This window comes from Carcharhinus amblyrhynchos, chromosome 24 (genome assembly GCF_965287045.1).
Source record: "Carcharhinus amblyrhynchos chromosome 24, sCarAmb.v2.hapA, whole genome shotgun sequence".
Taxonomy (NCBI): Eukaryota; Metazoa; Chordata; class Chondrichthyes; order Carcharhiniformes; family Carcharhinidae; genus Carcharhinus; species Carcharhinus amblyrhynchos.
This window is the reverse complement of record NC_137347.1, coordinates 28,107,204-28,251,382: the sequence shown is the minus strand read 5'-3', so window position 1 is coordinate 28,251,382 and position 144,179 is coordinate 28,107,204.

Below are 144,179 nucleotides of genomic sequence, written 5' to 3'. Positions count from 1 at the left end.
CCAATCCCACCAAAGCCATAATACATTTTGCATAGTTCACCTGTCTGCCAATGGGGAGCTCACGGCAGGGATTGACTAGGGCAGGACTGGAAGATCCCTTCAGTAGAAAGGGACAGAAAATCTCACCCGTTATCCGGTCATTATCAACTTGTTGTTTCTAGGAGTGTGCTGTGGAAATTACTGTGGTTAGCACTGCTGTCTCATAGTGCCAGAGGCCCGGGTTCGATTCCTGGCTTGGGTCACTGTCTGTGCAGAATCTCCACATTCTCCCCATGTCTGCATGGGTTTCCTCCAGGTGCTCCGATTTCCTCCCACAGTCTGAAAAACATGCTGGTTAGGGGCATTAGCCATCCTAAATTCTCTGTGTATCCGAACAGGTGCTGGAGTGTGGCGACTAGGGGATTTTCACAGTAACTTCATTACTGTGTTAATGTAAGCCCACTTGTGACACTAATAAATAACTATAAGAAACAAATAAATAAGAAATGAAATTGGCTGTGACATTCTCTATGGGTGGAATTCTCTGATTTTGTTTTGCGTAGTGTCACAGTGGGCATGATAAAATGAGTGGAATCCGCCAATCCCAAGTGTGGCTTCCTCTACTGCCTTTCAGGCTGAGTTAAAGGAAAGTTAGGCGGGTCTCACGATATTGTGTTGGCAGGATGGGCTCTGATTGATCCCGCTCCACCAGCAACTTAGCTTTTTAAAAGCCAGAGGCACTATTTTAAAAAGTCAACCCAATTTTAAAAATTAAAAATAGAACCACAGGGATCCACCCTCCTCATGGACCCACTCCCATCATGGAGGGGGAGGGAACAATCGCAATGAATAAACCCATTAATGTGAAATACATTTTGGGACTGCAGTGTGATTTCTGCCCCCACTGCAGACCCCACTCCTCCTAAAAATGGGAAAGTAAAGTTCTCCCAAAATTACAAAAAAGTGCCCACTTTTCAGAAAGCTTTTCACTGGCTGTAAAGTGCTTTGGGGCATCCTCCGGTTGGGAGGTACTGTATATGCTGTGTAGGTCTTTCTTCTCAACAGAGAACTTGTAGCAAGCTCACAGAACACTTCACACAGCTCCATCAAATCTTTAGTTGGGGTGCATAGTTGGATTCTGAACTGAAAAGGCCTGGACTTTACGATTGTGCTCAGGCGAGACCCATAAAATCCCACCCGAGGCCAACGGAAAATTACGGTTTGCGAGCCTCGCCTGTCTCAATCCTGGTAAGATTGTGGCAAAAATTTATATCTTTATAAGTGTAAAGTTAACGTTTTTATCTGCTGGTTTTGGAGTAGGAGGCTCAAAGCTCAACTAATCATCCAGGATTATTGATGCCAATGTAAAATTAGATCATTAGAAATATAATACATACTCTCTTCACCCAAGAGAGTTAGTTAAATATGACAAGGATGTATTCATCTTCCGACTTCTAAATTCAATGTCCTACAATCTCATTTCTTCTGCGATCATATTACTTGTTTTAATGTTATAAATTAATTCATATTTAATGTTAATTAGTGTGGATAAAATATGAGGACAGGGAATTGCAGAGACAAGACTTGTATTCCTTTGCGCTCAGATAATTAAGGTGTGATTTATTTGAGGTGCTAACCTGATTAAAGCTTTGGTAGGACAAATTATCTATTTCATCCAGAGGGGTTCCAGAACACAAAGCCGTAACTTTAAAATTAAAGCTGGGTCATTCGGTGATGATGATGGGAAGCATTTCCTGACACAAAAGGGATTGGAAATCTGGGACAAATCCAACCCCCTCACTCCGACATTAAAAGCCCTTGAACCTTTTGACATACAAGCAAATTGTTTGTTGATTGAATGTGAGTGTGTTTACCCTTGTGCATGAGTCGCAAAAACCCAGCTTGCAGGTGCAGCAGGTGGTCAGGAAGGCGAATGGAATGCTGGCCTTCATCGCGAGGGGGATTGAATATAAAAGTAGGGAGGTCTTGCTGCAGCTGTATAGGGCATTGGTGAGGCCACAGCTAGAGTACTGTGTGCAGTTTTGGGCGCCGCACCTGCGCAAAGATATTTTGGCCTTGGAGGGAGTGCAGAGGAGGTTTACTAGGCTGATACCGGAGTTGAGGGGGTTGAGCTATGAGGAGAGGCAGAATAAACTAGGCTTGTACTCGTTAGAGTTTAGAAGAATGAGGGGAGATCTCATTGAGACGTATAAGATGATGAATGGGATGGATAGGACAGAGGTGGAGAGACTCTTCCCGCTCAAAAAACAGTAGGACTAGGGGGCACAGCCTCAAGATAAAGGGGGGGGGGGCAGTTTAGAACGGAGTTGAGGAGGAACTTCTTCACTCAAAGGGTGGTGAATCTCTGGAATTCTCTGCCCGTTGAAGTGGTGGAGGCTGCCTCGCTAAATATTTTTAAGTCGCGGGTTGATGGGTTTTTGATAAGCGAGGGGATTAAGGGTTATGGGGAGAGGGCGGGAAATTGGAACTGAGCCACGACAGATCAGCCATGATCTTATTGAATGGCGGGGCAGGCTCGAAGGGCTAGATGGCCTACTCCTGCTCCTATTTCCTATTTCTTATGTTCTTATGTTAAACTCACAATAGGGAAGCGTTGTCAGTGGGACCAGACGATCCTGCTGTTGCGAACAGGGAGAAAATTTCAGCCTGTGTCCGAATGAAGTAGATTGACTGACTCAATCACCCATGCAACGTACTAGCTGCTGTAGGCATGTCTCCTTTGTTTAACAAAAGTGTTCTTTTTTAAAACGAAAGTTAAATCTGTCCTTCCGATAACATTATAAATTAATATTCTACATAACACATTTCCAAACAATATATTTTTGAGTGAATGTGTGTGTACTATGCATTTGCAGTCATGCTTGTGAGTGTGAGCTTGGGATAACACCACAAACTTTCCTGAGAAGAATTTGAGCAGAAATTACATTGATTGCTGTGTCGTCTGCACCACTTATAACACACCATACTATAGGGTGCAGTATACCATATTGTATTGCACATCATAAAGCATATATATCGTTATGCGTTCAGCACAGTGGTTAGCACTCCACCTCTATCCTATCCATCCCATTCATCATCTTATACGTCTCAATGAGATCTCCCCTCATTCTTCTAAACTCTAACGAGTACAAGCCTAGTTTATTCTGCCTCTCCTCATAGCTCAACCCCCTCAACTCCGGTATCAGCCTAGTAAACCTCCTCTGCACTCCCTCCAAGGCCAAAATATCCTTGCGTAAGTGCGGCGACCAAAACTGCACACAGTACTCCAGCTGTGGCCTCACCAATGCCCTATACAGCTGCAGCAAGACCTCCCTACTTTTATATTCAATCCCCCTCGCTATGAAGGCCAGCATCCCATTCGCCTTCCTGACCACCTGCTGCACCTGCAAGCTGGGTTTTTGCGACTCATGCACAAGGACCCTGAGGTCCCTCTGCACCATCGCCTGCTGCAGTTTTTCACCACGTCAGTAATAGTCCTTCCTACCATTATTCCTACCAAAGTGGACCACCTCACACTTGCCAACATTAAATTCCATTTGCCATTTCCTGGCCCATTCGCCCAGCCTATCTAGATCCTTCTGCGGACTCTCCACACCCTCCGCGCAATTTGCCGTTCCACCAATCTTGGTGTCATCAGCGAATTTCGACACCATACACTCGGTTCCCTCCTCCAGATCATCTATATAAATGGTAAATAGCTGAGGCCCCAGCACCGACCCCTGGGGCACTCCACTAGTCACCATCCGCCAATCCGAATAGCACCCATTAACCCCCACTCTCTGCCTCCTATTTGACAACCAATCCTCTATCCACGCTAACACCCTACCCCCAACTCCATGCCCCCTTACCTTCTGCAATAACCTTTTGTGAGGCACCTTGTCAAACGCCTTCTGAAAATCAAGAAAGACCACATCCACCGGCTCTCTTCTATCCACCGCCCTAGACACATCCTCAGAACTCCAGTAAATTTGTCAGGCACGACTTCCCTTTAACGAAACCGTGCTGCGTCTGCTCTATCAAGCAATTCCCCTCAAGATGCCTCGCTATTTCCTCCTTGATGACGGATTCTAACATTTTACCTACAACAGACGTTAAACTAACCGGCCTATAATTCCCTGCCTTTTGCCTGGCACCCTTCTTAAACAATGGCGTAACATTAGCCGCTTTCCAATCTTCTGGCACATGAGGTGCAGTCAATGGAAAATCCCATTGACAGTAGTTAGACCAGAACATCCCGTCACTGGTGAACAGCATGCTATCTCCTGCCATGAGAAACGCAGCGGGGGCAGAAAATCCCCCCACAGAGTCTAAGGAACTATCAGAGACTGTGAACAAACAAAGCTTCTCCAACCTCTCCTCATTGCTAATGCCCAGGCAACATCCTGGTAAATCTTTTCTGTACCCTCTCCAAAGCCTCCATATCCTTCTGGTTGTGTGGCAACCAGAATTGAACACTATATTCCAACTGCAGCCTCACTAGTGTTCTATAAAGCTGCAACATGACTTGCCAATTTTTAAACTCAGTGCCCCAGCCAATGAAGGCAAACGTCCTATGCCTTCTTGACTAGCTTCTCCATCTCCATTGCCACTTCCAGTGACCTGTGTACTTGTACACCCAGATCCCTCTGCCTATCAATACCTTGCAGGGTTCTGCCTTTTATCAGAGGTCATAGAGGTCAGAGAGGTTTGCAGGATGGAAACAGGCCCTTCAGCCCAACTTGTCTATGCCATCCTTTTTTTTAAACCCTGAAACTAGCCCCAATTGCCCACATTTGGTCCATATCCCTCTATAACCATCTTACCCATGTAACTGTCTAAATGCTTTTTAAAAGACAAACTTGTACCTGTGGTTGATGTAAGCCCAGATTGAAACCTGAGAGAGGTCATATAACCCCACACATTGGTAAAATATACCAGATTTGATCTAGTAGTGAAAGTCTGTCATAGGGACAGAAGGATAACATCTTTACACCATATATCTCACATTGACAACTCCCTCAAAGAGAGAGGTGGGGTAAGGCTATTTGTGATATGAAAACCCACCAGAAGATCTCATTGCTGCAAACAGAGTTCTCCAAGGAAGATTCCAAATCAACACCACTGAATCTAAGAGAAGAGAGAATAAACTAAACATGGTTGCAGAGTGACTGCTCCAGTGAGAAAATGCAGTACGTCAGCTACTGCGAACACAGGCTTTTCAATTGTGAACACGCGGCCAATTTGTAATAATTATTTCTGATTTTACTTTTCACTTAGCCAAGTTTTAAGCTCTGATACTCTGTAAAATGTTCTCTCTTTTGGCTAACATTAGGGATTGAGGATCTATGTGTCTGCATGTCTCAGATTACAATAAAGAATCCCTTCAATAATTGATTGACCATTGATTTGATTTGCTTTATTATTGTCACATGTATTGGGATACAGTGAAAAGTATTGTTTCTTTCGTACTATACAGATAAAACATACCATTCATAAAGTACATTGGGGAAAAGGAAAGGAGAGCATTCAAAATATAGTGTTGCAGTCACAGATAGGGTGTAGAGAAAGATCAACTTAATGTGTGATAGGTCCATTCAAAAGTCTGATGGCAGCAGGGAAGAAGCTGTCCTTGAGTCGGTAGGCACGTGATCTTAGACTTTTGTATCTTTTTCCCCGACAGAAGGAGGAGGAAGAGAATATGTCCAGGATGTGTGGGTTCCATAGTTATGTTGGCTGCTTTTCCAAGGCAGCGGGAAGTGTAGATAGAGTCAATGGGATGGGAACATGGCTTGCATGGTGGACTGGGCTTCATCCACAACCCTTTCTAAAAAGAAGGCAGGTTCAACCCAGGCTGGGGAATTGAACACAGGATCTTTTATGTTTAGATGTCTCAGTACCATTGCTCAGTCTTGAACTGTTTCCTCAGACACGTTTTGCATTAGTAATGTTTAGCACTAGCGTACAGTTTTAAACACTATGGGATCATTGAAATTTTACTTTCCATTTCCAACTGTTCGATCCAGACACTGTGAAACTTCACTTAGTAATTTAGCTACACAGTTTTGTCAGTGCTAAATGCTCAATTCTCACTCTTAAATAAACAGAGACTAGTACACAGTGATCATGCACCGAGTTTGGTCTTTGCTTGGCATGCTGTGTTCACTGGGGGAGGCTCTGCTCTCAATTTCCTTTACTTGAAAGGCTAAGCAGCTCTTAAATAATTGGGAGAAATACACCGCATCCTGTTTCCGTGCATCCTAATGCATGATATGTATTTTATTCCTGACAGATAGGTGGTAGGTTAACTGTAACCAACCCAAGATTTTCTGCCTCTGAAACCAACATTTAACTAGTTGAGGCCTGGCAGAGGATGACCCTTGACTTTTAGCATGGGAAGTAGAGCTAATAATGTCTATAAATATTACATTAGATATTTGGATTTTAGCTTAGTTGATTCAGATTTACTTCACCTGGAGTAAGATGACCTTTGGACTTGAACTCTGTCTAATGAATCCTTATGCAATCAGTGAAGAGTTCTTACTGAACTACAGAACTCAAGAATAGCTTCTTCCCTACTGCCAGGACCTACCTCACATTAAGTTGATCTTCCTCTACACCCTAGCTTTGATTGTAACATTCTGCATTCTCTCCTTTCACTCTCTATGAACAGTATGCTTTGCTTGTGTAGCAGACAAAAAACAATACTTTTCACTGTATCCTAATACATTGACAATAATAAATCAAATCAAAACAAAGTGAGAAAGAGAGCCTGTGCCAAGGACCATCATCATTTCCGGTCCCACATCATCCTGAATTGGAAATGTATGGCTGTTTCTTTGTCGTCACTTAGATTCTCCATCTAACAGCTTCTTTGAGGGATAAAAAAGAAAGGCTTGCATTGATATAGCACCTTACACAATCCCCGGATGTCCTAAAGTGCTTTACAGCCAATGAAATAATTTTGCAATGTAGTCACTGTTGTGATCTGGGAAATGTGGCAGCCATTTTATTCACAGCAAACTGCCATATAAAATGAGGTGATAATATTTAGGGTTTTGTTAGGTGATGTTAATTAAAAGGATAAATATTGGCTAGAAATTCCAGAAACTACCTCTTCTGTAGAAATAAGGGCAATAGGATCTTTCATTATTTTTTAATTTGTTCATGGGGTGTGGGCATCGCTGGCTGGGCCAACGTTTGTTGCCTTAGTGGCATTTAAGAATCAATTACATTGCTGTGAGTCTGAAGTCAGATGTGAGCCAAACTAGATAAGGACAACAGATTTCTTTCCCTAAGGAGATTAGTGAACCAGATGTTTTTTTTTAAAATGACAATAAACAATGGTTTCCTGGTCATCATTTGAATTCTACTTCGAGATTTTATTGAATTCAAGTTTCATCAGCTGCCGTGGTGGGATTTGAATCTGGGTCCCCAAATCTGAGAGGGTAGGTGGGGCCTTAGTTTAACATCCTATATTAAAGACTACACCTCTGCCAGTACAGCAGTTCCTCAGTACAACACTGGAATATCAGTTGATGGATTGCGGTTAGAGAATGACTAATCTCATACTTTTATTACACATGTTTCAAGATAATAGGGGTTAAAGGCATTCATTGACTGTGATAGGAATCTAAGATACATTGATAACTATTATTACGAATAGTTATCATGTATAATGATATATAAAATGATAACTAACTATTACTAATAATAACTAGACAGAGCGACCCTTATGGTGCCAGAGTATACTTCAGTATATAATAGATTCCAAGGGGATGAGTCCATGCTTGTTGAATTCTGATGCATCTTTTCATACTGTCTCTTCAGGCTAGGATGATCCACATATTTCACAGTATTGCCTCCACCCAGTGCATTTTTACAAGAATGACCCAACTCACAATCTAATTTTCCAGATCTATGGTTGCTGACATTCGAAGAAACTGATTCTGACACTCCCAGGCTGAGGGCTTGCAAACTTCTGGACAAAACCCATCCTGATGTCCTCTATCCTCTGGTGGTCGTGAAAGGTCAGCATGCAGTCTAATTTCACTTTGCAAGAGGTCAAAACTGGGTCACGTTGCACAGTAGAGTTACAGTAGATCTCATTCAGAGTGCATTTACCATCCCTTCATCTGTTGTCCAGTGATGGTTTGGTCTGTTATCATTTCTGGGCATGGAAAACATTACCACTAGTGCACAATGGCTGCAAAGTGTCTGATTTATAGTTAAGAGCTAATGTCAATAACACATCATTTCACTGACAAGGTTACAACAACAGCTTGCATTTATATAGTGCCTTTCACATAGTAAAACAACCCAAAGCATTTCACAGGGGTTTTTGACACCAAATCATCCCAGATATTCAGGCCAGGGGCTAAAAAAATTGGTTGGAAAGATGAGTTCTTAGGAAGAAAGATGATATTTGGGCTTGGACAGCTGAAGGCATGGCCACCCATGGTGAAGCAATGAAAATTATTTGGATGCACGAGGGACATGAGCAGGAGGACTGCCGCAATCTTGAAGAATGGCAGGCTTGGAAGAGGTTCCAGAGGTAGAGGGCAAGAAAATCATGGAGGGATTCGAAAATAAGTGTGAACATTTTAAAGTCAAAGATTTGGTAGAGCAGGAGCCCATGTGGTGATGTGTGAACAAGACTTGCTGTGAGTTTGCATATTAGCGACAGAATTTTGGATGATGTCAAGTTTACAGAATGTGTAAGGTGAGAAGAACAAAGGCATCGGGAAAACTATTATATCCAAGTTTCAGCACAAACTCTATATAGATCTCATTTCATTATAAGATTTAGGGTTTGAACATCATAGATCACCCAAAATAGGTGATCAAGAATTTCAGTTTTGAAATGATACATAGTCTAAATTGACAGAAAAAAAAACCATAGTCCAAAGATGTGTAGGTTAGATTGATTGGCTAAGCTAAATTAAACCTAGTGTCGGGGGAATTAGTAGGGTAAATATGAAGGGTTATGGGAATAGGGCCTGGGTGGGATTGTTGTCGCTGCAGACTCGATGGGCTGAATTGGCTTCCTTCTGCACTGTAGTGATTCTATGATTCCATGATTCTATGGACTCATAACAGGTAGGAATGGGTTATTGGTCCCAGACAACGAGGTGGGGTTTGCCGATCTCCATTGCTAATGGTGCCAATCTCCTCAACCGTTTATTGATCCCAGATCAAAGTAGATGAATGAACCTGACCCTCCGTGGTTGGAAGTGAGAGTTCCATCTGTTTCCCTCAGTCTTCCTCAGCTAGCCAAAGTGTTAGCCCAAGATAGCAATATCACTTTGAAAGCTCTCCTCTGTCCAAAGTCCTTTTGAACTAACCAAGATATTCGGCTGGAGCCAGCCTCGAGAAGCTCACTTCCCTCCAAATGATGTTTTCCTGTGGAGATTCCATATATGTACTTTATTTCTGGAGGCTGATGCCAATCCGTTATTCAATTGACCGTTGGTGAGAGACACATATTTAAAGTATTTTCCTACCTCCCATTACTGTCTGAAACTCATGAAGTCAACTTGTGTCTCATCAGTTGCTGGGACATCTTAGAATAGAATTATTACAGTACAGAAGGAGGCTGTTCAGCCCATCGAGTCTGCACTGACAATGCCACCTATGCCCCTGTTCTCGTAACCCCACGTATGTATCCTGTTAATCCCCCTGACACTAAAGGGAAATTTAACATGGCCAACCAACCTAACCCGCACATCTTTGGAGTGTGGGAGGAAATTCATGCGGGCATGGGGAGAATGTGCAAACTCCACACAGACGGTGTTCCGAAGCTTGAATTGAACCCAGGTCCGTGGTGCTGTGAAGCAGTAGTGCTAACCACTATGCCACCACACCACCTGATCTTGCGCCACCGAATCCAATGGTTGGTTTATGTATGGGCCATAAAGTCAGCTCTCACACTGCTATCAGGATGGGCAGTGATTTATTTGTACTAGAGACATGCCCTTGCAGAGTTGCCTTGTGCTCGTCAGACCTGGAAGCTGCTATGGGAACCTACTTTATCAGAGAGATAAAGAGTCAATAAGTTGACTCTATGATAGTCAATAAATTTCTTAGGAATTTTATGAAGTTATTATGCAGTGATTTCTTATACCATTCTGACAGGGCCATATATTCCTTGTGGCAATGGGAGTAATCTACGCAGTGAGGGTGCAGAATGGGTGCTACAGTTGAAGATTGGGAGGGATCTGAGGATTTGGGGCAGTTAAGTATCAAATGTGCATCAGTCACTTGTTGTATAAACCACCTGATCCCTGGAAAAAAAAACCTTTTCATACCTGCTGATTAGATCAACCAACACCATTTGTGAGGTCTGTTGAGTGAAGACAACAACAACAGAATTGTCTTAGACAAAACTGCAGTCCCATTATCTTCCTGTGGATGGCAGTGCTGGGTTTGCCACACAGCTCTCAGCCATTTAAAAAATGCGATGGGTACTTGACCACTTTGGGTCCAGTCAGGAGGCCGTGTCTAACCTGCTTGAGATTACACGGGTTAGATTACACTTTAACATTTGTGTTCGAGTCCATTTGCGCAATCACACATGTGAAATCAACAAAGAATCAGTGAATTGGGGCAGCACAACCTTTTTATTCCCAGGGCCAATTAGCAAAAATAATGATTTTAAATAAGAATCTCTCATCCGTCATCTGTAAGTGACTTGAATTAAAATCACTGAAAATTACTTTTTAAAGACTCATACTGAACTGTTGAAGAGCTTCACTGGTGAACCTTGGCCTATTTCTTGGTAAATTAAACATCTCTAATGATGAAGTCTTTTCCCAGGGTGGAAGAGTCAATTATGAGGGGGCGCACAGGTTTAAGGTGCAAGGGGCCAAGGTTTAAAAAGGAGATGTACAAGACAAGTTTTTTTTTTACAGAGTGGTGGGTGCCTGCAACACGCTGGAAGTGGATATGATAGTGACTTTTAAGGGGCATCTTGACAAATACATGAATAGGATGGGAATGGAGGGATATGATCTCCAGAAGGGTAAAGGTTAATTCAGTTGGGCAGCATGGTCAGTGCAGGCTTGAAGAAGCAAAGGGCCTGTTCCTGTGCTGTAATTTTCTTTGTTCTTTGATTAAAACTGTTAAAATATACCTACCATCTGCTGAAAGATAAATCAGATATGGTTTTAGGAAAATTTCTTGATGGCAATACGACTGAAAACAGCAGAAGTTGCAGATTGATTAGCTCAAATCAGGCAAACCTGTTATTGTTGTGGCCCAGATTTCCAGCTGGGCCTGTTTTCCAGAACTAGAGTGGGCTCCTTCAAGGAGGTAGTTCACTGGCACAATCTCAAAGGCAATTAGGGTTGGGCAATAAATGCTGGCTTAGCCAGGGGAAGCCCACATCCCTTCAATGAATAAGTAAATCAATCAATCTCATCACAGCGCTCAACCATGCTGCTTCAGAGCGCATGGGACCCAGGTTCAATTCAGCCCTGTCTGTGCTGAGTCTGCACGTTCTTCCTGTGTCTGTATGGGTTTCCTCCGGGGGCTCTGGTTTCCTCTCACGGTCCAAAGAGGTGCAGGTTAGGTGGATTGGCCATGCTAAAAGTGCCCCTTAGTGTCAGGGGGATTAGCTGAGTAAATACATAGAGCTACAGGGATAGGGCTTGGGTGGGATTGTTGTCGGTGCCGGCTCGATGGGCCCAATGGCCGCCTCCTGCACTATAGGGTTTCTATGGTATTCTATGATTATAGAGCTCCCATTAACCATCAGATTCCATCCTTCACCATTCAGGAGGTCCTTTTCTATCTGACCACTGGAGTAAGAGCCTGCCTCCCCCACCTTCCTGTAAATATTCCAGACAACGGGAGAAGTGAAACCCTTCCTGATTCACCAAAACTAAAATGTGCGCTGATTATAAACTAATACACATAGAAGTATTTGTCGTAGCCACTATCTCATTAGTATGCAGAAATAAATCCATTTTCTGTAAATGGAATGACAACTTGGGGAGCTCTTCCTAAACTGATCGTTTCTAATCATCAAAAGCAAATTAAGATTAAAATGCTTAGCTGATAACCATGATTTCCATTTTAATAAAGCACATTGAGAAATCTATCAGTGTTTGCAATAAACCTGTCCGGTTGAGTCCCTCTTGGCTGCTGTCTAAGATTCTAAATAGCGCATGAGTCATTCACTTCTAGCAAGGGAACATGAAAATGATGAAATCTGTCTGGGATAAACTAGTTTATATCTGGACAATCAAAACATCCCCATACTTTCAAATATGGGTTTAAGAAATGTGTGTGCTTGGAGTGATATATGGCCAGAGGATTTGAGTTATACTGCAGGTTCTGCCCTGTTCTTTGGCCAAGCAAACTGGATCATAGAAATTGTAAAAACAAATGTTCATTCAAGGGATATGGGTGCTGGTTAGGCTACCATTTATTACCCTTCCCTAGTTGCCCTTAAGATGGTGTTGAGCTGCCTTCTTGAATTGATGCAGTCCCTGAGGTGTAGCTACATCCACAGTGCTGTTAGGGAGGGAGTTCTGGGATTTTGATCCTGTGGCAGTGAAGGAGTGAAGGATGCTGAGTGGTTTGGAGGGAATTTCCAGGTGGTGGTGTTGCTATGTTCCGTGTCCTTGTGGATGGTAGTTGTCATTGGTTTGGAAGGTATTGTCTCAGGAGCCTTGGTGAGTTCTTGTAGTGCATTGTTGAGTTCATGTGGATGGCACACATGACTGCCACTGTTCATCAGTGGTGGAGAGAGTGAATATATATCAGATGGGTGCTAACCAAGCAGGTTGCTTTGTTCTCTACAGTGTTGAGTTTTTTCAGAGCTGCACTCATCCAGGCAAGTGGACAGTATTCCATCACACTCCTGACCTGTGCGTTGTAGATGGAGGACAGGCGTTGGGGAGTCAGGACGTGAGCTCCTCACCACAGGAGTCCCAACTTCTGATCTGGTTTTGTAGCCACAGTATTTGTATGGCTGGTCCAGTTCAGTTTCTGGTCAATAGTAATACACCCAGGATGTCGATAGTGGGGGAATTCGGTGATTGCAATGCCACTGAGTGTAAAGGGGTGACTATTAGATTGTCTTTCATTGGAGGTGGTCATTGCCTGGTGCTTGTGTAATGTGAATATTACTTGAAATGTTCAGGCCTTGCTGCATTTGGACATGGACTGCTTTGGTCCCTGGGCAGTTACGAATGGTTTTGAGCATTGCTCATGATTGCACAAATATCCCCACTTCTGACCTCCTGATGGAGGGAAGGTCATTAATGAAGCAGTTGTTGGGCCTAGGACACTAGAATAATAGCAACAGTGAGGAGGAATTAAAGTGGATTCCTGAGAGCTGTGGCATAACTTAATTTACTCAGAAGATGTGAAGGATCCTCTATGATCTGTAAAATATAAGGAACTCTTGGCTGGAATTAACAGTTGAATGGAGATAGTTGAGATTTACATGGTAATAGGATAAGTGTTTACAAAGTACGGTATTCAGTTAGTCGCACTTGCTCTTTTAACTCTTATACAATAAAAAGTTGTTGTTTACAATGTGAAACTCTATGGCAAATTTCTTCCAGTTAATAACTGGAAATTTGATTTGATTTCCCTTGGGATTAAGGCCTGAATTTTCAAGGTGTTGAGTGCTCAGCATCCATCATCCTGAAAGCCAGCAGGGAACGCATCCCCACTCACTCCGACAGCCCCACTGCCATTTCACACTCAACTGAGTTCTGATTAGCAGCAGGCAGGAATTCTGTCCGATCTTGGATGGAAATCCCACCTCGAGAGTCTGGCTGACAGCTCTCCAGCCCGTCCAGCAAGAGGTACTGCAGCACTGAACTTGAGACTAAGCCTTGCATTTCTGGTAAGTATCACATGTCCCGTAAAGGAAAGAATAGGGGATGCCATGGGTAGGGCGGTGGAATTGGAGAGGGGGAGGGAGGGGGGAAGGAGGGAGAGGGGGCCAGAGCTGCCCAGTTCCTGAGACAGGGTGCCACCAATTTGAAAGAGCCTTCCAATTGAGATCAAGGTAAGAATATTTTCTGTTTCCCACTCTCAGTCCTCAAGCTCCTGCCTGCATTTAAGTTGAGGCTGGATGGGGAAAAGGCCATTAATTGGCCACTTAAGGATCTTAATTGGAGCAAGGATAGGCATCCCATCCAAGGTCCTGTGCGCCCCACTGTAAAACCAAAGGGATCCCATCCATGTAATTTTACACTCCTGCCTGCTTCAGAACCCACACAGTGAGGCAGAGCCAACCTAACGTTGTAGTCTATAAAGCGAACCACATATGAACAGGTTTCTAAAGCCTTGGGCAAAAAGGTAGATTTTAAGTAGCAACTTGCAGAGGAGAATGGAAGTGGAGAAGCTGTCAAGACCATGTTGTAATAGTCATTTACAAGGACTGATGAGGATTACAGTAGCCGATGAGCTGAGACAGGAGTAGAGAGGGATAATATCGTGGAAATGAAATTAGATGATCTGGGTGATGGAAACCCAACAGAGCAGCTGTCAGTTGCAACCAAAACAATTGAAACATTGAGGTTTATAAACTGTACTGAATCATAGAACTGCCACAATGCAGAAGGAGGTCATTAGGCCCGACGTGTCTGCACCGACTCTCCAAACAAGTCAAAACTTTATTCAGCTTCAGGCTGCAGATGTAAAACAAAATGAAGTGGGCTAAATCTTTTCAAGATGCTCAGACATTCTTTATTCAATTCACATACTTCAAAGCTACAATATCATTCACAGCTCATTCATCACAGAGCACCTCTTCTGACATGAAAGAATGTCCCAGAGAAGCTTCAACACAGAGGTGGATCCTGAACAGGAATTAAATGGGGAGATTGAAAGAACAGGCAAAGTGTAGCTTCGGACGAGAGTTTCAGAGGCTGTGGTGCATTGACTGAGTGATTACCCTCCAATGGGGAAACAGCTTCCCAACTTCCATTAAAACAAGTTATGACAGGCACATGAATGTGTGCAGAATGCTGAAGGCATTGGGAAATTCACACTTTCTTCCCACACCCAGTGATGCACAAAGGCAGACTTCCATGTTTCCATGGCTAGTAATTTCTGGAGCAAATCACTAATCTGTTGCTAGGGTGTTTATAGCTTGAGGGCCACCACTCCACTCCAGTGTAGCCAACTAGCAACCTGTCCCCTCTTATCTCCAGCTATTGGTATGTTTGGAAGGATTGGCAGGTTGACACACACAACTGTGTTACGTACGTACCTTCCTTGGCCATTAGGTCCTGGGGTGGGATTCAAACTCGGAGCTCCTGGCACAGTGGCAGGGATGCTACCCAGTGCAAACAAGACCTCCTCCCACTGAGGAAAAAAAGCATACATCTCTTTTTGATATGCTTGGTTCATGTGAACTCCTGGACTGGTACCATTCACCTGAAGGGGTTGGGAAAGAATTTCTCCCAAGTATTTCTCTCCCCTTATTGGCTCTGGGGTTTTTCCTCTTTCTTTCCATGCCTCTCTTGGGGAATTATATAACTGTGAGGGCGATAGTTCAACAAGGGGAAGTGTTTTGAGCAATGAATAGATGGGGACTCACATGAGGAGAGATTGAGTCGGTTTGGACTGTAATTTACTGGAGTTCAGCACAATGAGTGGGGTTCTCCTGGAAACCCACAAAATTCTAACAGCATTAGACTGGGTGGATGCAAGAAAGATATTCCTGATGGTGTCCTGAACCAGGGGTCACAGTTTGAGGATACAGGGTAGACTGTTTAGGACAGATATGAGGAGACATTTCTCTGACCACTCAGAGTGGTCACCTATGGAATTCACTACCACAGAAAGTAGCTGAGATTAAAACATTGAATGTTTTCAAGAAGCAGTTAGATATAACACTTGGGGCAAAGGGGATCAAAGGATAAGGGGTGAAGGCAGGATCAGGGTATTGAGTTGGACAATCAGCCACCATCACAATGAATGGTGGGAGCAGGCTCGAAGGGCCAAATGGCCTCCTCCTGTTCTTAGTTTTTTTGAAAGGGAAGGCTTGACCATTTGTCTGGCCTGTTTGTTTTATCAGTTCTTTTCTTCTATTAATATATTCACAGGGCTTGGATTCCTCCCATCCAGAGAACCAGAGGCTGGGATTTTCTGGCCCCACCCACTGCCAGAATCTTCTGGAGTTTTGGGCTGGCGTCCTGCATCCCTGTGGCAGGCCCTGCCGAGGGCTGGTAAATCCCAGCCGGAGTCATATCAGAAAGTATATAATAAACAAAATATTGATTTGTTAGAATGGCTGACCTATTTTTCCTCACTGATTTGAGATTGCAGACACAATGGAAAGTCAGGACATATCACCTGGGATAAGTTTTTAAAAATAAATTAACTGTACAGCTAACTGGAAAAATACTTGAGAGACCCAGTTTGAGAGTTGTCAAACTTGATCCAATTCCTTCCCATCGAATAGATGAAGAATTAGCCCTGCACTGTGGATTTTCATGCTATTAATTATGTTTTTATGCGGAATTAGTCCCATCTGGGGTCAGGTCTATGAGTATTCTCGGTATCTGTCAACCAAATTGTTTGGGTCAAAGTTAAAACTATGTAAATCTGAAATAAAATCATACATTCTGGAGATCCACACCCAGGTACATTGCCACCTGAAAAGGGTAAGGTAGAACATGGGACAGAATGTTTCATCAGAACATCATCCAGCTGTTCTGGTGCAACCTCGGATAGTGTGAATGTTCAACGCTCCAACTCCAGCACCCCACACATTTCATACCAATGCCCCTCCCATCACCCTCCAGGCCGACACATCCCTTCTCTCTCCATGCCAATGATCTCCCTCTTTCCACACTAAGAAAGCTCCAGTTTCCATGGCAATGCCACACCCATTGTTCAGGCTGACGTTCTCTGCACCTTTCATTCCGAGATGCCCTTTACTTCAACACTCTATCTTCGTCACTCCAGAACTCTATATCTCAATGATCTGTTTACTGTTAGATTTTTCTCATTTTCAGTGGTAAAGCTTCCCTCCTCTACAGACCCTCAACTGTTAACTGTTATGCTTCAATTAAATTTTGTGCTCCTGAAGTGGGGAAATCGTGTGATGCCCCATTGCAATAGCTGGAAAATTGGAAGAAATGTATATGAGAGGCATGTCCTCCTTCAGAGCTAATATTCGATAATTTTAACACTAACATCAACAGAACACCAAGGATAAGACTTTTTTCGAAGGAGCTGGTCATCGACTTCAGGAAGCATAGCGGCGGACATGCCCATATCCACATCAATGGGATGAAGTGGAAATGGCCGAGAGCCTCAGGCTTCTAGGTGTCCAGAGCAATTTGTCCCTGTCCCTTCACACCGATGCTGTAGTTAAGAAAACCCACCAATGCCTCTACTTCTCAGAAGGCTAAGGAAATTCAGCATGTCCGTTATGACTCTCACCAATTTTTACAGATACACCGTAGAAAGTATCCTTTCTGAATGTATCACAGCTTCATATGGCTCCTGCTCTGACCAAGACTAAAGGGGTTGTGAACATAGACTGGGCTATCACAACAAACCAGCCTCCTATCCATTGACTCCGTCTACAGTTCTCAGTGCCTCGGAAAAGCAGCCAGCATAAATCAAGGACACTACACACCCCTTCTTGAACTCCAGTAGGCTTTAGAAGAATATGTAAGTGAATAGAAATTCTTTCCTGGCATTTGGAGTATAATTTTCAGCCCGGGGCAATCAATTTGTTTTATTCATGGATATTTGGGATATGGGCATCACTAGCTGGACAGCATTTACTGCTCATCCCTAGTTGCCCTTGTTCAGACAACAGTTGAGGGTCCACCACATTGCTGTGGCTCTGGAGTCACATGTAAGCCAGACCAGGTAAGGATGGCAGATTTCCTTCCCTAAAGGACATTACTGAACCAGGGGAATTTTTCCGTCAATTGACAATGGTTTTACGGCTATCAGTAGATTCTTAATTCCAGATCACTTTTATTGAATTTAAAAGCACCAACTGCTGTGGTGGTATTTGAATTCAATCTTCAGGTCAGTAGCTGGGTTTCTGGATTAATAGCCTAGCACTAGTACCACCAGGCCATCATGTCTCCAGTGTTACAATGTTATAACACAAGAGTTGGTGGTAGCAGATTGTACTCTAGAGTGTAAGCTGTGACTCAGTGGGTAGCACCCTCACCTCTAAGTCAGAATTTTCTGGACGTTCAATTCCCATTCTGGGCCAGAAAGTTCTAGCTGAAACTCCCAGTGTGGTACTGAGGGACTGCAGGACTATTGGAGGTTCTGCCTTTCAGATGAGACCCCTGTCTGCACCCTCCTGTAGGCATTAAAGACCCAATAGCACTATTTCTCAATGAAGAATGAGGGAATTCCCATTGATGTTCCAACCTGCATTTATCCCTCAATCATGATGGAGAATAATTTTCTCCCAGAGCATTGTAAGCCTTTGGACTGTCCCCCTCAAAAGACAGTGGAAGCAGAATATATTTAAGGCAGAGCTGGATAGATTCTTGATTAAACAAGGGGGTGAAAGTCATTGGGGGTAAGCAGGAACGTGGGTTAAAATTGCAATCAAATCAGTCATGATCTTATTGAATGATGGAGCAGGCTTGAGGGGCTGAGTGGCCTACTTCTGCCAATAATTGATATGTTTGTACATATGTTCATTAAAATATTGGTTGGAATGTTCACAATAACGGGATTTTCCCAGCTTGCTGTGGTGAACTGAGATTTGGTTGGGCGCCAATTTCCCTGACATTGCATGGTTCATGCCATGACACCCCATGTAATAGGAGCATGGCATAAACGGCCATTAGGATCGCACCTTCTGGGGTTTTTTGTGGGATCTTGCTGTGCACTAGATGGCTGACATGTCTCCTCCATTGTGGCAGTGACTACACTTTGGGAAAAAAGTAGTTAATTGGCTAGAAAACATTTTTGGAGATCCTGCGGTCATGAAAGCCACTGCAAGTCGAAGTTCTTTTCATCTCTACATATTGCACATTGAGTGGGACAGTTTGCTGCAGCCTCTGGAGACCCAATTTAATTTTCCACAGGAGATATGATGTTTCAGATGTGGTGCTACTCACTTTTAATAATTTGGATTAATAATACTTCTCATGACTTTACTCAGCTGTTAAGTGGGATTAATGGTCCAGTTAAAGAAATTAAGAATGATGACACTGCCAATTTGGCTAGAGGTCATTACATTGTATTTTGCATTCCACATTCGAAGGCACACAGTACCGCAAAGCAGTGTTAGTATTCAATTCTGGGTCCCCAGCCAACACTCTTCCCCCTGATTGATGACAGTGTGTATTCAAACTTGCCTTTGGGGAGGGCATTAAATTCTGCCCATACCTTCTCCTTAACCAATCGCGTTGAAGAATCCTTATTGGAGTTACACATGAGTCTAACCAGGAACCGTTAATCAGATTAATTAATTTCATATAGAATTATGTACAGAAAATTAAACCGAGTGAGGGGAAAATAGAGCATTAATAGGGACTGAAAGAAACCAGCCAACAATTTTAAATCTCTAACAATAATCAAATTGGGAAGGAATGTAACTCCACACTTTTAAAATCAAATTTTGAGGAGCAGAGAGATTGTTAAGAATAAAGACTTAGCAGAATTTAAACATTCATTTACACCTGAATGCACCAGTGCTAGATTTCTCCTGACATGTTTATTTGGAAATTAATAGACAGGTACTTCAAATATTCCCTTCACGTGTTTTAATGCTGTCTCTTGGCGACCCAGTGGTCGGCACTGTTACCTCACAGCGCCAGGGATCTGGGTTTGATTCCAGCCTTGGGTGATTGTGAAATTTGTATGTTCTCCCTATGCCTGCTTGGGTTTCCTCCTGGTGCTCTGGTTTCCTCCCACACTCCAAAGATGTGCAGGTTAGGTGGGTTGGCTGTGTTAAATTGCCCCTTAACGTCCAAAAGTTCGGGCTATTAGAGTGGGGTTACGGGAAGAGGGCAGGAGGATGTTAAATTTGAGAATTGGACTTGATGGCCAGAATGGCCTCCTTCTGCACTATATGATTCTTTCAGTGAGGTACCAATGGGGTGGAGCTTTAGCATTGGAAACTCATCTAGATAGATTTTTAATTTTCTTTGACAAAGTCTGAACATATTTTAACAATGAAGCAGAATGGAACTCCCACCATCTGATCAGTTAATCTGTATGGTAGTATAGTGGGACTGCTAATGCAGTGAGTTCAAATCTCACGAGGGTAGCTTGCAGATTTAAATGTGTGTTTTTTTTGTTATACAGTAATTACAAAGCTGAGCAGTGAAAAGTCACCGCAAAGCATCAGATTGTCATAACAGCATAACCTTTAGGGGAGGAAACTTATATGTACGTAATCTGAAGCTGCGATTCCAGTTCCAATCTGGTTAGTCCAGAAGTAGCTTATTGTGCCATTACAATGCAATAAGGATTAATCATAAATCTTAGCCTAGCTAGTGGTGCTGCACATTGAGAATCTTATTAATTAAATTTACTAATAAACTACATTAGTGGAGTTCAAAAATGATAAATGAAAACGATGTAAATTTCTGAAATTGATGTGCTGTTGTTCAAAAGTAATTTTCTAAGAAAGCAAATCTGCCTGCTGTGTCATTATTGTAAGTACTGTGATGGGACAAGTTTGTTTCCCTAACTTAATATTCAATGTTTATTTTTCTGTGAGAGAAAATTAAAAAAAGACACTAATTACAACTGCAATCAAACAAAGCGAGATCTATTATCAAACAAATATGAGGCACAAGACATTGGATTACAAATGCTGGTTTTGGGTTTTTAAGTCATTCAGGACATGTGGATGTCGCTGTCTGGGCCAGCAACCAAGTTCTTTTTTTGATATTTTTCGGTACGTTATTTCCAATCAAAAAAGCCAATTCCAATTAAACCCAATCATGGTCCCCACATGAGGGACCAACCAGATCCAAGCTGACAGGACAAGACATTGCATCCCATTTTAGAGCTCGATCAAACAAGATTCAAGCTGGCAAGATGAAGCATTGCACCCCCTCCTGGGCTTGATCTAACGCTTCACCTGAGTCGAAAGGCTGAGATGGCATTGAAAAATCGCATCAGGTACAGTCTTGGTTTGACCTCATTGGCTACCCTGAGCCTTTATCTACCCTAGCCTGGGCAAACCACCTTTGCAGGCATCAGCACACCCTCACTGCAATGGGCTAGCCTAGTCCACTGCCTGATCATGGTTCCACCCTCGCCAGCAACCAGCATTTATTGGCCATCCTTAATTCCCCTTGAACTGAGAGAGAACTGAAATTGCTCAGCAATTTCAGAAGGCACTTAAGAAGCAACCACATTGCTGTGGATCTGGACTCACATGTAGGCCAGGTAAGATTTCCTTCCCTAAATAGCATTAGCTTTCAATAACAATTGATAATAGGTTCAGTGTCATCACATATAGAGGGATATGGGCCAAATGCTGGCAATTGGGACCAGCTTAGTGGTCAGAACAAGTGCTTTCAAGTAGGGCCGAAGGGCCTGTTTTCATGCTGTAAACCTCTATGATTAGACTTTTATTTCTAGGTTTTTTATTGAATTCAAATATTGCTATCTGTCAAGCGCTGTTTGAGATTTAAACCAGACAGTTTGACCCTGATTGGTCAAGGAATTGCCCCGAGGAATGGGTCAGCAAATACCTGTCCCATATTTTCTTTAGCTGAAACAGGTGGAATGCATGTACACGTTCTATCTGCCCGCATAGAACAGGGCCCTGTCTATTAATATACGTAGGTTGCATTACACACAAATGTTACCATACTTTGAGCCTGATTGACAATCCTAAATTGGGGATTATTTAGCAATGTTGTCGAATCACAGAATTGCATCTAATGTTGGATGCTGCATTTTGAGTTAGGTACGGTTTGTACCTTGTCCATTGGTGAATAGTGGCTGGGATGTGCTGTTTGATATGATCCACCAGTCTTTGGGACATACAGTCCATGTACCTAGCGTCACAGTGGTATTGAATATATATATGTATCACATTACTCCACACCAATGTTCCACTTAAGGAAGCCAGAGATATCCACACTGCAACACTATATCATGATGGTCTAGACCCACCACTATTGAGTGAATCAGTATTCATTGGAATTATAGACTCAGCAAGTCGTGCAATAGGGCACACACATTCCACTTGTTTCAGCGAAATAAAATAAAGGACAGCCATTTTTTTATCTCATTCCTCAGGACAGTGCCTTAAGCAATCAGGATCAAACTGTCAGCATTTAAATTTCAAACAATGTTTGGCAGTTAACTATCAGTCACCATCAACTCCTGCATTCTGCATGACAACACCTCTACCAATCAGCACTCTCTCACACAGTATAAATTATTATTTTCCCCTTATAGGGGGCACAGCCTCAAGATAAAGAGGGGGCGGTTTAGAACGGAGTTGAGAAAGAACTTCTTCACTCAAAAGGGTGGTGAATCTCTGGAATTCTCTGCCCGTTGAAGTGGTGGAGGCTACCTTGCTAAATATTTTTAAGACGCGGGTTGATGGGTTTCTGATCAGAGAGGGGATTAAGGGTTATGGGGAGAGGGCGGGAATGTGGAACTGAGCCACGACAGATCAGCCATGATCTTATTGAATGGCGGGGCAGGCTCGAAGGGCCAGATGGCCTGCTCCTGCTCTTATTTCTTATGTTCTTATGTTCTTATATTGGTATTCCTGGAAGTGTCCTGATAGGTACAATACAGGAAGCTTTGGCATATCTCTCTTGCGGCAATATGGCGGAGGTGAGGCCTAGCAGTATTATCACTAGACTATTAATCCAGAAACTCAGCTAATGTTCTGGGGACCCGGGTTTGAATCACTTCACAGCAGACGGTGGAATTTGAATTCAATAAAAAAAAATCTGGAATTAAAAATCTACTGATGACCATGAAACCATTGTAGATTGTCAGGAAAACCCATCTGGGTCACTGACATCCTTTAGGGAAGGAAATCTGCTGTCCTTACCTGGTCTGGCCTACATATGAATGTAGAGCCACAGCAACATGGTTGGCTCTCAACTGTCCTCTGGGGATGGGCACTAAATGCTGGCCAGCCAGTCAGCAGCACCCATGTTCCACGAATGAATAAAAAAAATACATTCCTGTTGTGCCTTGTACTAAAGATGGGATTTGTTATTTGGAATGTCCAGGTGGAGTATTGTATGACAGTAATGGAATATAACTTCATAGAAGCCAGTACGTTAGCTGAACTGGACAGAAAACTGAAGATTTGATTTTCTGCAGTGCCTATTTTTAATCTCAGATGTGTCAGAATGCCTGACTCACTCATGCGAGAGAAGCAGGTTAAAACAAGCAACGACACAAGTACTTTACAGCTTCAACATTTTTCCTGGGATGTGTGAATCAGTCCATAATATTAAAGTAGAATATGGAAAATGTCACTCTCCATTTCTGGACATTTCTTCATTTATTTAATCTTCTGGGAGATTGTTCTGTGCAAAATACTTTTTCCTTTTAATTATTTTTTTCTTCAAATCAGCCATTTTTAGTACTGCATCTTGCATTTGATTTCACTCCCCAAGCATAATCAATTATATTCCTGAATACTCTATCCTCACGTCTGCATTTCGAAATATTTTTACAAGTGCCTATGATGTGGAAGTGGCTGACCTGTGTAAATTTGGCTTAGCCCACTGCCCCAAAAATCAGAAGGTGGTGAATTCTAAGCTCCACGTCAGAGCTCAAAAAATATAGAATCCCTACAGTGCAGAAGAAGCCATTCGGCCCATCAAGTCTTCACTGACTCGCTGACAGAACATCTTACCCAAGTCCTCTCCCCTACCCTAGCGCCCGTAACCCAACACATTTACCATGGCTAATCCTTCTGACCTGCATCTCTTGGGACACTAAAGGGCAATTTGGCATGGCCAATCCATCGAACATGCACATCTTTGGAGTGTGGGAGGAAACCCAGGCAAACGTGGGGAGAATGTGCAAATTCCACACAGATAACTCCAGCCTTGCGTCGCTGAATTCGGGTCTCTGGTGCTGTGAGGCAGCAGTGCTAACTACTGTGCCACTGTGTCACCCCTAGTGAGTTGATATTCCAATGCTGCTTTGAGGGAGTGCTACATTGCCTGATGTGCCAAATTTTAGACTAGTACCCTTTTCAGAGCCATCTCCTAATCAATGCAGTCAATGAAAAATCAAAAGTACATTCCCTTGTTATTCAATCATTTATTATTAATGGCTCTCTTTTGGCTAAGGTTTTCATGTTTACCCATGTTACTAATCTCCAGCAATAAATTCATTTGCTCTGAAGTTCTTTAGAATGTCTGAAGAATTGAAAACCGCGATATAAATTCAAGTTCCTTCTAGTTGTGATGTCTGAAAGTGAAATAATAATTGCCTCGTAAAACCACGAAACAATGACGAAGCAATTTGGCAAGTTTGTTAGGAAGATGAAAAGAATGGTGCTGGAACAGTTCTTCGTGTTGGGGCTTGTGCTGCTGTCTTGAAAGGGTAACAGCTATTTCAGACAATCCTCTGCTCTGAATGTGATCAACCATTTCCTTATCTGAGCGAAAACAGGAGTTGCAATGATGAACACTTTATGAACTGGACCCTTCCATAGCCATTGCCTGTCATTTTGATTTATCTAACTAACTTCAGTTGGACTGTAGGTATAGCTTGAGGCAACAATTCTTCCTATCAGTGAGCAATTGGAGCACACACACAAACACCGTTATCTCATCTGCATTGCAGCAGCAGCAACCCAAGCCTAACCATCCTCAGTCTGATGGAACAGTACACCTTAAAGTTTGTTTATTAGCGTCACAAGTAGGCTTACATTAACACTGCAGTGAAGTTACTGTGAAAATCCTCTAGTCGCCACTCTCCAGCACTTGGTACACTGATGGAGAATTTTAGCATGGCCAATGCACCTAACCAGCACACCTTTCAGACTGTGGGAGGAAACTGGAGCATCAGGAAGAAAAACACAGACACGGGGAGAACTTAGAGTTCGCGCAGACAGGGATCCAAGCCAGGAATTGAACCCAGGTCCCCGGCACTGTGGAGGCAGCAATGCTGACACTGTGCCACCGTGGTATCTCTGTTAGGATATTGCAAGAACAATGTATTCTTTTTCTCTTTGTTTTTACTGAGTGAGGGATCAGAGCCCAAAGTGGAGGCACCAACAAGATAAAAGGATTGGGTACATGAGTAGAACAAGATATCCAATGACACCTCTTGACCTTTCAGTGTTTGTGGGCCATGTCACGAAGATTTTTTTTCAATTCTGAGATGATGTTTTAAAAAACTTTCAGCTGACTAGAAATTTGGTACTTTAGCAAGAGACAACTAACTGCATTAAAATGTAAGGTCATCTTCCAAGCTGAAAATGAGAAATGGAAACAAGAAAACCCCCTGGAAGAAATGTGAAGAGAGAGACATTTCAAAGCAAACCTAGAGATATCAAAACTCAATACATTAACTGAGGAAGCGATTGAAAATGCAATTGTTGAATTTTAATCAACAGAAAGACAATGAGAACTGCAAACCAGCCAGATATGCTCAAACCTCCCTGTGGAGGATGAAGTAACCCCATCTCCTGTTGATTACTACTGTCCTGAAATGTGTCAGAAATATCTGAGATAAAAGCTCAAAGTGTGATTTTTTGTTGTTCTACAACAATGACATCTTAATCAGGTTCCTTTTTAGGGAATATGCAGACAAGAGGTTTTTAAGAACTGATTTTGCCAAGCCAGTCACAAAGAAATTATTGAAGTCATCTGGAAAAATCTGCTACAGGGAGCAGCAAGGAATCTGCCTCCCTTTCTCGAGTTAAGGAGACCCCTATCTCTACAGTGCAAAAATCCAACTCAAAAGATAATGGCTCTCCATCAGAAAAAAACTTGGAGAAACCTCAATTACTGAGGGCTGATGAAATTAAAAGGAAGGAAATTATCTCAAGGCAAGTGCGTTATCTGGACTTCGAATCGACTGCAGGATTTTAAACAGCTAATTTCAAATGACCAGAGTATTCAACAATCTACACCTCAAGGTCAAGCAAAAGTCTTAATTGTATATAGAGTCCACATAAAAGTTAAAACTAATTTTACTTTGATGTGTGTGCACCATTATGTCTTTTATTATTTTTCCTCAGGTTTTAAAACAAATAAACTTGCCCTTTTTTAAAAAAATAAAAAAACTGGTTTGATTGGCTCTTTATTAAGAAATGTAATTCTATTTGGTTTGGCATCTGGCATCAACAGGGAAAATGAAATAAAACTGTTTCAACCAATGAAAGAGGCTGAATAAAGTTGGTCCCTCCTCATCAAGTTGCAACGACCAGAGGAAGGGTATTCAGGGTCAAGTGCAGAGTTTCAGTCTTGAGATGATGGCAAAGAGTAAGTTAGGTCAGGAGTGTTGATTTTAAACTCGAGGAACAAATGGAGGAAGATAGCACATCTGAATTTTGCAGGGACTGGGTATTTCAGCATTCTTGTTGGTGCCACACAGTAGCACAGTGGTTAGTGTTGCTGCCTCACAGCATCAGGGACCTGGGTTCAATCCCCAGCTTGGGGATTGGGTCACTGCCTGTTTGGAGTCTGCACGTTCTCCGTGTCTCTGATTTCCTCCCACAGTCCCAAAGATATGCTGGTTAGATGCATTGGTCATGCTAAATTCTCCCTCAGTGTACCCAAACAGGCCCTGGAGTGTGGCGACTCAGGTATTGTCAGAGGCTCCACAGTGTTAATGTAAGCTACTAGTGACATTAATAAATAAACTCTTGATTTTTATTTTGCTATTCTTCAATTGTGTTAAGGGGTCTCTGATGCCCACCTGAGCAACCCTGTTTTAATGTCACATCATAATATCAAACTAAAGCCTTCATTGAAGAGTAAAATCTGATTAAAAACAAAACAGGTCCTATCTGAACCCATGCCCATTTTCAATGGGTGGGTTAACTTCAAATCAGAGTTTATTTTTCCATTTTTCAATCATTATTATAACTATACATATATAATTTAAATAGGTATGTATTCAAAAAGAGGCCAAAATAGAAGACTTTGCAATAGAATCTGGTTTAGAAATTGACTCCCTGATTCAATTATCCTCACTTCACAGCAGAGACCTGAACACAATCTAGGCTGATATTTCACATACAGCAGGTATTAGTGCTAAGGAGCTAAAGTGTTTGAAATCGTGGCAAAGAAAAAGTGAAATCAAGTTGATGGAAATTGCATTGAGGAAGGCTCTGTTGGTAAGTGTAGAACTAATTGATTGTGAAATCCTGTGCTCTTCTGCTGAATCCACAGTCTGTGGAAGGAAACAGATAACTGATTTATAGCACCAGATTCATGTCATTCATTGAGTCATATATCTGAACAAACACACGAACAGATCTTACATTTTACATTGAACTTGCTCCTCCTCAACAGACATTAGTAACATTTAGATAGCATTTCCATGTGGAGGAGTTGCTCTCATTCTCTGGTTGAAAGGTCGTGGACAAGCCCAATTCCATTTGGTCAGATTACCCCGCAGACATTTCACGGTCACCAAGTGAGTAATTGGTTCGAGACAGGACTTCTTCCCCCATCTAGGCTTTGCCTCTGACAGCTGCGAATGGCCCACGGCTCACTAGTCTCAGTAGCACCACTGGGAGTGGTGGCCACAGCTGGGACTGCAGGCAGGCCCTTGAAGAAGAGGCATCATGAACCTAAACTCCAAGGTAAGTCTGGGGTCCCTCTGGACCTAGGAGGGCAGGCTGTTGTGCAGTGAGTGGGGGGCCTTGGGCAGAGGTTTGTCAGTGCAGGGGGTTTGGTGGAGGAACACAGTGGAGTAACTAACTTACTCGCAGATGCACCCTCTCTCCGTTGGGCGCAGGATGCTTTTGTCACATGCAACTGGCAACTCTAGCTGCAGTAATATGAGAAGGCCCTTCAATGAACAATTTAATGGTCTCAGTTAGCCCAAGAGTTAGCAAGGGCCACCCTAATTCCTCCCCTGCCACAGACAATAAATATACCCAGAGAAATAGTAGGCAATGGGCATAGTGCCACCATCATAGTGCCCAATTTTACAATCACTCCTCCCTTTATGAACATGAAGTGATTCACCTAGCCTGTTGAGCTGGGAGTAATCAGCGGCAGCCATTTTGCAGGCTTCTTGCTGTGTGCTAGGTCTCCATGTGTCTCCCAGCCTAGGTTTTTCAGTGTAAGTGGAATTGTACTGAAAATCAGCATCTTGGTGTTTATATGCGTTACCATTGCTTCACATATTAGCAGGTTGGCGACTGAATTTTCCCTCCCCCCTCTGTGGTGTGACCTCATGCTGGCAGCATTTACAACCGCTGTATAAAAGTTGGGACCAGGCATGGCAATACTGAAGGAGCAAGGAGGTCAGTGTCACGGAGCTGCAGCTCCTGGAGTGCAGGGATGAGGTGGAGATAGGGCCTACAAAGTTCCTAGGTGATGTGGGGGAGTTCACTGAGTGCTAGAAGTGCTGTCCCCAGGCCTAGGGATGTCCTGGCTGTGGGGTGTGGTGTGGGACTGCATTGAGCGCTGGGGTTTTAGGGGGATGGGGAAGGGCACCTTGTGCTTCTTGAAGGCTAATCAAGGTGCTCCAAACAAGGGAATTCATGTTAACACAGACACTCAAACAGCATGCACTCTGCATGGAATGGGAACCCATACTGTGATAAGGAGGTTGCCCCTGCCCTCTGTGCCTGAACTGCAATGCATGCCTGGAAGGCAATGCAGTAGCAGCACCCCTGGCAATTGCTCATGGGATCTCAATGGCCACGCATGCACGCCAATGTGTATGCTCTCCCTCCCTTCTGTGGCCATGGTGCCAACCTATTCGTGAGATGCATGGCGCCCCAGATTGTGTTGTGTTGCCAGCATCCACAAGTGGGGTCTCTGGTCCCAGTGAGGGAGTAGGGATCTCAGAAGGAAAGACATGTTTCTCTCTCTCTTCGTAAATCCCACAGCGCGTACAGATTTCAGATTGTTGGGCATTGAGATGGTGGCAGCTGCTGAGGAGGAGGCTGGAGGTGGAGAGTGTCGTCCAGGCACTGCAAGGCCAACCAGTGCCAGGGAGCTGCCGCTGAGCTCCAGGAAGTGGCAGCGCAACTTACCGCAGGGGGGGCCTGTGTCCGGTCCTCGCAGACCTGGCATCTCAGGGAAGGAGAGGGCACCTGCTCCCAGTGGAAGTGAAGGTGAAGGCCACTGAATTTCTATGCCACTGGATCACTCCAGGCACCCAGTGGGATATCTGTGGCATATCACAGGCATCTGTGCACAGGCCTGTGTGCCAAGTCATAGATGCCTTGTGTGCCTGGGCAGACCAGCACATCAACTTTGATATTTGCCAGGCACAGCAGGAGACCCGGGCTGCGGGTTTTGCCACCATCACTGGAATGTGCAGGGGGCTATGAATGGGGGGGGTGTTGATTTGCGGGGGGAGGGGGGGGGGTGGGGGGGGAGTGCACCATAGGGGGTTGGAGGAATGCTGTGGGGAGGGGGGCATTGCTGGAGGCCCGTGGGGTGTCTATGGGGCTGGTTTTGTATTGTAAGTGCAACACATGTACTGGTTTCAGAATGGGATGCACACTCACCCTTGCTGCCTGAAGATAGCCACTCATCTTTTTGCGGCACTGGTTCTTGGTCTGACATGACAGTGCCTGGGCACTTACAGCTGCAGCCACTGCCACCCCCTGCCCCCCAAACAGATAGTCAGTGATGTCTGGATTGGAGGGAATGATGAGTCCAATGATGTCCGGGTCAGACGGGATGGTGGATGTCAGCAATGTCCAGTTCAGGGGCAATGGGGAGTCCCACTGATGTCCAGGTCGAGGGGGGTGATGGTGGAGGCTAGCAATGTCCAGGTTGGGGATGAGGGGGCAGTAAGAGGCCGGCACTGAGGTGAGAAATGTCCATGGGGCATGAGATGCCAACAGTGAGGGCAGCGATGTCCATGGGGGTGTGCAGGCCAGTGATTTCAACGCTGGGAGGATGCATGCATCTGATTCAAGAGGTCACACATGTGCAGTGGCTCTCAGTGCACTGATTCCAGTCTCTTCAGTAGAAATAGGCCCTGCCCACCACTTTTCAGAGTGAATCTCACTGGGGCATTCTGTAGTGCTCAGAGTGTCTTAGAACAGCACAGTACAGGCCCTTCGGCCCTCAATGTTGTGCCCAGCTATGTCCAAACCTAAGATCAAGCTATCCCACTCCTTATCATTCTTGTGTTCCTGGTGCCTATCCAATAACCACTTGAAAGTTCCCAAAGTGTCCGACTTCGCTATCACAGCAGACAGTCCATTCTATACCCCAACCACTGAGTAAAGAATCTACCTCAGACACCCCTCCTATATCTCCCACCATGTACCTTATAGTTATGCCCCCTAGTAACACCTACATCCACCTGAGGAAATAGTCTGAGCGTCCACTCTATCTATCCCCCTCATCATCTTATAAACTTCTATTAAGTCACCTCTCATCCTCCTCTGCTCTAAAAAGAGAAGAGCCCCAGCTCCTTCAACCTTTCCTCAAGACCTACCCTCCAAACCAGGCAGCATCTGGTAAATCTCCTCTGCACTCTCTCCAATGCTTCCATATCCTTCTTATAGTGAGATGACTAAAACTACACAATATTCCAAATGTAGTCTCACCAAGGCCCTGTAGAGTTGCAGCATAACCCCACAACTCTTAATAAACACTAACACACTATAAACCTTCTTCACTGGTCTATCCTAATGGATAGAGTGGCAACCTTCAGAGATTTGTGGATATAAACCCCAAGATCTCTGTTCCTCCACATTCCTCAGAACCCTGCTGTTGACTCTGTAATCTGCATTCAAGTTTGTCCTACGAAAATGAATCCCCTCACATTTCAGGGTTAAACTCCATCTGCCACTTTTCGGTCCAGCTTTGCATCTTATCAATGTCTCTTTGCAGCCTACAAGAGCCCTCCACCTCATCCACTACTCCACCAATCTTAGTGTCATCAACAAAGTTACTAACCCATCTTTCAGCTCCCTCTTGCAAGCTATTGATAAAAATCACAAATAGAAGAGGACCCAGCATTGATCCCTGTGATGCACCACTGGTAACTGGCCTCCAGTCTTCTATGAGATAGCCAGTTACTTATCCAAACTTCCTTCCTTCCTTCATGAGCCTACCATGGGGAACCTTATCAAACACCTTACTAAAATCCAAGCACACAACATCAACTGCTCTACCTTCATCTACACACTTAGTTACATCCTGAAAGAATTCAATCAAATTTGAGGCAAGGCTTACCATTCATTAAACCTTGCTGACTATCCTGGATTAAGCTGCAGTCAAGAATTATTCAGAGACTCGTTCTGGAAATCCCGCTTATATATTAAAAAAAAATCACTGGGAGCCACACCCATTTTCACACGAATTGGGAACTTCGAATTTTTTGGAAGAATCCTGGCCAACATTCCAGCTTTGAATATTTGGAGAATATTGTATGTTTGGATCTAAGATCAGGTAGTTATGTCATATTGATTATATCTGGCACTGTCAAATTTACAGGCACATTCTGATGACATGGGCAACAGCTCTGTGCATTCACAGTGTGGGTACAGAAAGTGCTTGGCTACACCAACAAGACACATTCTCATGTTGATAATGAAGTACCATTTTGTATTTTGGCTCCATTTAAGAACATAAGTAGTAGGAGGAGTAGGCCATCTAGCCTCTCGAGCCTGCTCCACCGTTCAATAAGATCATGGCTGATCTGAAGTGGATCAGTTCCACTTTCCCACTCTCCCCATAACCCTTAATTCCCTTGTCTGCCAAAAACCGATCTACCCGTGACTTAAATATATTTAGCGAGGTAGCCTCCACCACTTCAACGGGCAGAGAATTCCAGAGATTCACCACCCTTTGAGTGAAGAAGTTCCTCCTCAACTCTGATCTAAACTGCACCCCCCCCTTGAGGCTGTGCCCTCTCGTCCTGCTATCCTTTTTAAGCGGGAAGAATCTCTCTACCTCTACCCTACACATCCCTTTCATTATCTTATATGTCTCTATAAGATCCCCCCTCAGACTTCTAAACTCCAACGAGTACAGACTCAGTTTATTTGGTCTCTCTTCATAGTCCAACCCCCTCATCTCCAGTATCAGCCTAGTGAACCTCCTCTGCACTTCCTCCAAGGTCAAAATATCCTTCTGCAAGTGCGGCGACCAAAACTGCACACAGTACTCCAGCTGCAGCCTCACCAGTACCCTGTACAGTTGCAGCAAGACCTCCCTACTTTTATATTCTATCCCCCTTGCTATAAAGGCTAGCATCCCATTTGCCTTCTTGATCACTTGAGCTGCCTGGGCCCTGGAATTCTTTCCCCAAAGCTTTGGGCTTTGAAGTCACTGGGAATGGAAATTGAGCAGATTGTAGAACAGGTGTCCAATCCTCAAACACCCATTAGTCACCCAGCAACGACATTAAAAACTGGCTGCACAAATAACAACTGGCACTTTGAAAGCAGCCAAACATTCCAAGGCACTTCATATGACACATCAAACAAGATCAATTTTGATCTTGACTCTAAGCTGATTTTGACTCTAAGCCACATAAGGTATTAGGTCAGAGGATCAAAAGCTTGGTCAGAGAAATAGATTTCCAGCAGTCTCTTTAAAAGGAGGACAGCAAGCTAGAGAGATTTGGGGAAAGAATTCCAGGGCCCAGGCAGCTCAAGGACACGTCCACTAATGTTGGAGCAGTTAAAATCAGATGTGTAAGAGGGTAGAATTGGAAGAGTTCAGAGATCTTGGAGTATGGTTGGGATTGAAGATGTTTAAAGTCTATTTATTAGCGTCACAAGTAGGCTTACATTAACACGGCAATGAAGTTACTGTGAAAATCCCCAAGCTACCACAGTCCGGTGCCTGTTTGGGCACACTGAGGAAGAATTTAGCATGGCCAACACATCTAACCAGCACATCTTTCTGATGAAGGGAGGAAACTGGAGCACCCAAAGGAAAACCAGGCAGAGACATGGGGAGAACGTGCAGACTCTGCACAAAGAGAGTGACCCAAGCTGGGGATTGAACCTGGATCCCTGATGCTGTGAGGCAGCAGTGCGAACAACTGTTATAGATATTTGGGAGCATTGAGGCCCAGTGGAGAGATTTGAACAAAGTAAAAAAAAAAGGGGTTGGGGGAGTTCTCCCTTCCTACCCATCACGGGAATTGTAGTAAATGGGGTGGGGGTGGCGGCAGCAGCAGACCACACAAACATCTATTAACCTCAGGCAGATTCTCCGAATTTGGGGCCAGTGTGGCCAGACAATCCCATCAAGGATGAGAATTTAAAAATGTCAGCATTGTCAGATCGAGGGCTATTGGTGGTTAATTAATTTTTATTGGACAATGTAAAGACTAAACTCCTGAACACTTCAGACAGGATGTCAGCACTCACATTTAATGAGAAGCACTTAAGATTCTAAATTATGACCTTTGAATAATTAGTTCTGGTTACCTGAAGACATTCTCTGTTGGAATTGTAGAGAGAGGAGTGAAAATGATTCTGAGTATCACACATTTACATCTGAGGAGAAACTATAGCAGTAACATTTATTATCTTTGCAAAATAGGTAGTTTTGAGAAGGCGGCCCAATTCACATTTTTAATTCAGATAAAAAGGTTTAGATACCTCGAGGAAAGAATTTACATTCAAAGATGCATATTTGAAGTGTTGTAATGTAGGAAAGCTAATAGACACCTGAATTGGGGACAGTAAAGTCTCAAACATCATGGACTTGTGTTTGAAAACACAAGGCAGAATTTTACTGATTTCTTTGTGGTAAACTGGGAGGTCAGGGATAGCAAAATAGCTGGGAACTGCCTTGGGATTGCTCTCTTTCACAGACTTAGGTCAAGACACTTAGACCATAAGACATAGGAGCAGAATTAGGCCACTTGGCCCTTTGAGTCTGCTCAGCCAATCATGACAAACTTTTTTCATCCCCGTTCTCCTGCCTTTTCCCCATAACCTGAATCCCCTTAAGAACCTATCTATTTTTGTCCTAAAGCTACTCAATGACCTGGCCTCCATAGACTTCTGTGGCAAAGAGTTCCACAGATTCACCACTTTCTGGCTGAAGAAATTCCTCCTCATCTCAGTTTTAAAAGGATTGTCCCTTTAGCTTGAGGTTGTGCCTTCTAGTTACAGTTTTTCCTACTAGTAGAAACTTCTCTCCATAAACACTCTATCCAGGCCTCGCAGTATCCTATAAGATTCAATAAGATCCCCCCCCTCATCCTTCTGAACTCCAATGAGTACAGACCCAGAGCCCTCAATGAGGAGCTTTTCATTCCACTTTCCCAGTGGCAGGTATGAGGTGCCAGACAGCATATTTCAAGGCCCCATAGTAAGGGCCATTTTACAGAGTCACTGGCAGTTTACTAACATAACCTCCTGCTGAGTATGGATCCATCAGCTTAATAGAGGTGTCCCACCTGGAGCAGCACAGAAGCAGGAAAAGGGGAGCTGCAAGCAGGAAAGGTAGCCCCAAGGCCCCAACAATCTGCACAGTGCATTTCCCTTTCTGCCTCTTGGCCAACTTGAATGTGTCACTTTTTAAAAATTTGCTTAAACCAGCTCCTGCCTGCATCAACAGCAACCACCTCTCATATTAGCCCTATAAAAGCTACTGGCCCTCTGCTTCAGCTGGCAGCATTCAGAGCCTATTCAGAATCATACAGACGCAAATCAAAGAACAATACAGCACAAGACCAGGCCTTTTACCCCACCAGATCTATACTAATTGTTAGAATGTAATCAATGACAACTTTTATTGGATGTAATGTGACCAATGGGAACAAGATGTAAGGGTCAGCTGACCCAGTAAACCAATTACAGTGATGTACTAGTCAGCTGACCAGCTGATTCACTATAAATAAGGAAGTATGGAGTAATTGTGGGTAGCTTGAAGTAGCCTAGGGCAAGGCCCTGAGTTTGCAGTAATAATGTTTCTTTATGAAACTGTTTCTTTGATTTATAAGTTGGAGTAAGTTTTTTGTATTTTCATTAGCTGCATTTTGGAAAGTTCCTTCTGAAGAAACATTGATTCCAAATCCTTATTCAGACTCACTATCTATTGTCTATACGTGGTTACTAGCCCTCTGTTTGTCTCACATTCAGGTGCCTATCAAGAAACTCCTTGCTATCCTTAAATGAGGCTATCACCACCACTGGTAGTGTGTTCCTCTGTGAAAATCTCTTCCAGCATATCAGCCCTAAACTTTCCCCTCTCATCTTAAACCTGTGCCCTCTTACAGTTGACCTTTCCATCCTGTACAAAAGCATCTGACTATCCTATCCACCATGTCTATGTCTCTCATAACTTCAAAGACCTCTGTCAGGTCTCCCCTCAGTCTCTGTCTTTCCAGTGAAAACAATCTGAGTTAAAATTAACTCTGTTTCTCTCTTCAGGCATTTTCTGTCCTTATTATCCTTAAATAGATGGCAGATCTGAAAGCAGCCATTTTGGAGCAGCATAGTAGTATTATCACTAGACTATTAATCCAGAAATTCCACCAAAGTTCTGGGAACCTGGGTTCAAATCCCACCAAAGCAGATAGTGAAATTTGAATTCAAAACAAAATGTGAAACTAAGAATCTACTGGTGACCATGAAACTATTGTTGATTGTCAGGAAAAACCCATCTGGTTCATAATGTCCTTTAGGGGGAAAAAATATGCTGTCCTTACCTGGTCTGGCCTACATGTGACTCCAGAGCCACAGCAATGTGGTTGACTCGCAATGTCCCCCAAGAGCAACTAGGGATCAGCAATAAATGCTGGCTGGCTGTTGATGACCATGACCCATGAATGAATAAACAAAAAATCTTGGAAGCAGCTGTGGTAAAATATTCAAGCCTGAAGCACAGACTCAGGAACCTGCTTTTTACCATGACATTGGGGTCCTGATGTCTGTGATGAAATTCCTAGAATCCTTACAATGCAGTAGGAGGTCATTCAGTCCTTCAAGTCTACACCAACCACAATCCCACCCAGCCCTTATCCCTGTAGCCCCACTTGCGTGCCCTGCTAGTCCCCCTGTCACTACGTGGGAATTTAGCATAGCTAGTCAACCTAACCTGCGCATCTTGGAACGTGGAAGGAAACCAGAGCATCCGGAGGAAACTCATGCAGACCTGGGAGAACGTGCAAACTCCACGTAGGCAGTGACCCAAGTCAGGAATTGAACCTGGGTCCCTGGAGCTGTGAGACAGCAGTGTGAATCACTATGCCACCGTGTTTTGCTTTTGGTAATTTAAAAAAAATCCTCTATGATAAAACTTCCTGCTCTGATTTACATCTTTTCCCCCAGGTTAATCAGATTTCTCAGATTGGCTGCCAGAATTCAGTTTTTTTTTTGGCACCAGAACTTGCGAGAGAATGAATAAAGATATCAATGCAAAAACAATTTGATGCTATTCTTGCTAAAGGTCGGAAAGTACAAAAATATCAGATTGCAATCCAGGATACCAACTGCTGTGATGACCCACTGCTGTTGAGAAGATTGATTGGTCCTTCTTGTTAAGCAGTGACAATAGATTTGTCTGACGTATTTCTATGATTCTAATCAAAAAAAAACCTGGGTTTTTTTTTGAACTGTTATTTGAATTTCTGCTCTTGGAGCTGAAATCAGGAAATTATCTAATCAAGAAACTAAAATCTATATGACACTGGATGAGCTCAGAGAAGGAACAAAAAAAAAAAAAATTTTCTGCTTGGAAGGGGTGTATGGATTTTCCAAAGACCATTGGATAAATTACATCAAGGTACTTTGGGAATTTATTTTAAACAAAAAGCAGCCTTCAGTAAAAGTAACCTCTCTGAAGATATTGGATTTTTGTAAATACCCGATTGGTTTATTGATTGATTAATCCCCTGTGCTAGCTGTTCTCAATCGACACCACCAAGTCAAGCAACACTTCATATTTTTAAATTCTCCTCCTTGTTTTCAGATCCTCCCATGGTGTGATCACTCCCTATCTCTGAGAATCTCCTTCACCCCCTCCAACCCACCCATCACCACCCCCCTCCCCCCAGCAAGATTTTTCCTCTCCATCAATTCTGGCCTCTCGAACATTGCCAATTTTAATCACCCATCAATGCCCCAAGCTCTGAAATTCCCTTGTTATATCTCTGCTTCTTCCACCCTTTCTTCCTTTAAGTTACTCCTTAAAACCTACCTCTTTAACTCGCTAAAGGTCAGAAAGTGCAAAAATATTGGGTTGCAATCCAGGGCCCAAACTGCTGTGATGACCCACTGTTGTTGAGAAGATTGGTTGGTCCTTCTTGCTTTCGATCATCTGTCCTAATGTCTTCCCATAAAACCCTTTCGTCAAATTTTATTCCAAAGTTGCTGGCTAGGCCAGCATTTGTTGCCCATCCCTAGTTGCTCTGGAGTAGGTGCTGGTGACAACTGAATGGTTATTAGGCCATTTCAGAGTGCAGTTGAGAGTCAACCACATTGCTGTGGCTCTGGAGTTACATGTAGACTAGACCTGATAAGGTTGGCAGATTTCCTTCCCTCAAGGACATTAGTGAGCCAGGTCAGTCTTTCCGACAATTGACCAATGGTCATCAGTAGATTCTTAATTCCAGATATTTTTTACTGAACACAAATTCCACCATCTGCCATGGTGGGATGTCCCCAGAACGTTAGCTGAGTTTCTGGATGAATATTCTAATAATACCACTAAGCCATCACCTCCCCCATTAGAGTCAGAGTCATAGAGCAATACAGTATGGAAACAGGCCCTTTGGCCCAACTGGTCCATATCAACCATGGTGCCCTCCCAGCTAATCAGTTGCCCGCGTTTATAGAATCATAGAGCAATACAGCACACAAAGTGCTGGGAATGCTTCTGTACAACACTTTGGGATGTTTGATAATGTCAAAGGCATTATATAAATGCTGGAACATGAAGTATCAATACAACTTGTTGCCATGTTATAATGTGCTATTCAATAGCACACACTGCACCTGAATTACAAAGGCCGTTAGTAGCCGCACTCGCTCTCCCTGCTTCCAACATCCTGCAGCGCACTCCTCACAAATGTAGGTAAAGGGCTGAAGATCAGTGCATCCGATGCCATCATTTAATGTAGCTCAACTTCTACCTTGGCGTTTTTGTTCTGATATACTTTTCAGCAGAAATGTGCGGACAATGAATAATGAGCACGATTGGACAGAATTGGATCCCTCAGCAGCAGCCGAATAACTGAGATTATAGATTTTACTGGAGGAATGATCATGGGCACCGATGCCAGGATCTGTTTTGAAGATTAATTACCAGAACTTTAAAGATTATAACATCCATATTTCACTTACACAGCCAGTCATTCACTGTGACTCCCAAGCTGTAAGCGTTTCTTTTTCCGCCAATAAAAGACATTAGTTGATGAATATTCAACTATCAAGGTTGGATTAACACAGTTACACTTAATGACCCGGTAATATTCTGTGATTTATTGGGAGTGCTTTTTAAATTTGACCTTTTTCCCCCAACTGCTACCGTCAATGGTGGTTCAACAACAGTGGTATCAGCCTCTAAAGCTCTAAGCTCTTGAATTCTCTCCCCAAAACTCTGTTTCCCTATCTCTGACTGCTTACTTAAGGTGTTCTTAAAATTTATCTCACTGACCAAATTTTAGATCATCTGTCTTAATATCTTATTCTTATGGGGCTTGGTATCAAGGTTTCTTTCGTTGGTAGTCATTGTAAGTTAGATTTGATTTATTATTGTCATATGTATGGGATACAGAGAACAGTATTGTTTCTTGCGTGCTATACAGACAAAACATACTGTTCATAAAGTACAAAGGGGAGAGGGAAAGGAGAGAATATATAGTATTACAGTCATAGCTAGGATGTAGAGAAAGATCAGTTTAATATATGGTAGGTCCATTCAAAAGTCTGATGGCAGCAGAGAAGAAGCTTTATTTGAGTCAGTTGGTACATGATCTCAGACTTTTGCATCTTTTTCCTGATGGAAGAAGATGGAAGAGAGGATGTCCAGGGTGCCTGGGGTCCTTGATTATGCTGGTTGCTTTTCCGAGGCAGTGGGAAATGTAGATGGAGTCAATGGATGGAAGGCTAGTTTGCATGATGGACCAGGCTAAGTTCTCAACCCTTTGTAGTTTCTTGCGGTCTTTGTCAGAGTGGGAGCTATACCAAGCTGTGATACATCCGGAAAGGATGCTTTCTATGATGCATTTGCAAAAGTTGGTGAGAGTCATAGCAGACATGCCGAATTTCCTTAGCCGCCTAAGAAAGTAAAGATGTTGGTGGACTTTCTTAACCGTAGCATAAGTGTGGAGGGACTAGGACAGATTGTTATTGATCTGGATTAGAAACTTGAAGCTCTTAACCATTTTCACTTCACCAACATTTGATGTCAACAGGGATATGTCCTCCACTGCACTTCCTAAAGTCGATGACTATCTCTTACATTTTAATGACATTGAGGGAGACATTATTGTCATTTTTGCACTATTTCACCAGATATAGTGTCAGATATAGCTGGAATTTGGTGGTATTTGGAGTATCTCTGTCCTGTTTAAGTTGGTATAATTATTATGTGTCATTGTCTGGTTTTCCATTAAGTACAACTGTGCTGGTTTATTCAATATGGGTTCACTGCCTTGGTAAAAAGCATGGATGGGAACTTAACAAGTTGTATCAACTAGGAGTTAATCCTGTTGGAGATCAGATTGCAGTTCATGTTGGCTCAGTTAAACAAAGCAGTCGCAGGTCCTCTCAACAATACACATCAAATAGCCAGTAACACAACACAATTTTGAATGCATGTATACATTTTCTCAATGCTTAAACATTAGAGATAATTAGCCATGGTGACAAGTGGAGCTGTGATAGGGATTAACTACTGTTTGTGAAGCTGTGTAGATGACCTTTTCCAATACCTATCAAGGGAAACGAGGTATTTTGAAGATTAAGTTCAATTGAATGTAAAAGTGATGAATGAAAAAATAAAGCTTCAATGTGAAGCTGTCACCTAAAGATGATAGAAGGTAAAGGTCAGAAGTCTCTTGAGTGTTCAGCAGAACAACACAGTTGTTCTTTCACATGATGTCGAGAGACCCAGACTCAAATGTGTGGGAGGAATAGCAAATGATACCTCTGGAGAAGAAGATTTGCATCAAACTTAATGAAGTTGAGGAAGGTAAAAGTGCATGTTGTCATAGCAACTTGTAACACACACAAATCAGTGCATTTCCATTTAGAGTCACCTTGAAATATTCATCTTTTCTTTCACAAAATAAAGCGACGTATTGTTGCCATTTGGTGAGGATTCCCAATTTGAGCCCTGCACTGTGAATTCTTTTGTCTAGAGTACAGGCAGGCTCATTTGACATAAAGCTCTTGCAGTTGCAGTTTAAAAAAAAATCTCCTGCCAAATTATCTCAGCTCAATTTACAAGTGAAGGCAAAAATTACTCAGTTTTCATTTTATAGCCTGGAATTGGTTTTAATTTTAGTATTGTCCCACATGTGATCATGATGGATTGCCAGAGATCGAATAGGACCCTGAGGCCATTCGTGGCTGCCTCATGCTCCGTGTGGTGACTTGTGCCAAGCTATTTGTGTCAGGCTAACACAAAATGAGAATCAAAGTGCCTACAGAAAGCAAGAAATCAAACCGCTTGCAATCAAAACAAAAACACTGCTGCAACTATTTTCTTTGTCCACATATTCACGGGAAATAGTTCCAGGGAAGAGCAACCCAATTATGAAGATGGATTGGAGAAGTTGGGACTGTTTGCCTTGGAGAAGGGACATCTGAAAGAAGGTTTGATAGAAGCATCCAAAATCACGAGGGGTCTGGTCAGAACAGGCAGGGTGAAAATGTTCCCAAGCACGAAAAGATCGAGAACCAGAGGGTACAGACTGAAAGTAATTGGCAACAGAAGCAATAGTGAGATGAGGAGGAAAAGCTTTGTCCCACAGCAAGGGATTAAAGTCTGAAATGCATTGTATGAGAGTGTGGAGGAGACAGGTTCAATTCAAGCATTCAAAAGGGAACTAGATTGTTCTCTGAAAAGGAAGGATGTGCAGGGTCAAGGGGAGAAGATAGGGGAATGGCACTAGATTAATTGCTCATTCGGAGAGCCAGTGGGGAAAGGATGGGCAGAATGGCCTCTTTCAACACTAATGATTCTGCGAGATTCAAAAAAAATACACATGATGAAATAATAGTAAAAGGGTTGCAGAGTGCGTTTTAATATTCCATATGTGGTACCTTAAAGTTTCCACCAAAAGTTAAACAGGGTGACAAATCCAATCATTTGGACAATTATCTAAATACCCAATGTTAAATTAAAAGGCTAAAAACAGTATAGGAGCACAGGATGGGAATTAGGATCAGGGTAAAGGAACTTAGTGAAAAAATGTTTAATTTGAATGGACAACATTGAATTTATATAATGCCTTTTACAGAGTTAAAGATCCCAAGGCACCTTATGAGGCATTGATAAGTCAGCTGAGAAGGAGATTTTTTTCTTTATTCATTTGTCAGGCATGCGCATCACTGGCTGGGCCAGCATTTATTGCCCATCCCTAGTTGCCCTTGTTCGGAGGGTAGTTGAGAATTAACCACATTGCTGTGGCTCTGGAGTCACATGTAAGCCAGACTAGGTAAGGACAGCAGATTTCATTCCCTAAAAGACATTAGTGATATTAGGATAGGTGACCAAAAGCTTGGTCAAAGATTAAAGGAATATGTTTCAGGGAAAGAGGTGGGGTGGGGGATGAGGGTGGTGGCAATTCCAGAGCCTGTGGCCTCACTGAAGGCATGGCTGAAATGGAGAACCAAAGGAATTGGCAATATGCAACATACCAGAAATGGAGGAATGCAGAGATCATGGAGAAGTGTAAGGTTGGAGGAGGTTACAGAGATCAGGAGGAGAGAGGCCGTGGAGGGATTTGAACATGAGCATGAGAATTTTAAATTTGAGCTATTGCTGGGACCAACAGGCAATATAGCTAGTGAACACAGCTAATAAAACTTTTGGAAGGGCTGAAATTTATGGAGACAACAAGATGGGAAACAGCAAAACATCCCAAAGGTGCTTTAAAGGAATGCAATCAAGCAGAGATTCATACCCAGCCACAGGAGATATTAGGAGAACTGACAAAATGCTTGGTTTAAAATATAGGCTTAAAGGATGTTTTTAATGTGAGAGAGAGAGAGAAGAGCAGAGAGTGTGCTGCGGAATTATAAAGATGACTGAAAACACAGCCACCACAGCTGGGGAGAATGAGTGGGATTAGACAAAGAAAATTAAAGCAGAGGAACAGGCCCTTCAGCCCTCCAAGTCTGTGCCGACTGAACTAAAACCCCTTACTCTTCCAATGACCATTTCAGGCAATTGTCAAGATGCCCCTTAAAAGCGACTATTGTATCTGCTTCCACTACTCCACCTCCCCCCCCCCCCCCCCCCCGCAGCGAGTTCCAGGCTCCTACCCAATCTCTGGGTAAAAACTTGCCTAGTACATCTCCTTTAAACCTTGCCCCTCGCACCTTAAACCTATGCCCCCTAGTAATTGCCTCTTCCACCTTGTCTAAGAGGCCAGTGTAGGAGAAACCCAGAGCTCACAGAGATTTCCAAGGCTAAAGAAGGATAAAGAGATATGGTGGCGATGACAAAATGAAAGGCTATGGAAATGAGAACACTCAATAAATCCAGAAGTCTGACAAAGACACCAAAAGGCTTAAGAGCAGAATTATGCCACTCGGCCCATCAGGTCTGCTCCACCATCCAATCATGGCTGATACTTTTCTCATCCCCAAATCCCTGTTCCTATTATCAATCAAGAGCCTATATATCTCTGTCTTAAAGACGCTCAATGACCTGGTCTCCACAGCCTTCTGCGGCAAAGAGATCCACAGATTTACCACTGTATCCAGGCCTCTCAGTATCTGATGAGTTTCAATAAGATCCCCTCTCACCCTTCTAAACTCCAACAAGTACAGACCCAGAGTCCTCAACCTTTCCTCATACAACAAGCTCTTTGTTCCAGGGACTCCTTGATTTCAGTTTAATCAACCAAAGATCAAAATAATTTTAGAGTTCAGACTCTGCATTGCAGGAGAAAGGCCCACTTGATGTAGGGGGAATTGTTCTTGGAGTTAAATTGATGCTGGTGGTTACATCTCCACAGGCCTCACCAAATACAACCCTCAGTTAAATGCGAGGTGAAGGCAGCAGTTGGAATGTACCAGAAAGCTGCGTTCAGCTGGTGGCTGCAAAGGCAGCTGAAGAAAGCTGAGCAGCGAGAGGCTTCATTGTTGTCAGCCTGTCACAATCTTCATCTCCAAAAGCATTTCCATTTTCATTGTGAATCTGTTCACCTTCTCCCTTTCTGTGTAAGTGGGTCAGGCTTCAGGTAAATTGCTAGAATCAGTGAAGGACTTCTTTTAAATATAAATTGTTTTGCTGCATTAATAAATATTTAATGGGATCAATGATAATAGTATAAATTAATCGTATTTGGACTTAATTAACTATGCCCTGGCAAGGCCATTTTCCCTTTTTATCATCCATTAATAAATGTCACCTGTTACTCAATTGGACAAGAACAATGAAGTGGAACAATTGTGTTGCCAGTTTTCTGTGCTTAAGTTACTAAATCGACATCAGCATCACGTCAAAACTGTTTGGTTTTAGTTTCATTTCAGGCCCTCTCACTTTTGCTTTTGAGTGAAAGGATGGAATACAGAGAGTTAAATAGAATGTACAGCACCAAGACAAGTTATCCGGCCCAACTGGTTATGCTTGTAATTATGCTCCACACAAGTCTCTTACTATCCTATTCTGTCTCACCCATCAGCATATTCATCTGTCCCTTTTTCCATTTTGCATTTACTTAGCTTCCCCTTCACCTGTAACTATCCATCGTGAGGTCAGTTAGAGAGCAATTGTAACTTCTTGTAAATTTCAGGTGGCAGGTCATTGTTTCCATGCCAGTAGTCGGCTAGTCCAGTGAGACTGGTCAGCTTCATTGCATTGATCATAGAATCACAGAATCCCTACAGTGCAGAAAGAGGCCATTCAGCCCATCAAGCCTGCACCGACAACAATCCCACCCAGTCCTATCCCCATAATCCCATGTATTTACTCTGCTAATCCCCCTGACACTAAGGGACAATTTAGCATGGCCAATCCACCTAACCTGCACATCTTTGGAGTGTGGGAGGAACCGAAGCACCCAGGGAAAACCCATGCTGACACAGGGATAATGTACAAACTCTGCACAGACAGTCACTCAAAGTCGGAATTGAACCTGGGTCGCTGGTGTTGTGAGGCAGCTGTGCTAGCCACTGTATCAGCCCCAAGATGGAGAGATATTAAAAATGGATAAAGAGCAATCCCAATAGAACTGCATAAGAACAGAAAAGAGAAAATAAATGGATAAGCACTTGCCTCTAGTGTATACTCCAACCTCCCTCCAGGGGACACATGAAGGCCATTCTTGATGGGGTGGGCACCAGCCTGGCTTCTTTTGTCTGGACGAGTTGTCAAAAACTATGCTCAGTCTAATTTTTATTCCATAGTATGATTCTTTAGTTAATGAACTCCACCCAAAACATCCTCCAGAGGGTCTTAGCCTGTGCTGGATTTGGCATATCCTCTGCATGTACAAATCCCTTCATTACAACACCCATTTTGGAACGTCTCATGTCCTACACAACCCTCCAAGAACTCTGCATTAATCCAACTCAGGTCCCCTGGCTGTCCGCAGTGTCAGTCTTGTTTCTGAGTCAAAGTTGTGGTTCTAGCTATATGGCAGGTATGTTCTAGCCTGACAGTACTGAGGGACTGCTGCACTGTCAGAGGCACATTTATTTTGGATAAAAAATTGCATTGATACTCTGCCATCTCAGGTGAATGTAAAAGATCCCATAGCATGGTTTAGAAAATGAGAAGAGGAATTCTCTCCTCTGTTAACATGTATTTTCAATCAACATCATTAAAACAGGTACAAAGCACACGTGTGTTGGAATGCTCTCTACCTGCCTAGATGAATGCAGCTCCAATAGCATTCAAGAAATTCAACAACATCGAGGACAAAGCAGCCCACTTGATTGCAACCCCACCCCCCAGCTTAGTTACTCATTCCCTCCCCCACTGAACAGTAGTAGCAGTGTGTACCATCTACAAGATGCACTGTAGCAACCCACCAAGGTTCCTTTGACAGAACCTTGAAAAACAAGGGCAGCAAATTCATGGTAATGCCACCACCTGAAACACAAGCAACACAACATTCTGACTTAGAAGTATTCGTTCACTGTCGCTGGGTCAAATACCTGAATCCTCCCTAACAGCACTGTGGGTGTACCTATACCACATGGACTGCAGCAGTTCAGTAAATTGGCTCACCACAAATGTCTCACAATTAGCGAAGGGCAATAAGTCCTGGCCAGTGCTGTCCGCATCCTATAAAAGAACAAAAAGAAAGAAATAGATTACTTTGACATTTATCACATTGCTGTCAGTGGAAGCTTCCTGCTTGCAAATTGTTTATTGCCTTATCTACACTGCAACATTGACTACACTTCAAAAGTATTTCACTGGCTTTAAAGCAATTGAAGTCATCCTGACATTATGAAAGGTGCTATATAAATGTAGATTTTTTTCCTTAAACATCCCTCATGTCCATCACCCCCATCATTGGCATTCAGCGGACAGAACTTAATGTACTCTGGTAGGTTTCCCAGTTCAGACTCTTATCCTGTCATTGCTGATATTAACTAGTGGTAAGTGAGAACCTTGCCGTGTGGGGAGCACGACAGACAAACCCTAACAGGGTTGCCTTCAGGCTGCTGAGAGGGTCCCTTGTTCAAAGTCACTCAGTGTCTGAGGGACCCAGCATTGGAAAGTGGGGAGGGGCTGCCGACCCGACCCCTCCCCTGACAAAAGTCACTGCCTCCCCAGTGGCACTGCCATTCAATACAGCTGCTGGCCTTTCATTGACCAGCAGTTCTCAGCAAGTGGGACTTCCACCCTCACAATCCTTGATCCCAGCTAAGCCCTACTGCTGTTCAGTCAGTATCTGAGTGGAGATTAATATGGTCAGCCTCCCCTAACCAAGGCAATGTGAGAATGCCGCCGGCTCTCCAGCTGGTGAGTCACCCATGTTACTCCACTAAAGTCAGCCTGGTGATTGCAAGATGGTTGAATAATACTGTTCTGAATTGAGTGAATATAGAATCCCTACAGTTCAGAAGGAGGCCTTTTGGTAAAATGAGTCTGCACCAACCACAATTCCACCCAGGCCTGTCTCCGCAATCCCAATGTATTTACCCTGCTCGTCCCCCTGACACTAAGGGGCAATTTACTCCAGCCAATCAACCCATCCTGCACGTCTTTGGACTGAGAGGAAACCAGAGCATCCAAAGAAAACCCACACAGATACGAGGAGAATGTGAAAATTCCACACAGACCGTGAGCCTAAGAACATAAGAAATAGGAGCAGGAGTAGGCCATCTAGCCCTTCGAGCCTGCCCCACCATTCAATAAGATCATGGCTGATCTGTCGTGGCTCAGTTCCACTTTCCCGCCCTCTCCCCATAATCCTTAATCCCCTCGCTTATCAAAAACCCATCAACCCGCGTCTTAAAAATATTTAGCGAGGCAGCCTCCTCCACTTCAACGGGCAGAGAATTCCAGAGATTCACCACCCTTTGAGTGAAGAAGTTCCTCCTCAACTCCGTTCTAAACCGCCCCCCTCTTTATCTTGAGGCTGTGCCCCCAAGTCCTACTGTCCTTTCTGAGCGGGAAGAGTCTCTCCACCTCTATCCTATCCATCCTATTCATCATCTTATACGTCTCAATGAGATCTCCCCTCATTCTTCTAAACTCTAATGAGTACAAGCCTAATTTATTCAGCCTCTCCTCATAGCTCAACCCCCTCAACTCTGGCATCAGCCTAGTAAACCTCCTCTGCATCCCTCCAAGGCCAAAATATCCTTGTGTAAGTGCAGCGACCAAAACTGCGCACAGTACTCCAGCTGCGGCCTCACCAGTGCCCTATACAGTTGCAGCAAGACCTCCCTACTTTTATATTCAATCCCCCTCGCTATGAAGGCCAGCATCCCATTAGCCTTCCTGACCACCTGCTGCACCTGCAGGCTGGGCTTTTGCGACTCATGCACGAGGACCCCGAGGTCCCTCTGCACCGTCGCCTGCTGCAGTTTTTCACCACGTAAGTAATAGTCCTTCCTACCATTATTCCTACCAAAGTGGACCACCTCGCACGTGCCAACATTAAATTCCATTTGCCAGGTCCTCACCCACTCGCTCAGCCTATCTAGATCCTCCTGCAGACTCTCCACACCCTCCGCACAATTTGCCGTTCCACCAATCTTGGTGTCATCAGCAAATTTCGACACCATACACTTGGTTCCCTCCTCCAGATCATCTATATAAATGGTAAATAGCTGAGGCCCCAGCACCGACCCCTGGGGCACTCCACTAGTCACCAACCGCCAATCCGAATAGCACCCATTGACCCCCACTCTCTGCCTCCTATTTGACAGCCAATCCTCTATCCACGCTAACACCCTACCCCCAACTCCATGTCCCCTGACCTTCTGCCTAGGCTGGATTCAAACCCGGACCCTCGGTGCTGAGAGGCAGCAGTGCTAAGCACTGTGCCACCATGCCACCCCTGTGCCGCCGTGAGTCAAATCAATCCTAGTCACTTGCAAACATATAGGAATAGCCCAATAAACCCCATTCCAACCAGGAACAGTGGTGCTGACTGCAAGGGGCAAACATAATGAAAACTCTTCCATTTCTCTGAAATAATGTCCTTACATCCACATTGGATGTGTTCCCCGTGAGTTATTTTTATTGAAAAACGTAGCTGAAGAGCCATACTGCTGAATACCAGTGTGAGTGGACGTGAGGATGAAGTCAGTCAGGAATTTGAAGCTGTACAATACATTGTTAACGCTCATATTGTAAAGAATTAGATTTTCCACTTTACATTTCTTGCGTGGGATTGACAATGCTCAATTATACATATTAGTGGGTGTATTTTACTCAAGTGTAATAAGAAAGTAGACTAGTCCAAGGACAGCAAGCACTGTTCATTTTGCTTCTTCCTCATCAAGTATCTCAAGGCCAATTTTCTCATTCTGTATCACAGTCAGAGAAAAACCTGATCCAAAATTAAAGTTAAAGGAGTGAAGCAAAACTAACTATCAAAATGAGTTCCTAGCACTATTACACAGTACTTTGAATCCTCCCCAAGGGTACCTAAGAAGCTCAACTGAACCTTTTTGTTTTAGCCTTTTAGAGAAAAGTAAAGTGCTTTGAATTTATTACAGTACCTTTCAGAGCCTCAGGACATCAAACATATTCCAGTCAATGCAATAGTTTTGAAATGTAGTTGCTGTTGTCCTGTAGGAAGTTAATTTATTAGAACATAAGAACATAAGAACATAAGAAATAGGAGCAGGAGTAGGCCATCTGGCCCTTCGAGCCTGCCCCGCCATTCAATAAGATCATGGCTGATCTGTCGTGGCTCAGTTCCACTTTCCCGCCCTCTCCCCATAACCCTTAATCCCCTCTCTTATCAAAAACCCATCAACCCGCTTCTTAAAAATATTTAGCGAGGCAGCCTCCACCACTTCAACGGGCAGAGAATTCCAGAGATTCACCACCCTTTGAGTGAAGAAGTTCCTCCTCAACTCCGTTCTGAACCGCCCCCCCTTTATCTTGAGGCTGTGCCCCCTAGTCCTACTGTCTTTTTTGAGCGGGAAGAGTCTTTCCACCTCTATCCTATCCATCCCATTCATCATCTTATACGTCTCAATGAGATCTCCCCTCATTCTTCTAAACTCTAACGAGTACAAGCCTAGTTTATTCAGCCTCTCCTCATAGCTCAACCCCCTCAACTCCGGTATCAGCCTAGTAAACCTCCTCTGCACTCCCTCCAGGGCCAAAATATCCTTGCGCAGGTGCGGCGCCCAAAACTGCACACAGTACTCCAGCTGCGGCCTCACCAATGCCCTATACAGCTGCAGCAAGTGTCACAAGTAGGCTTACATTAACACTGCAATGAAGCTACAGTGAAAATTCCCTCGTCGCCACACTCCAGCGCCTGTTTGGGTACATTGAGGGAGAATTTAGCACGGCCAATGCACCTAACCAACACATCTTTCAGACTACGGGAGGAAACCAGAGCACCCAGAGGAAGCCCATGCAGACACGAGGAAAACGTGGAGAGACTCCACACAGACGGTGACCCAAGGCAGGGAATCAAACCCGGGTCCGTGGTGCTGTGAGGTAGCAGTGCTAACAAGCGTGCCACCGGGCAGCCACGAATTTGCATGCAGCAAGCTTCCACACACAGCAGTGAAATAATGATTAAATAATTCACTTTTTATGTTTTAATATTTTCTACCACCACGAACCCCAACCCTCTCTGGCTTCCACTGTTAGTATCTACTAGGTTGTTTTGAAGGACGTTAAATTTCTAGTAATTTAAGGTAAAAAGGGATTGGGTATTGACTTGTTAATTTTACTGATGTGTATATAAAGAGTCAGCCTGCACTATGCTGATTGTATTGGAGCTGAGAGTTAAGCTACGGGGTAAGTGATTATCAGTCTGTACCAAAGTCTCCAAGTCTCAGGGCGTGATCTTACTGGACATTCGCGCCATGCTTTCGCTGCTGCAGGACAGAGAATTTGGTGGGCAATGAAAATCCCACTAGCGTGAATGGTGGTAACATTCTGGCCTTGGTGTCTTCTTCACAATCAGGCTTGGGATCTTTTGACACCATCTGGGTCTCTTTACCAAACCTGAACTGGCCTGCTTTCCACTTGTGGGTCCCATCCTTACCTTCTGCAAGTGAAATTTATGTCAATTGTAATCCATGGAACCTGTAGCAGTGAAGTTCATAAGATGTAGGAGCCATTCGGCCCATTGAGCCTGCCCCACCATTCAATGAGATCATGGCTGATCTGATATGATTATTTGCCATGATTATCTTCCCCAACTTATCTCCAATACCTTCCCTTTCCCTTTTGAATTACCTTTTTTTCATGATTGAATTTAAATTATTGCTATTCTCAGTTCAATGTTTTGATGCATTCTCTTCAGATTAAAAAAAGGTTATACTAATTCAGATTGCATTAATTGTTAAGTTAGCAGCTGAATAAACACAGCCGATTTTTCAAATCTCTCTGGGCAGTGTGCTATCTCTTAATATTCAGAACACCTTAATTTCTTGAATAAGGATTATATTTCAGGATAACCAGTTGGCAGTGGAATCAAAATTCCCCTTCTGTTGAGATGATTGAAGGCAGAGAACCAAAACAATTTGCGTTGCGAAAGTCAAAGTTATTCTCAAAGAACCTTAATTAAAGTAGACTAAATGGCACTGAACTAATCTAAATCAAACCTGTTGGGGTCAATTTTACCCCCTTTGTCTCGTGTTAAGGCAGTACTGATGGCCTCCCAGTGTGACCAGCTCCTTTCCTGGCCCATTAACAATCTGGTCAGGGGAGTTGGAGTGGTTCAGTGGATAAACTCTCCTAACTCTAAGCTGGAAGGCCCTGGGTTCAAAACCAACTCCTGGACTTGCTACCTTTAAAAGAATGCAAGGGAAACCTGTGTATATTAATGCCTGGTTCCTCATCCTGGATAAAATAGGAGGGTCAGTAGCGGGATGTCCAGCTGTAAAGCAACCCACCAAATCATGGTTGATGTGAAAGATAATCAACCAGTATTATATAGAAACAGAGGATAAGAACAGGAGGAGGCCATTTGTCTCTTCGAGCCTGCTCCACCCTTCATCAACCCCATGTATCATTGGAAAAGCTGAGAGGGGAATAATGCAGCCAGTGCCATTTTGAAAGGTGCTTAATGCTGGATATCCAAAGGTTCCAAGTGTTTCAGGAAATAGGCCCCTTTTAATATGGAAAGCTGGCTCCAGTGATATAACCAGGATCCTGCTCAGCATTTTATGTCAGAACTTGTTACAGCCTGAAACACACTCAGCGGATCAGTCCAATTGAGACCAGGGTCCCAGCCAAAGCTAAGTGAGTAATTACTTTTATGGTTCCTGGTGACAGTGTTGGGTGAGAAAAACATGTCGCCTGAAAACCTTCTGGCTCTAATAGTACAATGGGATCTGTATTTTGGGGGTGATCTCAGACTGGGTGCGAAGATGGTGAGGGAGCACCTGCCCTCTTTTGAGTGCACCCCATCCCACGCCCTGAGAAGCACACCGAGCAGGAGCAGGTATTTGATTTGATTTGATTCGATTCGATTCATTATTGTCACTTGTGCTGGGATACAGTGAACAGTATTGTTTCTTGCACGTTCTACAGACAAGATATACCATTCGTAGAGTACATGGAGAGAAGGAAAGGAGAGGGTGCAGAGTATAGTGTTACAGTCATGGCTAAGGTGTAAAGAAAGATCAACTCAACATGTGGTAGGTCCATTGCAAAATCTGATGTCAGCAGGGAAGAAGTTGTTCTTGAGTCAGTTGGTATGTGATCTTTTCCTGATGGAAGAAGGTGGAAGAGAGTATGCCCAGAGTATATATGTTCCTTGATTATGCTGGCTGCTTTTCTGAGGCAGCGGGAAGTGTAGACAGAGTAATGGATGGGAGGCTGATTTGCATGTTGGACTGGGCTACGTTCACAACCCTTTTGTAGATTCTTGTGGTCGTGGTCAAAGCAGGAGACATCTAGAAAGAATGCTTTCTGTGCATCTGTAAAAATTGGTGAGAGCAGTAGTGGACATGCTGAATTTTCTTAGCCTCCTGAGAAAGTAGAGGCATTTGTGGGCTTTCTTAACTATCACATCCACATGGAGGGACCAGGACAGATTGTTGTTGATCTGGGCATCTAGAGACTTGAATCTTTCAACCATTTCCACTTCATCACCAATAATACAGATAGGGCCACATCCTTCAGTATGCTTCCTGAAGTTGATGACTATCCACTTCGTTTTTCTGACATTGAACGAGAGATTATTGTCATCACACCATTTCACCAGATTCTCAATCTCTTTCTGTACTCCATCCTGTCATTGCTTGAGATCGGCCCACTATCATGGAGTCATCAGCAAACTTGTAAATGGAGTTGGAGCAGAACCTGGCCACGCGTAAAATGCAGTTCCAGGAAGGAGAAGGGAATAGAGGGCTATGCTGATAGCATTAAATGAGAAAAGATGGTGGCAGTTTCAAATGGAGAATAAATGTTGAAATGAACTGGTTGGACCAAATTACATGTTTCTGTGCCATATATCTAATAATCTGGTGCAGTGAGATAATAAGGGCCTCAAGGATGGGTTGAAGACAGAAAGATTTGCCTTTATACAAAACCTTATGAAATGTCAAGATCTACCAAAGTGTTCTGCAGCCATTGAAATACTTTTGTAATGCGGTGATTGTTGTAATGTAGGAAACACTGCAATCAATATACTCTCTGCAAACTCTCCTCTTCTACCTGAAAAAGAAGATGGGATCTTGGTTTAACATCTCATCCAAAGCAGGGCACCTCATGTCTGCATTATGTGCCCGTATGTTTGGAATGGACTTGGATCCACAACCTTCTAATTTTGAGCTAAGAGTACTACCCTGCTGAACCTCGGCTGACACCTTGAAATGATTTAGGTTTTATTATTAAACCACTGAAGCTTAATCATCATTGTTTATAAAACCAACTGTAAATCAGGTATTGCCTATTTCAGTATAACATACTGTACACAGTAAGACTGAGACCATTAACATTTATTTCTATCTGGGAAAGTAAAGCTTCTGGCTGAGATCTGTGATCCCTCTTGGCGTGGTACCAAGAGGAATTGGCAACAAATACTGAAAGATAAATCCATCGAAGCTTAAAGGACACCGTGGGGAGTGAAATGAAACAATCAGATTCATCAAGTCAAAAACTTTGGACAGCAGGATCCTGGAGCGATCACTGGTAGTATGCAGCCTTTTAAACTGCTTTGTTTCGTATGTAAGATTGATTAAGAGACCTTTAGCATTAAGAGACTATCTTAAGGTGTTTGACAAGGTGTCGCATAAAAGATTGATCTCACCTTCCGGATCATCGAGGATTGGGGGTAGCATACTGGATTGGATTGAGAATTGATTGACTGACAGAAAGTAGAGGTTCGGGATAAATGAGCCCTTCTCTGGCTGGTGAACTAAAACTAGCTGTGTGCCGCAGGGGTCAGTCCTCAGATCTCGACTGTTTACAATCGATATAAGCAGGGATAGAGTGTAAGGTAGCAAAATGTGTGGATGATACTAAAATAGGTGGGAAAGCAGTTAGTGAAGAGATGAAGATTTTATAGATGCTTTTGATAGGCTAGAAGAATGGATCAAAATTTGACAGATGGAGTTTAATGTGGATGAGTGTGAGGTTATCCATTTCGGCCAAAAAAATAGAAAGATAAATTATTATCTAAATGGAAAGCAGATTCAAAATGCGTCTGGGCAGAGGGATCCGGGTGTCTTTGTTCATGAATCGCAGAAAGTCAGTGTGCAGGGGCAGCACATAAAAAAGGCAAATGGAATTTCAGCATTTATTGCAAATGGACTGGATTATAAAAGTAAAGAAGTGTTGCAATTATACAGGGTGTTGGTGAGACCACACCTGGAGTATTGTGTCCAGTTTTGGTCTCTTTTATTTGAGGAAGGATGTGATGGCATTGGAGGCAGTTCAGAGGAGGCTCGCCAGAGTGATCCTGGGTATGAAAGGATTGTTGTATGAGGAGGGCGTAAACAGCTTGGGCTTATACTTGTTGGAGGTTAGAAGGATGAGAGGGGATCTGATCAAGGTTTATAAACTGATAAAAGGGACTGATAAAGTAAACATGGACCAAATGTTTTCCCTTGTGGAGCAACCTCGAACAAGGAGTCACAGATATAGGTTGAGAGGCAGTAGATTTAAAAATGTGAAGCGGAGGAACTACTTCTCAAAGAGGGTGGTGAATTTTTGGAATACGCAGTGCAGTCTGAATCATTAAATGGTTTCAAGAAGGGGGTAGATATATTCCTAAAAAATGGATTAAAGGGATATGGGGAACAGATAGATTTGAGACCAGCAAGGGATCAGCCATGATCTGATTGAATGGCAGAGCAAGCTCAAAGAGCTGAATTGCCTTCTTATTCTCCTAATTCTAATCTCTCCATGGTCTTGTCTCACTTTTTATCTCCAAAACCTTTATTCACTCTCACTCTATGCTCCTCCAACTCTAGCCTTTTGCTCATTTACAAAGAACAAAGAACAACCCAGCACGGGAAACAGGCCCTTCGGCCCAACGAGCCCGCGCCGCCGCATCACCTTACACCTATTCTACCCTGCATGTCTACGAATGGAACCCTACTCAGTCAGATTCAGGGAAGAAATAGTGTCAATTTGGTAAAAACCGATTAGCCTAAGAGCACATCTTTGGGGTGTGGGAGGAAACCGGAGCGCCTGGAGGAAACCCACGCAACCACAGGGAGAATGCGCAAACTCCCACAGACACAGGCCCAAATCCATGTGTCTGCACAGCCAGCAGTGCTAGTCACTGAGCTGTTGCGGCGCCCGTCTACCGGTCCAGGATCAAGCACACACACCGACATGAAGTACTAGGCCACTCCTGGACTTCCAAGAGCAGCCCACGCACGACCCGCCGTGTGCATGCCCCTCGCTTGACACGAGGTGGACCTCCACCTGTGGAATAAAGACAAAAAATATTAATCTTACAGCCTGCCCTTCCGGTGTCTCCCGAGGTTTAACCCTATTTAATAGCCCCTACCATATCCCTCCATTCTCGTTTCACTCATGTGCCTATCTAACTGCATCTTAAACGAGTCCAACGTTCCTGCCTCCACCACCCTACTCGGTAGCGCGTTCCAGACCCCCACAACTCTCTGCGTAAAGAACCTTCTTCTCACCTCCAAATTATACCTCTCCCCCCTCACCCTTAAATGATGACCTCTCGTGTTCGTACCCAGTCTAGGGAGCAGTCTCTCACTATTAACTCTATCTATTCCCTTCAGTATCTTATATACTTCTATCATGTCCCCTCTCAATCTCCGTCTTTCCAAGGAGAATAGCCCCAGTTTCTTCAATCTCTCCTCGTAACCCAGTCCCCCCATGCCAGGCAACATCCTGGTAAACCTCCTCTGCACCCTTTCCAGAGACTCCACGTCCTTCCGGTAGTAAGGTGACCAGAACTGGACGCAGTACTCCAAATGCGGTCTAACCAACGTTCTGTACAACTGAAGCATTAGACGGCAGCTTTTATACTCTATGCCCCTTCCTATAAAGGCTAACATCCCATAAGCCTTCCTAACAACCTTCTCCACTTGTGACGCAACCTTCATGGATTTGTGAACCTGCACTCCCAGGTCCCTCTGTATGTCTATACTCCTAATCGGCCTACCTTTTATCACATAGCTCCTCTCTGCATTATTCCGTCCAAAATGCATCACCTCGCATTTGTCAGGATTAAATGCCATCTGCCACCTATCTGCCCACTGCACCAACCTATCTATATCCTGTTGTATCACCTGACAATCCAGTTCCGTACCCGCCAACCCTGCCATCTTGGTGTCATCAGCAAACTTGCTGATCACACCACCTACGCCCTCTTCCAAGTCATTTATGTAGACTACAAAGCGGAGAGGTCCCAGTACTGAGCCCTGCGGCACACCACTGGTCACTGGCCTCCAGCCCGACAAGGTCCCCTCCACAACTACCCTCTGTCTCCTATTTCCCAGCCAGTTCTCCAATCCACCTAGCTACCTGGCCTCGTATCCCATGCGCCTTAACCTTTTCTACCAGCCTACTGTGAGGGACTTTGTCAAACGCCTTACTGAAATCCATATAGATGACATCAACGGCTCTCCCATCGTCAACCGTTTTTGTCACCACCTCAAAGAATTCCACCAGATTCGTAAGGCAAGACCTCCCTCTAACAAAGCCATGTTGCGTATCCCTAATCAGATCGCAACGCTCCAAATGCTCATACATCCTACACCTAAGTATTTTTTCCATTAACTTCCCTACCACCGACGTCAAACTCACCGGTCTATAATTCCCAGGGTTATCCCTACTACCTTTTTTGAACAACGGGACCACATTTGCTACCCTCCAGTCTTCTGGGACCTCACCTGTGTCCAAAGAAGAGACAAAGATGTGCGCCAGAGGCCCAGCAATTTCATCTTTTGCCTCCTTAAGCAGCCTGGGATAAATACCATCAGGCCCCGGAGCTTTATCCGTCCTTACGCTACCTAAAAGCCCTAGCACTTCCTCTCTCGTAATAACTATATCCTGCAACTGAACCTCCGCTCCCTCCAAGAGACTGCACGATTCCGAACCCCTCTCCTTCGTGAATACCGACGCAAAGTATTCATTCAGGAGCTCCCCCATTCCCTCTGACTCAATACACAACTCTCCACTCTTGTCCCTAAGAGGACCAATTTTCCCTCTAACTACTCTCTTGCCTCTAATATAGGAATAAAATGCCTTTGGATTTTCCTTAATCCTACCAGCCAAAGCCATCTCATGCCCTCTCTTCGCCCTTCTAATTCCCCTTTTTAGCTCCCTCCTACTCTCTCTATATTCCTCCAGCGCACTCTCCGTACCCATTTGTTTTGACCTAACATACGCCTCCCTCTTCTTCCTGACCAAGTCTTCAATATTTCTGACATTAACCACAATTAAAGGCCTTCGTGTAGTTCAGTCTAAAGTTCTATAACTCCACCGCTCTCCCCCCACCCCCATTTCCCCACCACCCCACAAATCTCTCTGCTTCAATCCTCCTTTAAGGTAGTCTTTAAAACCTATCTCTTTGCCGAGTCTTTTTGTCACCCATCCTAATATCTCTCTGTACGACTTGGTGCCAAATTCTATTTGGTAACACTCCTCCTGTGAAGCACTCTGGGGTATCTTAGAGCATTAAAGTTGTTATATAATTGCAAACTGTTACTGTCATTGGGATGAGTCACTAAGTCAGGTCCACCCAGATGCTTGTAAAAACATCCTATTTTAAAAAGGTTAGGAAACTCTTCAGCGTCCTGCACCAGCCGACAAAGTCCTTCCCGAGCCAACATCATCAGAAGCAAATACCTAGCAATTCATCTCTTTGGTGGTCTTTGGAATCCTGCTACGCCAATACTGGCTGCCCCTGTCACAACACTGACTGCACATAAGAGTATTTCATTGTCTGAAAAGCGATTTTGGGAGCTGTATTAATACTTTACTGTTTCTTTCTTATCTGTGAGTGTCAGTTGCTAATGTGTTTAAAAGGAAATGAGCAACAGCAAAGAATGGAATTGACACTAATAAGGGAACAAATTCCATTTCAGTCATACTGATCTTTGAGAAGAGGTTAATAAACAATTAAAGAATTATCCCAAGTCATTAAATTTTAGTACCTGCGTTCACATTAATTGGTCCAGAACGCTTTGAACAATCTGAGACACAGAAAGCTGCAAACTATTATTGATGCAGAGCCTCTAGTAACTGCATCACCATAATTCTGTAATAGCCATGATGTGGAGATGCCAGCATTGGACTGGGGTGGGCACAGTATGAAGTCTCTCAAACACCAGGTTAAAGTCCAACATGTTTATTTGGAATCACAAGCTTTCAGAGGACTGCTCCTTCATCAGGTGAGTCTGATGAAGGAGCAGCGCTCTGAAAACTTGTGATACCAAATAAACCTGTTGGACTTCAACCTGGTGTTGAGACTTCTTACTGTGCCCATAATTCTGTAGCAAGCTCATTACTAAACATTTTTCAGTTTATTAATTTCTCGTAAGAACAATCTGAGGGCTTCTTTTGACTGAATGCGATTGAAAAATTCTTGCTGTTATATCAGAATTGTGATCTTCAGTCTGTGCTGCCCTTAACTTATTTTTAAATTGAATATCCTGACACCAACAGCACGGGAGACAGAACACCAGCAGTGAGAAAATCTCTCTGCCAAGACTCATTCAAACCCCACATAAAGTCAGTGGCCCAGATTTTCACAAAGTTGTGGAGACAATCAAAATGGCAGATGGGTCACGGAAATGGAAGTCCCGCCCCCATTCCTGACAGATTCCATTTTTGGAGGTAGGGGAAAAGAATGCGGGAAGTGATTCTCACGTGGGAAACCCAAACTCACCAGGGCCATTTGAACTTAATGCTGAATTCACACAGGCCACAGTTTGGCTGATGTAAGAGACTTAACCCAAACAGTGGGAGCCATGAATTTATGATGTGGACACAGAGGCCCTCAAAAGGCAGATATAGTCTGTATAATTATCATGATCTGAAGGTGTTTAAATGCTCTCACCCTTCAAACTTTAAAAAGACTTTGAGACTTTAAGTTGTCAGTGAGAGTTGAAAAGGAAACAATTGGTTAAAGACATGCTATAGCATTTATCTGAGGAGTTTCAATAGTTTGTTGACATTTCCTTAAGGGATCATTTTGATTGCTTGGCTGAGTTCCAAAATCTGTAACCATCTCAACAGAGGTTCTGAGAATACAGTTTCATTGACTGCTTAAAGAACCCATTGTAGTATGAACAAATGCATGTTTGTTTTCATAAGAGATTAGCTGATTGCGGTTTAAAGCTTTAATGGGCTTTCAAGAGTGAGAGGTTTTTGAATATAGTGAAGACTGCATTAGGTTTTTAGAACTTTATTTTGTGTAACATCAACACGGCTCCTGAAATCTGCCCATGGTGGATACTGACTAAATTGGAGTGGAGTTTATAAGGAACCAGTGGAGTAGGTGGGAGCATGGGTTGGCAATTAGAATGGATAGTATCAGGAGTCATGGGGGAAAGGGTGGGATATTGGTTGGCATGGAGAATATTAGAGGCCATGTGGGGAAATTGGGGGAGTGAGGTAGTTGTCCTATGTGGAGAATGTTGTCTCAGAAGCCATTGGAGAAGTAAAGAGGAATTGTACTGGACTGCTATAGCTGGTGGGCAACTCTTCAAAATAATAATTTCTTTCTAAAAGATTTTCTTGGGATATGGGTGCCACTGGCAGATTCTCTTAGTGTCTTTTGGGAGAGTAAGAGGACCTAAATTATCTTTTTACAACTAGTCCTAGGGAACCAAGGCAGACCTTTGAACCAGCCTTCCTCATGGCTGCCTATGCTTCATTTCCATTGGTGGCATGCCCAACTCCATCCTGCATCTTAACCTTCATCATGGGGCAGAGATCATGTCATTGAGGAGCCTTTTTACCTAGGCGCCTCCTCGACTTAGCTGTCTCATAGATGTAAAATGGGTGCTTTGCACCCAACTCACTGCCCTGCTGAAATATTTCATTTGTCTCTTTATAGCTCTAGGTGAGATTCACACCCACTATTTTTGGAGTATACTTTTGTCATGTGAGTGTACATTTAAGAAAGGGTTTTTAAAAAAAATTCATGGAGCTTACAACCTCAGTGATTTCATTGGGGTGGAGCTAAGCTGTGGCAGATAGGTGATAGGGTTTTCAGTTTTATTTGTGACAGTCAGGTGATAGGGTTTTTTCCTTTTGGGCTTTGTTTTGTTTTGGGGTGTGTTTGGAAGCAGTTTAACAGCAAGTTAAGAAGCAGTATCTCTCTCTCTTGTTCTTTTCTTTGGTTCTGAAATTATTATCAATTAGCTGACAGATTTACTGCCACCCTGCCATAAAGAAGCTGTGTTTTGGGAAACAGATTCGACTACAACATCTTCAGAGTTTCTTCACAAGGGATTTTTAGCATTCAACCCAGGAGGTGGGATTCCTGTAACAAGTGAGCATTAACCTATGCTGTATTGTGTTTATTTGGAAGTTTGTGTATTAGATATTGGCTTTGGTTGGAACATATTAGAGATACTCCTTAAGAGTTGTACGTTATCGCAATTGATGTTTCTTGTTTGTAATTGTTAAATTGTCTTACTGTGCATGTCAGCAATATTCTTAATTAAACTTTGTTTTTGATAAAAATTCCTTGTGGGTCAGTTGAATCACACCTGAGGTGAAAACTCTCATGTTCATCTTAGCCAAATTCAACATAAAATGTTATAACTCAGATGAGCTTCATAGAACACCTTGACATATCCAACTTGACTTGTAATGCTCTTAAAGGAAGCACAGTTTCAATTGGCTGCAAACCAACTTCGAAGGTCAAACTTTTAAGCCAGTTCTAGGTTGTGTGTTTGACCAGCCTGCATCAAAGCTAAATATATACTTATCGAACCAAGAAGAAACCTGCTACACAGATGTATCAGTGTTAGTTTCCAAAGCCACATCGTTTTTCAAGCACAAAGACTGACCCTCTCTTTCATCAGGTCAAAAGCCACATTAGTGGCAAGTACCAGAAGTAAGTCCAAACTGTTTCTAAGCAGTCTCCCTCTGAATAAAAGTTCACTTTTATTACAGCATTTTGATTTAGTCCATTACAATGAGAGTAACAAATGAATTGATAATATGCTATCAAAAACAGCCACCGCAACTTTATATTCTTTCTGGAACAAATAACCTATTCTCATCCTGCAGATGTCATTGACAGGCAAGACAGCTCGATGTGAAAAGGCTCTGAGTATTGCACTGCCTTGTTTGAAACTTATTTTCAATTTGTGAACCAAAGACTAATTAAAATAAAAACTAAGATAGGAAATGGCTTTGCCGCATGTTACTCAATAACGTGCCTGGGATAAGTGGGAATTATAAAGTCCAGCTAATCTGGTGGTGTCAATTACAGGTCAACTGAGCGACACACAATCCATGCCTGATCTTCTTTAACCTGGGAAGGATACCCCAAAGGCATCCCTTAATAATCTGTCTTTAAACAGTGCTCTCTTATACATATCAGCTTCAAGGTAATAGTCTGTAGTGGCACTCTTGAAAACATTTCTGTTTCCCTTCTCCCTCCTGCTCACAGCTCTCCCTTAATAATTAGTGCATTAACAATAAATCCGCACTTGTTTTCAGCTCCAGGTTAGCCACAGAGACACTTAGTCATTGACATGTTCTTTCAAGGAGCCTGACTAATTTACATCTCTCGTCTTCCTTGGGAAAAGCAGTTCCAGCTGCGACTCATCACCATCCATTCATTATGTGAATTTCTTGTTTCAGTTACCTCTTGTGATGTGTCCAATGTCAGTTTTTCAATCTACAACTTTGTAAGTGCCAAAGTGTATCCTAAAAGTCAGCTTTGGGCAAATTTCACTCAAAGCTTCACAATTCTGAGTCCACCGGGTATCTAACATTTCTCCAAACCAATTGTCTAGGAGACACACACAGATAATGTATTTGTTAAAATAACCAGCAAGTCAGGTAACAGCAATGGAAAGGAAAACAGAGTTAATGGACTGTATTCAATGGCTGGGGTGGTGAGCTTGTCCACAGGCTAGAGAGCCAATGGCAGCCATGACCGAACATTTTCAGCAGTCTGGATGCGAGTTAAATACAATCAGGTATGTGTCCGCCAGCCATTTGTGTATCCAGGATTTAAACGATGGATGTCCTATCTCCAGGAGCAAATTGTCAACCAGAGGATGGTAACTCATCAGTCTCAGCTGCGCCACCAGGAGTGGTGGCCACTGCTGGTATTACAGGAGCCTAGGATGAGGAACAGTTTTTAAAGTTTATTTATTAGTGTCACAAGTAGGCTTATATTAACACTGCAATGATGTTACTGTGAAAATCCCCTAGTTGCCAGAGTCTGGCACCTGTTCGGGTACACTGAGGGAGAATTTGGCACGGCCAATGTACCCAATCAGCATGTCTTTGAGAGGAAACCTACACCGATATGGGGAGAATGTCCGTGCAGACTCTGCACAATGACCCAAGCCAGGAATTGAACCCGGGTCCTGGCAGTTACGAGGCAGCAGTGCTAATCACTGTGCCACATGGCCATGAAACCCAGGTAATTGGAGCTGCAAATAGCACGTAAAGATCTTTTGCGCCCACTTAAGAGGCAGAGGTAGCCGAGGATTATTGTTTCAACTCAAAGACAGCATCGGTATTGCAAGGGAATGCCAATTTAGATGCAAGTCCCTCGTGTATTCGAACCATTTAATGCAAAATTGAGAGTGCTACCAACTGACCCACAGCAACACATTTGATCATGACAAATTGGCTGTCCCTCCTTTGTGAGGAGATTGATATTTATCCACAACAGCTCAGAGTTGCTGCCGTGATGGACAATGTAACTGGGATGTGGTCCAAAGTTCTGCAGCAATATCAACCAATCAATTTAGAAAATAAAGGTCGTGCCAAGCTAATTACAACTACAATATGAACAGCTGCCTTCTGCCACCTGTACCAATGCAGTGTAATTGGTGCAGATGGAAAAGCTAATAGAGAACATCACTGCCTTCACACCACCTGTGAAATTTCAAGTATCTAAATTTGGTCTCTGACAACTTCTCAAAATCCATTGGTAATGAGTCATTCAGAGTTTGGCAAACATTAGGCCAATCCCACTTCAGATTCTCCAGAAGCCTCGGGCAGGTTTGTGCCTGTCTTGATTTGACCTCAGAAGTTATGTGAGATGGCAACCCTGGTTGGGCATATTGCTGGAGATTTCATTACATGATTAATAAGACTTTCCCCCAGTGCTGATCTTCAATGACCCCCTCCAGTCAAATGGCCATTTTACATTCCAATTCAATGGCTGGAATTCTCCGAACTCGCCCGCAGCTGGGATTTTGCGGTCCCATTGCCAAATTCTCCAGTCCTGCTGGCAGCAGTAGCAGAACGTGCGAGGCTGGGGAATTCTGATAACTGGTTATGAAATTTGTTGAAAGAAAACCAAGGAAAGAATCAATGGGAGGGAGAGAATCTCCATTCCCCATCCGCCCTTCACCAGCTGGATCTTCTGGTCCAGATCCTGTTAACAGGATTTCCTGTTGTTTGCACCCTCAGCTGCCGGGTTGGGGGCGGGGATGGTGTTGCTGTCAGTGGAACAGGAAGATCCCACCAGCAGGAACAGCTGGATAATCCCGCCTGATATTTTGTTCCTAATGCCCCTGTAATTCTTCTCCTTGGGTTGCTTGCACTAGTCTCCAGGAGATTAAGTCCTGGGGACTTCAGGATGATCCTGGAATTTTTGGCAGTGTCAGCCATACCTCAGTGGGCAGGAATCATGTCTCATGAATTCCACTCCCAAAGATTCAATCAAAGCTTGAGGAATGCTGCATTGTCAGAGGGATGACCTTCCAGCTAAGAAGTTAAACTGAGGTCTTGTCTGCCCTCTAGGCTGTTTGTGAAATGTTCAATGGCAATATTTGACAAGGAGAAGCAGGATGTTCCATCCAGGTGAACAGACACCTCTCAACAAACCTATTAAAATGGATTATTTATTCACTTATCTCATTGTGGTTTGCCCACACAATAGTAACTACACTTTAAAAGTAATTCATTACCTGTAAAATTCTGGGGTCTCCTGAGATCAAGAGGATGGTTTATAAAATGCCAGCTCTTTATTTTAAAACACCTTCTCAAAGGTAATTGGGATCATAGGATAGAATCATAGAATCCCTACAGTGCAGAAAGAGGCCATTCAGCCCATCAAGCCTGTACCGACCACAATACTACCCAGGCTCCATACGTTTACCCTAGCCAGTCCCCCTGACATTAAGGGGCAGTTTAGCATGGCCAATCCACCTAACCTGCATATCTCTGGACGAGCAACAAATTCTGGCCTTGTTAGTGACACTCACATCCTGTGGATGAATGCTTAAAAATTCAATTCTTTCCTGTTTACAATGAGAATAGTCAAAGTACGAACCTGGCTCAGCCAGCCACAATCTGAGTGAGGATCTCCAGGTTCAAACCTCAGCAAGGATTACAACATAGAATCTCAGCCAACGTCTGAAGGACTAGCGCTGTGGGAAACGATGTCTTTCAGAGTAGGTGGAGATCAGGTATTTATAATGGGTCATTATTCAGAGAGCTTCTGAGTTGCTGCTTTTCAATCCATCCTCAACCCACATTGCCACCACGTTTGTTTCTTGTGCCCCTTGCCTGTTTCCTAACTGTCCCAGCCTGTCCTGTTGTTACAGGGATGCACCTTCAACAGGTCTGAACATTGATCACATTTCAACAGTAATTTATTATTTGTGAAACACTCAGATGTATCCTGAGGGTGTGGAAAGATGCTATATAAATGCAGATTCCTCCTTTAGTAGCTCTGAAATGCAAGTTGCCATGTGATATGATGTCCACATGAGATTTTTAACTGGACATAAATCAGCAAAATATAGCTTCACTTTATCCTCTCTGTTCTCCAATGCACATTTCAAAATATTTATTTCTGTTTAATTTCATTTCATTTTATTCTGATATGCCTAAACTCAATTTTGTATCATTACATATTCCATTTTTTATATTTATCATTTTTTGCTTCACACTCTACCTCTGGGATATGTTTAAAATAACGGATGTAGTCTTGACTCTCTGCATTGTTTACCTCCATCAAATCTGATATTTTCTTTCAATATGTTGGCAAAATAAAGATAATTGAGTCTCAGTGAATTGTGTGTTTATATGACAGTGTATGTTTGTGTGGCAGCGTGTGTGTATATGTGGCAATGTGTGCATATGTGTGTTTATGTGGTAGTGTGTGTTGGTGTGAATGTGGCTGTGTGTGTGGCAGCGTATATATGTGTGTGTGTGTGTGTGTGTGTGTGGCAGCATATATGTGTGTGAATGTGGCTGTGTGTGTTGTCTGTGTGTGTGGTATATGTGTGTGCATCCATAAATCACAGATTTATATAGGATAATGGACTATGAAAAAGAAGAGAAGAGTAAATCAACATGGTCTATATACATTGTACCTTTTTTATTGATTTTCCTCTTTCTCCCCAACTGAACCAGTGAGCTTTGAGGATTGGTGGGACGGGAGTGTTGGGGATGGAGGTTGGTAGGGGACGATGAAGTGGAGGGCCTGTCTGGAATGGGGCAATCAGGCCTGTGTGTGTGTGTGTGTGTGTGTGTGTGTGTTAGATGTGGTATGGGGTTGTGTGTGGGGGGCGTTAGGTGTGTGTGTGTGTGTGTGTGTGTGTGTGTGTGTGTGTGTGTGTGTGTGTGGGGCGGTGGTGGGTATGCGTGGCAGTGTATGGACTGGATTGCTTCCCATTGCCGCCTCTGGTGAGTTTCCCGGAGTGGGGGACAGTCTGATAAGGAACATGCAGAAGAGGGTCAGCTGCTTGTACCATGGAGGCAGGCAACCAATCAGGTGGACAAGACCCAAGTAGGGGTGATTTTGCAGCCTCTCTAGCACCTTGCCCCTGGCAGAGTGAACTCCTCACCACATGGGGAAGGTGCCAGCTCAACAGAGGCATTCTTCCCCGGAGCAAGCTAGAGGGCTCTCCGAGCTGGAGACTTCATATCCCACTGGCAGGGCCTTGAGAATGAAAGGCTGCAATTGCAGCAGATTCCTGATCCAGCTGAGGTGTTTCCTCTCCATCCTAGATAGACTGTGCGCTCTTGATCTTGTTAATCTCTGCACTGCTGCTCAGGCCAGCAGGTTTGGGGGACCTCCATATTGCGGATTGGGCTGACAGAAACAGAAACATGAGCTTGGTGCTGGCCAATTAGGAGGGAGATTGCTGAGCCGTTCTCACTGCCAGCAAATGTGGATTTGGGCCCCTGACTTCCTCTGAATGTTGAAGCTTCTGGGAAATACCTGAGAGTGTGGCAGGCTTAGGGTTTGTCAGTATCTGTGAATGCTTTTTCATGTGTACAAACACGCACATAAGTATCTATCATTTTTTATCAATCCATCCGTCTGTCTTTCCAACTGTCTTTCCATGTATCAATCCATGTCTATCTGGCTGTCTCTATCTATCTATCCATCAGTCTGTCTGTTTATCTACCTGTTTATCCACCTGTCTATTTATCAGTTCATCCGTCTGTATGTCTGTTATACAATAGGTGGTGCTATAGACCACAGGCTTGTATAGAATAATGCACCATGGAAAAGAAGAGAATAAGTCAACATGGCCTTTATAGATTGTACCTTTTTTAATTGATTTTCCTCTTTCTCTGCGCCTGAACCAGTGAGCTTTGAGGATTGGTGGGAGGGGCCTACTGGAATGGGGAAATCAATCCACAACCCATTATGGAATTTTCACATCTGAGGCTAGACCGCAAATGTCAACAGGCCATTTAGTCGTTGACAACTGCCCTCTGCAGATGATGCTGGGGACGAGGAAGAGGGGGGTGGGGGGGCGGTGACGTAGGAGTGGGGGAGGAGTGGTCACAGAATAGTGATCAATATCAGGAAACCTCTTCTGTTCCAGAGGTATACAAATCTGAGTGACAGATTGGGGACCTTCCTCTTCAAGTTGGCATGTTGTTTCAAGATGATTTTCCGGCTTTGTGTGCTACAATCTAGCTGGCGGAACAGGATGGTTACTATGACACTCTTTTAAAACCAGGGCCATTACAGCACTGGTATCGTTTCCAGTAACATTGTCAGCTATGTCTCAGTGGGCATCCTTGAGTCAGAAAGTTGTAGCCCAGGTCCTACTTTAGAGACAAGATCTAGGCTGACGCTCCTAGTCCAGTACTGAGGGAGAACCGTACTGCAGGAGGTGGCACCTTTTGTATGAGATGTTAAATCAAAACCTCTTCTAATCTCTAAAGTAAACACACAAGTTCCTGTGACACTATTTTGAAGAGAAGACAGTTTCCTGATCCATATTCATTCCTCAACCATCATCACTGAATCAGGTTATTTTGTAACCATCTCAGTAGGATCTTGCTGTGTGCCAATTGTCTGTTGCATTTCCAACACTACAACAGCAACTACATTTCAAAAATCCTTCACTGACTGAAAAGTGCCTTTTATGACTTCAAAGCACTTTCCAAATACAAGTCTTTCTCTCCTAAAGAATATGCTGAACTTTATCATTATCATGATATGAATAAAGTTTCATTAAAAAGATTTTGGGTATCAGTTGTTCCATTTGCATATTTGCTTCAGATGATTAACTGCAGCCATCTTTGTTCCTGCATTCACCCTGTGGAATCTACCTAAATGGAGACAGTCACTTGGATTTGTCGCTATCGATGCTATGTCACGCAGTCAGTCTGAAACCTGCTGCATGTAGAGAGTAACAGTTTTCCAATGTCTCCACTCAGTACTCTGAAGAAAGACATTTTTCGCCACGTGACTTACATGGAGTTTATTATTGTGGCTGGATTGGGCATCAGCAAAGTCAAATGTGTTCATTTTAAAATCGAGTTGGAATGTGTCTTTCATTGGATGCTGGAAATTGGACTTCCTTCCCATTCCCTTCTCAGGCTCTCGGAATGTGGCTTTCCTTTCATTCCAGGACATTGGGAATGAGATTTCCAGTTTGACAGAGGCAGACTGACAACTTTCCTCTTTTCCTGCAGTCCCTGAAACACTAACTCCAATTTATTCATATTTCACAGTCTCAGTAATCATATTTAAACCAGGACTAGGGTTCCCAGTCTAGTCCTACTAATGAACTGGCGCTAGGCAATCTTCACTCACTCCTCCCAGCAAAAAAAACCAAAGCAGCCAGGAAGGTAATGGGCCCAGAAGGTTACAATGGTTATAGTGAACACCAGACTGCAATTCCATGTGGAGCTGCCTCTGAGCAATTCGGCTGCAGATGGAGTGAGTACAAGGGGTGTACAGGGGAGCTGATGGCCGAATGGTATTACTGCTAGGCTATTAATCCAGAAACTCAGCTGATATTCTGGGGACCCGGGTTTGAATCCCACAATGGCAGATGGTGGAATTTGAATTCAATAAAAAAAATCTGGAATTAAGAATTTAGAGATGACCATGGCCATTGTTGATTTGTCAGAAAAACCCATCTGGTTCCTTTGGGGAAGGAAATCTGCTGTCCTTACCTGATCTGGCCTACATGTGACTCCAAAGACACAGCACTGTGGTTGGCTCTCAACTGCCCTCCAAAGGCAACTAGGGACGGGCAATAAATGCTAGCCAGTCAGTGACATTCATATCCCACATATGGATTAAAAAAAAAGCATGTCAGGAATGGGTAATTGGCTGCACATTGTTACTATCAGCACTCCTGGGCTATCTCCTCGCACAGTCAAACTTCACTCTTCAGGCACCGAGAGCTCTCAAGGACTCTTCTGTGCAATCTGATGTATATACCTCTATCTAACTGGCATAAATTGATAACCGGCGTATGCTTAAGGTTAAATAAGCTCTGTCAAACCTCATAACTATGTTACAATAGATGGCTGGACTAAGTCTCTTAATCTGTTAACTTACTGAATGGGACACCAATTTTGTTTTGGTCCCAGGTGGGGATGAAATAGTTGGCTCCCCTTCTTTACTCAATCCCCTCAATTGGTTGCGATAAAGTTAATTTAGACGGGATCCTTTCTCCTGTGGATATGTTTCCCTAGTCCAAACCGACTCACTTTTTCAGAAAGAGCCAATTTAACCTGGCTTTCTTGAGTCAAAGGAAAAGTTTATTAGTTATGAAATAATAAAATTGCAACACATACATTCATGCGCTGGGCAGAAATGAGAAGTTAAAGGTCCAGATAGAAGTAAAAGAAGTACGAATCAGTATTTGGCTTGTCCATGAACATAGATAAAGGTATGCTGCAGCCATTATGTTGGGTGATTCCGGTAGAGTTGACTTTGGCAGGTCAACAATGAGTTTGGAGACTCTGGATTCTGCAAGGTGCCTGAAAAGCTGTCCTTTCAATGGTAATTTCTATTGAGCCTTGCCTTTGGCGATGAAAAGAGAGAGACCTTTTGCCTGCAAGCTACAAAAATGATAGATTGCTGTCTCTTCTTCTTCACATGTCTGTCTGTCTCTCTATGACACACGCACACACACACTCCCCAGCAACACAATGCATACACGTCAAGTCTGCAGCTAGCTTATTAGCCAATTTCTCTATGTATTCTTGGAAGGCAACAAACAAACATGGATGAGATTTTCTGTGCCCTCCACAAAATGTTTTGTGGCAATAGAGGCGGCCTGTTGTTGGCTGGCCACTGGATTTTTGGATTCCATTGCTGTCACCAAGGTTTCCTATTCTATGGACCTCCCATCATCGAGAAACCCACGAAAGTTCATTGTCGGAGGGATCAGAAGATCCCGCCAGTGAAAGTGGCCAGACAATTCCAGGCCCTTGCTTTTCTCCCCCGACACTGTTCTTTTTGAACTCAGACCATTTCCACTGTCTGAGATATAACACAACTGGAGATGGGTTTTGGTTGTTTCTTGAGCTGTGACAATCAGGGCAGAATTTTCCCCTCCCACCCTCCACGGGAATTGTAGCAGGCAGGACACAGACCATGCAATGGTCCATTGACCTTGGGTGGGATATTCAGCCTTGGGCAAGTGCGGCCAGAAAATTGCACCCTCAGTCACCAATGTCTCTACAACCACAGGAGATTAAAGTTCAGTCCTTTGCATTTTTCTTGTTTTCCTTTCAAATCTTTATCTGAAGAAGTCCCTCATACCTTACAGCTGCGACATGCCATGTTCTCTCAGGACTAATCTGTCAAATGTGATCCATATAGGAATTCCCCAAAAGGTGATCGCTTTACATTCTCAGCTATCTTTTGTTCAGTGTTTTTGTTTGTATTGCTTTTAAAGAACACACCTGCCTTAGAGATTCAACACACCTAAAAGTAACTGGTGCTGTAATGCACCATCATGACATTGCAATGTGACAGTCTGAAGACACACTTTAGTGGGATCCTATACAGTCTGAAACTGGCACATGAGGATGGGGCATCCCCAACTTTAGCCAGTCAGTCGCCAGCTCACAGGTTAATGGCTCCCAGTAAGTCGCAATCTGTCACAGCCAAAGTTGACTGTCAAAATTAGGTTCCAAATGATTTTGCTTGGATTTTCCTGTTGCGCTGATTGCTCTCTGTATATACCAGTTAGGGCAGGTTAGATACAGTTGCAGTCTTCAAACAATTTCAACTTATTTCCTTTTCCTCCTGGAGAACCTTACCTGGTACTGTGAAATCAGAAATAATTGTGATAGTAAAGGAAGAAAGTGACTTTCTGCACAAACTGGCTTGTCTTTAGAACTTCATCTCCAGCTGATCTGTTTACTGAGGATGGCTGCCTCTGTCTCTCTTTCTCCTGCTGCTTCTTCAACACCTCATCTGTGTCTAAACTGCTTCCTGGCTCTCAGCACTCTGGCTACTAATAGTTCTTAAACTAGTGACAAACAGCTGCTCAAACTGCCTAAAATTGTCAGCCCACTTAATATGTTATAAGCCACCCCCTTGTAAGTGATCCTTACAGATTATCTTTCTTTGTCGAATGTAAGTGACTGAACAGGGTAAGCAAGAACTGCTGTAAGTGGTGGATGCTCAGTATCTCTTGACATACAGGCAGTGTCTTTTCCATCGTATAAATGAAGCCCTATTAGCCAAAATATTCCTTCAACACTGGAATTCACTCAGGAAGAAGTCACCTTTAATTTAAAAACATTAGTTTCTTTCATTAGAAAACACAGCAGGGCTTTATCACAATTGAAACAATTCAATCCCGTTTTGTACATCTCCCAGCCTCTTGCTCAGCTGGGCAGTTTTTATTCTAATTCTTGTGTTTATTTCCCTGAAGGCGTATGTCTGACTTAAATTCCTTCCTGATAAGAACCTTAATGGACAAATCCAATGTTTTACATAATTTGAATTTTTTTTCATGCATGGTTGCCTGCCCCCCGAGGCCCTCTCCATTATCCTGTATGTTTTCCACTTTATTGTTTATGGATGACTGTGGCCTAGCGTGGCAATAGGCCTGCATGTCTTATCCTCGTTGCTTGAAACAACTTTAGGCCCCAGTGCTTCTTGGATGTTTAGGAAATTAGATTTGTATTTTCTGGCTGGTGTACGGGTTATACTGGTATTGTGTCCAGAGATTCAAAAACCATTAAGGTTTGTTTGCGGTGTTGTTCAGTTTTGATTATGTGGCCTCTAACTCAGGAAATGGGACATTCATGAGTCAGGGTTTGATGAAGCCTTTTAAAACTGCATATGCATCGACAAAACTAGAAATCCTTTCAATTGTGAAATAACTCCTCAAAGGTTGATATCCCTTCAACAGATTTTCTTTATTAACAAACTTAATTCCTAAGAATGCTTCAGGTGCAAAGTCAGAATCCAGAGTGTCAGTAGCCCTGATACTACTCGATATTTATGAGAGACTCCCTGATTGGGTAGGCAATCATTACCTCAATCAGGGAGCTCATACTCCAAGAACTCAACCTCATGGGTCTGGTTGAGGCTATTACGAATTGAACAAGGGGGCCATATCCTCAGCATACACCATGTTTAAGGTATTGCTTTACCCTGTCAAATGCCAACAGCATGCATTTATTTGGCACCTTTGATGTAGTAAAACATCTCAAAGTTGCTTCATAGGAACAGCATCGAACAAAACTTCAGGCGAAGGGGTAAGGAGCTATTAGGACATTTGATCAAAATCTGGTTAAAGAAATAGGATTTACTGGCTGCCTTAAAGAGGAAGGGAGAGATAGAGAGGCAAAATGGGTTAAAGGGGGAATTCCAGAGCTTAGCACCCAGTCAGTTGAAAGCACAACTACCAACGATGGACCAATGGAAAATGGGGATGTAGAGCTGCAGAATTTGATGGCAATAAAAATGGAAAACACTCAAACTCAGCAGGTCTGGCAGCCTCTGTGAAAAGAGGAAGAAAGATTATGAATTTTCTTCAGAGCTACCTGGGTGATCGCTTTGTGGAACATCTTTTGCCCAGTCCGCCAGCCTGACCCCAACCTTCCTGTCACTTGCCACTCCAATTCACCATCTTGTTCTCAATTTCCATCCTTGGCCTAAGGCAATGTTCCAGTGAAGCCCAAGGCAAACTGGAGGAACGGCACCTCATCCTCTGATGTGACACTTTACAACCTTCTGGGCTTAACACCGAGTTCAATAACTTCAGACCATGAACTCTGTCTTCCATTTTGACCTTTTATTTCTTTCTTTTTTCCCCAACTCCCCTCTCCGCACATGGCCAGCCCATATAATTTGTTCTTAAAATAAATGCAAGTGGCTAGAGGATGATAGAAATCCCTCGATCTGACAGTTGAATCTTTTATGAGGCACTGCACGCTATTTGATTTATCCTAACAGGGAGAAAGGAAAATCTCTGCTACAGAAAGGGTTGCTGCAATGATTTAAAATCTTGCCGTTGACCAGGAAGCATGGAGATTAAATTGACCAGACCACTTCAGAATTTGCAGAACTAATAGGCAAAAATGCAGATATTGATCACAGGGCTGCCTGAAATCATCATGCCAGGGCTGATCTTCAGGTCTGCCAGGGGTAGAAGGGCCAGTCTGGCCATGATGCCCCCATCCTGGTGGAGAGTGGTGTGGTCAAACCGTTGCCCTCGGCCTGGGCCCACCCAATCCCCAAGACCCTTGAGGGACACTTCCTCTGCATCCTTGTAGTAGCAGAGGAGCAAAAAGCCAGCAGACTTATCTCCTCAAGCTCCCAAGGGGTCCAAGATGCCAGACCAGGGTGTCATGCCAGTGTGTCAGGGGCAGTGCACTGTTGGCACTGTCAAGGTGCATGGCGTGAAGGGAGACTGAGTGGGGTGGTCTGAGGGGAAAGGGGGGCTGAGTGTTGGGTTTGAGGAGGAAGGGGGTTGAGAGGGGGATCTGACAGGGAAAAGGAGTCTGAGGGGAGAGGTGGGGGTCAGGTCCAGTCACCCTCATGCCTGGGTAGTGTGGAGGTGGGAGGTTGCCCCACTTTGGTGAGGGGTTGGTGATACTCTCCCGGTCAGTATGGGGGTTATCAAATATGGTTTTTGGAGGGGGGGTGGTGCCTATCTCAAAGTGCGGAGATTGGGTTGCCATTCAAAAATGACTGCTTGGTCTCAGAACAGTGGGGTTGTTGGCAGATTGCACATTTTTCAGATCAAGCAATCTATCAGGTGGGAGAATCACAGTCAACATCTTTTTAAAAACTTAAAAGCAGAAATTTTTTCCATTTCATTGTGTAGCATAATTGCCACAATGAGTGTGGAGTGCGTAATGTTTGCTCCAATTATTGAGCTGATTGTACCAGCTCCAGTGGCATGCAAGGAATGCCTTAAATGACTTCACAATGGGTACCACTGCCTATCCTTTTAACCTTTAACTCAAAGATTGAGTTAAAATCAACCATAGCGTGGTGTGATGTAAATTCAACAGGACAGGTTATTTGTGTTCTAATAATTTCACTTCACTTTCACTTAACTCCAATTCAGGATCACAGTGAGTCAGAGCTGTCATAGAATCTTTATGGCGCAGAATGAGGCCATTCAGCCCCTCGAGTCTGCACTGACCACAATCCCATCCAGGCCCTATCCCCATAACCCCACATATTTACCCTTGCTAGTCTCCTGACACTAAGGGATAATTTAGCCTGGCCAATCAGCTTAACCCGCACATCTTTGGAGCGTGGAAGGGAACCAGAGCACCCAGGGGAAACCCACGCAAACGGGGAGAATGTGCAAAGTCCACACTGACAGTGATAGATCGCACTCGAGTCTCTGGCGCTGTGAGACAGTAATGCCAACCACTATGCCAGTGCACTCTCCATCCTCACTGGGCGCTAGGCAGGATAATCCCCAGGATGGGACGCCAGTCCATCACAGGGTACACACTCTCAGACTCATAGACAAACTGAGGGGCAATTTAGTTTGGCCAATCCATGTCTTTGGACTGTAGGAGAAAACTGGAGCACCCGGTAAAAATCCATGCAGACATAGGGTAAATGAGCAACTCCACACAGATGGACACCCGAGGCCAGAATCGAATCCGGGTCCCTGGAATTGTGAGTGCTAATCACTGTACCACTGTGCCTCACCAAATTGCAATAATAGTTTTCTTAAAAATGTGTTCTCCGCTTAGAAGATCTTAGGCAATTATGGCTAAGAACGTCATGGCAGGTTGTCTTCTCAAACTTGCACTTTGTGTAGTGAAGGTCCTCCCACAGTATTATTTGGTAGGGAGTTGTGGAGAAGTTGGGATTCCATGATAACTGTGCTGGATAGTCATAGAAACCAGGTTCACTGATGTCCTAACTGGTCTGAACTACGCATGACTGGTACCTCCCTATGGAGTTGACCTTTGATATGATCAATAATTATTGTACAATTCCAAGTTTTTAAAATCCAGTTATTTTACAATTTATATCATTTGAATGAAAACAGGTTAGGTTTTAAGGTTGGTTTTCGATTAGTGACAGCCACAACTTGATTGGTTCAGCGACTCTTGCTTTTGAGTCTGAAGATTTGTGGGTCCCAGTCTCATTTCAATATCTTGGACACAAAGAGGCTGACTCTTCAGTTCAGCACCAAGGGAATGCTGCAGTTGTCTTTTCGATGAGTCTTTAAACCAAGGCCAAACCTGTCCTCTGGCTGAAACACTGAGGAGAATCCCTCCACTCTCCTTTCAAATAGTGCTGTAGGATACTTCACATGCATCTGAAAGGACAGATGGAATCTCTACTTAACATTTCATCTGCAAGATAGTGGGGTAAATTTTCCTGTGCGGCCCACCATGGGAATAATAGGGGTGAGGGATGGAACATGGAAAGGTCTGTTGACCTCGGGCAGGATTTTCTGGTTTCGCGACAAGCGCAGCTGGAAAATCCCACCCATGTCTGGCAGTGGAGGACTCCTCAGTACTGGCCTTTTACGCCTACTTGGCTTTTATTTTTGAAAACGGGTCATCTGGACTTGAAACGTCAGCTCTTTTCTCTCCTTACAGATGCTGCCAGACCTGCTGAGGTTTTCCAGGATTTTATCTTTTGGTTTCTCCTCAGTACTGCACTAGAGCACATGTCTAGGTATTCAGTTCCTTCAAGTAGGACTTGAAAGCACAACATTCAGGCTCAGAAATGAGAGACTGCAATGCAATGAACTGAAATTGGCCCTTGAGAAAAGATGTGTCCAGTCATCGAGGGTAAATTGCTATTCAGTTGTGAATATATGTGAATGAGTAAAGATTAATTCCTGAAGATTGCTTCATTATTTTAGCAAATTGGAGAGAGATTTCAGAGTTTTTGCTGAACTGGGCATGGTTCATAGTGTGGTGAACAATACGTGAAGTCGCATCATTGACTGGATGAGGCGTCCTTAATGTATCCGATGGTCTTTTATTACACTTCATTGCACTATAGCTGTACTCACTTTGCTGAGCTTGGCGCATACTTGGGAGCAAGCCACCCCCATTTTGTGAAGTATACAAGATTGAATCAGGAAGCATTTCTTCCACACACAGCAATCGTAATCTGGAATTCTCCCACAAGAAGTGTGAACACCAGGAGTGAATTGAAAACATTCACCGCTAGATCAGGCTTGAGGGGCTGAATCAGATATTCAATCTGGATTGAGTCCTCCATCACAGTCTTATGTGTTGCACAAAGTGGCAGCTAAGATCAACTCAAGACTAAGCGGAAGGGAAATTCTTAAAGGAATCACGTGCATCACAGTCATTATGTAAATGCAGGAACTTGTTGACACTCTCCCACACCATACCTAGTAGCTGCTTTGCAATTCTGTTCCAATTTGCATTCCCCTCTTATTTTCCCTGCGCTATTTTCTTTCTCTTGCATTTTAACCTCCCGAGAGCAATTTCCATTGTTTAATCTTTATCTCAGCTCATTTCATCCCATAAATCATGTTAACAAATAAGAAATTAAAGTATCTGCAAAGATTAATCTCCTGCAAACGAGGCATGAAAAATTGATTTCATAAAAAAACTTAATAGCCTTGGCAATAACTTTACTCTTGGCAAAACACCGAGTTCTTAATCTGCCTGAAAATAATATTCATCAGTAAAGAGTTTCAAATAGCACTAGAATAATAATAATGCTTCTCTTAGCTCATTTGTTGTTACTGATTGTCAGGCAGTTTGTTGCAAATGATGACCACTCAAGTTTAAAAGGAGTTTTCATAATTTTCAAAGCTGGTTTAAAAATCATATTGGCAAAGCCACCAACGAAACAGTCCATACCCCACATCACAGATAGAGTGTAGTGGGCTTTCGCTACTTGTGCCTGCTTGCGAGTATCTGAGGGGGCTTTTCAAATTATGCTAATTTTTTTAGGTGCCAGGACACTAGGCATGTTTTAAAAGTATTGCATATCACAGACTTTAATAAATGTTCCATGTGCCTGTTCAATGGCAAGTGGGCTGGGGAAGAGGAGAATTTGGCAGGGATGCAAAAATTGCTTTCATGGTATGTTCTGCTGGTGCCCACCATGGTGGATCAGGAAACCTGCCAGAGGTTGGTGTGAAAGTGATTTGCATCCTCCTAATGGGATGCAGTTGAAGGCCCAACACCCCTCACCCCCCCCAGCCCGCCACCCCACTGCCAGAGGAAAACACATCGGTGCAAATCACATCTGGTATGCAGATGTCGGGACTCACCTGAAGCTGCCTCAGGAGTTTGAGACGGTGGCTACCAACAATTCTTGACCCTGGAACACCACAGCAGTGGGTGGGGGAAACATCCATCAGGCAGATACTGTGTCCTGGAGGAGGTCCATCTTCCAGCCTCAGAATGTTCCTGGAAATCCCATCTTCATTTTCAGGAAGTCCATCTTCTTTCTTTAATGGTGGGCCAGTGATGATGTTGGACACCTTTTCCATATGGCACATGGATATGATGGTAGATTATGTGCCATCAGGCCTGACCCACCATGCAATGTGGCACCCAGTTGCATAATTAATTAAGTTGAGGTTGGAAGGTATGGAATGTTTTCCCACTAACTTCCGCAATGGGAAACATTCTAAGTTCCATGGGTGTGGAAGCTTAGTCCCAGATGGGAAAGTTCTACCCTAAGAAACTGGCTAATGTGCAGCAATGAAAATATTTAATGATTAACTTTAAATTTTAAAAGTCAATTTCTATGACTCACAGGAGGACTAAAGACATCTATTAAAAATGCATATTCTCTTTCATAAACTCATTTTCAGCTATATTGATAAAATTGCCTCAGGTTATCTCTCTTTAATATATTAACAAATACATTTTAATGCCAAGATTAAAGAAAAGGAACAATTGTGTTCATTTTTAAAAAAATTTTCTATAAGTACATTTTTTATTAGTCAGACAATAAAAGCGAGAAGGGGCTGTTTGACTGAGGGTCAAGATTCATCCAATCAGAGATGTGAACAAGGGAAGTCTGGGTATTTTGGACAACCAATGGGAAGGGTGTGAGGGTAGGTGCTTGGAGGAAGGTGATCATGTGATGACACCTACTGGAATATATCCAACGGGAGTTAACAACTGAGCACTGCAGAGAGCCTCAGGCGGTGGGGCCTATTCCTGCCTGAGAGGCTGTCAGCATAGCACTGAGCAGGGCCACTGTGCATGCACTGATCTGTCAAAATGGAGGTTGGCAGTTGCACAGTGCCCCGCTCCCTCAGCCATTCCTGGCCTCCCAATCACTGGCTTTCCTGGCCCTGGCTCCCAACTGCTGGCCTGCCTCACAACCCTCCAATCACTGGCCTTCCCATCCCACCACTTTCTGATTGGTGGCCTCCCAGATCACTTGGGACAACCCCAATCTCTCCATCACCCCTAACTGCCCCCATTGGCCAGTCCTGACTCCCCCGCCACCCCCCCCCCCCCCCCCAATCTGATTACTAGCCCTGACTCCCACCCTACCCCGATGGCCAGCCCTGATAGCCCTCACTCCCTCCCTCCCCCCTTGCAGAGTGGCAACAGTGGGTCCCCCCACCGATTGCTCTCCCAATAGGCCATGCCCACCAGTATGCCCAGCCCCAATGCTCATTTCAAAATGATAATCAGCTCTGTGCTAATTTCCAGCATGGAGATGATTACGCTCAAAAAGAGCAATAGGGAGATGTCCAGAGATCCGGGTGCCCGGCATGAATCCCACAAAATGGCCATCGCTGATGACTCCCAGTCCACTGCACTACTCAAACAATGCAGTGGGCTGGGAGAATCCTGGCTGTTGACATTTACAAGTGTCCATCATTTTTGTGTTGCTGTTTCTCCTTTATTTAATTAGGATGGCGGGAATGGAATTATGGAATGCATTTGGACACGTGAACTCATTTCAGCAGTGTCCCTTAAGAAGAATGAAACCTGCCGGTCTGGCCTACTTGTGACTCCAGTCTCAAGCCAATGTTGTTGACTATTCTGGCTGCCCTCTGAAGTGGTAAGAAGCCACTCAATTCAGCACACCGCTGAATGAACACGACATGTTGGTCCAAACCAGCATTCCATTTTAAGGTATACAAGACTAGTTCAGACCAGTATTCTTCTTTACAAACATAGAAATAGGGTAGACCATTCAGCCCTTTGAGCCTGCTCCGCCATTCATTATAATCATGGCTGATCATCAAATTCAACGTCTGAATTCCCCCCTTCTCCCCATCCCCAGTGATCACTTTAGCCCCAAGAGGTCCCAGTTTTTTGCAGTTTTTTTTTCCATTGGGAGGGTAGACACTGACAGGTTGTATCCTCTGCCTGGGTACTCTAAGAACACGAGGGCACTGTCACAAGTCAATCATTTAGGAGTAAGGTAAGGAGAAATTTCTTCAATGGATTCTGGACCTTTGGAATTCTCTAGCCCAAATGCCTGTGGATGCTCTCATTGCTCATTCCCATTGCAATGAGATCCCATTGCATCTCATGCTCAAGCTGCGATAGATGCACATTTGTTTCTTCTAGGGATATGGGGAACAGGCAGAAATGTAGAGTTGATCAAACTGAATGACAGATCAGGCTTGAGGAATTGAGCAGTCCATTCCTGCTTCTTTAATGCTCTTCCCTTCTTAAGAATAAAATATGTATTGGAGGAAGAGAAAATAATCTCTTAGGATTTGAATTTATTAATATTAAAGTTTGATACATTGTCGAAAAACCTGAAGAATTGTTTAGACTGGGCACTCGGTCAAAAATTTCAAAAGTGAGACTGATAACTTATTGAAACCAAGGTGGGGTAGAAGGATTGACGGAAGGATCAGCTATGATCTAACTGAATGACTGAACTGCACTGAGGAACTGAATGCCCTACTTCAGTTATTGCGTTATGAACTGTAACAGTAAAATAATGTTTCTTGCTATGTTTTTCCTTTGCAATTCAACAATCATATTCTGGTTCATGTTACACACAGGTAGCAATTTGTTCTTTCCTGACCCATGAAAAGGAGAAGGAGGCATTTCTTCCATTCCATTTATTGACAAGATAAACTTAATATTAATATCCTTCTTATTCACTGTTCAAAGGCGAGAACTCAGTACTTCTCAGTGACTGGATCAAAGGGCATTGTAGTTTTGATTTTCTGATTTGTAATACCTTGGAAAGATATTACAATCAAGTAGAGTAACTGAAGAACTATTTCTTAACTGTATACAGAGAGTGAAAAAGATGTGGCCAATTACTTAAACTCAAGTCTCCAGACTGCCTGGGAGAGCCTCTGTTTAGCCCTGGAATTCATGCACTTCAGCCAATCGGCACATTATCATTCAAGATCTCGCCCCATAAAAGTCTCCCTACTACAGCCCTCCCCCTTTAAGTCCCATCTTAACACATACCAACACCAGGTCCAACCTGGTTCGAGTGCACTTACCCATTAGCAACTTGACAGGAGTTACTCCGGTGGTCATTTGGGTTGTCATTCTATAGGTACTTGGGAAACGTGCTAATTTGGTGTGAGGGGATACCAACAAAAGTTAACATATATACAATATAGTATCTTAAATGGATTCTTTAGCACAGTCCATTATAAAGTCAGTCTGTCAGCAGATATCCTCTCCCTCTGGGAGTGACACAGCTCTACAGGAGATGCCTGAACAGCAGAGGTAGGTTCATTTTGACTTTCAGAAATCAGACTTCCAACTTGTAAAGGTGCAGCAGTGCCAACACTTCTCCAGTTCCCATGAGAACACAACTCGATCCTTCCTCAGACTGAGCTGTTTCCATACTGCTTTCAATCACAACAACATCACTGGTGGGCATACTCGGAGTGGACTGTCTCACTCGTTCTCAATGCAACTCCCTTCTTCTCAAGTGATCTCGATGCTTCTTCAGTATTTTACCTTGAACTTCGACTTCATATGATATCGAACCCATCCTGGTCATGATGACACCTGGGATCCAATTCTGACCAGTCCCAAAACATTTAGCACATATTAGATCATTCACTTTGGATGTTCTCTCAGGCTGTGTTGAATCAAAATATCTCTTTTGCAAACTATGCTTTGCTTCCGCTCTCCCTGCCAAACTTGGAAACATCAGGTCCAACCTGGTTTGAATATACCTATCCATTAGCAACTTGGTAGGAGTTACTCTGGTGATCATGTGAGTTGTCATCCTATAGGAATAAGAAAATATGCTAATTTGATCTGTAGGAATACTGCTGGATGCTTTCTCATAGCTACTTTAAAAATTTACACAGCCTTCTCCTCCAATCCATTTAAGGATGGGTGGTACAGTGCCGTATGTATGGCTTAATGCCATTTGACAACATGAAATGCTGGAAGTCTTCATCATCCTGTTGTCTGAAATCAACACCCCTAGCAAACTATGGGTGGCAAAGGTTTGCTTTGCTTTTCACTGTTGCAAAGTAAGTCATGGACGTTATTTCATAGATATGTCTAGCCATTTTGAGTGTGTGTCCATGGTAAGTAGGAACACTGTGCCCAAGAATGGGCCTACAAAATCAATGTGGAGCCTCACCCATGGTTGGCCAGGCCATTTCCAAGGTACACTGGGGCTACTGACTGTGTAACTTTTGTCATGTTTGGCATTGGTCACACATTAACCATATTTGCATCTAACCTGAGCCATCACACTAAGGGCCAACATTTTCATCTTGGATATTTCTGGGTGAACTATTACCCTCGCTTCTTACAGAAGGATGTCATCGTCACAGCTCAGTTCATCCTTCCTTGTTTGAAAATGTTTTAGTTGTTCAGCCAATTTATCATAAGGCCAAGAATCATATGTTTACCTCTGGTCAATATTGGATTCCTCCGAGTTCAGTATTTGATCAATTGTAACAGCATGGATAGTGTGAAAAGGAAATACAAGGCAAGGATAATTTCTTATGGCACTGGCAAGGGCAGCATACGCTCGAGTAGCAGAAGATGGCTCAAAGTGCCTGCATTTGATGTATGTGTGCCCAGCCTGAGTAGAAAGATATATTCATAAGCAGCCAGTAATAAAGCCCAATGCTGCATCTTTGCAGACACTATTGGAGTGATTGATTTATCTTCTGTAAATAAGCCTAGCAGGGGCTTATGATCAGTAATTATAATGAAATGCCGTCTGTAAACATATTCATGGGATTTCTTGATTTCAATTATGATGGCCAACTGCAGAAAAGGTAGTATGCCTTTTCTGCATCAGTTGGGGTCCTTGAAGCATAGCTGACGGGTCCTTCTCACCCGTCCTTCATTTTATGTGACAAAACAGCTCTAATTCCATAAGGAGATGCATCACAAGTGAGAATGATTTCTTTTGAAGGGTCAAAATGGACTAAAAGACTGGAGGCTTGTTTCACTTGTCTAAAGGGTTCATTTTGCTGTGGCTTCTAGTAGCATATCTGGTGTTTTTTTTAAATAATGCATATAGCAGTGCCAACATTGCAGACTAACTTGGAATAAACCTTACGTAATAATTTACTATTCCAAGAAAATATTTTAATTCTGACACGTTCCCTGGAGCTTCTTTCACAACCCGAGCTTTATCTTCCATCAGGTGCAACCCTCGCGCATCCAAACTGAACTGCAAATTAGTCACCTCATTTGCCTTAAAGGTACATTTCTCTCTCTTTAATATTTCTCCACTTCCTGGAATCTTTTTAAAACCTCCTCTAGGTTGGTTGGGTGCTCCACTTCTGTGGCTCCGGTGATTAACACATCAGCCATGTAAACCACGACATTGGGTAAATCTTGTAATGGGCCCTCTGTAATGCATTGAAACATTGCACAGGCCAATGACATTTCAAATAAAGCCTTTACAAGTGTTAATAGTGACAAACTCCCTGAATGTATCATTCAGTTCTAGTTGCGAGTATGCATGACTTATGTCTAATTTTGTGTAAGTTAGAACTCCAGCTAGCTTGGTGTATGGGTCTTCTATTTTAGATATAGGATACCTGTTCAATTTTGCCACCTGATGCACCATTAACTTATAGTCCGTACATATTTGCAGTCTTATCTGGCTGAAGTATTGGCACAATGGGAGTGGCCCACTCCATAAATTGCATGGGCTTGATAATACCCTAATTCTCTAACTGCCAAAGCGCTCTCTCCGCCTTCTCAGGTAATGAAGTGGGAGATGGGTCTGACTGTAAAATTTTGGTGCAGCTGCTAGACACACATAAAGTTTGGTTTTCAAATCTCCTATTTTGCCTACTTCTTTTTGAAATACCTCCTGGTATCTCCTGAGGACATTATGTAGGTCCCCTTCATTCATTTAGAAAATTTCTAGCCAATTCAATTTTATTTCCTGAAGCCAATTGTGTCCCATCAAGTTTGACCCTTGGCCCTCAACTACAATTAAAGGCAGTTGGGCAGACTGCCGCGTGTAACTTTCAAGTGCTTTCATTCCCAAAATTCTTATAGCCTCCCTGTATACGTCACCAGCCTGTTTGCAGTGTTTTTAACCTCAGGATCTAGACCCCTCCCTGTAGGCATCAATAGGTTTGTTCTCCCAATACTGAGGCAGGGGCTCCTGAGTCTACTTCCATTCTGAGTGGACTACCGTTAATCAGTGTAATTGTGATGGGAGCCACTTTGCCCACCTTTATTACTATTCAACTTCTGCTTCTTCAGAATTACTCACCATGCTGTGCCCTGGAGCTGGAATTGTTTGTTTTTCCAGCACAGGAAAGGTTTCATCCAGCCTTGCACTTTGTTTCTTATTTGTCCCTTTCTGCTGCAGGTGTAACACACAGCTTCCCTCAACCTACACTTCCCTGGGGGTGGGCACCCCCTCACCAATAGTATTCTTCACAGTTCTTGGTTTGTAAACTGAAGGTATACCTCTGCACTCTCTCTGCCTCTGTGCTTCTTTGTTTATTAAACCCTACACCCACACCCCTGGTGCTATTATCATTAGCAATTTCCCTTAAACTTGATGGACCTTGCCAACTTGTATGCTTTGAAGGTCCAGTATGTTTTTTTTTAGCTTTCCATAGCAAGGGCAATTTCTAATGCCTCCTTCTGCCAATAGTTTCTTCTGTCTGGCAGTATTATTCACCCCACACACTAACAAATCTCTCAACATCTCATTAAGATCCAAATTCATAATGTTCAGCCATTTGCCTCAACCTCACCACGAAAGATGCTATTGCCTCCCAGGGGTATCTTGCTATTGAATTAAACTCATCTCTCTACGTAGTCACTAAGGGCTTTGGGTGATAATGTTCTTTTACTGTTTCTATGAGTTCTTCAAAGGTTTTAGTGTCGGGGCTTCTGGAGAAATCACGCTCATTTTCAACTTACAGATTTGGGCACCACAGGTTGTTAACAAAAACCTCTGCTTCTCCTCCCCAACTATTTTGTTTGTTTTGAAGAAGTATCCCAGGCATTCAACATGTTGAACCCAATCTTCTGAATTAGGATTGAATAGTTCAAGCTTCCCGAATAGCAGTATTATGATAACTCACTAGATGTTGAAGAGACGTGCTTCCAATGACTTGTACGTGAGCTCTGCTCTGCAGTTCTCCGTGGAAAATGGGAAGCGCTCTATTATTCTATGTCGCCAAATATAGTATATTGGTAAGTGTGGCAACCATCAAATGGAATAACTGAAGAATTATTTTTTTTAATAGGAATAGATACAGAGAGTGAGAAAGATATGATCAATCTGATTCCTGTCTCTAGACCGCTTGGGAGAGTCCACATTCAGCCCCAGGATTCACATACTTTGGCCCAATTGGTCAAATGGGTCACATAACCCTTTGAAACTTTGTCTCTTAAAGGGGATGACTACTACATCCTTAGTGCCAATTTATGGCAATAATACAAATCTGAGGCTCACTGCTGTCAGGGGAGGCTGATAGCTGGTTGTCATTTCTAATAAATGTCCCTCTGATGGTGATGTGTGATCAGTGTTTGCATTAACTGTAGCTCAGTAAATAGCATTCTCGGCTTTGAATCACAAGGTTGCAGGCTCAATTCTCACTTCCGAGGCTTACATATGATGGTGACACCCCAGCATAATATTTTGCATTCAGATGTTGAACTGAAGCCCTGTTTGCATCTTGAGTGGATTTCATTGTACTCTTTGAAGAAATCAGTAAAATTGTCATTTGTGTCCTGATCAATATTTATCCCTCAACATCACTAAAAAAACTGAACTGATTATCTATTCATTATCTATTCGTTCTCACATTGCTGTTTCTGGGAACTGACTGTGTGCAGGTTGGTTTCATTATAATGTGACAGCAATTAAAAGAGTACTTCATTGGCTATAAAGCACTTCTGAAATGTTGTGGATTTGTGAAAGATGCTATTTAAATTCAAGCACTTGGATTTTACTGGAGAGGAGAAACTTTCAAAATCCCTCGAGACAAAAACCAGCATCCCTACCTTCCATAGAACATAGAACATTACAGCGCAGTACAGGCCCTTCGGCTCTCGATGTTGCACCGACCAGTGGAACGAATCTAACAACCCTCTAACCTAAACTGTTCCAATGTTATCCATGTGCCTATCCACTGACCATTTGAACGCCCTTATAGTTGGTGAGTCCACAACTGCTCAGGCAGGGCATTCCACGCCCTTACTACCCTCTGAGTAAAGAACCTATCTCTGACATCCGTCCTATAATTGCCACCCCTCAATTTAAAGCTATGTCCCCTCGTGTTAGCCATCCACTTTTACTCATTAAGGTAAAAGCAAAATAGGTGGGTTGACTACATTAAATTGCCCTTTAGTGTCAGGGGGACTAGCTAGGGTAATTGCATGGGGTTATGCACATAGGGCCTGGTGGGATTGAGCTCTGTGCAGACTCAATGGGCAAAATGGCTTCCCATGAATTCATAGGACTCTATGATAATACTACAGATGCGAGAAACTGAAACAAGAATGTCTCAGCAGGTCTGACAGCATCTGTGGAGAGAGAATACAGCCAATGCTTTGAGTCAGGATGACCCTTGTTTACTCATAAAGACATTGGTGCAATCTCGATCCCTTCACCAATATACCTCCCAGGCCCAGTCTGTGATGGGAAGATGTGCAAAGGGAATGATATACTAAACAATAGTAGGTTATTTTTTACTGTTAATTGCTAAATTCCCTTCTATTTGTTGACACACTTATTCTGCATGCTGAAAAATGTCCATTATCCAGGTACAACTTCTACCAAAACAGGATTCGCAGCTTCGAGCTTGTAAAGATGCTCATTCACCAGTTTAGGGAAAATACACAGGTTTATTCACAGGTCAAACCTATAAAGAGGCTTGCAGCCTCTTGGCTGCATTCAGCTAGCAAGATGACTCTGAATATAGAAGCCCGCACTTACCAGAGTGATTTTCCGCCGCCCCCACCCCACCCCACCCCACCCTGCTCCCTGATTGGTTCCCTGAGTCATGTGATCCTTCCTCTGCAACTTGATCCTTAAAGGGACGATCACCTCTTCCTTGAATAGAACATCTCCAGTTTCTAGCTCCGTTAAGCATACACCCACACAACTGACTCCATTGTCAATAGAATTTGGGGGAGAGAGTTCCAGATTTGCACTTTCCTTTGCGCAAACCAAAAGTCTCCCATAATGCCACACTTACAATGACAAACAGAGGTAATGATGTTATTAACACATGGGGACCAGAATAAATCTTTCTGTAATTTGGTTGTATATTATTTTAGGTCAGATCCAAGTGGTATGTTTGAGATCAGATCTGGTTCAAGTGAAAGAAGGAAGTGAGTTACACATACTTCAAACAAGTCTCTGATTTGCTTTAATAGAAAGCCAGGCTGTTCTCATGTTGTTCGACCACTGATACTTGGAAGCTCCAGTTTTGCACAGATGTTTGCTAACCAAATGTGAATTCTCTGGCAGCTTGGCAGAAACATTAAAAGCTGGTCTTACTGGCAGCTGGTTTTTAAAAGACTCCCAGCACCTTTACTTGTGAGTTATTGAAGGCTTAAGGGAAGCAATATTTCAGGCATCAGATATTTAGTCATGTAAAAAGACAGATTTTGCATTTTCCATTTCCTTGAATATTAGTCCTGTTGATAGACTGATGAGCTGATACATTTAATAGTCTTCTCATTCTGCCAATGTTGATCGCTGAGCTTTCTCTGTGGCCTAGTTATGACTGTAACACTATATTCTGCGCCCTCTGCTTTCCTTCTCTGTGAATGGCTTTCTTGACAAACTGCTCAAGAAACAATACTTTTCACTGTATACGAATATATGTGACAATAATAAATCAAATCAATCAGGTTTCCATCCCTCCCAGATTGCTAGGAGCCATAAGAGAATCATTTGTAGATCCAATGGGAAATTCAATTCTTTACCCGGACAGTGGTTAGAATGTGGAATCGCTATCACAAGGAATAGTTGAGGAAAATAATGGAGATATTTAATGGGAAGCAGTGTGATGGAGAAAGGGATAGCAAGTTATGCTGATTGGGGTAGATAAAGAGAGCTGAAAGGAGGTTTATGTGGAGCATTAACACCAACATGGCCCAGTGCACCTGAGTAACCTTCCTTGGGCTAGACTCTCCACATCATTATGTGATAGAATCTCCTGAATGCTGCTGCAAACAACATGGAGAGAATTAAAGACTTTAATTTATTAGTTATTAAAATATTGGAGAAGGCTGTATAGGTTGTTCGACTGAGCAGATTGGTTGATGGCAAGAGATGAAATCTCCAGAAATACGTCAGGACAGAGTTGGTAATCTGGGGTCAGAGCAAGGTCAGTGATCTTTTATTTTGCTTCTGGGTTGCAACTAGCTCCTTTGGGTACCTTGTTCCTCCAGTAACACTGAATTTTTCATTTACTAGCTGCATCCCTCTTCTCTCCCACAACTCCCACTTCCTTGTGAAATCCCTCCAGCAACTTTCTAAAAATATTTTTTTATTCACCAATCTCAGGAAAATTGTGACAAAGACTATCCCAGCTGGGTGGCACGGTGGCACTGCTGTCTCACAGCTCCAGGGACCTGCTTTAAATTCCCAGCTTGTGTGGAGTTTACACGTTCTCCTTCTGTCTGAGTGGGTTTCCTCTGGGTGCTCCAGTTTCCCCCCTATCACTACCCAAAGATATGTGAGTTAGGTGCATTGGCCATGTTAAATTGCCCCTTAGTGTCCCAGGATGGTTGGGTTAGAGTGATTAACTAAAGGCTTAGCCACAAATGGTAGTGTCATTAAATCAAGGGGTGCAAAATGGACCAGGACTGGAGGGGTATGGAGAGTTTGTTGGACTGGAGGAGATTAAGGATTTGGGGATTGGTGAGGTCTTGCAGGGTGGGTTGGAAACAAGGAGGAGAATTTTAAAATTGAGGTGTTTCTGAATTTGGAGTTACACTGATCAGTGCGAACAGAGTGGATATGGTGAGCTCGATGGATGGCAATGTTTACTGATATTACAGGCTGACAAAATGTGTTATTACTCAAAGGAAAATGAAAAGTCATTATCTGGTGGAAGAAAGAACTTCAACTTTTATTCCATCTCATTATATCCCTCCAAAACTTTATGCAGTGCCTGCAGTGAATTACATTGAAAGGCAAAGAAATACATTGATGGTTAGGTGAACGGTCAGGTCAGAGATGATCTCCCTTCTCAGCCCTATCCACTGATTCTTGCTGGAAAGTGTGATAGATTGTAAATAATGAGGTCAGTGTTGGACTGGGAAACAATAGTGATGTTTTCATAGCCAAATAGCCCAGCAATACAGTTGGCTGAGACACTAGTACCTGTAGAACAGTACCTCAAATTCAAGTGGAAGAATGAAAGTGCCAGAAAACTGGCAAAAAATGATGTAAAGAGTTTACTCTTAACGATCATTTTACACAAGAAATGTTAAACTCTCTGTGTACCCAAATGGGCACCAGAAATTTTCATAGTAATTTAGTTGCAGTATTAATCTCAGCCTACTTTACCCAAATGGGCACACTGGCCAATGGACCTAACCAGCATGCCTTTCAGGCTGTGGGAGGAAACCAGAGCAAACCCAGGGAGAACATACAAACTCCAAACAGATAGTGACCCCAAGCTGGGAATTGCACCTGGGTCTCTGGTGCTGTGAGGTAGCAGTGCTAACCACTGTGCCACCATGCCAATAGACACTGTTGGGCTTCTTTTTCAAATTGCAAAACCTGGATGAAGGGTTAGCGTACAGCAAGACCAATGTTCAGAACAGCAGGGCTTAGATTGGGGTCAATGGGAAGATAGTGACCTTTTAAAAGCACATCAGATGGAGTGAGGGAGTTAAAAGCTCCAGATTCTCTTCAAATTCACTTCCCAGCTTTGTATATTACTCTGTGTGCTTGCCGCATTGATTTTGTAGATGCACAGAAATGGTCAACAACAATGTATAACCAGTAATTTCTGACAATAATGTAATCCACAGACTCCCTCCCATCCCCTCCACACAAACACATGCACGCATAACATTTTCAAAAAAATTAACCTGTTCACTGAATTGGAAGCAGCTATGTGGTGCTAAGGCATGAGGATGGAGTGTTTGGTTTTGTTTTCTTGCAGAATAGAGTCAGGAATATCGGTGCTTTATCATCTAACAGTTGAGTGTGTGTTTCAGGTCAGTTACCAGCAGACTGGGTATTGAGAGGTCTGATTAGCAGCACGGCTTTGTTGACAGTAGCCGTGTTTTGAACGCACGAGACCAAGAGCAGGTTAGTTGTGTATTGGCAGAGTGCTGCACCAACAGATGATTGTTTTCTTCTTGTTCCCTCCTGTATCTGGCACAGGCCCCTGCTGTAAGGTGATTGTTTTGTGCTCTTCCATGAACTTGTTCCAGTGTGCACTCATTCATTTTGTGAGCTTTGACACTGACCCTCCACAGGGCGCTTCCCCCCCCACCAAGTGTGCTGCTGAGACCAATCCTGTGTTCATTCCACTGTCATACCTGGCCCTGAATCTTTCCTTCGGCGGGACTCAGGGAACACATCTCCACCGATTGTGTCTGCATGGGTTTGCTCCAGGTGCTCTGGTTTCCTCCCACAGTCCAAAGATGTATTGGTTAGGTGGATTGACCATACTAAGCTGCCCCTAGTATCAGGGGGACTAGCAGGGAAAATATGCATAGGGTTACGGGAATAGGACCTGAGTGGGATTGTGGTCGGTGCAGTCTCAATGGGCCGAATGGCCTCCTTCTGCACTGTAGGGATTCTATGACTCCAGCAACCCAGCCGACTCCAGCAACCCCAATGCCATATTACCTATAACGAGCGATGATTAGCATAAGGTGGGAATTCAGCCCTCACTTGAGAGGAAGTCCGACCCTCAGAGGGTCTGCCAGTTAATCAGGTTGGCCGGCACCTCTCCAGTTCCTTCAGGCACATCAGGCCAGAAGAGGCACTGCAGTGGGCTGCCTGGAACGAAGTCTCGGCACCCAGAGGGGAGGTTTGTGGCAGAGGCCCCAGGGCTGGGACATTAGGGAATGTCGGGGGCAGGGATCACCATGGAGGCAATTGAAGTCTCGGGATAGGCTGTGGGGGAAGGGAGGGAGGTCCAGAGGACCCTGGGCCTTAACAGGAGGGTGCCCCTGTAAGATGGGGACTGCTAATGGAGCTGCCCCACCTTATCCCGCCAAGATCAAATTTTGCATTTTTCTGCGTGCCAGCCTAAAAATTGGGGCATGGGTGGGTTTTCCGTCCAAGTCCCTGCCTGAAATTGCAACCAGGTTGGGGTGAGAGGGAACTTGGAGGGAATCCTATCATTGCAATTTCACTTTACCACCCCTTTCTTCAGAACCCACTGGGGCGGAGTGTAAAATCCTGGCCCTGGTCTCCCTAACAGCAAAATTCGCATTTACAAACTGCCTTTAATACTTAAAACATTTTAAGGCACCTCACAGAGCAATTATCCAATAAAGTTTGACACTGAGTCACATTAGGAGATATTAGGATTGGCGACCAAAAGCTTGATCAAAGAAGTGAGCTTTACGGGGCATCTTCAAGAAAGTAGAGAGGTTGAGGGAGTCCAGAGCACAGAGCCCAGGCAGCTAAAGGCACCATTGCCTATGTTGGATGGATGAAAATGGGGCAAGCACTCGAGGCCATTATTGGTGGAGTGCAGAGATCTCGGAGGACTGAGTGAGAGGTAGGTAGGGGTGAGGCCATGGAGTGATTAGAAAATTAAGGTGAGAATGTTTAAACTGGAGGCTTTGTTGAACTGGAATCCAATGCAGTGAACAATACGGCCTGGAGTGAGTTAGGATAGCAGAGCTTTGGATGAAATTAAGATAACAAAAAATGCAAGATGGAAAGTCAGTGGGGAGGTCATTAGAATCATTTAATCTTGAGGTGATATAGAATTCAGCAGCAATTGAGCTGGTCACTAGACAGTTTTACAACTCAGGGAGCCAGGTGGTGAAGGATAGAATTAGAGACTAGTCTTGTAAGTCTTTATTTACAGCAACACATATCATACAAGCATCACACTTTCAGCATGCTGCTATATATGTGAATACTGGTGAGTTCCCAATTAATACCCAACGCTGAATACAATTAACCTCCTGTTGATAAACATTTAAGAATCTAGACCAAGTAACTTAATCCCAGAGCTTTGAGGACACTTTTAGCATCAACTGAGAATAATCAACTCAGCATGGGAATAAGATCTAAGTGTTCAAATACCGCACTGATTGACTTTATGCTGAGTGCAGATACTGTATAACGTAACAAAATATACAACATAGAAACAGCTAATTCAGCCTAACTTGTCTATGCCAATATCTATGCTCCATACTAACCTCCTCTCAATTTTAACATCTAACATTCGAGACATATCCTTCTATTCCTGAATAGAAAATGCTGGAAAATCTCAGAGTCTCTCCACAACTGTTGTCAGACCTTGCTGAGACTTTCCAGCACTTTCTATTTATGTTTCAGATTCCAAAATCTGGAGGATTTCACTTTTATCCTTCTAGCCCTTTCTCCTTCATGTACCTACCTACCTTCTCTTTACAGGCATCTATTCCATTCACCTCAAATACTCCTCTGGAGGAATTTTAACCTTTAACTCCTGTTCACATTCCTACTGTAACTATCACTGACGATTTTGTGGATGGGATATTCCCCAGCCCCCCTGCTCCGTCACAGTGTGCTTTGCAGAGGTGGACAAGACCCATCATTGGTGGGTGGCGGGGGGGGGGTCTTCTAGTCCATAGGTTCCCCAGCAATGGAGGGTGCAAACAATGGGAAACCCCATTGACAGTGGCAGGATCGGAAGCTCCCACACCAGCCTCTGCCTCTGCAAATCATGCTGCAAAGGGGGCACAAAATTCCATGGGAATGGTTGAGAACTCCCGTCCTGTGTTTCTGACACATCGTCTTGAACTCCCCAACTTGTGGAGATACTCTCAGCCAGTGCATTCCAGTTAATTGCGATACTAACAGCTTGCTGTGTGCTTTATCTCATGTCGCTATTGCATCTTTTGCCAATTACCCTAAACCTTTTCATTCTTGATCCTTCCAACAATGGGAACAATTTCTCCCTACTCCTCTGTCTAGGCACCTTAGCCGGAATTTTACAAGTCCTCCCACCATGGGAATCAGAGGAACGAGAGGTGAAGCTTGAGCAGGTCCGTTGACCTTGGCCCTCTTGACATTTAAAACCTCTGTCAAATTTCCTCTTAACATTCTCTTCCCCAAGGAGAATAGATCCATCTTTTCCAATCAATTTAAGTAAATTAATTTCCTCATCTCTAGAACCATTCTCGTGAATCTTTTCTGTACCCCCTCTGATGTTGTCATGATTTTCCTAAAATGTGGTGCCCAGAACTGGATGCAAAACTCCAGCTGAGGCCAAATCAGTTCTTTGCATAAGGTTAACATAACTTCATTTTTGTAATCTGTAGCCTTATTGATAAAGGCCAGCACATTGCATGCTTTATTTAGGGCAGCACGTTGGTTAGCACTGCTACCTCACAACGCCAGGGACCAGAGTTTGATTCCCAGCTTGAGTCACTGTCTATTGGAGTCTGTACGTTCTCCCCGTGTCTGAGTGGGTTTCCTCCCACAGTCCAAAAGATGTGCTGGGTAGGTGCATTGGCTGTGCTCAGTTCTCCCTCAATCTGCCTGAACTGGTGTCGGACTGAGGTGACTAAGGGATTTTCACAGTAGCTTCATTGCAGTGTTAATGTAAGCCTACTTGTGACTGATAAATAGCTTTAATTGGTCTCTCAATCTGTACTGCCACCTTCAGTGATTTATGCACATTTACACTTAGGCCCCTCTGCTTCTGCACCCCCTTTAGAGCTTTATGTTGTTTCTCCATGTTCTATCAAAAAGGATCACTTCACAATTCTCTACATTAAATTCCATCTGTGATTATTCTTCCTATTCCACCAATCTGCCTATGTCCCTTTGATGTTCACCTTATCCTGCTCATAATTCACAATATTTCCAAGTTTTGTATCATCTGCAAGTTTTGAAATTGCTCTCTGTACACCGAGGTCTCAGTCATTTATATCAGGAAAAGCAGGTGCCCTAACATAGGCCCTTTGAAAACTCCACAATGAAACTTCCCCAAGTCCAAAAAACACCTATTAATCTTACTCTCCTTCATGTCACTCTGTCAATTTTGTGTCCATGCTGCCACTATTCTTGTTATTCTTTGCTCACCGGTCTGCTGTGTGACACTTTATCAAATACCTATTGGAAGTCCATTAACACGACGTCAACAGCATTGCCTGTCATCAACCCTCTCTTTATCTCATCAAACTATTCAAATAAGTTAGTTTCCTGTTATGGGTGCATTGTAATTCCTTTTTGCATGCTCTCCAATGCTTCCATATACTTTTTGTAAAACGGAGAGCAGAACTATGCACAGTATTCGAAGTGTGATCGAAGTAGAGTTCTATAAAAGTTCCACTTTACAACTAGGATCATTGTTCTCCCATGTAATGGCAAGCAACAGTTCCATTCTGAGTGGTAACTGTATCTTGAGTTATGAATGACTCTAACTGGAAGAAATCAAGTGATTTCTTAAAAAGCATTTCCACCTCATTCTCTACCTACACTTACACATTGTAACTATAGTAACAGAATGATTTCAACCACTTATTCATCCCAGTCTTGGTCATCAGTGTCTTGTACTGTGGACCTGGGTTATTATAATCAAGCATTTCAGCACACATCCAGGCATATGGGGAGAGTTTTCCAATTGTGAATGCTTTGCCTATTGATTTGAATGGGCGAGAGAGACTGAAACATGTGTGCCACAATACGTGCTTCTGACAAATGGGGCTTTGCATTATAGCATAAAGGTGAACAACGTACTCTGTAGCCTAATGGGCCAAATCATTAAATGTGGCCTTCTTCATGCAATTCAGTGGATCAACAGTATACATCACTGCACCAAGTCCAGATGAAACAGCATGATGGACTGAATGGTCTTTCCTATTGTTTGCTTGTGAATATCAGAAAGATTTCTGTAGCATCTTTCATGACCTCAGGACAACACCAAAAGCTTTACAGCTTGTGATTTTGATTAGATTTGATTTGATTTAATTTATTGTTGTCACATGTATTAATATACAGTGAAAAGTATTGTTTCTTGCGCTGTACGGACAAGGCATACCATTCATTGAGAAGGAAAGGAGAGGGTGTAGAATGTCATGTTACTACCATAGCTAGGGTATAGAGAAAGGTCAACTTAAGGTAGGTCCATTCAAAAGTATGATGGCATCAGGGAACTTGAGTTGGTTGCTATGTGACCTCAGATTTTTATACCTTTCTCCTGATGAGAGAAGGTCGAAGAGAGAATGCCCGGGGTGCGTGGGGTCCTTGCGGCTGCTTTTCTGAGGCAGCAGGAAGTATAGACAGTGTCAATGGATGGGAAACTAGTTTGAGTGATGGATTTTGCTACATTCACAACCCTTTGTAGCTTCTTGCAGTCTTGGACAGAGCAGGAACCATACCAAGCTGTGATACAACCAGAAAGAATGCTTTCCATAGTGCATCTGTAGAAGATGGTGAGAGTCGTAATGGACATGTCAAACTTCCTTAGCCTCCTGAGAAAGTAGTGGCATCAGTGGGCTTTCTTAACTATAGGGTCAGCATGGAGGGACCAGTGTGAAATGTGATGACATTGTAAAGTAAGAAATGCAAGTAACGAATTTGTGCATAGCAAGATCCAACAAACAGCAATCTGGTAGTGACTAGATAATCAGTTTTTGTGATGTTAAATGATGAATAAGGAAGTGTCAAGAATGCCAGCTTCTCTGAAATCATACCATGGAATCTCTTACATTGTGGCATAGATCCCTTTCAACATGTACTTTTTAAAAATTCATTCGTGGAACGTGGGCATTGCTGACTGACCAGTGATTACTGCCCATCCCTAGTTGCTCTTGAGAAGGTGGTAGTGAGCTGCCTTCTTGAATCGCTGCAGTCCATGTAGGTTGACCCACAATGAACGCTGCCAGGGATGGAATTCCAGGATTTTGACCCAATGACTGTGAAGAAATAGCAAAATATTTCTAAGTCAGGATGGTGAGTGGCTCGGAGGGGAGCTTGCAGGTGATGGTGTTCACGTGTATCTGCTGCCCTTATCTTCTGGGTGGAAGTGGTTGTGGGTTTGGAAGGTGCTGTCGAAGAATCTTTGGTGAATTGCATTTTGTAGATAGTACACACTGCTGTTACTGAGCATCAGTAGTGGAGGGAGTGGATGTTTGTAAATGTGGTGCCAATCAAGCAGGCTGCTTTGTTCTGGATGGTGTCAAGCTTCTTGAGTGTTGGATCTGCACCCCATCCAGGCAAGGGCTGCTTAATTATGAGAATATATTTAAATCTGTTATAGCAGGAGAAATGATTAGAAAACTGTGAGGTACTGTTGGAGTTCATTGAACCATACAGCACAGAAAAAGGCCTTTTGGCCCATTAGTCTGTACAGGCCCTCTGAAAGATTTAAACAATGAGCTCAGGTGTCTTTCCCCGTGACCCTGCAAACATTCCTCTTCAAGTGTATATCTGACCACAGCACCCAAAACCTGAGCGCACGTGTTTGATGAGAACAGGATTACAGCCCCAAGAATTGGAATAGCCAGTTGCTACTCACAGCCTAGGCTTGAGTAAAATACCAAGGGGGGGGTGCTGGTCAAAACTATAGCCCTGTATCTTCATAAGAAGTGGGGAGAAATTGAGGACAGTTTACAGAAAAAGAATAAATGCGGACAATATATTTTCATACCTTAACAGCTGAGTTTTATTTCCTCCACCAGCGTATTGATCAATGTGATAACAGATTAATGACTGTGTAACAATAATGCATGGCCACACCAGCGTTTCAGCAGCTCACTGCCAGAGCAAACTAAGTTGCTCGGCTTTAAGGCATCAAAAGATTAATTAATTTGCCACCGAATTAGCGTTCCTTCCAAGTCTGACTCAATAGATGGAAAATATCGGCACCACGCTCAGAATATCTGACATCTGTGCTGACACATTCACAAGGAACATGTAGGCACAGGTGGCCTATATTCTGAGGGCACTTTTATTTAAGACCAATCGCTACGTCTTTGTGGGCTATAAATGGGTGGAGGTAATCATAAACATGAACTTCTATTTTGTTTAAGATTGAGTGCCATGAGTAAAAATTTAGTTAATCAATTCCCACAAAGATGCTTCACTCCCGGGAGAAAGCACTATGCCCCCCACCCTCCCCCAGTTTCAGAGACATTGTTTTGTACTTTGATAAGGTTAACATATTCTAATCCAATTGCTCTGCAAAACGGTAGCATTGGAATTTCAAAAAGCTCATGCAATAACTTGCTTGTCAGCTTGAATATCTGTGCAAATGTCTGTATGTTTCAGTTTCCAGACCCAGCTTTCCAGATCTATATGACAAGCCAATTCTATTCTAACAATGAGTAGAGGCCATTCAACACTCAGTAAACGAGAGGATTAAAAAGTTCCATTTAGAGCAGAGTGCAATCGACATGATAAAAGCAAATTACTGCGGATACTGGAATCTGAAACAGAAAAAACAGAAAATTTTGGAAAATCTCAGCACGTTTGACAGTGTCTGTGGAGAGAGAATGGAGCCAATGTTTCAAGTCTGGTCCGGAACTTAATTGAAGTCTCAGCTGAAGGGTCAGCCACAAGGTGACATCGGTTCAAGGTGAGAGGTGGGAGGTTTAGGGGGGATGTGAGTAAAAACTTCTTCACCCAGAAGGTGGAGACGATCTGGAGTCCGTTGCCTGAGACAAAGGTAGAGGCGGCTCGCCTCACATCCTTTCAAAAGGTTTCCTCTGGGTGCTCTGGTTTCCTCCCACAAGTCGGAAAGATGTGCTGGTTAGGTGCCTAAATTCTCCCTAAGTGTACCCGAACAGGCGCCGGAGTGTGGTGAGTTGGGGATTTTCACAGTAATTGCATTGCAGTGTTAATGTAAGCCTACTTGTGACACCAATAAAGTAAACTTAAACTTGGGATGAACACTTGGCACATCATAACATTCAAGGCTGTGGGCCAAGTGCTGGTAGATGGGATGAGGTGGGAGTTCAGGTGTTTCTAATGTGTTGGTGCAGGCTCTATGGGCCAAAGGGCCTCATCTATGATTCTATGAGGTGGAGACAGTGAGGTGGTGGGAACCTGTCATGCTCCTGCCTGACTCAATTCGCCACCTCATCACCAAACACACCAGCGGGGAGAGCATTACATTCTGTACCATTTCTTCGTTAATTTCATCTTCAGCCGGAGGGCTCCAAGAGTTAATTTCAATTCTGGATTATGTAAAAGAAAAGAGTCTCACCCTTTTCTGATGTCTGAGTTCAGTCTACATTGTTGCTATGCCAGAGCTCTTGTTACTAAGCAACATCAGAAAAAGAACAAAATGATTTGAAATGCCTTTAAATAACCTTCCACTAACATGTGTTGGGAGTTTGAATCTGTCGGAACTCTTCTTTTTCACATTCACAGATATTATAATAGTTGCAATTGATCAGAGTCTTTAAAAGTTTCATCTAACATTTTTTCAGCTACCCTGATGTTTGAGTTAACTTACTTGTACCACTTTTCATTTACTCACCTCGTTTCCTGACAATCGAGAGAATGTGGCTCCATCCCTCCTTTAGTCTTAGCCGTGTAACCATTCTTCACCTCTGAGCTGATACAGTGAGGAGATTCCTTGAACACCTTCCCTTCTCCATTGGGTGGGAAATCAAGGGCATGTCCCAAAGTGACACGAGTTCTGTTCGCTTCCCGTAAACAGCTACGCAGGAATTGGAACAGGGTTAAGATTGCAGCAGACTGACTGGAGACTGACTGGAGCAACTCACCAAGGCTCCTTTAGCAGCAGTTTCCAAACCTGACGTCCTCTATCACCAAAAAATACACCACTTGGAATACTGTGTACAGTTCTGGTCATCCTATTGTAGAAAGGATATTATTAAACTAGAAAGACTGCAGAAAAGACTTACTAGGATGCTACCGGGACTTGATGGTTTGAGTTATAAGGAGAGGCTGGGTAGACTGGGATTTTTTTCCCTGGAGCACAGGAGTCTTAGGGATGATCTTATAGAGATCTATAAAAAAAAAAATGAGGGCCATCAAACAACTAGATAGTCAACATCCTTTACCAAAAGTAGAGGAGTCTAAAACTAGAGGGCATAGGTTTAACGTGAAAAGGGAGAGGTACAAAAGGATCCAGAGGGGCAGTTATTTCACACGGAGGGTGGTGAATGTCTGGAATGAGTTGCCAGAGGTAGTAGTAGAAGCGGGTGCAATTTTGTCTTAAAAGGATGTAAACAATTACATGGGCAAGATGGGTATAGAGGGGTATGAACCAAACGTGGGCAATTGGGACTAGCTTAGTGGTCAAAAAAGGGCGGCACGGACAAGTTGGACTGAAGAGCCTGTTTCAATGCTGTAAACCTCTATGACCGGAATTTTACCGGCACGCCCGCCTTGATTGCGGGGGTGGGTGAGGCTCGGAGAACGGCATTCTCCATTGGCCTCGGGCAGGATTGTACAAACCTCAGGCAGACAAAACCCTGTGTTATAACTCTATGAAGGAAAAGGACAGCAGATGCATGGGATCATCACCACCTGCAAGTTCCCCTCTAAGATGCACATCATCCTGACTTGGAACACACTCGCCATTCCTTCACTGTTGCTGGGTCAACATCCTGGATAATAGCACTGTGGATGTTCCTACATAAAAATTCCGGCTTAGCCAGTTTTACACAAGTGCTGTGGGAGAATTTTTAAAAAGTCTTGCCTTGTTGTACCTACAGGGCTAGGGAGAGGTCTACAGGAACTTCAGGTCCTGAACACCACAGGACAGTGGAAAAGCGTCACAATGAAGCTCAGGCTGTCCATCAGCTTTTCATTCTTTACTCATTTGTGAGACATGGGTGTCGCTGGCTGGCCAGAATTTATTGCCCATTTCTAGCTGCCCCTGAGAAGATGGTGGTGAGCTGCCTCCTTGAATCACTGCAGTCCATATGCCGTTTGTTGACCCACAATACTGTTAGGGAGGGAATTGAGCAGGCGACTGCTAAGAAACGGTGATATATTTCCAAGTCAGGGTGGTGAGTGGCTTGGAGGGAAACTTGCAGGTGGTGGTGTTCCCATGTGACTGCTGCCCATGTCCTCCTAGATGGAAGTGGTCATGGGTTTGGAAGGTGCTGTCTAAGGATCTTTGGTGAATTTCTGCAGGGCATCTTGTAGATAGTACACACTGCTGCTACTGAGTGTCAGTGGTAGAGGGATTGGATGTTTGTGGATGTGATGCCAATCAAGTGGGCTGCTTTGTCCTGGATGGTGTCAAGCTTTCTCAATGTTGTTGGAGCTGCACCCATCCAAGCAATGCAGAGTATTTCATCACACTCCTGTCTTGTATATGGTGGACAGGCTTTGGGGAGTCAGGAGGTGAGTTACTCACCACAGTATTCCTAGCCTCTGACCTGCTGTGCCAATTGATAATGATCAGGAAGGGAGCCACGTTCACCTCTCTCTTTCTCTGTTGAAGCAAGCTATACAACAACAATTTCCATTTTTATAGCATCTTTAAAATTGCAAACTATCTCAAGATGTTTGAGTGGAAAATAATAAACATAAAATTGGTGACACTGAACCTAAGAAGGAGATATTAGGACAGTTGGACAATGACTTTTTTTTTAAAGAGGTGAGAGAAGTGGAGATGTTTGAGGACAGAGTTTCTTAGCTGATGTGGTGAAGAAATCTGAGGTGCAGAAGTGGAGTACACAGGAAAATAGAGGAATATGCGTAGAAGGTCACAGAGAGAGGAAAGAGCAAGGGCCTGCTGGGATTTTTATATGAAGATGAGAATTTTACAATTGAGGCATTGCCAGACTGGGAACCAATGTAGGACAGCAGTGATGGGTGAACATGACCTGATGCAAGTTGGGATGCAGGCTCCCGAATTTTGGATGAGCTGGAATTTATGGCGGAAGGAAATCTGGACACCAACTCGGACAGCATTGGAATATTTAAGTCTATATGTGGCAAAGAAATGGATGAGTTGGGAAAATATTCCTGTTGTCCTGGCTGACATTAACTGATTTAGTGCAAGGTATGAATTGCATCTGGGTTCTTACCTACCATTATAGTCATACCTCATGAAGTAGAATGGGCGGCATGGTGGCACAGTGGTTAGCACTGCTGCCTCATAGCGCCAAGGATCCAGACTCAATTCCAGTCTTGGGTGACTGCCTGTATGGAGTTTGCATGTTCTCCCTGTGATTGCATGTGTTTCCTCCAGGTTTCCTTACACATTTCAAAGATGTGTTAGGTTGATTGGTCGTGCTAAATTGTCCCTTAATGTCTGGGGGACTAGCACAGTAGATACATGGGGGTTATGTGGGTGGGATTATTGTTGGTGCAGGCTTGATGGGCTGAATGGTCTCCTTCTGCACTGTACAGTTTCCATGATTGTTTTATGAGAAAACTACAGAACAGGAAAATAACCCATCCCATTGTGCCATCTCATCTCTGATTCCAGCATGGATAAAAACTCAAAAATGAGTCAACTGAAAGCCACAGCACATGAGAACGCTGGACTCAAGTGGATGACGTGAGCTTGACTCTGTCCAATGTCTTTGTGCATTGGCAATTGATTTCTCTTGTGCACCTGGGCCGCAGGCTCACATGTCTTGCCTCAGATCCTCCTAAGGATAAAGCAGACCAGAACAATCAACCAAAAGCTCACAATCAGAAGGTCTCGGAGTTTCCATGTTCAGTAAATTAGATCTGTCCAGTTTTCAATCTCGCTGAAATATCTGGTGTTATTCCTTAAAGAAGCACAATAAAATCTCAAATTAGGGATAGGAAACATGGCATATTTATCCAGAAAGCAGAAGGGCATGCTAGTAGGGTGGTACAAAAGGCACATGGGACACTTGCCTTTATCAGTCGAGCCATAGATTACAAGAGCAACGAAGCCATGTTGGAGTTGTATAGAACTTTTGGTGAGGCCACAGCTAGAGCACAGTGTGCAGTTCTGGTCACAAAATTACAGGAAGAATGTGAATGCACTGGAGGGGATGCAGAAGAGATTCACCAGGATGCTGCCTGGGATAGAGCATTTAAGTTATGTAGAGAAGTTGTGGATAGGCTTGGGTTGGTTTCATTGGAGCAGAGAAGACTGAGCAGCCACCTGATTGAGGTGTAAAAGATTACAAGGGGCATGGACTGAACAGATAGGAGCAGCTATTCCCCTTAGTTGAAGCTTCAGCCACAAGGTGACACAGGTCCAAAGTGAAGGACAGGAGGTTTAGGGGGGAATGTGTGGAAAATCCTTTTTACCCAGAGGGTGGTGATGGTCTGGAATGTGCTGCCTGGGAGGGTGCTGGAGGCGGGTTGCCTCACATCCTTTAAAAAGAATTTAGATGAGCACTTGACACATCACAACAATCAAGGCGAAAGGCCAAGTGCTGGTAAATGGGATTCAATGGGAGGTCAGGTGTTTCACACGTGTCAGTGCAGACTCGATGGGCCTGGCGCCCGTCCTGCACTGTATGACTCAATGATTCTATAAACATAAACTTACAATATTGTCATCTTTCTTCAAAAACATATAAATTTATCGCAGCAAAGTCAAGCAATAGCCAACAGCTATGGAGAAACAATATTGGATCACCAGGAACCCCTGATTAATGCCAGATCTGCAGCAGAAGTTGTGGGAAGTCCAACTGTGCTGGTTTAATTGAATCTTGGTGACAGTGGTTGAAGGTGATCAAATATCTCCAGGGAGTTAACGCTTTCAGTGCCATAGAGACAGGCGATGGAAGGTAAGGCTCGGGTTAAATAGCTGAGCTCTGAACAGGAGGTGAGTGTTCTCCAATTTTGTTTGATTACCCTCAGGGAGCAGATGGTATTTATACAAAATGTTCCTTCTTGAGATTAAATGCATGCGAGATATGGTAGAATGCTCCTGATATTAAACAGTAGCACTCCGAGGTAAGAGCGACCAAAGAATGATAAAGTTACAGGTGACCCATGAGTCAGAAATGTATAATGCCTGGAGTGAGGTAAATAGAGTGAAAAAGAACAGGCATCAAGAAATGAGGAAACAGTTAAAGAAACTAGAAGGAAGTACTGCATTTAATCCTGGGCATTGCAGCTTAGGATGTATATATTGACCTTGGAGGGAATGCAAAGTAGATTTTAGCAGAATGATACTGGAGATAAAATGACTAAATTACAATGACAAATATGCAGATGGGGCTTAAATTTCCTTAGTATGGGGATTAGAGTTGATCTTTAGGATAACTAAAGGATTTGAAAGGGTAGATAGAGACTGTTTCCTTGTGTGGGAGGAGTCCAGAACCAAGGGGGTGCGATCTTACTGCCCATTCATGCCACGCTCCTGCTGCAAATGAGGTTGGGGAATCTGACGTCCAGCCAAATCTCCATTCATTGCAGTGGGATGAGAAGACCCCGCCGGCATGAAGAATAGTAAGATTCCAGCCAATGTCTTTAGGGATGACGTCAGGAAGCACCTCTTCAGACAAAGGATAGCGGAAATCAGGAATTGTCTCTACCCCAAAGCACTTGCAAAGCTGGCAATCAGAAACTTACAAAGTGAGATTGATGGATTTTTACCTGACAAGGCTACTAAACCGGTTGAGGAAGCAAGCCAGATAGATTGGTTTAAGATAGCGATCACCCATGATGTGATTGAATGATGGAACATGTTTGAGGAGCTCAGCAACACAGCTAACCCTGTCATTCAATTGGAGTGTCTTCCACCTGAGTGGTTGTGGAATTTAAACTTGTTTCTGATTCCATGCCTCATTCAGATCTAAACAGTATGTCCGAGGTTCCTTCCCAGTTCAGTTCCGCAGAATCCCTATGATGTAGAAAGAGGTCATTTGACTCATCAAGTCTACACTCTTTGAATGAGCATCTTACCCTACCCTGCCTCTGTAACCCTGCATATTTACCATGGTTAATCCATCTAAGTGCCATTAAGGGTCAGAACATTGATACAAGGAGTCCCTCACAATATTGATGCGTGATATACTTAAGTGATAGAAACTGCAGTCAGTACCTTTCAGCTGGACTTCCATCATGGGCAGTTGGAGCTGTTTGTAATATCTTAGCTTAAATATATATTCATACCTGCTGTAGCCAATCCACAAATTGACAGGGGCTAACCAGTTGACATTAAATGGGAAAATATAAGCATGCATATTGAGATGCTGTTGCCAAATTTAGGTTCCCTGAATTGTGTTGCAGAGTGAAGTGCTCATAGCCACATCAAATAAAATTTCACAGGTCTACACATTGTCCTTTGTAGCAAAACATCTCCTCAATAGAGTCAATCATGGCTCAGTTGTAGCACTCTTGTGTCTGAATTATATGGCTCCCACACCTGGGCTTAAGCCCAAAAGTTAAAGCTGACACTTAAATGCATTGCTGAGGGAGTGCATTGTTAGAAGTGCTGCCTTTGGGACGAAATATTAAACTGAGGCCCCATCTGCCTGCTTGGGGTGGATTTGTCAGTGTTCTGAAAGAGAGCAAGGAATGACACCTGGACACATGTGGAGTACTGTGTAGAGTTTTGGTCTCCTTACATGAGAAAGGATATACTGGCACTGGAGGAGATGCAGAGGAGATTCATTAGGTTGATTCTGGAGTTGAGAGGGATGGCTCATGAGGACAGACTGAATAGACTGGGGCAATACTCATTGGAATTCAGAAGAACGAGGGGAGATCTTACAGAAACACATAAGATTATGAAAGGAAAGATAAGATAAAAGCAGGGAAGTTGTTTCCACTGGCGGGTGAAACTAGAACTAGTGGGCATAATCTCAAAATAAGGGGAAGCAGAGTTGAAGTGGAGCTGAGTCCACGTGAAGATCAGCCATGTTCTTACTGAATGGTGGAGCAGGCTTGAGAGGCCAGATGGCCTACTCCTGCTCTTAGTTCTTATGTTCTTGGGAGATATTGCCTGCATTCTGGCTAATATTCATTCTTCAAGCAACACCATAGAAGCAGCTTACCTGATTATGTTCACATTGCTCTTTGTGGAAGTTTGCTAGGTAAATTAGCTATCGTGTTTCCTACATTAAAAGAGTAACAAAACTTCAAAAGTTCTTCAATGGCTGGAAAATACTTTGTGATGCCTATTTGCCACAAAAACACTTTATAAATGCAGCCTTTTCTTTTTGCTTTAAAGGAACGAGCAGCTTTATGCTGCTGCAAAAGAAATGGGTCAGGAAAAAGAGAAAACAAGAAACTGACGCAGATAAAAGAAAGTGAGAAAGAAACTGAGGACGTGCCTTTAAGGAAAAGCAGTATGACATGACCAGAAGGGAAGTGCATCATGCGATCCAGTTTTAGTTTCACTTTTGTCCTTGAGCAGAGCACACCATTCATGTCCTGTTGTACCTTTTTCAAGCTTTCAACCTCTATATAAATATTTCCATGTGCTTCTTCTCAGTAAATGGATCCATAGCATGTTTACGCAATCTCTAATGTGCCTTTATGTTATTATAAAAATATAACACGGTATTCAGCAGTGGCCAAGCAGAATGGCAGCAAGTACAGATATATGGACAACCTTATCTCATGTTACATGACATGAGACATCTCATGAAGCTTTTGTCACAGTGCAACAGATTGCAGAGTCAGAGTGTGTCGGAACTGCAAAGTGATGACTGCACAGAAATGCTTTGGAGATATGTTGCTGAGATAGTGCTCAAATAAAGGCTTGCTAAGCAGATGGATCCCATGTAGTGAGATTGCAGTCTTGTGAGTGGGGCAGTGCATCCAGAGGACCAGCAGCAGGTTAACTCAGTCAGGAAAGGTGAGTGACCAGGACTAGATTGATAGCAAGCAAGGAAAAGTCAAACAAAAACAAAACAAAAAGGCCATTAAAAAATCAGACGAGAGAAGGTTGTGATTACAACTGGTGAAGCTTCGAAAAAGCCCACGAAGGCAGCAACAGTGACACTCATCCCAAGACTATGGGAATATCGAAGGGATATTCTCAACATATCCACAAAATTTTCTAGGTTGAATTGGGAGGCAGCTGATTTTAAACAGAATACAGAACCATGGCTCCTTGATTCAGATGTGCCTGAACCAGACAAGCAAGCCATAAAAGTTCATCTAGAAATTAGAAATGAAGCTCCACAAAGGCTGAGTATGTTAGGATGGCAGAAGGGCTAAAAGATCCCCAAAAAGATATGGATTATGTTGCGTGACAGGTTCAGGTTCAAGTTAAACTTCCAATTTTATCAACTAGAATTCATATCACTTTGACAACAACCTATGGAATCCATAGTCCACCTCACCAGCAGATGCAGAGAAACAAGTACATGCTGTGATTTTCCCAACACAGAGCTAGTAGGCAGAATTATTGAGTTGCTGATTGCATCAACTCCCATGGAAGCATTCCAGAAAGATTTGCCAGACAAGTTCAAAACAAGTAGGCTGGAAATTTACCATCCCACCTATCACAGAATCGTAGTGAGCGAGGGTTGGACAATGGAAATGTCCATTGACCTCGGATGGGATTTTATAGTGTCAGGACAAGCCATAAAATGGTGCCCATAGCATCAAAGAACTAGTCAAGGATGGGCGTAAGTACCAAGCAATCATCACATGTTGATGAAACTAACAGATGCTGAGTATGACCCCAATTGGTGAACCACTTGCTAGAACAAACCTAGCCAAACATACGGCAGGTGTGAACCACTGAATGCCCCAAGGAAATGCCCAACTTTCTGGCAATTCTGCATGTGGCAGGAAGGGCCAGTGGCAGTGCATTAGAGCAAAAGCTAATGCAACTACAATAAAGTGTGCACTGATCCAAACAGACCATACACAATGGATACATTCAAGTAATAAGAATAAGCATCTGGTATCCCTGTCTGAAACATATACATGAGATGATTGACAAACTAGAAAATGGTAATGACGTGCGTTACAAGACAGAGCGGTGAGCACATGTTTTACACCATCAATCTCATGAAGAACATTAATGCTATCACACTGTCCAAAGTATTTGCCAAAATCCAATTTATCTGTCCTAAGCAAACTGGTAAATACTCATTATTGGTCAAGATTGACACAGGGGCTAGTATCAGTGAATTCTAAAAGACATGTTTCCACAGACTTGGCAGACCATGGCGAAACCTACTACTGTGAAAATGCCAGTGTACAATGGTTCATTCATTCTGTATGCAAGATAAGAACATAAGAAATAGGAGCAGGAGTAGGCCATCTAGCCCCTCGAGCCTGCCCCGCCGTTCAATAAGATCATGGCTGATCTGTCGTGTCTCAGTTCTACATTCCCGCCCTCTCCCCATAACCTTTAATCCCCTTGCCTATCAAAAACCTATCAACCTGCATCTTAAATATATTTAGCGAGGCAGCCTCCACCACTTCAACAGGCAGAGAATTCCAGAGATTCACCACCCTTTGAGTGAAGATGTTCCTCCTCAACTCTGTTCTAAACCGCCCCCCCTTTATCTTGAGGCTGTGCCCTCTAGTCCTACTGTCCTTTCTGAGCGGGAAGAGCCTCTCCACCTCTATCCTATCCATCCCATTCATCATCTTATATATCTCAATGAGATCTCCCTTCATTCTTCTAAACTCTAACGAGTACAAGCTTAGTTTATTCAGCCTCTCCTCATAGTTCAACCCCCTCAACTCCGCTATCAGCCTAGTAAACCTCCTCTGCACTCCCTCCAAGGCCAAAATATCCTTGCGTAAGTGCGGCGACCAAAACTGCACACAGTACTCCAGCTGCGGCCTCACCAGTGCGCTGTACAGTTGCAGCAAGACCTCCCTACTTTTATATTCAATCCCCCTCGCTATGAAGGCCAGCATCCCATTCGCCTTCCTGACCACCTGCTGCACCTGCAAGCTGGGTTTTTGCGACTCATGCACAAGGACCCTGAGGTCCCTCTGCACCGTAGCATGCTGCAGTTTTTCGCCATGTAAGTAGTCCTTCCTACCATTATTCCTACCAAAGTGGACAACTTCACACTTGCCAACATTAAATTCCATTTGCCAGTTCCTGGCCCATTCGCCCAGCCTATCTAGATCCTTCTGCAGACTCTCCACACCCTCCATACAATTTGCCGTGCCACCAATCTTGGTGTCATCAGCAAATTTTGACACCATACACTCGGTTCCCTCTTCCAGATCATCTATATAAATGGTAAATAGCTGAGGCCCCAGCACCGACCCCTGGGGCACTCCACTAGTCACCAACCGCCAATCCGAATAACACCCATTAACCCCCACTCTCTGCCTCCTATTTGACAGCCAATCCCCTATCCACGCTAACACCCTAGCCCCAACTCCATGCCCCCTGACCTTCTGTAATAACCTCTTGTGAGGCACCTTATCAAACGCCTTCTGAAAATCAAGAAACACCACATCCACCGGCTCTCCTCTATCTGCCGCCCTAGACACATCCTCATAGAACTCCAATAGATTTGTCAGACACGACTTCCCCTTAACGAAACCGTGCTGCGTCTGCTCTATCAAACAATTCTCCTCAAGATGCCCCGCTATTTCCTCCTTGATCACAGATTCTAACGTTTTACCTACAACAGACGTTAAACTAACCGGCCTATAATTCCCTGCCTTTTGTCTGCCACCCTTCTTCAACAACGGCGTAACAATAGCTGTTTTCCAATCTTCCGGCACTTCCCCGGAATCCAGCGACGTTTGGAAAATAATCACCAAGGCATCCATTATCACCTCCGCTATTGCTTTCAGAATCCTTGAATGCATTCCATCCGGTCCTGGGGACTTGTCCACAATTAGTCCCTCCAGTCTGTCGAGCACTGCTTCTCTAGTAACAATAATGTCATTCAGGCCCTCCACTCCTACCATCTTTCCATCGCTAACACCCGGCAAATTATTCACATCCTCCTTCGTGAAGACTGAAAGAAAAAAGTTATTTAAGGCCTCAGCCACTTCCCCATCCCCTACCACTAAGTCCCCCCTCTCATCCTCTAAGGGTCCAACGTTCACCCTAGCCTCTTACTATCCTTTTTTATATTAAGCGCTAGCCCAACTTCATAGTTTCTCCTACCCTTCTTTATTAACTTCTTTGTCATTCTTTGTTGACATTTACACCTCTCCCAATCCTCCTCTTGCCCACTACTCTTAGCTACTCTAAACGCATCTGCTTTTAATTTAACACTTTCCTTTACCTCCTTCATTATCCACGGCTTATTACCTCTCCTCCTACGATCCTTTTTAACCATCGGAATAAATTTCTGCTGAGCACCAAGAAAGATCTCCTTAAAGATCCTCCACTGCTCCTCAGCAGACCTACCTTCCAACGCGCTCCCCCAGTCAACATTCACCAATTCTTCTCTCATCCTACCGTACTCCCCTCTGTTCAAACAAAGGAGCCATGTCCGGGAACCCACTTTCTCCTCCTCTATCTGTATCAGAAACTCCACCATACAATGATCACTCTTCCCAAGAGGATCCTTCACCACAAGGTCCCTAATTCTACCCGCCTCATTACATAACACCAGATCCAAGATAGCTCGCTCCCTTGTCGGCTCCAACACACACTGTTCAAGGAAACTATCCCGGCAGCATTCCAAGAACTCTTCCTCAAGCCCACCGCGTCCAACATGGGTCGACCAATCAATATGTAGATTGAAATCCCCCATAATTATCACTGTTCCATTCCTGCACGCCGCATTTATTTGCGCGTTAACAGCCCGCCCCACCTCCAGATCATTATTCGGGGGCCTATAAACGACACCCACCAGCATCTTCCTCCCTTTGTTGTTCCTAATCTCCACCCACAACGATTCCACTTTCTGCTCTTTGGTTCCTATATCATCCCTTACTACCACCCTGATGCTATCCTTAATCAGCAGAGCTACACCCCCCCTTTTTCCTCCCGCCTATCCTTTCTAAACACTTGATACCCCTGGACATTCAGCTCCCAGTCCCTGTCACCTTACAGCCACATCTCTGTAATGGCCACCAGATCATATCCATTTGTGCTGATCTGCGTCACCAGCTCATTCACTTTATTCCGAATGCTTCGTGCATTCAGATAAAGTGCCTTCATCCCAGCCTTCATCTGTACCCTATTTGCCAGAATGCCACCAACCTTACTCACGCCCCCTACTCCTTATTATTGGGACATCCTTGGCCTCTTCCCTTACCTGTACCCTCTCCTTTACTTTAGACCCCATAATTTCACCTACCCTCGCACCCTCCCCCCCCACCCCTAATTAGTTTAAAGCCCTATCTACAGTCCTATCTACACGATTCATCAGGACTCTGGTCCCAGCACGGTTCAGACCAACCCCATCCCACCTGAACAGGTCCCACCTACCCCAATACTGGTGCCAATGCCCCATAAATTCAAACCCATTCCTCCCACGCCAATCCCTGAGCCATCCATTCACTTCCTTAATCTTACCAACCCTATGCCCGTCTGCACTCGGTTCAGGCAGTAGTCCAGAGATAACCACCTTGTCGGTTCTACTTTTTAATTCCATTCCCAGCTTTTCATACTCCCTCCCCAGATCCTCAGTTCGCATTTTGCCTATGTCGTTGGCACCCACATGTACTACAACAACCGGATTCTCACCCTCCCACTCCAGGTTCCTCTGCAGCCCAGATGCGACATCCTAGACCCGAGCACCAGGCAGACAACACACCCTTCTGTGCACTTTGTCATTGTGACAAAGGACAGTGTCAATACCCTTAACCACACTATCCCCAATTACAACTACGTTCCTTTTCACCTTCTCTTTGCCTATGTCCTGTGTCTGCATCACTGTACCGTGTGCAGTTTGCTCCTTTGTCCAAAGATCCTTTGTCCTGGAGTGCAAGTATAATCGATCCTCCTCACAGATGTTCTATATACTGGAGACTAAAAGCCCAGTGATTGATGGTCCACTGATGTGACATTTTCTTGCACTAATGACAATAGTCAGACACAAGGTAGATCCACCTCAGAAACTAATCCTATCATCTCTATTTACAATCTAACATCAAAATATCCAGAATGTTTTGACAACGTTGGCAGAAGACTTGTGAGAGAGACAGTCTACTGGATGGATATAAATAATGACATTGAAATCATCATCAAGAAGTGCGAAGAATGTTAAGAACATTCAAGCCAGCACAAAGAACTATTGATTCCACATGAAGTTCCTACCAATCCTTATTCCAAAATTGCCTTCAACCTTTTTCCGGCCCATGACACTGATTTCCTCTTCGTTGTGGTCTACTTTACTAAGTACTCCATTATTTAACAATTGCACAATTCCTCAAGCACAAATATCATCCAAAGTGCTATTTTCAGTTTATTTGGTGCACTGAGAGAGATCATTACGGATAATGTTCTTCAATTTATTCATAAGTCATTTCAGGATATATAAGGGAAGTGGAATATCAATCACACTACTTCTTTTCCTTGTTACCTTAGATCTACAAGCTTAGCTGAATTAATGATTTGCACGGTGCATCCCGAATTCTCAAATGTCGGCAGACCAAGCAAGATCTCCACACTGCAATATTACATCCAAAGGTGATATCTTTAAGTGTGACTATTCCATCACCATCAGTTGATGTTTAGCTGGCCAGTGTGCACCCAGTCTACCTACTCTTACCCTTACACTTCCAAAATTAGAGAATAACTTTTAAAATGCTAAGAGAAGATGACTAACATGCTGATAAAAATATGGATACGGAATTGACAAGTTTAGAGTTGGGTCAATAAGTTCACATCAAGATCCCACAGAAGGCATCTGGCAATCAGCTGAGGTGACAAAGAATTAGTTCAGATTCAAATTCCTTTAAGTCATTGCATACCAAGGTGCTACAGTGTACCCGAGGGCAAATTAGATCCATTGCAGCTCCTTGACCATGTTGCAGTCTTATTGCATCTATGACAAGATCCCAAATGAAACCAGGGTCAACATTCAAGAATGACAATCCCACAGATCATTGTGAGAAATTAAAGACATCGCCAGACAAGGTTATCATTACAAGATCTGGGCGTACTAGAATACCTAGTATTCTAGAATTTTAGAGACTCACAGATTCATCAATTCTATAGTTACTTAAGTGAAGGTAACTAAACATGAACATGCATGTGACAGCGCAATGGCACAGTGGTTAGCACTGCTGTCGCACAGCACAAGGGACCCCAGCTTAGGTCACTGATTGTTGGAATCTGCACGTTCTTCCTATGTCTGTGTGGTTTCTTCTGGGTGCTTCAGTTTCCTCCCACAATCCGAAAGAGATGCTGATTGGGTGCATTGGTCATGCTAAATTCTCCCTCAATGGATAGAAAGCTGGTTAGCAGAAAAGAAGCAAAGATCTGGTGTAAATGGGTCTTTTTCTGACTGGCAGTCAGTGATGAGTGGGGTTCTGCTGTTTATATTATATATTAATGATTCAGAAGAGGGAACTGAGTGTATTATCTCCAAATTTGCAGATGATACATAGTTGGGTGGGAGGGTGAGCTGTGAGGAGGATGCAGAGTTGCTTCAGTGTGATTTGGACAGGCTGTGTGTGTGGGCATGTATATGGTGCTGTAGTATAATGTGGATAAATATGAGATTATCCACTTTGCTAGTAATAATAGGAAGACAAATTATTACTTGAATGGGTGCAAATTGAGGGAGGTGAATGCTCAGTGAGATCTTGGTGTCTTCATGCATAAGTTGCTGAAAGTAATCATGCCAGTACAGCAAGCAGTAAAGAAAACAAATGGTATTTTGTCCTTCATGGAGAGGGAATTTGAGTATAGGGATAAAGGTGTTTTGCTGCAATTGTTGGGAAGGCCACACCTGGAGTATTGCTTGCAGTTTTGTTGTCCTTATCTGAGGAAGGATGTCCTTGCTATAGAGGGAGTACAGCAATTTTTACCAGGCCGATTTCTTGGGTTGGCAGGACTGTCATATGAGAGAGACTAAGTCTGTTAGGATTATATTCACTGGCGTTTAGAAGAGTGAGAGGCGACCTTATAGCAACTTATAAAATTCTAACAGGGTTAGACAAAGTAGATTCAGAAAGAATGTTCCCAATGGTGGGGAGTCCAGAACTAGAGGTCATAGTTTGAGCATAGAGGGTAAACCTTTTAGAACTGAGATGCGGAGAAATTTCTTCACCCAGAGGGTGATGAATGTGTGGCATTCACTACCACAGAAAGTAATTGAGGCCAAAACATTGTCTGACTTCAATAAGAAATTAGATATAGCTCTTGGGTCTAAAGGGATCAAGGGATACGGGGGTAACAGGGATCAGGATATCAAATTTGATGATCAGCCATGATCAAAATGAATGGCGGAGCAGGCTCAAAATCGGCCCACTCCTATTTCTAGTTTCTATGTTATCCGAACAGGTGCCAGAGTGCAGCAATTCGGGGATTTTCACGGTAACTTCATCACAGAGTTAATTAAGTCTACTTGTGACACTAATAAATAAATGTAAAGTTCTTTGGGAGGAAGGAGAAAGCACCTATTTTAAAAAGAGGTGTGTTGTAATATGTCTTTAAGGCCTAATAGCAGCATGACATCACTGGAAGGGAAGGGTTTGTCGTACGGTCCAGTTTTAATTTCACACTTTCCCGTGAGTAGAGCAAACAGCTCTGCTGCTGATGTCTTCATGCTTGCTACTTACGTATAAATGTTCCCATGTGCCGAGCCTCAATGAACCCATCGCATGTTTATGCAATCCCTTATGAGAGATTGCTGCCTTTATATCATTATCAGAAAGAGAGAGACTGGGAGAGGAAAATGAGCAGGGAATCAAATATAAAAGATAAAATTGAGAGATACACAGAGAGAGAGAAGAATGGCTCAGCGGGGATTAAGGACAAAGGTAGAACGGAGAAAGTAGAAGCTATATTTTCAGTTGCGTAAGTGGTCTGTTAATCAAAAACCCCTGTACTGCATAAAAGGTAGCGTACATTCATTTCTAGAAAGCCCTCCCTTCCTCCCCTGTACAAGACAGCACATTGTGTCTCCCACCCATTGTGATCTTTTCATTTGTCCTGCAGAGGTTTAATGTAGCTTCATTTCTTTGCGCTTGTATATTCCTTGTGACACACTGTCTCATGCATTACGAGCTTTCACCTTTTCTTCAGTCACGTCTCACTGCTGCGAATAGAAATTCCACCTGCAGACGTCCTGTGCATTCAAAGTATTGCCGAGGGGTAGCCACGGTGAGGGTGTTGCCATGGCTACGGCTGGTGTTCACTAATGGAAGGACTGAGTACACATCCACTTGATTTAGCTTCCCAGTGCCAGAGGCTGGAGCAAGCTCGCTATAGTTGAGGTGTTCTGTCACATACATGAGAGTAGGTCAGGCTCAGACTATACATCACCAGTGTGGTTTTTGTTTTGTTGTTTATATTTCTCACCGACAATATCAGTATAAATGAGGTTTTTTTTTCTGTGTAGACTTGAACCTCTGGGAAGTGGGTCATCACTCACTCTGGCTCATTAAATGTGACAGGTTCACTCCTACCAGCAAGAAACCCTGTCAGACTGGGCTGGAACTGACCTTAGGCTCCAGACGTGAATAGACTGACTGATCATCTAGTGTACCAACGGTTCCCTGACTCATTAAGGCTGAAACAGGGGACTCAATATACAAGGGAAGCAGGAATGAGGGGGGAGATTTGTTTTTCAATCAGAAGCCTGTCTCCAGGGAGAAGCTGATTAAAGTTAAGATTGGCATAGGGATTGGAACAATTAAGGGTGGCAGGCAGACTCTCAAAACTGGACAATCGATCAGAGGCCTCCCAGCTTGAGAGAAGTACCCAGCAGCAGTGTGCAAGGTTAGCATCCGGGAAGTGACTGTAGTAAGTCCTTGGAAGTCTTTACACCTAACCTGCTATTCAAGTCTTAAAGAGGCCAACAATGTGAGTGGAAGGAGCGTTAACCTGGGCTTAACGCTCCTTCCACTCACGTTGTTGGCCTCTTTAAGACTTGAACAGCAGGTTAGGTGTAAAGATTTGCATTCTAATCAGTAATTTGTAAATTGTCTGTGCTGTTATATGCTCTGTCTGAGGCCAGAACTCTCCATTCGCCTGACGAAGGGGCAAACCCTGAAAGCTTGTGAGTTTACTATCAAATAAATTGGTTGGACTTAAACTTGGTGTTGTCAGACTTCTTACTGTGTTTACCCCAGTCCAACGCCGGCATCTCCACATCATAAGTTCTTGGGAGCAGAAGTCCCTTCACCAAAATCCCTACCTTGACCAGTCTGACAACAGAATTCAGTGTGCTTTCAGTGAGCAGTTTACACTAGGAGGAACTGACACTCTGGTTAAGCATAGTAAGTAGTCTCACAACACCAAGTTAAAGTCTAACAGATTTATTTGGTAGCTTAAGCTTTCAGAGCACTGCCCCTTCATCCGGTTACTCACTTGATGAAGGAGCAGCGCTCTGAAAGTTTGAGCTACCAAATAAACCTGTTGGACTTTAACCTGGTGTTGTGAGACTTCTTACTGTGCCCACCCCAGTTCAATGCCGGCATCCCCACATCATGACTCCTGGTTAAGTACATAGCAAAAAACCCCTTGATTGGCCCATCAGATTGGCCCATCAATTTGGCCCTTAACCAGGGAGTTCATGTTCTAACAAGCTCACCTCAGTAAGAACATAAGAACTAGGAGCAGGAGTAGGCCATCTGACCCCTTGAGCCTGCTCTGCCATTCAATAAGATCATGGCTGAACTTTTTGTGGACTCAGCTCAACTTACCCACCCACTCACCATAACTCTCAATTCCTTTACTGTTCAAAAATTTATCTGCTGTTGCCTTAAAAACATTCAATGTGGTAGCCTCAACTGCTTCACTGGACAGGAATTCCACAGATTTACAACCCTTTGGGTGAAGAAGTTCCTCCTCAACTCAGTCCTAAATCTGCATCCTCTTATTTTGATGCCATGCCCCCTAGTTCTAGTTTCACCTGCCAGTGGAAACAACTTCTCTGTTTCTATTTTATTTATTCCCTTCATAACCTTATGTTTCTATGAGTTCTCCCCTCATTCTTCTGAATTCGAATAAGTGTAGCCCCAGTCTACTCAGCCTCTCCTTATAAGTCAACCCTCTCAACTCCATAATCAACATAATGAATTGCCTCTGCACCCCCTCCAGTCCCAATGTATCCTTTCTTAAGTAAGGAGGCCAAAACTGTACACAGTACTCCAGGTGTGGTCTCACCAGCACCTTATACAGCTGCAACCTAACCTCACTGTTTTTAAACTCCATCCCTCTAGCAATGAAGGATAAATTTCCATTTGCCTTCCTAATTATCTGCTGCACCTGCAAACCAACTCCTTGTGATTCTTGCACAAGGACACCCAGGTCCCTCTGCACAGCAGTATGCTGTAATTTTTACCAATTAAGTAATAGTCCATTTTGCTGTTATTCCTACCAAAATAGATGACCTCACATTCACCAACATTTGTATTCCATTTGCCAAACCTTCACTTAGACTATCAATATCCCTTTGCAGACTTTCAGCATCCTCTGCACACTTGCTGTGCCATCTATCTTAGTGTCATCTGCGAATTTTGACTACACTTGGTCTCCAACTCCAAATCATCTATGGAAATCGTAAACAATTGCAGTCCCAACACTGATCCCTGAGGCACGCCACTAGTCACTGATCACCAACCAAAAAAACACTCATATACTCTTTTACTTTCTGTTAGTTAACCAATCCTCTATCCATGCTAATACATTACCCGTAACACCATGCACCTTTGTCTTATGCAGCAGTCGTTGGTGTGGCACCTTGTCAAATGCCTTCTGGAAATCCAGATACACCACATCCACAGGTTCCCCATTGTCCACTTTGCATGCAACATTCTCAAAAAATTCCATCAAATTAGTCAAGCATGACCTGCCCTTGAACCCATGCTGTGTCTTACAATGGGGCAATTTATATCCAGATGTCTCGCTATTTCTTCTTGATAGGTTGAAGCATTTTCCCTACTACAGAAGTTAAGTTAACCTGCCTATAGTTACCTGCCTTTTGTCAATCTCCTTTTTTAAATAGTGGTGTCGCATTTGTTATTTTCCAATCTGCGGGAACCACCCCAGAGTCCAGCGAATTTTGGTAAATTACCACTCGTGCATTTGCTATTTCTCCCACCATCTCCTTTAGAACCCTGGGATGCATTCTACTAGGGTCAGGAGACTTGTCCATCTTTAGCCCCATTAGCTTGCCCAACACCAGCTCCTCTGTGGTAATAGTTTCTAGGTCCTCACCTGCCACAGCCTTCCTGTCATCAATTTTAGACATGTTATTTGTGTCTTCCATTGTGAAGAATGACACAAAATACCTGTTCAATGCTTCAGCCATTTTCTCACTTCCAGTTATTACATCCCCCTTCTAATCCTCTAAAGGACCAAAGTTTACTTTAGCCACTCTTTTTCATTTTATATTTTTGTAGAAATTTTTGCTGTCTGTTGCTATGAATTGCCTGATTAAAGCCACTACAGTTACACAGGTAAGCTTTAACTAAGAAACACCGAAAACAGCTATGCCACTGCAATGGATAGGAGTGTGGGTGTGTGGATGTGGGGGGGTGGGTGGTTACCCACTCAATGGCATACCTTCTACAAGGTGGTCTTTGGCTGCACCCCCACCAAGTCAGGCAGGGAGAGCCTGTAGGTCTGTGAGGAACACCAGCACCAGGAACAGTCCAGGATTTCAGCACTAGATCCACAAACCAAGAAAGCAAAGCTCTCAAACTTGTGACCACATTTACCATGAGTCTGCTGGGAGTGCAGTGTAAGGACAATGTCCTAATGCACCAGGCTGCGGGCTTTACCAGGAGTTTCTGGAGGTCTTTATATAACAACTTTGGAATTAAATAGCCTAAAGATTAACATTGCCAATTGTTATAAAAACACATCTGGTTCAGTAATGTCCTTTAGAGAAGGAAATCTGCCATCCTTACCTGATGTAGCCTAACATGTGAATCTAGATCCATAGCAATGTGGTTGACTCTTAACTTTCCTCTGTAAAGTCCTAGCAAGCCATTCAGTTGCATCAAACCTCTAAAAAGTACGGCATTCGGTCAAACATGGGCAAGGAAACTACCTGCTCATTACCACGTACTCCTCCCTCCCCCACACTACTACCCTCCCACCACCTCTCCCCACCCCCCCCCACCCACCACACCCCCAACCCCAGCTGCTGAATCAGTACCATTTTGAAAATGCTTAGAGGAAGTACTGAAGGTGGCGAGGGCACAAAATGTACTCTGAGTGGGGGATTTCAATGTCCATCACCAAGAGTAGTTCAATAACACCACAACATCAGCAATGCAGAATTGTACTCAACCACAAACTGTTGCCTCATGGCCCGACATATCCCCTAATCTGCTATTACCATCAAGCCAGGAATTAAGCCCGGATTCAATGTATCAGGGGGACACGGCAAGAGTAGAAGCAGGCTACTGCTAAAAATGAGGCACCCTCCTGTTGAAGCTACACAACGCAGGAATACTTGCATGCCAAACAGCATAGCAGCGTGCATTAGATAGAGCTTAGCAATTCTACAATTAATGTATCAGAGCTGCAGTCCTACCAGATCCAGTAGTAAATGGTGAAGGACAATTAAACAACTCACTCCACAAATACTCTCATCCTCAATGATGGAGGAGCCCAGTAAATCAGTGCAATAGATAAAGCTGAAACATTTACAATGATCTTCAGCTGGAGGTACTGAGTGGATGGAGGCCTACCCCAGAGGTCTCCATGGGCATACATCTTCAGCTAAATCAATTCACTCCGCATGATATCAAGAAATGGCTGAAGGCAGTGGATGCTGTAAGAGTTACGGACCCTTACAATATTCCACTAAGACCACTGAAGACTTGTGCACCAGAACTCTTAGTCAAGCTGTTCCAGTATAGCTACAAGATAAGACATCTATCAGACAATGTGAAAGACTTCCCAGGTATGTCCTGTACACAAGAAACAGGACCAATCCATCCTGACCAGTTAACACCCCATCAGTTTACTCTCCATCACCTGTAAAGTGATGGAGGAGTCATCAACAGTGCCAACAAGTGACGCTTGTTTAGCAATAACCTGCTCACTGACACTCAATTCTGGTTCAGCCAGAGTCACAGCTGAATTCCCCACTATCAGCATCCTGGGGGCTACAACTGACCAAAACCTGAACTAAACTAGCCATAGAAATAGTGTGGCTTCAACAGCAGGTCAAAAGCAAAGGATTCTGTCGCGAGTAGCTCACTTCCTGACTTCCCAAAACCTGTCCACCATCTACAAGACACAAGTCAGGAGTTTAAAGGAATACTCTTCACTTGTCTGGATGAGTTTAGCTCCAACAACAGTCAAGAAGTTTAACACCTACCAGGACAGAGCAGTCTGTCTGACTGCTACCCCTTCCACAAAATTCAATACCTCCACCACCAAAGAACAGTGGTAGCATTATGTACAATCTATAAGAAATTCACCAAGACTCCTTAGCACCTTCCAAATCCCATGTGTGTGCTGTCTTCTAGAGGGACAAGGACAGCAGACACATGGGAAGACCACCATCTGGAAGTTGCCTTTCTAGCTACTCACCATCTTGACTTGGGAATATATTGCTGTTCCTTTACTGCCACTGAGTCAAAATCCTGGGATTCCCTCCCTAAGAGCACTGTGGGTGTACCTACACCAGTTGCAAATAAAATCTACTCATGGTGCCTCGGACTTTGGGTCAATTTCTTAACAAAGCAACCATTCAAGAATTGGAGGCCTAACAACACGGGGTTGGTCTTTTTATGTGAAATCCATTGCTGAAATAAATATAAAATTGCACTTTAAGAAAAGTTGATTTGTTTCCTCAGGGAACTACCTATTGTTCTCTAATGTGCAAGAAACAGTATGGAATCAAAAGACTGTAGCTGGTCCAGCCGGTTGTCACACCAGACACAATTTACCCTTCCAAGGGATCCACCTGATAATTAATCTCCAGTAAATTTTAGTGAGGCTTTGACATTTTCACACATGCAGCTAAATAAATTGTGCGCCATGATTAAAATTGCAAACCAAATTCTACTGGGATTGAAGTTATCCGCTTCATATTTACGCTCTGCTTGTTCTGCCACTGACATTCTGATTTGTCCATTGGTTTATTTAAACAGCTTTTGCTGGCAAAAGGTTATGGAAAATTATTGAATTTGGAAGAAATATCAAAAGTCCAAAAACTCAGTGACATTTGGATTGAAGCTTATTAGTGCTAATAAAGGAAACTATTTCTGGTGAGTCATCAATCGATATTGAGGGTTAGCATTAAGGCTGGATAGATTCCTGTTATTTAGTTAATCTGTCATTGCTTGATTTTTTTCCATAAAAATCCAGAGGGCTACAATGTGGAGCTAAGGCATTTATTCAGTACCTTTATCGTGTTGGGACAGCTCGAAGTGTTTCACACAATGAATTACTTTTGACGTGCGGTAACTGTTGTTACGGAGACAGGAAAGGTAGCCAGCGATGTCCCTCATGCAGCAATATGATGAATGATTATAGAATCTCCTTGACTGTCACTGGTCAAGGCTTTCTCTACAATGGTAGCACAGTTGTTAGCACTGCTGCCTCACAGCGCCAGGGACCCGCGTTTGATACCCAGCTTGGGTCACTGTCTGTGCGGAGTCTGCATGTTGTCCCCATATCTGCATGGGCTTCTGCCAGGTGCTCCAGTTTCCTCCCACACTCTGGGAAAAAATGTACTGGTTAGATGCATTGACTGTGCTAAATTCTCCCTCAGTGTATCCGAACAGGCATCAGAGAGTGGCGACCAGGGGATTTTCACAGTAGCTTCGTTGCAGTGTTAATTTAAGCCTACTTGTGACACTAATAAATAAATAAACATTAAGCTTTAAGCAAGCCCAATAGTTTGTTTCTGAACTTTAATCTGCTCTGGCTTTGAGATCCCCTCGGTCAAGGTTTCCTAAACTATGAGTCATGATCTGAGTGAGTTCATGATATTTTGTGGTCATGGGCAGCAGTGGCTGTGGTGGAGCTGGGAGTGCATTCCCACAGCTATGAAGTCCCTTTAAATCGACACTTTTCTTTCTCATGGCAGCCTTAACCTACCAAATAGATCTTTTGAGGCCTGATTCCTTCCTGCTGCAAATAAAGGCTGTGAAAAGGCAGGTGATCTTTTTCTGTAGTTTAAGCAATTCTCACTATGCTCAACCTCAACCATTCCTATTCCCAATGCTTTACCCCCCCCCACCAACCCACCTCCCCCCACTACACTCCTAGTGAACAACTGAAGGTACTTATCAACTCTCATACTCTCCATAACAGCCCCCTGGGGGTGAGGGGGGCACTCAAAGTCTGGGGTATTAAACATCCTTTTGGCTACGGTAAAGTGATAGATCAAACCCAATGCCTTTTCTTGTCAGCTTGGATCCTGTTTGTCTCTCTTGTGGGGGCATTGAATTGGATTCAATAGGATTTTGAATTTGGTTTTTGGAGCAAGCAAGGAACGGATTTGAGTTTGCCTGGTCCATTCTGAGCCTTGGCTTTGTACTTTAATGATGGAATAAAATATTTTTATACAAATGTGGTCACACCGGCATAAAGTTTGGGAAGCAGTGCCCTCGAGAGAAAGGATAAAGGCAATTATGAAATCACGTGTTTCAGAAGGCTAATCAGTCCATTGTGTCCGTGCTAAACTAAATAATGCATAAGGGGAGGGAGCTATGCTTCTTTTAAGTAAAACTCATTTCTGAAATGAATATAAAATTGCTCTTTAAGAAAAGTTAAATAGTTTCCTCAGGGAACTATCTATTGTCAACTACGCTGAAAACTCTTTAATAGAATAAAAATCAATTTAAGCAGTTCCTTTTTGCATATAGTCTTTTAATGTTGAGGATCATTTGCTTTGATGAAGACGCAGTTTCAAAGACTGCATTCAATGCAGGACTGCTGACAGGAAAGCTCTGAACTGTAGAGGATCTCAGATCCAACACTTCTAGCCCCTCTTGTACTTAAATATAAATTGCTGACTGTTAGCCTGTCAGTGTTATGCAAAATTCTAGTCGCAGCATGCAGAAAAAAAATGAGCCAACTAGGCACAATAAGCTACAAAAGAAGCACTTAAAATCTCTTCCTGCTTCTCAGAATTGCTTCAAAGATGCTGTGGCCACACTGCTGTTCAGGCAAACACGCAAGCATTTGTTTCTCTACAGACTCTTGCAAATACGAGGAGCTGAATGGCCAGTTTCTGGGAATCTGATCGAAAGATTGTCCCCCACTGTTTCCCCAGCACTTTTAAGCTTTTTTAAATTTCAAGCCCGCAGCTTTCCTGCGTTTTCCACATTGCCTCACCTTGGGGTGGCACTGTGGTTAGCTCCGCTGTCTCACAGCGCCAGGGATGCTGGTTCGATCCCTGGCTTGGGTTGCTGATTGTGTAGAGTCTGTATGTTCTCCCCGTGTCTGCATGGGTTTCCTCCGAGTGCTCTGATTTCCTCCCACCGTCTGAAAGACATACTGGTTAGGTGCTTTAAATTCTCCCTCAGGTGCCAGAGTGTGGTGACTCGGGGGATTTTCACAGTAACTTCATTGCAGTGTTAATGTAAGCCTACTTGTGCACTAATAAGTAATCTTTAAACCTTTTCTTTAAAACTCAAATTTCACCCATTTCTTTTTTAAGAGCATATGAGCATGAGTAGGCCCTTCGAGCCTGCTCTGCCATTCAATAAAATCATGACTCGTCTGATGTGGCCTCAAATCGACTTCCTGTCTGCCCTCCCCCACCCCATAGTCCTTGTCTTCCTAGGCAATGGCCTAGTGGTATTATCGCTAGACTATTAATCCAGAAAACCAGCTAATATTCTGGGGACCCAGGTTCGAATCCCACCACGGCAGATGGTGGAATTTGAATTCAGTTAAAAAAACTATCTGAAATTACGAATCTATTGATGACGATGCAAACCAATGTTGACTGTCAGGAAAAACCCATCTGGTTTACTAATGTCCTTTAGGGAAGGAAATCTGCCATCCTGGTCTGGTCTACACTTGACTGCAGTTCCACAGCAATGTGGTTGACTCTCAACTGTCCTCTGAGATGGTCTAGCAAACCATTATGTGCAAGAGCATCTAGGGATGGACAATAAGGGCTGGCCAGTGATGCCAATATCCCACAAATGAATAAAACAAAGTCTGTCTAACTCAACCCTGAATATATTCAGTGATGATGTGGGTATGCCGGCGTTGGACTGGCGTAAACACAGTAAAAAGTCTGACAACACCAGGTTTTAGTCCAACCTATTTATTTGATAATATTCTCATAAGCTTTCGAGGGGACAGCCTCTTCGTCAGGTGAATGGAGAGTTCTGGCCTCAGACAGAGCATATAAAGCACAGACAGTTTAGAGATTACTGATTAGAATGCGAATCCTTACACCTAACCTGCTGTTCAAGACCTGAAGTGGCTGACAATGTGAGTGGTAGGAGCACTGATCACAGTTTAAAGAGATGTGTATTGTCTCCAGACAGTACAGTAAGTGAGGTTTTGCAAACCCAGGCAAGTCACGGGGGTTACAGATAGTGCGACATGAACCCAAGATCCCTGTTGAGACCGTCCTCATGTGTGCGGAACTTGGGATCAACAGGGATCTTGGGTTCATGTCGCACTATCTGTAACCCCCGTGACTTGCCTGGGTTTGCAAAACCTCACTTACTGTACTGTCTGGAGACAATACACATCTCTTTAAACTGTGATCAGTGCTCCTTCCACTCACATTATCAGCCACTTCAGGTCTTGAACAGCAGGTTAGGTGTAAGGATTCGCATTTTAATCAGTAATCTCTAAACTGTCTGTGCTTTATATGCTCTGTCTGAGGCCAGAACTCTCCATTCACCTGACGAAGAGGCTGTCCCCTCGAAAGCTTGTGAGAATATTATCAAATAAATAGGTTGGACTAAAACCTGGTGGTGTCAGACTTTTTACTATATTCAGTGACCCAGCTTCCACTAGTGTCTGTGGCAGATAATTTCAAAGATTAACAATTTTCTGAGAGGAATAAATATTCTTCTCAACTCCTGCTTAAATGGGAGACCTCTTACTCGGTAAGTGTGCTCCCCCCCACCCCACCCCCCGTCAAACTTTCTAGATTCCCCCAAGAGGGGAAACATCCTCTTAGCATTTAGCTCCCTAAGCTCCCCTAGATCTGTCCACCTCCCAATTTTCTAAGATCTAATGAATATAGGCTCAACTGCTCAGCCTTTCCTCATTAAAAATCCCTTTATCCCAGGAATCAACTCAGTGAACCCTCGCTTAACTGCTTTCAATGCAAATATATCCTTCTTTAGTTAAGGAGAACAAGGCATGGATTTTTGTATGGGGTCAGAAATTTGCGAGCTGGGCTCTTTTGCTATCCAACTCATGACTGACTTTGTCCAAGATCTGAGTATTCACAAAGGGTTTGAATTTGCAGCATAATTTGTGGGCTGCGGTGGAGTGGGAGAGGTATTTGATGCACTCAAAGGGTGGTGAATCTCTGGAATTCTCTGCCCGTTGAAGTGGTGGTGGCTACCTCACTAAATATATTTAAGACAAGGGTAGATAGGTTTTTGACAGACAAGGGAATTAAGGGTTATGGGGAGAAAGCGGGGAAGTGGAACTGATCCACTTCAGATCAGCCATGATCTTAATGAATGGCGGGGCAGGCTCGAAGGGCTAGATGGCCTACTCCTGCTCCTATTTCTTATGTTCAGAGGTTAAGAGACCTGCCTCAGTTTTCAGAGAGAGCAGCCCAATTCCCAACAATGATTGACCTCAAATCCCACCCTTCATCTGTCCATCCACCCTCCATGCCACTCCAAGTGCCCCCTCCAGATATCTGCTATTGCCATTCGCCCAGTATCCATGATGTGCAGTTTTTAGGAGCTAGGCAATAGCAATAGGAACTTCTTTAAATGCAAGTGTAAAATGTAAAAATCTAATAAACCTCTCATTCAATACTATATCATTGCAAGAATCTACTTTATTGCAATATATAATCATTTATGTGCCCATTAAGTTATGTAAACAATCAAACATGTACTCGGAAACCACGTCAAACGCAGGATATGTTATTGCAATATCTTATTAGTGTCAGTCATCCTCCTGAGCATCTGTTTCAACAGAGCATTAGTTTTTGGAACTCAGTCAACCATTCATAATTGCTACAGCTATAAAAACATTACCTGGCAACTTTCAGCTCAGGAAATTGAAAGAACGAACCGTATCTTTTCCATTTCAAAACAGATTGCCTGTCAATCAGTGGGGGACAGAATGTGCTTAGATTTTTGTTCTAGCTTTTAAAAGTAAGGGAAGTCAGAGCTGTCTGTGCATTTAAACCTGAGTACCAGATATGACTTAACTTGCAAGTTTATCGAAAATTTTATAGATTTTTGAATATATTGTGCATTTTTGAACACATTATGATATCTTTGCCATTGGAAAGAGCACTGTAGTGTGTGTCAACACTTACACAATGGTGGTCAATGTAATGGTCAACTTACATTTGCAGGACAGAGCCCTCTGATGAACAAGGCATTATAAACCCAACACAATACCACACCTATTAATGATATTTGAAGGTTCCAAATCATTTAACAGTTACCTGTTAGAATGTTCCAAATTCCTCAGCAGTGGTGGTTATGATAACACCGTCATTCAATACAATCATGGCTGACCATCCAAGTGAATGCCTTTTCCCCCACATTACCTTCACATCCCTTTATGTCACTGGTATTTAAAAATCTATCAATCTCCACTTTAAACAGCAGAACTGTGAAAGGTAGAGAATTCCAAAGGTTCAAAACCCTCTGAATAAATTAATTCCCTTCATCTTGGTCCTAAGGTCCCTGGGTGGCACGCTGACACAGTGGTTAGCATTGCTGCCTCACAACTCCAGGGACCTGAGTTTGATTCCCTACTTGGATCACTGCCTGTGTAGAGTCTGCACATTGTCCCTTTGCCTGGGTTTCCTTTGTGTGTTCTGGTTTTCTCCCACAGTCCAAAGATGTGCAGGTTAGGTTGATTGGCCATGCTAGATTGCCTCTTAGTGTCCCAGGGTGTGTATGTTAGAGGACTAGCAGGGTAAATATGCGGAATTTCAGGGATTGGGCCTGGGTGGGATTGTTGTCATGCAGGCTCGATGGGCTGAATGGCCACCTTCTGCACTGTAGGCCTTCTATAGTTCTAAGTGGCCTCCCCCTTATTTTGAAATTGTGGCCTCTGGTTGTAGACTTCTCGATAAAGAGAAATATCTTACCTGAATCTACCCTGTCACTTTCTTTATATATTTTGTAGGTTTCAATAAGGTCACCTCTCATTCTTGAAAACCCTAAATGTTATAGGCCTGGCTTCCCCAAAATCATTTCATAAGACAGTCCTGCCATGCTGGGAATAAGTCACTGCTGCACCCGCTCTATATATTTATTATCTTTCCTCAGGTAAGGGGACCAAAACTACACACAATACCACAGTTATCTACCCAAGATTCTATACAAATGAAGCAAGGCTTCACTACTTGGGTACTCAAATCCTCTTGCAATAAAAGCTAACATTTCATTGGCCTTTCTAATTGCTTGCATGTTAGTTTTCTGTGACTTATTGGTGCAGACACCGGGACCCTTTGTACATCTACGCTTTCTAATATCTTACCATTTACAAAATGTCCTGCACACCTGTTCCTCTTAGCAAAGTAAATAACCTCACATTTTTCCAAATTATGTTCCAATGAAGTTACTGTAAAAATCCCCTGGTCACCACATTCCGGCACCTGTTCGTGTAACTGAGGGAGAATTTAGCATGGCCAATGCAACTAATCAGCACATCTTTCGGACTGTGGGAGGAAACCAGAGCACCTAGAGGAAACCCACGCAAACATGGGGACAACACGCAGACACTTGTAAGGTCATGAAACAAGCTTCTGCCGTAGTCTGAGAAGTAAAGGCTCCTGGGATACTCCGGCTATCTGGGATCTTGCTTGCAAAATAGGGTTTCTACAAAGATCCAAAAAACGCAATAAACCCACTGTCTAAAAAATACCACAGTGGGTTGGGAAAAAAAATTACACCAGTCAAAATTGTAAACAATAGGAAGTGGTTTTGTTTTGTAAATTATCCAATTCCACGTGTTATCATTCCTTTAATGAAGTATGTCTGTGGCAGAAGATCTGGAGATTGTTTTCCTTAACAGGAAGTGATTTCTTGTTGCAATTATAACTTGCTTCCAACTTGGTTAGATGTGTTTGGTTCTTTAACATGAACGAGCTCAACAATTACATAACACAGCACCTTCTGGAAGGAATTGTCTGCACTCGGAACAGTGCTCAACGAACTGAAAAAGAATCTGCAATTGTCTAAGTGGATACGATTGTGCTGATGTCAAATATTCAGAGTTGGTTCTGAAGGACCTCACAGTTAGGGTTTTTCTGTACATAGGAACAGGAAGGAGCCATTCTCTCAGTTGAGCCTGATCTATCCTTCCATTAGATCATGGTTGATCCATATCTTGATTCCATTACTTTTGTTCCAGAACCCTTGAAACACTTACCTATCAAAATAAAAATGCTTCCAAATTTAACAGGAACAGCATGTTAGGTGGCAGAGGATTATAATTACATTGAGCAATGATCCATAAAATTAAAAATTGTTGAGTGTTCCAGTTGAACTGAACTACTCCTCTCAACTCCTGGCCAGTTTATGCGTGTTCCGAAGGGCTAAAATTAAGGTTACCAACCTCGACATGGCTTGTGCATATCAGAGGGCATGTTGAAGGGCACCTTTTGACACTGTTACATCATAAAATACAAATCAGCACGACATCTCATCACAAAATAATACAACTTATATTTATATTCTACCTTACAATCTAAGGGTCATTTCCTCATTAGTATGGTGATTAGTATCCCTGCCTGTCATGTGGGAGATGGGGGGGTGATCAGTTCCCGATGGGTTAGCACTGCTGCTCCACAGCAACAGAGACCTGGGTTCAATTCCAACCTTGGGTGACTGCCTGTGTGGAGTTTGCACATTCTCCCTGTGCCTGCATAGGTTTCTTCTGGGTGCTCTGGAGGAAGAGACATTGGTAAACCTGGAGCCGAAGTGGGTCAGCGAGCACACAGCCGATGGCTAAATGGAAAGTGATGTGTTAGAAGAGAAGCATCAGGGTTCAAATTTAGGGAAGGTGCAAGGGAAGATGCTGGTCAGGAGTGTATTGGAATAATTGTGAGGAAACATGGAGGAGGCAATGGCCTAGTGGTATTTTCACCAGACTATTAATCTAGAAACTCAGCTAATGTCTGAGGACCTGGGTTCGAATCCCGTCATGGCAGTTGGTGGGATTTGAATTCAGTAAAAACAAATCAGGAATTAAGAATCTACTGAGCACCATGAAACCACTGTCAATTGTCAGAAAAACCCAGCTGGTTCACTAATGCCCTTTAGGGAAGGAAATCTGCCGTCCTTACCTAGTCTGATCTACACGTGATTCCAGAGCCACAGCAATGTGGTTGACTCTCAATTGCCCTCCAAGGACAACTAGGGTAATAAATGCTGGCAACTAGCAACACCCATGTCCCACCAATGAATAAAAGAACTAAAAAAAATATTCTGGATGAGAGTTTTTAGCAGCAGATGAGTTACAGCTGGGGCAAGATGGGTAATGTTACAGAGGTGGAGGTAAAAGGTCTTGACACTGGAGAGGAGTTGAGGTTAGGAGTTCAGCTCAAGGTGAAATATGATGGCAAACTTGCAAACATCTATTTCACTCAGACATCAATGGCCAAATAAGGTTTGACTGATAGTCCAGACATCAATTACTCTGTTGAAACAGCTAAACCAGAGAAAACATTGCTTTATTGTCTGTTCAGGTTCTCTGATATCCGCAGTCAATTTCACCATGTTTATTTACACAAGGCTAAGTGGTTTCACAGGTTTTTCTTTTGCTATTGGTATTTACAGGGTTTGGATCATTGACTTATGTTGATCGACAGTGAAACCACTTGTACTAGTTACCAGTTTTCTATCCATGTCAATATATTATCCCCAATACCACAATGGCAAATTATGAATGAATTGCATTTTTAACATTTTTTTAACATATCTGCTGTCACTATATTGATCATTGTTTCCATACAGTGTTTAATGGATAAGTGGGTACGGAAGCACCATATCTTGGCATAGGGGACGTGAGGCACCATAGAAACTAGGTGCACAGTTTTGCATAAGGGGCATAAGTTGGATTTTTTGAACTCATCCTTGAAAAGGTCATGTCATGTGGTTCGTGACTTCTCTGAAGGGCTGTTTAAAAATCTGACCTGGCTCAGTGAAAATTGGGGAGGAATAGGTCATGCCTTTCTCTGCAGAGGATCTGGCCAGTTTAGGAATGCCAGGTGCAAGTTTTTGACAGGAAGTAGACAGCACCCTTTAAAGACACTCCCAAAAAAACAGGGAGCCCAGGAATGGAGTTAAGAATTCAAGAATTGAGACCTGTATGGCACTCCCACATCCTATGTCTGCTGCCGTTATCATATCTAAATGAATCCCCCTCTACCTGGCCCCCCAGAATGAGACTCCCACTGGGGCCTGCCTCTTGGCACAGGTTGGTACTACCTGCTTGACATTGCCAAGGGGCACTGCCTGGTCAAGTCTCTTTCCCCTGGGGCTATACTTACCTTTATATCCCTGGGGATATCCCCATGGCAGAGGTCCCACACAAGAGATTAGTGAATAAAATTAAAGCTTGTGATATTGGGGGTAATGTATTGATGTGGACAGAGAAGTAGTTGGCAGACAGGAAGCAGAGAGTGAATGAATGGGTCCTTTTCAGAATGGCAGGCAGTGATTAGTGGGGTACGGCAGGTATTCAATGCTGGGACTCCTTCTATTCACAATATACATTAATGATTGGGACGAAGGAATTGAATGCAACAACTCCAAATTTGCAGATGACTCTAAGTTGGGTGGCAGTGTGTGCTGTGAGGAGGGTGCAAAGAGGCTGCAGCGTGACTTGGACAGGTTGGCTAACTGGGCAAGTACTTGGCAAATGTAATATAATGTGGATAGATGTGAGACTTACAAGGTCAACGCTTTTTAGTTAAGCTACCAAAACTTTGGTGGCAAAAACAGGAAGGAGGATTATTATCTGCATGGTGACAGTTTAGGAAAAGGGGAAGTGCAAGGTGAACTGGGTATCATGGTGGAACAATCATTGAAGGTTGACAGGCAGGTACAGCAGGCGGTGAGAAAAGCTAATGGCATGCTGGCCTTCAAAGTGAGAGGATTTGAGTACAGGAGTAAGGATGTCTTGCTACAGTTATACAGGGCCTTAGTGAGGCCACACCCTGAGTATTGCGTACAGTTTTGGTCTCCTAATCTAAGGAAGGACACTCTTGCTATTGAGAAGTTTCATCGGACTGTTTCCTGCAATGGCAGAACTGACATATGAAGAAAGACTGCATTGACTGGGCTTGTACCCACTGGAATTTAGAAGAATGAGAGGGGATTTCATAGAAACATATAAAATCCTGATGGGAGTGGACAGGCTGGATGCAGAAAGAATATTCCTGATGTTGGGGAAGTGCAGAACCAGTGTCACAGTCTAAGAATAAGGGGTAAGCCATTCAGGACTGAGATGAGAAAGAACTTCTTCACTCAAAGTTGTGAACATGTGGAATTTTCTACCTCAGAAAGCTGTCGAGGCCAGTTTTAGATTTGTTGAAGAGGAAGCTGGATGTGACCCTTGTGGCTAAAGAGATCAAGGGGTATGGAGAAAAAGCAGGCGTGGGATACTGAAAGTTCATTATTAGCCATGATCATATTGAATGGTGGTGCAGGCTCGAAGGGCCAAATGGCCTACTCCTGCACCTATTTTCTATGTTTCTATGACAGGTTCACATTGGCACAGTTGGTGGGGAGTCAATATCTGGTCAGGGGATGGGTTAATATCATTTAAATCAACTCAAATTTGTATAAACCATGTTCATGCCTGTTATGGATAAACATTGAAACCAATTCGCACACAGCAAGGTCCCATAAACAATTAAATGTGTTTTGTGATATTAGTTGAGGGATAAATGATGTCCAGGTCATCCATTCATTGTCTAATAATGTGGTGATACTTGTTAATGATACTTGCAGTCAATTATCAGAATTCGATCCATGGGTCTGTTCCCTGTCATAAAATCAAATCTCTTCTGTACAGGAGAAGATTATTCAGCCCGTTGAGCCTGCACCGACGACAATTCCACAAAGGCCCTATCCCCATAGAATCATAAAATCCCTACAGTGCAGAAGGAGGCCATTCAGATCATCGAATCTGCACCGACCACAATCCCACCCAGGCCCGATTCCTATAACCCTACCCATTTACCCTGCTAATCCCCCTGACACTAGGGTCAATTTAACATGGCCAATCAACCTAACCCGCACATCTTTAGACTTTGGGAGGAAGCACCTGAAGGAAACCCATGGGAAGGATATAAAAACGCCACACAGACAGTGAGGCCAGAATTGAACCTCCCTGGAGTTGTGAGGGAGCAGTGCTAACCACTGTACAACCATGTCCTGCTTCTCAGTTCAGGTGTATAGGGCTAGAATGTCATTTGTAAGCCAAGAAATACTGGTGAGGCCCGCCCTTTGAGTAAGAATGAAAGGAACCAGGTTAATAAAACAGAACAAACAAAATGAATGTGTTCCGACTGCTCACTGGAGAGCCATTTTCAATCAGTGAAATGTAGCTGATTGATGAAGAGTAGAATATTCTTCCTTAGAATTGATGGAAAGCTCATTAAGAATCCTAAAGGACATTCTACAAAAGCCGTTCTCCCTCCCTCCTGTATGGTAATGAATATTCCATTAATGTACACCCACAGTCAGAATTTCTTCATGACTGCAGGCTGCACAACTGATTAATGTTTTTTGTTTTTCTGTAAAAATTGTTCTTTAACTTTTTACAAGCTCTCTTGTATCTCTGTTGTTGCAGGAAGTCCGGAAATTAGAATGAAATGCCTGCCACTATTTCAAAAAAACTCAAAAGACCAAACAAACCCCGACTGCCTTGATCAATAAGAGAGAATTTCAAATCTCCCAAAGCTGCTTGTCAATGAGTCAGTCATCTGAAGATAAGAGTGGCTATCACAGGATAGTTATCGTTTTCAATGTGTTTCAGCCTCCCTCTTGTAGGAGTTAAAAATTCTTTTGTTTGAATCTTGACAAGTTCAGTGAAGTATTTAAACATGGGAGAATATCACAACTTGGTGCATCTATCATTACACAAACACACGCAAACACATGCACACGCACACGCAAACACACACACAGTTAGCCTCTCCACACACCCACACCTATTCACAGTGGGAACATTGCGGAAAGGAGGGGTGGCTTGAGGTAAAAGATTAACCACAATCTTACTAATGGCAACACACGCTAGAAGGGCTGAACTCCGTTTCTTATGTTCCTCCATTTTCTCTCTCTCTTTCTCAGGCCAATGAAGCCAGTTATGGACGGGCTTAATGTAGACCAATGACCAAAATTGGGCCGGGATTTTCCGCTCCTCTTCATTCGGCAGGTTCAGCGACAGGAACGGAAAATCTCATGAGATGTCCAAATTGTGGCTGACACTTTGCCATCTTGGAATTGATGTGGGCGAGGGTCTGACGATGAAAATCTCTGTTGACCTCGGATGGGAATTTCCAGTCTCGCCTGATCAAAGCCATAAGATCCTGCCCACGGGACCAATAGAAATGTGTGAGGCAATTGTCCCTGTCCCCCACCAGTGATATAGTGTTTCCTGATGTTCAATGCTGGGAATATAATTTCCATGTTTTTGCATATAATTATCGAGACTCTGAATCATTTCGCCGTAAGAAACCAATATGAAACCCACATAACTAGTGTCCCAAAGGGTGCACCTGGAGGGTAAGCCTCCCAGTGGAGCTCAAGAGACTGCATTGCTCAGGGGGGCAGAGGGTTATGCCTGGGCCCTACCCAGGCAGTGCCAATGTAGTGCATGGGTGGTGCTGTGGCAGTGACCAGACATTGCCAGGGTGCAGCGCCTGGCAACATGGCCAGGGATCAGTGGCCGGACAGTGCTGGGGGTGTGGGGGAGGAGCTGTGTGGGGGAAAGTGCATAGGGGGTGAAGTTCCTGATGAAGTGCTGTGCACACAGGAAGGCCTTTGAAAATGGTGTTCTGATCTTCGAAAAGCTAATTTTCTGGCAGGGAGCACTCAATCAGAGCCCACCGTACCAGTATGATGTGGTGGGACACATCCCTTTGCTGTTCCTTGCTGTGTCCAAATGATACAGCACAGAAAGTCTGTACCCTCTACTTCTGATTGTAAATTTCTGCCAGTTCTCTGCTCCTGGTCCATCTGTTGTACCATAAGAGGTGATCTTTCAGCTATTTTCTACCCACTTACCTTCCCTTTAAAAGAGAAAGTTGCTATTGATGCTGAAGGCTTCAATGCCACCTTTCCTGCCCGCTATCCGCCTTCGCTGAACTTTTGGAAAATTGGAATTTCCTTGTTTGTGTGGCTGTGTTTCAAACATGTGAGTTTAGTTGGTGATGATTATCTGAAAGCATTTATGATGATTACTTTCCTTTGTACAAGATCCTCATGGAGATGATTGCCTTGGTCTTCACATGATGTAAGAATACTGGGTACAAAGTCAAGCGAGTGACTGAAGGCACTGTAGAAAAGATAGAGGTTGAGAGCCAGCTCAGCAGAATGCCAGAGGGCAATAAAAGATGGGTGAGAGGTCAGCTCCCAAGTTGTAACAGATGGATCAGGATCAGGGGGTGGGCAGTAATTTGCAATCAGAGAATTAGAGGCAAAATTGATGTTGGTATTTATTGCAAAGGAATGGGAATATAAATGTAGAGAATTGTTGTTGCAATTGCATGGGGTGTTGGTGAGACCACATCTGGAGTATTGTGTCCAGTTTTAGTCTCCTTGTTTGAAGAAGGATGTGGCCTCACTGGGGGCAGTTCAGAGGAGGTTCACCAATTTGATCCTGGGAATGAAAGGGTTGAGGAGAGATTAAACGATTTGAGTTTATACTCGCTGGTGTTGAGAAGGATGAAAGGAGATCTGATAGAGATATATAAAATTTTAAAAGGGATTGGTAAAGTAAATGTAGACCAAATGTCTCCTCTTATGGAGCAATCTCAGACAAGAAGTCACAGGTGTAAGTTGAGAGACAGTAGATTTAAAACAAGATGAGGGGGAACTATTTCTCGCAGAGGGTGGCAAATTTGTGGAACTGACTGCCCCATAGCACGGTGGAGTCTGATCATTGAATGGTTTCAAGAAGAAGATATTTTTCTAATTTAAAAAAAAGGATGAGGGGGCATGGGGAACAGGTCGGGGGGAGGATTTGAGAACAGGGAGAGATCAGTCATGATCTGACTGAATGACTGAGCAGACTCGAAGGGCTGAATTTACCTACTTCTGTTCCTAATTCATATGTTCCTAGATTATCTGATCATTGTCACTTTGCTGTTTGTGGAAGCTTGCTTTGCGTAGATTGGCTGCCACAGTTCTTGCGTTACTCAAGTAACTCAAAACATACTTTCTTGGCCGTAAACCCTTCTGTATGTCCTGAGGTTATGAAAGGTGCTAAATGAAAGCAAGCAAGCTCTCTGCTTACCAAAAGCACTGCCAACCTTTAAACAAGTCTCTGCTTGAAGCAAAATGGTGGGAGGAGTTGGGGTTCTGTTGCAAAATTACTTGTACTACTTGGTTTTGATTCAATGGCACATCTGAGAGATTTTGTCAAATGTTACTGATCTCTCTCTGAAATTTGGCGGGGGGGGGGGGGTGGGGGGGGGGAGAGATGCAGGGGAAAGGGGGTGGTGGGAGTGGAATGGTTTGGATGGTGGTAGAAAAGTGAACATGAAATCATTCAAAAACAATCAGTTCATGTGTGAATATTAATTGGGAACTTTTTTATGTTTGAAAATATAAAATGATTTATGGCCATCAAATGCTGCAGTGCTACAGGGCAAGCATCCTTTATTCTTAATCCAAAACACCGAATACATTAAAAGAAGACCTCATCGGTTCATTTTTTGAACCTCACCAGCCTTTAGCGCAGGAAGTCTAGTTGTTTTGTTTGCTATTTTTGTAATGAACATGTCAAAAAGAAACTCTGTTACGGGTACTCTGTCTATTATTCAGTGATATAGCTTACTTTTCTCATCATTTTACACTGCAGCTAGTCCAGGCACAAGCTATTGTAATGTTCGAAAACTGTAATCGTCTAACATCCAAATTCCAATTAGCCCTAAAGGTTTTAGAAACATAGAAAATAGGTGCAGGAGTAGGCCATTTGTCCCGTCGAGCCTGTACCACCATTTAAAATGATCATGTACTTTCAGTATCTCACTCCCCCTTTCTTTCCTAACCCCTTCATCCCTTTAGCCACAAGAGCCATATCCAATTCCCTCTTGAATATATCTAACACACTGGCCCCAGCTGCTTTCAATGGTCGAGAATTCCACAGGTTCACAACTCCCTTATTGAAGAAATTCTTCCTCACCTCAGTCCTGAATGGCTAACCCCTTAGTCGTAGACTGTGACTCCTAGTTCTAGATTTCTGCAACATCGGAAACATTCTTCCCATATCTGGCCTATCCTGTCCCATCAGGATTTTATTTCTCTGAGATCCCCTCTCATTCTTCTAAATTCCAGTGAGTACAAGCTCAGCCGATCCAGTCTGTCTTCATATGTCAGTCCTCCATTCCAGGAATCAGTCTGGTGAACCGTTTTCTGGACTCCTTCAATAGCAAATATTTCCATCCTCAGACTAGGAGACCAAAACAACATACTATACTCAAGGTGCGGCCTCACCAAGGCTGTGTATAATGGCAGCAAGGCATCGTAAACCAAGCTCAAATCCTCTTACCGTGAAGGCCAGATAAAGGATAGTCAACTTGTATTAGCATATAGATTGATAAGTTGGTATGCTATTTTAACAATTGATTTACCCAATGGTTAACCACTTCAATGCTTTAGTAGACAAAGGAATCACTAATTCTTTACTAATGTGAGGGGGACAAGGGTTAGTTTAAAAAAAAAGTTTGTTTATTAGTCACAAGTAGGTACATTGACACTGCAATGAAGTTCCTATGAAATTCCCCAAGTCGTCACAATCCAGCACCTGTTCGGGTACACTGACGAGAATTTAGCATGGCCAATTCACCTCACCTGCACATCTTTAGACTGAGAGAGGAAACCGGAGCACCTGGAGGAAACCCACACAGACATAGGGAGAATGTGCACACTCCACACAGACAGTGACCCAAGCCGGGAGTTGAACCCGGGTCCCTGGCATTATGAGGCAGCAATGCTAACCATCGTGCCACCCCACCAATTCTCCCAGATTGCCCTGAAGAGTCCAGAAATTAAAGACTAAGCCCTCAAAAGATGGGGAAAGGTCATCAAACTGAAATGTTAACTCAGCTTTTGCCTCCACATCTGCAGCTTTACCTGCTGAGTATTTCCAGCATTTTCTGTTTTCATCGATGTGAAGTGTCTAGGAAAATCCTATTATTCATGAATGCAAGTCTTTCTTTCTCAGCTTCTTCCTTCCTGAGGGAATTCAAGACAATATTCAAGGGATAGAAGAATGGTGGGTTGGAGATTGGCTGTGAAGTTATGGTTAGGTTGAACAGAATGTTAATGTTACATATTACTTGGTTTAGTATCCAGGTTGTTGCAGTCTTGTCAGAGGTAGGTCAGTGCTTGTGAGAACAGAATAAATCACTTCAGACACTGACTTCGAGGTGTAGGAAATCGTATCTCATCTTGGAATTTATGTCAAACTGGAAGATTAAAATGCACAGCACTTAGTTTGTCATTGACCTGAATATTAAAGGGCACAGGATATTTAGGAAAGACAGGAAGCACGGATAAGATGGAGGATTGACTCTGTTAGTTAATGGGACACAATGGAGAGGCATGAACCAAGTTTAAGAGACCAGGGTGTGGAAATGGTTTGATTTGATTTATTATTGTCACATGCATTGGGATACAGTGAGAAGTATTGCTTCTTGCAAGCTATACAGACAAAGCATACCAGTCATAGGAGAGAAGGAAAGGGGAGGGTGCAGAATATAGTGTTACCTTCATAACTATGGTGTAGAGAAAGATTAGCTTAATATAAGGTAGATTCATTCAAAAGTCTGATGGCAGCAGGGAAGAAACTGTTCTTGAGTCAGTTGGTACGTGATCCCAGACTTTTGTATCATTTTCTTGTTTGGCTGGAGGTGAAAAATGGTAAAGACAAGAAGTCGCTTGTGGGAGTTGTATTAAGACCCTCTAACAGTAACCACATGGTAGGGTGGAGAAAAAGAAATAATTGAGCTTTTCGGAAAGGCTCGGCAATCATCATGGGAGATTTTGATCTACACATAGGTTGGAAAAATCAGGTGGACAGAGCTTGCCCAGATGAAGAGTTTAATGAATATTTTTGGGATAGTTTCTCAGAACAGCAAATTCTGGAGCCAAGCAGAGAGGAGACTATGCCAGACCTAGTGTTGTGCAATGAGATGGGAGCAATTAATGGTCTCATGGTGAAAGCACGCTGAGGTAGCTGCGACCACACTATGATTGAATTTTACATATGGTTTGAGGGAGAGTGGAGTGGGTCTGAGACTTAAACTTAAATAACAGCAACTATGAGACCATAGGTGAGCTGGCTGAAGTGAAATGGCAAATTAGGTTAAGGGATTGATCACAAGAGATGCAATGGTAAACATATAAGAATGCACAAAATATTTACATTGCAATGAGGAAGAAAAAAGTCCAAACTTGCCATCCATAGTTAACTAAAAAGGTTAAAGAAAGCATCAAACTGAAAGAAAAAGCATTTAATCATGCAAAGGCAAGTGGCAGGTCAGAAGATTGGACAGAATATAAGAAACTGTAAAGGATGATTTAAAATATTAATAATTAGGACAAAAATTAGAGTATGAGCGAAAGCTGGCATGAAACACAAAAGCAGACAGTAAGAATTTTTTAACTTTTAAAAATAGAAAAGTTAACAGAATAAATGTTGGTCCTATAAAAAGTGAGGATGGAGACTTGAAAATGGAAAACAAGCGGATGGCAGATGAATTGAACAGGTAGTTGCTTCAGTCTTTCCTATGGAGGATACAAGTCACATCCCAGAAGTAGCTATAAACCCAGAAATGGAAGGACGGAGGAACTCAGGAAAATTGCAATCACCAGAGAAACAATAATGTGTAAATTGTTGGAACTGTGGCTGATAGGAGCCCAGATTCTGATGGACTTCGCTCTAGGAACTTAAAAGAAGTGTCTAGTGAGATAAAAATAAATTGCTGGGGATGCTGGAATCTGAAACCAAAAGAGAAAATGCTGGAAAATCACAGCAGGTCAGCTAGCATCTGTAAAGAGAGAAAAGAGCTGACGTTACGAGTCAGATGATCCTTTGTCAAAGCTAAAAGGCATAGAAAAAGGGAGATATTTATACTGTCGGGTGAAGGATGAGTCATTGCCATGAAAACAAGGGGAAAGGCTGCGAATGGCAGTCCATAGAGAGAATAGAAGGTGTGAATGGCCAAACGGCAGAGAAGCTGAAATCAGGGGGTAAACTACAACAGATGAAAATGCGGGAGGAGGAGGAGATAAAATTGAGAAAAAGGGGGAAAGGAGAAGCAAAGGGGGAGAAAAGGTAAGGAAAGAGGGATAAGATTGAGGGAAAGAGTGGGGGGAAAGAAAAATGAAGAGAGACAATAAAGAAATAGAAGATAGAGAACAGTTAAAAAATTAAATAGAATGAAAACAGAGAGGTCGAGGCGGGGTAGAGCTGATCACCTGAAGTTGTTGAATTCAATGTTAAGACTGTAATGACATCATCCCTGAATACACTGGCACTAAGTGTAAGACTACACCACTTTGGTCTGAACTCTCCCTACCAGTGAAAATGGTTTCTCTTTCCATATCCTAACAATCCTGTAATCATTTTAAACACTTCAACTATATTACCCCTTCATCCATAATCTCAGATATTTCCATCATAGTATTGCTTATTGCCCATTAGCACAAATTTAATGTGTTCAGGGCATTAAAAGCCTCTCCCTCTTAAATGTAATCATTATTAATGTCAGCCTAATAAGAAATTCTTATCCACTATTTAATGGATAATTGTTAGTAATTGCTCAAAGCTACCTCCAATTAATGATTTGGCTCCATCTCATCTATTATATCAATCTTTCTTGGATATAATTGGTTTTATATTAAGTATTTTTTCAGACATGGTTATATAGCACCATGAATGACATTTTAATATTCCTATTTTGATGAGTCAGATATTTACAATGCGTGCTATTTTTTTTGAGGCAATGGGTAGCGTCCCTGCCTCTGAGCCTGGAGCTCTGGATTCAAGTTCTAAATGCTTGATGGCCAAGGAAGGTGTGTTTATAATGTACACACGTTGAACATCAATGTGTAAATCCTTGCGGTAGATTAGTGCTAGGACCACAATTGTTTACAATATATGTTAATGACTTGGAGGAAGGAAGCAAATGTACTGCAACCATATATGCAGATGATACAGAGCAGGGAAGAGGGGCAGCCGTCGTCAGGGAACAGTTCAGCTAGAGATGAAGTGTTGGAGGCAAAAGCCAGTTTATGGAAAAGTCATTTCCATAACCAAAGCATCATTCCCAAACCATGATCACTTAAACTCTACAATGTGGGAATCACTGACTAATTTTGACCAATAGGTTTCTGGTTATTGTTTGGGAAATTGGGGTCACAGCAGAGTTCAGATACGGGGGAAAAAGATACTTTTGTGTTCTCAGCCCTTTATGGTGTTTATTTATCTTTCTTTCACTTTAATAAATACTTTTTATTTGTTGTCTATCATAAGAGAAATTTGAGTTCTCATTCTTTCTGCAAATGTTCCCTGGTAATATAAAAGAAAAATTCATTTGAATAGCATCCTACCCTTTTGTGACACTGATCATCCAACTCAATTGCCTGTTCCCGTGTTCCCCTCATATTCCTTAATCCCTTTCACTCCAGGAGCCATGTCTAACTCCTTTTCGAAAACATACAATGTTTTGGCCCCAACTACTTTCCGTGGTAGTGAATTCCACAGCTCACCACTCTGAGTGAGCTCATTTCAGTCCTAAAAGGTTTACACCTTATCCTGAGACTTCTGGACTCCTTCACCATTGGAACATCATTCTTTCACCTACCTTTTCTAGACCTATTATAATTTTTGAAGTTTCTATGAGAATCACCCTTGTTATTCTGAACTCCAGCGAATATAATCCTGACCTATCTTTGTGTTCTCCGCTTTCCCACACGCATTGCTATGTGAACAGGCTCCTAATTACTTGATTGTGTGCTTCCTGACCTGCAGTCAGATATTCTGTTTCCACAATGCTAGTATTTTGATAACTAGTAAATGAATGTGTTTAAAGAAAATGCCAAAATCACACAATCCTGATAATGGCCCAATGATTTATCTAGCAAAGTCTCATTAGTATTGTTCTTTGATTCTTGGCAATTCCAGACCAATTCTAGAAACATAGAACATAGGAGCAGGAGGAGACCATTTGGCCCTTTACGCCTGCTCCACCATTCATCACAATCATGGCTGATCATCCACTCAATAGCCTAATCCTGATTTTTCCCCATAACGTTTGATCGCATTCACCCCAGTTAATATATCTAGCTGCCTTTTGAATATATTCAATGTTTTTGCATCAACAACTCCCTGGTAATGAATTCCACAGGCTCACCACTCTTTGGGTGAAGAAATGTCTCCTTATCTCTCTCAAATTGTCCACCCCGAATCCTCAGACTATGACCCCTGGTTTTGGGCTGCCCCACCATTGGGAACATCCTCCCTGCATCTACCCTGTTTAGTCCAGTTAGAATTTTGTAAATCTCTATAAGAATCCCCTTAATTCATTTGAACTCCAGTGAAAACAGTCCTAACGGAATCAATCTCTCCTCATATGTCAGTCCTGCAGTCCCACTGTGCCCTGAAGGGTTGGTAACATTATCTCATACACAAACATTAACACTGATACCTGCTTTACAGAGAAGAAGGTGGTTACAGAGCCATCTGGAGACATGACTCAGAGCTTGGCCAATGTACATGTGTTGGATATTAAAGGAGAAATGAGCTTAAAGGTTCCAGAACTTTACCAAGCTGCTCTATTGATACTAAAAGCAGGAAGTGCTGGAAATACTCAGCAAGTCTGGAGAAATAGAGCTAACAGGCCTGATTTCCCCCACACCCCCACTCCAAAAAACTAAGTGCCCAACAGGTACGAATATGAGAGATTTTCCTGCATTTTTTTTTGGGTGAGTTTAGTTTAATGGATTTCCAGCACTACAGAGGCCACCAGGGGATTTATACCAGTTGGAAGTGGGGGGGACCTAATCCCACCAAAGAGGCATCCCCCAGCAGAGGGAGCTAGTGCGCATGCATCAATCTCCCAATGTACTGGGAGATCAATTAACAAGCGCCTCCCCCGGGCATCACCACCTCCTGATCACTGGCCTCCCAATCACCAGCCTTCTGATTGCCCACCCTGCCCCCCCCCCCCCCCCCATCCTACTATCACCTCCCTTGACCCCCCCCCTGCAATGACTGGTGTTCTGATAGCCAGACCCAGCCTCCAATCCCTGACCACACCACCAACCCCCACCCCCAATGCCGTGTTTGTTTCCTCCTCTCCCCTTCCACCACCCGCACGATCCCACTCGGTTCTGCCCCCGTCTCGCCCCACCCCTTTCAGGCCCCACCCCCTTGGCACTGTAGAGGAATAGGACAGAGGTTTCAGTTCATTTCATTTATGTCCCTGTCCATGACAGATGGAGAGGCCTAGTTTCTCAATCGGGAAAACGGGAGAACATGAATTGAGCACAGGGGGTGGAGTAAGCAAAAAGGCATGGAGCAATATCCTGAATTATAAAGTAACCGGCTCTTACTATAAATATTTTGTTTGCTGATATTGACATTAATGCACCATGGTGTGTCTTCATTGACACCTTCCCACATATCATAAGACAAATCATTTCTGGAAATTAAACACATTGAAAGTTCCTGCTATGATTTATAAGAATTGTAATACTGAGTTTGTGTGAGTCATTGAAATGAATGTTCTCTGATGAATATGTATGGTGCCTGACCTTAGACTAACTCAGTCAGGTTAATGCAAATCACCTTGCTATCTGCATACTTCATGTGGAAATGATATGTCAAAGGTGAAGGGGAACTTCACCTATACTGGAGTCAATAACCAGATGCCATAGATTTAAAATGTCATGCCAGTACAGGATTGCTGGCATTGCAATTTTTTAAAACTGCATTCCTTTCAAAGTGTACCTTGGTGAAATGTTGAGATAGTTGTCAAGAGGATCAGGTGATTTGCGACTTTAAGGACTTACAGTCTTTCTGGGAAGTATTTAATTGGATTATAATGGGCTGGCCATCTCCCCATTGACTAGACATGCCTAAACTTCCCTCTCCTGTGGAATTTTACACCAAGTATTTTTGAAACTTACTCCAAAACAGAGAGAAAATAGATTCCCAATATTCTAGGTTTGCAATGTAACTAAGTTATTAAGGCCAGTTATCCACACGTAAAATGCAAAAACTTTACCTTTTATTGAATCTCAATAGCCTTTCAGCGTGTGATTGAAATTGCTTATTTCCAACTGAAAGTCCATCATTTGGTCCCACCACCAACCCCCACCCCCCCCCCCCCCCCCCCCATGCAATATCCCTCCCTTCTTTCCCCTCCAAGCTTCTCCCATCCCACTCGGTTCACCTTGCTCCGTCCGGCCCCATCCCTTTCAGTCCCCCTTGGTATTTAAGGGCAGCAAGGTGGCACAATGGTTAGCACTGCTGCCTCACTGCGCCAGGGAACTGCGTTCAATTCCAACTTTGAGTCACTGTCTGTGCGGAGTCTGCATGTTCTCCGCGTGTCTGCAAGGGCTTCCTCTGGGTGCCCCGGTTTCCTCTCTCAGTCCAAAGATATGCAGGTTAGGTGGATTGGTCATGCTAAACTTAGTGTCCGAAGATGTATAGGTTAGGTAGATTAGCCAAGGTAAATGTGTGGCGTTATAGGGATAGGGTGGGGGAGAGGGGCTGGGTGAGATGCTCTGACAGAGAGTTGGTGCATACTCGATGAGCTGAATAACCTCCTTCTGCACTGCAATTGCATGATGCTATGATTTGAACTTAGATGAACTACAATTCCTGAGGTGGAAAAGCTCCCTGCTTCATAGGATTTTCAAAGACACATGAACTGCTAATGATTCAGTTTAATTTGAATGCTTGTTCTACCTTCTCTAATTGTATCTTCCTTTTGCATGTGATGTGTGATTGATGTAGCATTAGACTTTCTGGGGTGAGTGAACAGTGCACCTGGTTTGAATCCATGAAAGACCACAGCTGATGACTTCTAAACTGACTGCACACTAATGGGGGGTTGGGAAGATAAACATTGTTTTTTAAAATATACAGTGGTAGACTCATACAGGAGTCATAGAGGTTTACAGCATGGAAATAGGCCCTACAGCCCAACTTGTCCATGCCACCCTTTTTATTAACCACTCAGCTAACCCCAATCGCCTGCATTTGGCCCATATCCCTCTCTACCCATTTTACTCATGTAACTATCTAAATGTTTTTTAAAGGACAAAATTGCATTCGCCTCTACTACCACCTCTGGCAGCTCATTCCAGACACTCATCACCCTCTGTGTGAAAAAATTATCCCTCTGGACCCTTTTGTTTCTCTCCCCTCTCATCTTAAACCTATGCCTCTAGTTTTAGACTCCCTTACCTTTGGGAAAAGATGTTGACTATCAAGTTGATCTATACCCCTCATTATTTTATAGACCTCAATAAGATCACTCCTAAGCCTCCTACGCTCCAGGGGAAAAAGTCCCAGTCTATCCAGCCTCTCCTTATAACTCAAACCATCAAGTCCTGGTAACATCCTAGTAATCGAAGGAACTTTAGTTCATCTTGCTCCTTTATCCATAGCAAATGATTCTGAGGGCAGATGAGAAGTGTTAGAGAGCTGTCTATCAGAAAAGGGGTTGGGAACTGATTACTTTGAAAAAGGGAATCAGATAGAATCCCCAAGTAATGGGTAGAAAGCAGAGGGGTGGTAGAAAGCAGAGGGGTGGCACAAAGTATATTGGCTCTTTCAAAGACCCAGTACAGGCACAATGGGCTGAATAGCCCATTTTAAATATGTTTCTATGGCTCTGTGGGCCACAATGGTGTGAGGAATGATTGCCTTCACTCTACTGGTGAAAAGAAGCAGTATAACAGGATCTTTACAAATTATTTCCCAAGGGAAGGATGGAGGGCTGAGCCATTTTAAATGCACTTTCAGTTAAAGCTTATATAGGCTAGTGGAAATAGAAGAATCAGTGTAGAAGTTATAGAATACATTGGACTGGATAATGACGGAGGGAGCGCCTTGAGTAGCACAACTGTCTTCATAGAATCCTACAGTGCAGGAGGAGGCCATTCAGCCCATTGAGTCTGCACTGACCACAATCCCACCCAGGCCCTATCCCCATATCTCCATGCATTTATCCTAGCTAGTCCCCTGACACTAAGGGGCAATTTAGCATGGGCAATCCACCTGACCTGCACATCTTTGGACTATGGAAGGTAACCAGAGTACCTGAAGGAAACCCACGCAGACATGGGGAGAATGTGCAAACTCTGTACAGACAGTGACCCAAGCCAGAAATCGAAGCCAAGTCCTTGGAGCTGTGAGGCGGCAGTGCTAACCACTGTACCACTGTGCCGCCCCTGTCTTAACACAGGGTTAAGCAAGCTCCACTGGGCCAGGGAGACAATCAAAGCAAATAAACGCAGCACAAATCGAAGACTAGGGTGGTAAGGTGGCACTGTGGTTAGCATTGCTGCCTCACAGCACCAGGGATTCAGATTCGATTCCCAGCTTGGGTCACTGTCTGTGTGGAGATTGCACATTCTTCACATGTCTGTGTGGGTTTCCTCCGGGTGCTCCGGTTTCTTCCCACAGTCCAAAGATGTGCGGTTTAGGTGCATAAACCATGCAAAATTGCCCCTTAATGTCAAAGGGACAAACTAGGTTAAATGCATGGGGTTATGGAATAGGATCTGGGTATGATTGTGGTCAGTGCAGACTCAAGGGGCTGGGTAGCTTCCTTCTGTACTGCAGGATTCTATGACCTATGGTTCTAAATCTTGGACTTTCTGCTCAGCAAAAGTAATAACTTGCATTTAAGTACTCTATTCAACATAATAGAACTCCTCAGGACATCATAAATTGACAATGAGCCACATAAGGATTTACTAAAGAAAGACATAAAGAGAGGGAGGTTTAAGGGGGAACTTGCTGAACTTAGGGTTGAGGCAAAAGAAGGTACATTTGCCAGATGAGGAGCAAAGTAAATCAGGGTGGGAGATGGGTAGAAATGAAGGTGGTGGTGGTGGAGGGGCGCATTACAGGCCAGAATTGGAGG